The following is a 138,972-nucleotide window of genomic DNA, read 5'->3' on the forward strand; positions in this document are numbered from 1 at the left end:
ATGTTTTCATCGTAAAGCTGCGCTAATAATGACCGAGGACTGGCAATAGATTTGAGTTTGAAATGCTGAAAAGCACAAATGAAAATGCACTTTATTTGCAAATCACAAGAGACTGCTGTCAGCTGGAGCTGGAGAACCTAATTCATTGCAGAAAATAACAAACAACAGCTTACAGTACATGTTCTGTACTGGTGTTTTTCATCTTAACAAAGGATTCCACATGTCTTTGAAACTAAAGGACTGACCAAAGTAGGAACTAATGTTTTTCCATTACCTATATCCTTAGTAATGGTGATAGGGCCCGAAGAACAGATTTTTATCATTTGTGGTGGATTTGGACAGGATACTGGTGTTAAATTCATGTTGCAAAAAGTACTGTGAGATCTTTAGTGTTTACTGTGAGGACAAAACTTTGGTTCAACACACTGATGTTCACTCCTGGTCCTGGAAGGCCACAGTGTCTTCCTGTTTTCATTCCACACTGAACTCTTAATGGCTGTATTGTAACTGTTGAGTTATTCATCTGTAGTTACACTGCTTTCACATCTTTATTCATTGGAAATTCGAAGTTACCTAAAATACCTGATGGACTGTGCCCAGGACCAGGAGCAACACTGGTTTTGCGGGTTTCAGGTGAAAGTGCCTCAGCACAATCTCCCCTGGGGACTGGTGTGGATTGTATTCGCAAGAGTGAAGTACTGTATAGTGGAAAAGCCCATTTGCACTACTGCTAGAAGAACTTGATTTTTCTTTGAAGAGTTCCATCCATGTTTTTACTGTATACCAGACTTCAAGATGGTATAGCTGCTGCTTATTTCGTGTTTATTATATTTAAAAAATCCAGCAATATGGTAGCTCTGCTCCTTAGTAGGTTTCATATAGTTTAACCAAGTTAATAGCTGAACCAAGGCAACCTGGTCAAATTGCGTAGAAAAGCTGAAGTTAAATTCAACATACAGTAGATGTCAAATTCTTATCACGTTGTTGCTACACTTTCATCACGAACATTTAAAAAAAAGGTGCCAGTACATTATATTGACTTGTCTTTTACAAAACAGTCAGCACTTTTGTGATTTCTACCATTATGTTTTTACCCTCCTGCGATGCAGTTAAACACAATTTTTTAAAAACGGGGACATTTTTAATGAATAATTTCTTCATCGGTTTACAAAAATAATTAGCATGCAATGTGAAGTACGTGAGGTGAATTGAATGTATCTCAGATAATTCAGCTTGCCCTTTCAAATAATTCCCAAAAGGAGCTTTTATCTTTAAGTAATTAAGATGTTTGTTTTCAGTGTCTGGAGCTAAGGAATGTGTTGGATTTTGCACAATCAACATATGATCTCATTTTCAAGGTGTACAGTATCATTAAGTCTAAAGCATTTAATCATTTTTTGACTGATATTACTGGTGTATGTCTGTATTAACCTTTCTATTTCTCCTCTTAAGAGTGAAGTGTCATTTTGCAACAGTTTTTGGAGAATTACAGTGTGTAAGTTGTGAGAGATGTGGAGGTGACTGCAGTACATCAGCTGCTGTTCCTGTGTGTCATTGCACTTTGAAGTTCTGTTGAGTTACCCTTGTATGTGCTCCTTTTGTCCATTTCTGGTATGAGAAATATGTACTTTGCTCCAGATATTCATGTTACTAATACTATGCATATGTTATGTTGTGGACTAAAAAAGAAACACCTGTTTTAGACCGAGAGAGCTTTGGATCCCAGTTTTGTGTGAAGAATGCTGTAAAAAGGAGTTTTTATTTAATCTGATGTAAGCATTTTAATTATTTAGTCATTAGAATTAGTAATTAAAATCTGCGTTTCAGAGATGATTTAATTAAAATATGATGCAGTGGAAGAGGATGCTCACTGTTTTATAAATAATATAATTTAATTCGATTTAGTGATCTCTGTCAGTCAATAAACGTACAGAAATATTCATTTTAAACGCGTTAATCACATTTCTGTTTCCCCGTTGAAATAAGAAAAAAGGTATTTTTTTATTTTGTCAAAGGTTTTTTTTTTATTTCTTTCTTTTGCTACACAATACATGACCAATTATTGAACACAAGTTAAGGTAATGAAGATTAAAATGACGAAACATAAATCAGAAAAAAATAAAGAAAAGAAAAAAGAAAGACAAAAGAAAAGGATAAGGAAGCTAGTCTCTGAAGTGCAGTATATATACAGTAGGCTGTATATTTGCTGCGACCCTCAGAATAAGCGGATTGAAAACGAATGGATGCAGTATATAACCTATACTGTTATTTACCTACTATGTAGTTCAAACTAATATGCATCCGGAGTCTATAATTCGGAAGCGTGTTGTTGAGGAGCTCATTTTCAACCGGATTATAGCCCAAGAAAACGTAATTTCAGGGGAATAGATTTTGATTACAAGGGCAGCAGGTAACTGCCCCGAAAAAAAAAAGATTAATGGGAAGCAGGAGTGTTTTAAGGCGATCGCGTCAGTAAGTGCAATAAGTGCAGTTAGGAGAGAGGTCTAAGAAACTTTTGTCCCTCCCCTCTCTAAAGAGTTTGAGGCATCCCCTCAGCGCTGCAGACCAGGCGCAGCGGAATGACAAAGTCAGACTACCAGCCTCTGTTTTTTGGGGGACTTTCTCCACTCCATTGAAGAAACTGTTGACTATTACCTGTAGGTAAGGACCAAGCGAATTCTTGAAGTTTGTTTTAGAACACGTTGATGCAAAACATTATGAAAGATAGTGACGCATCTTTTATAAATAATCAGTGATAGTTAAGGATAGGATTCTACAGTACATGCATTGTCTAATCATTTTATATCCTGTGCATATTATATATTCTCTATCTAACACAGAAAGTATTAAAACAAAATCACAAGTATTGGGCGTAATCACAAGTCACACTATGCTGGGCGGTCGGATTTAAACTTGTAGCAAACTTCATCTAATTAAATGCAAATGCGTTTTGACGCTTCAAGCTGCTGCACAGTCGATATTGAAGGATTCCCCCAGAACGTCTTTGAATAACAGTTTTTAAACCTAGCATTGTGTCTTTGCCGTGTGATCATTTTAATACACAGTTAATAACATAAACGCTGAAAGAGAAACGTTCCTATGGTTTCCGTGTCATAGAAAGCCAGCGTTATAAAATAGAAGAAACCACGAATTGGGTGAAAATCCCAAGTGATGGTTATGTCTTATGGTGTGCACAGGGCAATTATGTAGGCGGGTTTTATGGCGAAATAAAGGTTCAGTGGTAAAGTGGGTACTTGCAAATTAGTTTCAAAGATTTCCCCGCTTGTTCAGGGGGTCTAGTTAAAAAAGTGTTATATTATTCAAGAATGAACAGATGGAGACCAGAGCGAGCTGCAAGCCAGAAAGTCACGACCGAGTCTGTTTTCAATATTGATGTTAAAGATCTCCTAATTTACTGTACAGTACTAACTTGTTGGAACCCTTGGAGAACGAGACCTAGAATCATGTGGCCCCTGTGTCTTTATTAAAGCAGTTTTCACGTTTTTTAACGTCAAGGTCTGAGCTAACTTTTTGTCTGGCGCGATTAAAAAGTGAACGTTCTTGACGCCTTAAAACGGATTGCGACCAAGAACTCAGGGTTTTGACAGATGTTGACCTTTTATTGCGGTATTACTCTTAAAGAGAAATAAGTGCAATGTAAACGAAATATTGAGAAATGTTATATGTTATTGGAATCATTTTCTCTCTTCATTTGTTTTCCAGTGATGGAAACTCATGATTTATAAGGGCATATGAAGCGCATATAACCACGTCATTAATTATCATTAATAGGCGTGTTTTTTCCATGAGTCTCGGGGGTTCCTATTATCTGTATTAGATACCGGGGTTTATCGAACACTTAAAACAACCGTTCACTTATTACAAAAAGCACAAATGTTACACTTCATTGTCTCAGTAGATACCCAACAGTGCTTGCAACTTGGAAGTGCATTTTCACTAACTTTCTCAGCGATGTAAGAGAAGAAACTCCAAGACATTTAGAACAGTTTTAGATGTTCCTTGCACAATCCTAACACGATTCCTATATTTTTTTTAATCTGATTTTGAACAGTTATTTTCTTTAAAAAAATAAACTGGTTTTGAGCACAGTTTTTTCTTAACTGTATTTTTAAAAACTTGAAGGTGAGGTATTTTAGGGAGCATATTTTTATTTCTGAATCACTAAGAATTACATCACAGAAAAAGTAGTCTGCTTTGGAAAATGATGGAGAAAATAAGACCCTCAGGGGCAATTGCAGACAGATTTGTATCTTGATCTTTTAAATCACAGAGGATTATATGACGTTTCTTCTGAAATCACACTTCTGAACTTTGATCATATAGCTTAAATATGTTTTGCTGGATTTAAAATTTAAACTGTGACTTGAGGGAGGAAGTTCAGTGGATTAAGGTATGGCAGATTTAGTGTGTCACAGATTCCAGTGTTTGGCATGGTGTGATCAGATTCCTTAAGCAGCAATGCATGAAGGTTAATGAAGACTCAGTAGTTAGTTCTGAATTGCTGTCCTTTTGATTGGTTTATTTCAAGTGTCCAATGCAGATTTTATATGTATTCTTCCAATGTAATTGTGCCCTTGTAGTTATTGTGCTAGCAAAACCCAGAGCTGTACAATTTTGTAGGAAAGAAAGTACAACATACTTACAGTTAGTATCTGGGAGCGTTCTGAATGTTGTAAAAAGAAAAAAATACAAAAGAAGATATAATGTATATATAGGAAATATGGTATAACATCCTGAGAGTAAATCAGGCTAAGGGCTGTTCTCAATTCAGCTAGGCTCCCACTGGACAGATAACCAACTAACCTTTGTAACACTAAACCATTTCTGTAAGAAATAAAAGGGGCAAACAGTATATCCACAATACTGCACGTATGGCACTATCCTGCTCAGATTACACTTTGAGGCCTGGCCTTTTTTATGGACAGATTTAACTTGAATAGGCAATAGGCCCCTAGAAAAGACATCTACTGGACCACAACTGTTTTCATTTGTATGTGTTAAGCTGGCATTTCCATGCTGGAAGACGACCTGATTTTCATCTTCTTATCTACACTGCCATCTGATTTACTTACATAAGCAGAAGGGATTTCTACCAGTTCACAGACCTCAGGGCATCAGGATGTGAGTTTTAACATTTGCAGTTGCACTGGATGGATGTTTTACTCTATGTGTAGCTGATGCATTGTCTCATGAACTGCATGTGACACATTTTTAGTTAAAACTCTATAAAGTGTATAAACGTATACACATACTGTTTACAGACATCAGTATGTGTGATGTTGGGTCCTTCAAAGAGTCAGTTTGATCAGACACAACAACAAATACATTTAAAGAAGCTTATTTATTGTGTCGGGCAAACTTTTATTTAGATTTTCTGCTCTACAAACTTCTGATGAGATATCAAGACAAACTATCTTTGCTTTTCAAGGTTATTAACTTTTTGGAGTTTACATTGAACAGCTGAGAGAAGAAATGAGATGATGTTGCTACTTTTTTCAGAGTGTTTTTTTGGGTTAAAGGTTTGTGAAAAATATTAGTGTGCAAATTGCTAAATTGATCAAAACACTGTTACTTATTTTCTTGAAATTGGAAGTTACAGGTTGTTATACTTAGTTTTCATCTCTATACAAATTAGTTCTTGAAAGTACTCCATCAGAAAAATAACACATATCCCATCGAGACCTAAATGAAGCTTTACATTTTTAGATCAGCGACATGTGTGAGTACTGTAGGTTGTTCTTTCTGCAGTGGAGTCACAATAACGTGACAGGTATTCATTGAGGGAAATATTGCATGTCAAAATGAAAGTATAGTCTTTTCTCCATCAGTTGCTTTTCCAGATGTTTAAGTCTCTCTGTGACATCATTAGTTCTGTTCTGTATGTCCCTTTTGTTCCAAAAACTTGGAACATATACAGTAGTCACCACATGAAAAGGCACTGAATATTATGCCATTTTTCTCAATTCTTGTTCTCAGAAGCCTTCATTATTTCAAGGTATCCTATATAGGGGGCACACGGATGTTTAATGTGGTATTCATGGAGCCAAAATCCAGATGGTGATAGTAGACTTCCAATAGAGAAACGTTTCACTGTTTAAATAGTGACTCACAGTGAAAGTATGGGCTATAAATTTAATATTATTCATAGGTGAACCCTAACTGGTCCTATAACAGTCTGGACTTAAGGTCTGCTCTTTCAATTAGAATATTAAATGTAACTAGTGTCCATCCTTGCTCATTTTCTGTTTTGTTTTTCCTTGTCTTTCATATACTGTATATTTGTATATTATGAGTAAATGTAATGTTTAGTATGTACGTTTGGGGATATAAGTAAAATTAAAAGCTGTTAAAGTAGAGGGTGCAAATACAAAGTGACTTGATTGTCAGGGTATATTTCTGGTCATTTAAAACTTAACTTTTTCAGTGGCTGTTTTCTTTTGATTCTGTGTAAGTTATTCATTTGTTCATGTGAAACTCTTCATTGAGATGTCTTTTTTTTAGGAAAAACTGTCAGAATGCTTGTGCTAATTTATGGAAATAAAAGTAGTTGCAGGCTCTTCTGTGGCATTCCCTGGTTAACAGATGGTATTTTGACAGAAATTGCTTTTGGGATAAAATGTTTGCTCCTGTCTGGCAGATCAGATGCAGCTGCAGAGAAAAAGGTTAACCTTTGCATATGAAATTGTGGCAATTCATTAGTATAAAATATTTTAAATGAAAAAACCCTAATTAGTTTTAATATGTTAAATTAATGCACAGTGCTGGCTATAATTATCGTAAGATGAAGAAAAAAGATTAATGGATGCTACTAGGTAAAGACGCTAGATTCTGAGGAGAAATCGGTACTGTAATATTCTGAGAAATAGTCTGTTTAAATGAGATTTTAACCTCATATGCAAAAATGGAGGAGCAATACATAAAACATGTTTATTTTGTTTTAAATTACTTCCAGTGCAAACAGAGCCACATAGCAAGAATAAAGTGCAGTGATTATAATTCTTACCCTCCTTTTCTGCATTTGTGACACCCCTCCAAAGGATTTCTCAGTGCTCTTTCATCCTAGTGAGTGGTGGCTAAGATTCGTGGTGAATTAATGTTTTGCAGACACTGGCAGTAAATGCTTATTTTACAGGGAATGGTTCACATCAGGTTAGGAGTATGAAAACATAATGAACGAGCTTTGATTTCAAATTTATTTGAGCTTTTTGAGCTGATGGTAAGTCTGATTATCGACATAAACAATTATCATTTTCACAATCTAAAGAATTTAAGGTTTACTGTAAATACTCCAGATTTACTTGAGAAGCAAGTCTTGATACAGTGTGATACAATAACACTTGTATGAACCAGCTGGCACTGTCTGAGTGGTACTCATTATTTCAATCAAAGCAGGCTGATATGATCAAATACCTCAGTCTAGTGTCATTCATTGGTATTGTTTTTGGCACATTGAGCAAGTTCTGTGTGTTGGAATCAGAAACCACATTTCATTAATCTCTACTTTTCACAGGATCATGATGGTGAAAAGGAGGAAAAATCTTAAGCAGTCCAAACAAAAGAAAAAATGCCAGCTCAGAAAAAAAAGAATGCTGTAATTCAACCTTCCATGTGTGCTTTTCAAGGAACATGTTCGCACTTACAAAGTTCAACAGGTCAAAGTCTGTTACCATATGTCACACATTATTGCTTCTCTGAGGGGGAAGTGTCACAGTATCCTTTTAGACATGATTTTTAAAGAATATGGGATAACTAATATTTGACTGATATATGCCCTGTCTTTACCAATCTGTCCTGTCATTCTAATGGTACTTGGAATGAGAGGACAGATTCATTTTTCTGAATAGATTGCCGTAAAGAAAATCAATTAGCCGCTAGTGAAATATATTCCTCATAATCTGAAATTATATTTGGGATGTGCAGCTGAGGAGATAGATCATTCAGAGTTTGTCAATTCCTAATTAGATGCTAGCAGCCAAACATGCTAGATGGACAGACTAGCTTCCTGTGGTTGGTAACCTTTCTTATGCTTTTAAGGTAGTTCTTCTTAAGACTACATCATCTATGGTGGATGAATGGATTGGAACAATCCAGGAACTAGGGAGGGTACCTTGCTCATAGGTACAACAGCATATACACCTGATCTTGCAGAGCTGGGAGATATCCATTGCTTGGCCTATGGCAGGGAGTTACAATTACAATCTTGTAATGCAGCTTGATCTCACATACTGTAAAATCTCTTCTTAAGAACATAGAAAAGGTTACAAATAAGAGGAGGCTGCTTCTCCTATCTAGCCAGTTTATTAGTTATTAGTTAATTGATCCAAGGATCTCATCCAATCTTTCATTGAAGGAAACCAGGGTATCTGCGTCAACACCATGGCTGGGTAGTTTGTTCCAGACTTACACATCCCTCATATTCATACGTTTGCATGAATGTTGACGAATCATTAGACTCTTGGATCTCATGAGGTCCAAAAATAAAACAGTGCGGCGACAGTTTAATGTGTAAATAGGTATTGTTTTAATAACTATACTCTTGTTAAAAAATATTGGAGTTCTGTGAGGATTTCTAAAATAAAGACCTTCAAATTTGTTATGGCCTTTTGCTATGGGGGCTTCACCATTCATCATTTTGGCAGATCATTTAGTCCCTTTTGAGCATGACAGAGCTCATGGATTATTAGCAGACTGTGTATTTTTCTAAGCAATTGTAAAATAAATAGGCGGATGTGTTTTGGGTTAGTTTCCCAGTGAGAATATAGAGATTAGCAGATTCAGTAACAAGTAGGCAGCATTTACAGCATATTTGGAATTGATTTTGGAGATAAGGCAGATATTTGTTTATAAATAATGTAATACAGTAGATGTGTTTCCAAGAACCACAACTGTAATAGAATTGTCCAGACTCTGCATGAACCTGCGCCTTTATCTTTTCCCCCCTTTCTATGATAAAATTTAGTACAAGGCTGCTTCTGTGAAATGCCCAGGACTTCTTTTTCCCATGGGAACTGTGTGATGTTTATTGTTCTTTACACTGAAACAACACACGTACTGTATAATGCATGCTTCCATTGTAGCTCAAACAAGCCTTACATTTACTTCCCAATGAGGAAGAGTTGATTTCTTTTGCAAAGCAACATTTAGAGATTCCAAGCAGAGTCTAAGATAACCGTAAGCCAAGAAAGCTAGGAGGTGATTGAACGTGCATATTATAAGCACACATGAATGGGGGGCATGTGATTTTGCCCATGTAGTTTGTTTGCTCGCTGGTAGGAAACTGATCAGAGGATCTCATCCTGTCTTGCAACTTCTTGAAAGACGTTGTGATATCAGCTTTGACAACAGCGCTCGGCAATGTTTGCCAGACTCCCAGAACCTTTTGTTTTGAAAAAGAAAGAAGTTCCTCCTGTTCTCATTTTTAAATGCACTTCCCTTCAGTTTCCTTTTAATTCGGTTCGTGCTTCACAACTGATTCAGATGAGGTACTGTATCAGTAGTTCATTATTTCAACCTTGCCTCATTTTGCAGATTATTATTGTTGATGAAGCGTGTACTTAATGTTCTTTCCTACAGTCAGATCTACATGATATTATGAGCCTAGGAGGCTCTTTGAAAGCAAATTGGAAGTATGATCAAATTTAAACGTAAATACTAAACTGTTCCTTTGACTAATTTAGTGTTGTTTGAAGACAATACAATACAGAAGGTAATACGAAATTATTTTTAAAGAGTTCTAATTCTCCCCAGCAGCAGGCAAATACAGTATACAGTATATAGTTAAATGCATGTTGTGCAAAGTAAAATTTGAATTGTTTAAAGTCACTGGGTTTTGTCTATTTCACACAGCTGGCAGCAGTTGTGAAGTATTTATAATCTGTGAAATGTAGACACATTAGCTCATGCAGAGTATGAACACAGAGTAAACAGAGCAATCTCAGAACAGGAGGAGTAACTGCAGTCCACCTACAGGGAGATTGGATGTTTTTTTCCCCTTTCCTTTGATCAACAGTTTCCTTACCATGTCTTTGTGAAAACTGAATCTTAAGAATGCCTTGGAAGTGGAGAGAATCATTTCAAGCATGTACCATGAATTTTTGGTTTTGGGCTTTCAGAATCACAGTCCTTCCAAAACAAATGTTGCCTTTCCCATTGGGATGTGCCAAAGAATTCAGTATCTTCAGCTTTTGTACATTCTGTATAAAAAAGGAATCTATACAGTACATTGATGGAAACAGTCGTACAGCAGTGAAATACCTGACCATCTAGTTTCAAGTTAATTTTCTGCTTAAACATGTTGTAGTTTTATGTATCTCAGATTTCTTTATTTGGAGTAGTGTAGTAAATTATTTACCTTCTTTTGTACATTTTAAAGTACTGTTATACTTTTGCATTAGATTATAATGGTCTCTGTAACCCTGTGCTTGAGCTGTTATATTACTGTTTATAATATATCAATGAAATATTTATTTTCTTTTTCTACTCATTGTAATAATTATTAACTTATTGACTTGTTTTTTCTTTGTGTTTATATCCCCTTCTGTCTCTTGTGAAAGTTTTTAAAAGATTATCAAGTGGATATCTTTTATAAATCTATCATTTGCAGTCATACAAAAATACCAGAATAGAATTTTTGCTCTAAGACATTTCTCAGCTATCACCTGGAAATATGTCTTATTCATGAAACTGCTGCTGTAGATGAAAATAATTCAAAATTCCACCAGCCTAAAATATAACAGAAACTACATGCAATATTTATTACATTAATATTGTCCCATATTAATTCTGGTTCCTAGCTATCTATGTCATAAAATACGTTCATACACATGAGAATAAAACTGATAAAAGTGAGTTTGAATAAAAAGCCACATGCCATGTTCTTCTTCCAAACCTTTTTTGAAAAATGAATGTTCCTTTAATTTCTTCTCCTGGATTTATTCAGGAGAAGATTTATTTATGGATTTATTTATGTCTAATTTTCTGCTTTAATAGGATCAAGTCACAGATCATGGAAGTGAAAATGTCTCTTCACTGGTCCTTTAGCTTTCCAGTCTACAAATCAGTGTAATCCAGAAGCCACTGATCTTTAGTTTTTCTTGGTGACAGTTCTGCTTATGGGATAAGAATCTTAAGGGTATTAGCAGATGCCAACAAATCCGAAGAGGGTATTAAGTTGAAAGAAGTAACTATTACACTCACTGTTCATTTTAAGAACTTCAGAGTGAAATCTCCACTGAAAGCAATGCAAATCTATTTTTTCCTTCATAAAAAGTTAAACTGGATTTTACATGGCATTTATTAAATTTATCACACTGCGTTTCATGGTTGTTGGGAAAATGTGTTCATAACTCTGAGTAACCTTGTGGTTATGAAACTGGGATGGCCTTAAGATGAAAAACTCAACTATGTATCCAGATGTTGGCTTGAACTCTGAAAGCTGGGCTTGCTGAATGTGCATGACAGGAAATCTGTTGTGTATGGTCTTTAACAGACTGTTCTTTCACTATTGTAGGTTCTGCAAAGTGGAGGCAATTAATGCAAGAAAACTAAACACTGATGCTACAGTCCCTTGAAAGACAAAAACAGATTGTGGAAATCTTTACTGATTTTTTTATCAATAAGGTTTACCTCACTTTTGGAGCTGAAAGCAAAATGGCTAAATACAAACTGAGGAAATCAATCCTTTTTATGACTGTACTTGTGCTATGTATCAGTGGTGCCCTGTGCCAGAAGGACTGTACTGGTGTGGATTGCCCATTACTGGAACATTGCATTGAAGAAGTTTTGGAAAGAGGTGCTTGCTGTGCGTCCTGTTTGCAGAAAGGCTGCACGTGTGAGGGTTATCAGTATTATGATTGCATAAATGCCGGCTTCAGGAATGGTAAAGTTCCCGAAGGAGAATCCTACTTTGTTGATTTTGGAAGCACCGAATGCTCTTGTCCAAAAGGAGGTGGAAAAATAAGTTGTCACTTTATTCCTTGTCCTGAGGTTCCTCCACATTGTATTGAGTTTTCTGAACCATCAGATGGATGCTTGCAGTGTGAGAGATTTGGCTGTGTACATGATGGCCATAAGTATGATGCTGGTCACACTTTCCAAATGGACCCATGTAAAGTCTGCCACTGTCCACATGCTGGAGGAGAGCTCATGTGTTATCCTGTCCCAGACTGTGATTTAGGAACCTTTCAGACACCTCCTCTGTTTCCCACAGCCCATGAAGAAAACACGTCAGAAAAAAATAACGATGAACTTTCAAACTACGAACGGGCAGGGTCTGAAGATCGGTTGTCCCAAATATCTCACCTGCCCCAAAGTGAAAAACTTCCGCTTTTCAAGACAGACATCAAAGATGAAGACGAGGATTATGACTATACACCTACCGATTCTGCAAAATCAAGCCTATTTGATCTGGCTGTACCCACAAAGCCTGCAGTTACTTTGGTGTCCTACTCTGATAAACCTACTGCTCATGAAATGTTTAACGAGGATTTGAAACAAGAACTAAGGCAAAAAATCAGAACTCAGGAAGAAGAAACTAAAAATGAAGAGATTACAGAAGATCCTCTTGTAGGTCCTACATCTCAGGTCTTCCAGGATGTGAGAAAGAGCATGGAAGGAATTTCTGGGAAAGGAGCTGAAGACTATGTTACACCTCACATGGCTGAAGAAGAACATGAAGAAGATGAACAGGTTGTGACGTTAAAAGACGTTACGGAAGGCGGGACTGACAGAAAGGAGGTGACGTATGTTATTGATCATGAACTGCAGACTACAGAAACTGTTCCTGCAGTAGAAAGCAACAGCCACTCCAGCACAACTGAAGAGAACTTTCTGGTGCAGGAAGACCCTCTTGGGAAACATGGGCAGGCTGTGTTACCTACCATTAAATTTAGTCCAACAACCCAGCCTCCTCAAATTATGAAAGCGGTTGAAGCCCTGATTTCTAAAAAGCAATCTCAAACACTTTACAACTACCAACCTGAGCGAGAGAGGAGAAACAATTCTGTTGATTCACATCCAGCATCGCAGGGAGGTGAGTTCACTGAATCATCATATTATTCTCTCGGCTTGTCTGATTGCTTTTCTCTTTTCTTATTGTCTGCTATTATTTCTTGCCGGCTCTCCTAAAATGATGTTTTTTTTCTTTTGAAAATGTCTTTTTCCAAGGACTTTAATGTAATTGGTTGTTGTGAATGCCAATTCCAACAAACGCTACTTCCCTGAAAACAGTGTGCAATTGCACCATGCAGTCTGTTCAGAATGAAAGACTTGAGTTTAATGCTACTTCTTGTACAAATCTGTCGTTCATCAGAAGCTAATTTCTGGTATAGCATGGACTGCATACAGTATGTGATCCATAACAAAAATTTAGTAAATGATTCCCCAGTTGCAAAAACATTTTCCATTTAACGACCCCTAGAGGTGAGAGGATTAGCTCATATTAAACACAGAATATATCCATTGCACTGTATTTAAAGCAGAGAAAGATATGTTAGTTTTAGAGTAGGAATTCAAGGTCAGAAAAGTAAATGGTTTTGTCATTGAGGTTGTGAACAGTTCCTGTTAATGGGAAATAAGATATGTTTGTAAAATTAAACTGGTAGTAATTTGTGACATGAAAACAAATGGAATATGGTGCTCCTCTCTGCTCCTGCTGTTCACATCTGCTTTGTGACTGTGAGTTTTCAGGTTTGTAAAAGTCATTTCTGCAAGAGGAAAAGCCATGTATCCTTCACAATACTTCCATTCTTAATTAGTAAAATATGTTAGCAGAGATAAATCAGAAAGGTGACAGAAATCACAAAAGATGACAGTTCACACAGCATATTGTTTATTCCCACTACTGAATCTTTGAATAGTACAGCTGTTTAGATTTGTTAAAGTTATGTTTGTAAGAAATACATCACACAAACAGAACTGACAACCATTAGTGCCTTAACATACTGTAAAATTGCTTCAAAACTACTATAAAGTAACCTGTTGAGAGTACAGATTTAATTACTTACAGAACTATATACTAATTATATCTGGAGGGCACATCAGAATAAGTTTGAAGGAAGTGACTCCCCCGTGTATTCATACAGTACCTTCATTTCTCTATCTCAGTTGTGATAATTCTCTTCCAAGACCACTGTTGGCGATATATATAAAATGTGATGCTTTTCAAATTTGTTTAACATGCAAAAGATCACTGTTCATCAAGTACATTGAACCACATTTTTTCAAGCGATCCACTTGTGGATTAAAAATTAAACCTTACTTATTTAGGCCTCTGGGTTAACCGATATATTTAATTTCCTATAAATGCAACTTTTTTCTATCTTAAAAATAAGAACATAAGAACGCTTACAAACTAAAGGAGGTCATCTGGACCATCCAGCCAATTTTGTGGTTCAAGGATCTCATTCAGCCTTTTTTGAAAGATAATTTCAATTACTTAAAAGCGTTTGGTTTCAACAACATGGATGGGTTGCTAATTTCATATTCCCATAACCCTTTGGAAAAAGAAGTGCCTCCTGTTCTTAGATATAAAGCACTACCACGCTCTGGTTCATGCTTTGCTGATCATTCGGAAGAAAAGCACTAGGTTTACTTGGTCAATTTGTTTGAGGATTTTGAATTCCTCTTATGTCCCCTTGTAATCTTCATAAAAGCTGTATGACACCATAATAATAATTTAAAAATGTTTCCCTAACATTTTTATTAAAGGCTTGATTTATTTTAGCAGAATGAAGGTATTCATAGGTTCAATTACATACTGCATTCCTTCTTGTTTGCGATCCTGTTAACAACAAGATAAGTAGAGGAATTCCGTGTCTTTCTGTATGCATTCTGGCCCTGATCCAGAATAAACTCCTATGCATCAGCTTTGCAAATTGAGTTCCCTTGACAGGTAGACCCACCTTTTCCTTTTCATCTGAGTGACCACGCAATTGCATTTCTTGTTTTTGTTTTGACTAAAAACAGGCACTCTGTTGGTCAAATAGAGGATCAGAGGTGGTGACATTCAGTACAGTACATTGCATAAACACTGCAAGAGTTCAGGTTGGGGCTTGCAGCTCTAAATAACTGATAGGTTAGATTCTGGAAGCAGGCATTGACATGACAAGGGCCTTGTAAATAATTAAAAGCCGATTGTGCTACAGTAATGGTTTCTTTATTGAAATAAACATTTAATGAAGAATACTTACCCTGAATGAGTCCACTAAATGGCTAAAGCATAAATATTTTTGGGGGTTTAATTATTGGGCATGGAATTAGTCTGCTCCTTAGAAGAATACTGCAAAAGCAGAAGGTTTTATCTGGAGCACTGAAGGTAGAAAATTATTTGTAACAGTTGAAGCTGGGATTTTAGAGTCTTTCGGCCATTGAAGGCATTCACTCAGTGTATAGTTGGAGCTCTGTAGGCCAGATGTTGACAGTTTGACTCAGTGTCACATCACTGGCAGGCTTTGATCCGGTTTCTCCCAAACATTGGAGTAGGATAAGCTGGAACTGGTCATGGCCCTCCAGGCTTCTAAAAGTAAAACAACTCCAGTGACTAGCCGGCTTCCAGCAGTTACATCAGGAAAAGATACTCTGCTCTCCCAGTTAATATTACCTCCCTGGCCCTGCAGAACGTGGTTTTACCTCCGGAACAGGTAAAGGTTTATCCCATGCTGAAAAGGGACAGAACATCTTGGCTGTGGAGCCTTCTTCAGGTGTCCTTCTTCTTCACAATGTTCATTTGCAGCCTACACATGCTGATGCTGCTGTCTACGTGACTTTACATCAGATATCTTAAAAGTTATAAAGAGTTGCGCACTTGTGGGACTACAAATTAAACCTTACATATTTACAGTAGGTCTCTGGTTGCACTTTTTAACATCCTGGTGCAGAGCACTTCTTAGTTAGCTGATGTCCAAAGATGTGTTGACAAGAGGTCAGTACTGGGTTTCACTTATGCTAGCGTCCCTATGTGTGAAACTCTTAGGTTATAGTGCTTTTCTGAGTATTAATGCCTCCTGGTATGTTTCCTATGAATGAATAACATATGATGAAGGAACTGAATGAATGTCTGGAGAATACATTTGCCTTGAGCATGTGAATATCTCATTTTTGCATTTGCCTCTTTGATGTTGCCGAATCCACAGCATCTGATGTTAACTTCTGATTTTGAGGACTGTTATATTGTGCTACATGTTGCTTAAGTCTGGTTTTCCTTCAGTTCTTAACCCATTATTCCAAAGTTTCCTGTACCCTCTAGTAAACTTTTTTTAATGATTAAAAGTTTGTATTTTACCTACATAACAAACTCTGGGATTTAAAAAAACTAGATTTCCCTGTCATTGTACAATCTGTATTTTGTGTTTTTAATGCTTTTATCAGCCATACATCTGTGTACACTTCAGAGATTAGTGAGTAGAGAGAATAGTTTTGTTAAAATTCAGTGGTTGTGTTTTAAAAAGCAGAGAAACAACTCTAGTGTGGAGTATAAAGAGACGTTTAGTCATGGAAATGCTCTATCATTGGCATGCTTGTCCACTTCAAACAAAAATATTTTGAAAAATTTGGAAATATTAAGTTGTGCACTTACTGTAAGTAGTTCATGTTTTGGGAACAATAGGTACCAGAGTTATCTACCCAAGAAAGTAATCCAGCTGGTGCCCAAATACAGCTGTAATTTGTATTTTTTTCATATTATTTTGCTGTGTTGCAAATACTATCTTATGAAATGGAAGAGGCACTCATACACTGGTGCGCTTATTTGTTAATTTGCTTGTTGTTTTGCAGCACATAACTGGCATTCTGAATATTTTCAGCATCAGAGCTGTTGCTTCCACAGTTCTATGCCTGAATTCCTTTTTCTGAGCAGTTCTCTTATGCTGTTACATTGTTCCATATTGTGTTAATTCAAGCACTGCTGGTGTTCAATCAAGTGCTCCTCATTTACATAATGACGCCAACAGATTGTGTTGGTGGCTGTGTTGAACTGTACTCGCTTGAGTACATCTGAATATACAAAAACAAACACAGAAATGTCATTCACTTTTTCAGACATAACAATGTGGTATTCAAATAAAAACACATTATTCACTTTTGTAATCAAATAGTTTGAACTAGCGATCTGGAGGTTTCCATTTGCAACATTTTCTTTGTGTGTGGTATGCTGATTTCTTGGCCAGTTTTAATTTGCCCATGGAGCAGGAAGCCAGTTGAAAGCCGAGGACTTCTCCTGTGTCAGGGGACATGCAAAGCTGAGTTCTCGAAGATTTGTTTATTTTCTCATGGCTTTTTACAACAGGACTCGTCGAACACCTGAAGTACAAGACGTTCATCGCAACTGGAGCCGTCTGTGTGTCATTTTAAGATATTGTGGAGTTCCGCTCCTGGCAGCCGTTTCCCTTTCCTTCCAGAAGGGTTATACAAGGAGGAGCCCCCAGGCAATCGTCTCTCTCCACTCGTGGCATGCTAGGGGTTACCTCGCAATGCGAGCTCTTCTTTCACCTTCCACCTGCCCGCGGTTCTATTGCTCTCCGAAAAGGGCAATAAACTCCTCCCCTTGCTGCTGCAACTCGCCTTCTGTCTGCTCATTCTCTCCCCCTCTTCCCTCCGAGCTGACTGATTCGCCGCAATATATTTTCTATAACCTCCAAATTCCATTCATTTACAACGTAATACACTACAAGAACAGTATACTGTATACCGGTTTTATGTTAGTAAATGTATCATCTTTAGAGCTTTATGTCCTAGTGATCCTGCATGCCTTTCCAAGTTAGCGCTTCATTAAATATTGCTGTAAGTAGTGGAGTTTCAAAACCATGAAAATCCCTAGATATAATTTGTCGTCTCTGGTGATTTGTGTTCGACAGGAGGTAGATGTTGTGTCTTTTATCATTTGCACCATATGGTAAATGATAAAATGATAGCCTGACCAACTGGTTAATGCTTTATAAAAAAGCATTCCACATGCAGCAATTTCTGATTCCATTGTATGATAACACATTTCTGATTTCACTGTATGATGACACATTTTAATGTTGTACGTTTTGTGTACTTCTAGGCACCCCAGAGTGCAAGTTCTCTGAAGGAATTCAGACCCTGAAAAAAATGTGATTGAACTTGTTATATTGTGACTCTTGGCAGATCATTTCCGAAAACAAAGTTTAAAAAATTAAGAAAACACTTCTCCCTGAGTGTGCACGAAATACCTGAGACGTAGTGGGAATTATTTATTTCAATTGCAGATTTCTTAAGGAAAAGGAAAAACGTCTTCCTCCAAAGTTTCTCTGTGATCCATAAAACTCTTGAAAACTATTGAAGGCTTGAAAACTGGCAAAGCTTGTGCTAGACAGCAATTAATATATGGTTTCCTGACTGACTTCTGAAAATTGCCATTGGAATATGCACTTGATAAAAAATGTGTTAAATGTTACACTTTTGAAGTTACATCTTTCCAGAAATACTGAAGCGTTGCTGGCAGTATAAAAGACCGCCTATAAAAGACTGGAATATAGCTAACTCAGCAACTTCAGTATTTCATATTTGTCTTAGGAGAATTGGTGAGTGAAGTCAGGTTTAATTAGATGTGATGGGAACCTGGTAAATAATTGATCCCAGAATGGTTAAAAGAGCCAGCAGGGGTTCTAACGAGTCTGAAATAAAACTGAAATAAAAACTTCATATTCAGTAGAACGGTCTATGCTCTTATACTAAAAGAGAAATGGCACAGAGGTTAAACAGCCGTAGTGTTCTCCACTCAACACCAGTCAAGTCACAAACTTCCAGCTAGGTTGAGATCTAAGCATTTAACCTCTTTGTTTCCTGACATCACGCACACATGTGGTTCTCATGCTGGCAGGCGTAACCACTGTTATACCTCCAAGGTGTACTTCCACAGTTTCGACAAAACATGTGACTGCAACATGTCCCCCAGCAGTGCACATGCACAGTGTGAACAGGAATAGAGCAGTTGGATCAAGGGAAAAAGAATACAACTATTTGCATTTAGCTACATTTCCTTTAAACGCTCATAGAGTCTGTGATCATGACATTATTTTAAAGAAAACAAGAATGATCTCTACGAAATAAGCTACATACAGTAATTATGGAGAATGTCCTAATGTTGTCTTCCTTCCGACTTGAAGTTATTTGTTGTGACCAAAAATGACTTCTTTTCAGAACTGACGTAGTCATCATCTTTGAAAACTTTAAGTTGCCTGTCTCAGTTCAATTTCATCCTTTGCCTTTAGCATTGTCGCTCGGTATTCCGTATTCTGTTCTGCGCAAGTTTTTACAATTTACCGTTAAACTCGTTTTTATAATAGTTGAGACCCTGGTGTTTGAGACAAATAGTGACGAGAATGGAAACAAGATATTGATTTATGGGTGGTGCACAGTGTTGACAGGCTATGCTACCCTTTACTTTGCATTTCTCAGTATGGAGATGGTGTGAACGGGTCTTGAAAGCACCATGATATAGATTTTGCATTCTTCAGAAAAATATTGAGTACAAATGAATTACGGTTGGTAGATTAGCAATACACTCATGTATCATATAGAATTTATATATCCTACATATACTATATGAATCTGTTCTGTCAAAAACTGTCAGTATTTAAACTGTATATATTATGTATATACTGTATATATAGTATACATACTGTATACCCACAGAGAATAATATGAACCTTAGGATGGTACAGTATATTAATTACAGTATATTTAATATGGCTGTATGAAATGACTGAGTTAACATTTATAAAACAATTATAAACATTTGTCTTTCAAATGTATGACTTTTTCTATATTTTTTCCAGCACGTTGTGTGCGATAATTGAAAGTGCTAAGGATGATGGCAAGACCTACAGTGGCCTCTACATTCCCATGGGATGGAGTGGGAAAATTGGCTGGCTTAATTAGTCTTGCTGCCCTGCTGAGCACAGGCCTGATGAAGTCAGACGGAGATAGCCTTGCTAAATTCTGTCCTTCTGGCTTGACCGGCTCATCAAAGTTAACAGATTAAGTTTGAGTTCGTTATCTTAAGAGAGCAACTTCAAAACGCACAGTCACAGTCTTTCTTCAAGTAACACATGTGGACTCACATAGGATGGAGCACCGAACCAGGTCATTCTGAAATGAGCGGATCATTTAATTTGCCCCCGAAAGCTGCAGCTGAAAGTGGGGCCAGAAGGAGCAGAAGGTTTTTTTAAAATTTATTTCGTTCTGGCGATCTCTTTGTATGATATTCAGTGCTTTCAAAGGGTGAACGCTTTTGGTTTTACATTTCATTTCAAAGCTGACTCTAAAAACACCATTACATGTGATGGATGAGGGCATTTTGGAATTGCTTTTATGCCAGCGGCCAATGAGATTTCCTCCTGAATTCCTGTGTTTTGTTTCTATCCCCTCTCTTATACCAGAGCTGTTATTGTTGCATTTGAGGGTGAATATTAGCTTATACTTGGTAATTTTACTAATATGTCCATGCAGCAAAATCCCTTACCTTTCATTTCTTTCCAGCTGCTGTAGTAATGAGATGTTCTTTTACTCAAGGTAATCCATATACTTAATGTATACAGTACAGTGAAAAATACCTCTATAATTGTATATAAACCAAGATTAAATAAATATGTTTCCTTGTGAATTCTCAAGCACACAATTCATGGTTCAATGACAATAACTTCTTTGTACCTCACTTCCCTCTTTAGCTGAAATTGCACGAGAGCAATAAATCCTTTTTTTTATTTTTTTTGCTTGAGTGCACACCTTGCTCTCAGAAAAGCACATATCTGTGAAGTTTTCACTTGATATCTGTGGAATAAATCTCCAGTGTTCATGTTGTTATTAAAAAGGCTCCGTCAGAAGATCCCGTCAGAAGATTTCTCACACGTTGACAGCTACCACTACTCTGGGGACAGAGGTTATATTCTGTTTTGGGACACATCTGTGTGGAGTTTAGTGTCCAGAAATGTGGAGAATTCCACCCAATTTTCCATTTTTCCCACAAAAAGATGCTGTCCAGGTTAAAAGGTTCTCATTCAGTTGAATGACTTGTTTTGCGACTGTGCTTAACTAACTTTGTGCATAGTCTTCTTTCTGGTTCAGTCCTGTTTCATGAAGATCTTCAATCAAAGAGTGAAATAGCAAAACCAAAACCTCACTACTGTATGTATGAGACTTTTCATGCTACTGTGTCAAACTGTTAAGCAGAACAGCCAATCTGCACACTGGTAATTGTAGCCTTCTGTTGCGTTTTGTCAGCTTTCCACATGTACCCCAACTTCCTTTTTTTAGTAGTTTATCTTATCTGAAAAAGAAGTAAGATAAACCCTTTACCCCTTCCTCCTTCTGTTTGGACATGAGAGAAAGTGGATGTTGGCATATACAGTACAGTATTTGCCACTTTTAAGAGGACCACAAGACCTCCTGGCATCCTGTTGGCGTTAATGGGTGGTTTCCTAATGCTGCCCATTGTTTTAATAGAGGTTGAGGAAAGGAGCAAACGAGCTTGGAAAACATTGTTTCAGTCTTTCACTAACTCCATTTACATTGATTATGTGCTACTGAATGTTTCTTCCTTCATGGAAAGGTGGTTGTGCACACAATGTATGGGTATTTTAAAAAGCATTACAAGCTAAACATTCTAATTTTGTAAAAGCAGTACCATTTTCAGTAGAGTTTCTTGGCAATCAGTGTGTTTGGAAAAAAAAAATACTTGCTAATGAGAGAGCTCAGTAGTACATTAACCAGAACAGTTTATTACATCCATGTGCAGATTCATTATAATAATCTCTGGAATTAATTATTGTTGCAATGGTACGCAAATGACCAAATAATACATTTTCAAATTAATTCACTAAAATGAAAGATTATTAAATTTAATGTGCTAAAATTAATTGAATGTTGTGATTTAGATTGTGATACCAGTGTTTTTGTTCCAAAATGTAGCATTTACCTACTGTATAGGTTCAATCTGTCATGCTTCCCATACAGTCAAAGCCTTTATTTCCTTTAAAACACTTGAACACTGTCACTGTCTATATTGTTGACAAGTATTTGTACATTACAATTGTACATTACAAATTATATTATAGATGACATCAAAGTGCCAGCCTATGAATGTTACACGTCCATTATAGATGGTTTGTGTTTGGTGGAAACAAGAATTAAAAGCCACCATTGCGAAGGCCGGACGGCTCTAGTATAGGAGGAGCCTTCACTTAGATGAAACTTTAAACCTAGGTCTAGTGACCTGTATAAATTCCTCTGTACATTCTGGCTTCCTTAAGGTTTCCCCTTAATTGAACTAGTGAAGTAGCTGTTCGCTCCTCCACCTGACCTGCTGTGTAGTGGGGCTGTTGGCACATTCATGGCTGTAACAAGTTACCCAGGTGGGGCTGCATTTCAGTGGTGAAAGGAGAGTATCCCCTCCTATATGAAAGCATGCTGGGATCCTTTTGTGATGAAGAGTGCATTACAGATGTGCAGAATTATTATTATTGTGTTCATGAAAGCCTCTTGTTTCAAAGTCCATTTATATGAAGATGTAGCTGTAAAAAAGGGTGTGTTTTATAGTAGACTGGGTTTTTTTATTTCCTCCTAGAAATGCAAAAAAAGTGTGTTTTTCTGAGGAACATCCTGTCTACTTGGAACAGAAAATGCGCACTGGACTGGAGTCTTCAGCATTGTCCAACAGAATGTTGACTTTTTGTCAGGCTCCAATTGTGTGGCGCAGAGCTCAGTGTAAATAGTTTGAATTGGTGAATGCCCAAAATGTGCAGTAATGCCTTTTGTCTATTATTTTTTGTAATGACATTATGGATTACATGAGACAAATGGCGGTTTGTTTCCAGGGTATGAGGTAATTGGTTATGATACAGTGATTAGTTTTAAATGATCCACATTACGACATCTGAGGTAAGGCCAGCATTCACTAGACGTTTTCACAAAATAATGTTATGTTTGATTGCAAAACAGGAAAAATGAGAGAAAATGGGAAAGATATTTTTCATGTGAATAAGTAGAGTCATGAAGTATTTTTTACATTTTATGTTTGGTGAAAAATTTCATGCTGCAAGGACTAACACTGTTAAGACTGTTACCTGCATATCTTTTTTTGCTTTGTATTATCAATGCATTTTAGATGCTATAAAGCAAATAATCTAAATAGGAAACTAATGCTTAGGAACTCTAGTAAATGAAATAGGAAAAATAATGTATTTAATGTGTTTTTGCAATTTGAAATAATGAGAGTTCTTGGGGTATCTCATACAGCCTAAATTAAAAAAAATTCTAAAATACACCCAAAATTAAATAATTTAATTATTCTAAGAATGTTTAATATTTTCATGGTGTTCCTCATTAGTATCACTTTTATCAATGTACAGTATGCTTTCTTAAATTACAAATTCCAAAGTTCAAATACAGTTTTAAAGTGTATCAAGGTTTTTATAATAACTTGTGTGTGTTCTCTAAACTAAATGCGTACTCCTACTGTAGATTAATGATTAAACTGTAAATTCAATTATGCCACAAATGTGTCACCTAAAAGAGAGTATTATACAGTATATCACTTAAAAATTTGGAATAAGTATGGATTATGGGGCCTTTTCACAGCAGAGGTAAAAACAAAAATTACAGCTGAATAAAAACAAAAATCTTGTTCCAATATGTCTAATGGCTGAGATAGAAAATAGATGATTGTTTTCCTAATTTAATTGAGTTACCACATGAGATTCACTGTGCAGATGTAAAACAAATGTCCAATATGCTTTTCCATTCACTAGACCACAGCAAAAAAAAAGTTTCCCATGGGGAAAGATGTAGATAAGCATTTTGATTACATAAACTGTATGTACTGTAGATTGAATGAAAAACAGGAAACAAAATTTATGGAAAAAAACAAAACAGTGCATTTAACCTTGTTGTTAATACCATAGGTGAACTCTATAAAGCTCAGTTATTTGTTTTGGAGTCCTTATATAGACAGATTTCAAACAGATCTTAGAATGCCTCTATCAAGCATTTGAAGCAAATCAAGCAAATTAACCTGTGCTGATGGATGTTATATCATTAGTAAGAATGTCACTTTAGATTTTAAAATGCATTAGGTATTTCACATCTGTAGTCTACAAATCGGCTTTACCTCTTAGTGTGGCTGTGTAAACAGAATTCTGCTGGCATGTGTCTGCATTTGATAGATGACCAAAGATTAATGCCTCGAAGGGGCAGGTGGGCCAACATTGAAACAGGACTTGTAGAGTTTAGCAGTTTTTCACATATTTTGATAGGAGCCACACAAACTACTAGTATATCACATTGCTCACATAACTAAGTGGAATTTATGTGTGCGTTACAGCACAAACGTGACCCTCTGAATCTTTTCCAAATCTGTTCTAGCTTTTTAAAAAAGTAAGACAACAAATTACAGAATGGAATTATACATAAATATATAAAATGCTTTGAAAATCTATTTCCCTTGGGAAAAAAAAACTTTGCAATGCAAAACCATCATGCTCTTTTTATGGGAAGAATGAAATTATAGCTACTCAGCTAACACAAAACATTTTAACAACATTTCCAAATGTTGCGGGAAGGTTGGGATTTGGTTGTTAGACCAAAAGGTTTTGGAAAGTTCTTTACACAATTACTGGAACAGTGCAGTTGTGTTATACCGGGCATTCAGATATAATGTACACAAAGGTAACACATTCACATTTTTAGAAGATGTTACCTGGCGATGTGTTCTATACATTATTAAGATGTTGGAATGTTACAAAATACCAAACTGACAACTGAGCATTTTAGCAGCACTGTGTTGCCATTATATTTTGTCAGTGTCAACATTATAAAGAATGTTTCAACAAAATTACACTGGCACAACTTTTCTGTGCAAAACTGCAACATTTCCAGGATGTTGCCACAAACCCTTTAATTTGGTCAGCTTGGAATAGTTTAATATACTCATTTTCTTTACAAAAAGAATAACACAATGACAATTAAATGAGACCCTGTAAAAATGTGTGTGGTGTGTGGAAACTATAAATATTGTAAATTGGATTGTAGCAAGCAGTCCATTGTGGCAAAGTGACTGAATGAAAAAAGTTAATGGTTAAATATTTAATTCTTCCAAGTACACTCCAAACTTGATGCTAACCATTGTGGGCTCTTTTTGGCTAAGGTCTAATTGTTTGGCACACCACTATCTGTTATATAGTATAAACAGTACCATTTGGCACATTAAAGTAAATAAACCTGAAGCTCTATTTTAATATCCATCACTTTTATTAGTAAGTTGACAGTTATACGGTAGCTGAGCATTACCAGTAGGCTTGGCAAACTGGATAATATCTAGTTAGCAATATTTGTTTAAAAGCCTTTCATCTTTCTTTTTATGAAAGCAAACATTGGTCTTTATAGCATTGCCACGTGTCTGCTAACTTAAATTGTCCAGTAATCTCTTCCTGTCGCTTTAAGCTTTAATGCTTTTGAGAATTGAAATATGAAAGCTTAAAGAAAACTAGAATAAATGTGATCAGTGTAACAAATGCTTTACAATGGCATGTCTATCATGTTGAATTAATTGTCCTATGATAGTTTTAAAGTAAATGTTTTTTTAAAATGTATTGCATACTCTTCCACCCTCTGTCCCATCAAAACACAACCCTGTCATTGAAGGTTGTGGTTGCCACAGGCTGCCTACTTTTTCAAATAAACCTTTATGGAAGCTAAATTTGAGTAGTTTTTAAATGTGTTTTTTTTAATGTTTCCACTCTCTTATGAATATAAATGGAGTAGAATGGAATAGTTTGAAGATTGAGAAAGAAAAAGTTGCACCGGTTGTTTTTTCCTCATTCCTGTCCCCCGTGATCCACTGTTAATTTCTTTGATGTTTTGCCTCTTAAAAAATGAGATAAGCTTTTTATTTCCTTTACGTGGGAGTAGTTAGCAGTTCCTCAGCCCAGTGTCTTTCTTGAAATTCTATTTTATGTGACAAGTTTGCGGTCCCTTTTCCTTTTGCCTGTTCTCTTCCTGGTCTCTGGAATTTTAATAAACCTTACAGTCTTAAAGTTTAACTTCTAGATGACCATTCATCGGCCCACATAAGGACCCATCATGTCAGCATTGGGGTGATGTGATTAGTGCAGCTGCCTCACAGCTGTGGAGTCCTGGGTCCTGTGTTTGGCTGGAACACGCAGTGTGTTAAATTTCCTGGTGCTCCTCTTCATCTGGGTTCTCCTGGGTTTTCTATGGGGGCTCTGATGTCCTCCCACCTGCCAGCGCTTTGACTGGTTGCTCTAAATTGTCCCATCTATGGGTTCGTCCCTGTTCCCCATTAGCTGGCTAAAAATATGTCACAGCACATGCACTAGATAGGTGACAGCATTGAACATATTATGCAAATTATTTAACCAAAAGATGTATAGATTTTATGTGCATTGGTGGCAAAAACAAAGACTTCTTGCACATGAATTGCAGAAGGACTACTGTTTCCATTGAGCCTTGCTGGCTCTGCCCGTAGTCACCCCCACTGGTGATTAATGGCCTTTTGTACGCCTGCTGGGATGCTGCCATTTTCAATGTGGGCTGGTTGTAGATAAATCTGTCGTCCTAAGTATTTACCTCAGTTATCAGCCTCTTAGGATGCATTAGGTTTTTAATTATCTACCTTGCCTCCAGCCAAAAAGTGATTCACCACTTGGGTCATTGTGTTGTTCTCAGCAACTGGTATTTATTGGTACAATCAACAAATGTGCTCTTAGACAATAAACATATATTTAGTAGCATATAATAATATATAGACTGCTTTCATCAATTCAACAGGCATTTGCCTAACTGCCATGGAGCATGTGCATTCATAGGTCAAAACTTACTATTAAAATCTGACCGCCAGGTGCTGTTATTTGCACAGTATTGATCAAGTGGTAAAATACAGAAGGTTGCCTGCTGCAGAAAGAGAAATATCAGGAAGTAACTTGAGGTCCCCCCGTAGAGAGCCATATGTCTTGAAATGTCAGAGCCAGACAGCACATACTGTAGTAGGAGAGCTGGATGTGTGCTGGCAGTGAAACATGACTGTTGTTTTAATGGTAAGGACTCTAAGTACAAGAGGAAAAGGCTGGCATTCAGCTTGTCAAAGCAGTAGTTTATTGTCATGTCATTTTTCCTGTCCTTAAATGTGTATTTTTGTAACATTTAAAGAATAAAATATGAAAGGTGCAATGTATCATGCTAACAGTATACAGTACTGTCCAAAATCGTGTGCAGAGGGAGGCATTTTTTAACAAAAAATATTTGGGGCTGCACAGTTGGGATTTTTTTTAAATTATAGTCAGTACACAAAATTTAAAAATAATTGTCTGAAGGTAAATCGATTGCTTTTGCTGCAGAGTTTTGATACTCTCACTTGCAAGTCCAAGATATTTCTTGGATTGCTTCCAAACAACATAGCTATTATACATAATAGTTGTACCTAAGTTATACATAACTTTCTAATGATCTGCCCTCAATGCCTTGCTTCAGGTTATGACGTGGGTTTCCATTGTGAGTTCTAGTAGATAAGTGCTGTAAATAACACTTGGAGAACTGTACATCATCTTTGACGATAACTAGCGATAAAGTTTAGTTTGACGGTTAACTAAAAACTACAAATAGAATACTGTTATCAATATGAATGGAATAAGGAAAACCAAAGTAGTTTAGTAGATGAACTGAGAATTTTTAAATGTTATTTCTTGTGTATTTCAAATTTGGGTGAGACTAGGGGCACATACCTGCCTTAATCCTTAAGTAAACCTCACCCTTCACACTATTAATGTTTTTTTTTTTGTCGATAATAAGAAAGGTGAAGTTATGAATAATTACAAAACTAGGCAAAGATGTATAAAGCATTGCATTATTTTGTTTTATAATGGTTTCATGTTAAGTATTCAAATACATTTTAAACTCGGTAGGATTTCTTATTTTTAAAGCTAGCTAAAGCTAGTGCCCTCTTTCAAAAACTATAACTAGTGCTTAACCAGAAATCAGAAACCAGAAAACCTGTTATAACATTTCACTTCCAGGTCATATGAGCATACACTTTCTTTAATAAAGACAGGAGTAATGCAAAGTGTTCAGAACTGTCTAATAACTCTTCTGAAGCAAACTGATTTTGGAGCAAAAAGAATCAGAAGATGCCATAAGTGATGCAAAATGTCATTTCAAGGAATGCATTTCTACCAAATAAATTCAAGAGGTAAAGACAAGTCCCATGGTGTAATTATTTGGGTGACAACCTGGTATTATAGATGAGGAGGTCTGAACCTCTGAGTGGAATAAGCCCAGAGGCTTCTGCAGGGGCAGTGGAACTGAGATAGGTGGAGGGTTCCTGTGCAGAGGACACTGGCAAGGAAAGTCTGAGGTCTCTGATGATTGGCTGACTCAGGGGCTTAGCCTTCCTTTTGAAATTCATTTTATAATGCTTGGATAATACAAATCTGCACATGAAAAAAAACAAACCACTTCGCCACTTAAAAAACAAACAAACATCTGTCATTGACTGTACAGCTCCCATACCTCCCAGAATAATATGTGAATATACAGACAGATTACCACCATACAGAAGAGTGTAACAGTTGTAAGAGCATTCATACTGTACCTACCCATTAAAGAGTAAAAATCATTTAACTTAAACCCAGAACATGTTTTCTTCAGATCTCACAGACATCTGCTCTGCAGATGACTTTCTGGAGGTCCAAATATGGAGTAATAACAGAAATGACACTCACATTTGCTATATTTGCCAACCATGTGTCTTTCGACCTTATTTAGATGTCAAACGTTGTACTGGATGTAGGGTGAGGTTACACCACATGAGGTTACAAAACACACAAGGGTGACTGAACACAGATTCAAGTGTGTGTCTGTGTGTATCGGTAAACATGGCGACATTTCAGCATGTGGAGCATTTTATGGGAGGGCACAGTTAAAAATCATGTTTTCGGCATTAACTCCTTCCAACTGATGCAAAACACTGAAATATATTTGTGAATGAAATTTGTTCTTAGAGTTCAATGTACTTGCTGAGCACATCTTTATTTTTACTAGCACAGTTCAGATCCCCTCGTATTTGTAAATTCTGAATCAGCACTTGCATTTTGATTGATACGTACAATACTTAAATCAGCCGATCAGTCGAAACAAACTTTCAGCTGTAGTGTAGTGAAATTTTTTTCAGTGATGTTGTAGCAGAATATTTGTTTAAGGGTATAAAATAGTAAACAGCTACAACAAATGTCTAAAGTAGACTCTCCATAAAGTGAAGAGTTGGAGTGATGCATTTCCCCTAAGCATCCTGCAGCCATTTTAAATCATTACCTCTGGCTTGGTATTTTAGAAAAACAAAAAATGAATTTCATTCATACCGTATGTGCTCCCATGCAAAAAAAATCAGGTCAGAATAGGCTATATTGGAGAAAAGTAAAAAATAATTCGCTCAATGGCGTCTCTTTTGCTATGTGAAAAAGATTTCCTGTAATATGTGTGAGACAGTTTGCAGGGTGAGTTAAATTTCTGTCACCAGAAATGTGATGTCAGTAATATCACGGTGACTTTTTTTCAGGCTACAGTATGTTTAACGGTATTTTTTGTCTTTCTTTCCCTAGTCTGTTTGTGGTGTTACATTATCTCCAAGATTAAAGGAAAACCTTGAAAGTTTAAGAACTAGTAAGAAGTCATTTAATGTTATATTGATGACCTGAAATATATCATTCACTCAATATGTTTTTTTTTGTCTTTTATGGATGGGACTGTTTTCCTGAAAGAAAAAAAAAAGATTTGCCTCAGAGCCTGGTGTGTTCAAAGTCTCGGTTTCTCTTTGGCAAGCAGTGTAATGACAGTAAAGGGTAGGAAGATAGGCTTTAATCATTCTGAAAAGCCCCCTGGAAGGACAGAAAACAGCTGAGAAAGGATCATTATAGAACTAAATTGATTATATTTTGCTTGGCATTCTGATTAGAACCGACATCAACAACCTAGCAGGGAATTGCTTTAAAAATTCCTTGTTCAATTATAGAGAAAAATCTAGACTAAATGACCCCCTCCAATTCCAGCTACAAATAGTTGTTCTCTGTTACTTATTTGAATAAATGCAAAAAAATCTTGTTTCTATGTGTGTTTGTAAGGTTAACATTGCAGGAAAGGGGATGTTTAGATGTTGGGAAATATTCCTGGTTTCTAAAGAAATTCAGGACTTCTGCATATAGCTGCACCAGATCCTGTTTAAAATCTTTTGTTGTTTGCTGTTGCTGTCACAATTAGAATTCAGAAGACACATTGATGAGGTTTAAAATAACAAGTCATGGGCTTTTGGCTATAAAAGTGTTACACAAAAGTACAGTATGTTGCAGAGAATATTTTCTCTCAAATTATCAGTTTGTATGTAAGGACATGTTAAGAATACTGTTTTTGTTAATTTAAGTATGCATACAGTAGTATTAATCTACAAACCAGTGTTACTGCACATCTTCATCTTCATAAAACATTTTATATGCATGTTATGGAAATATTGACAAATTTAGTTTTTAATACTATGAATCTGTTTTAATATTGAAGTGATATTAAATATTTTAATTTAGTATGTCTATATTGCATATTTGTACCCAGACTAAATTGGTACAAATGTGCACTGAACACCCCACCTGATATTAAAGCATTAATATACTACTTTAACTGATTTTTTAGAATTGGGATTGTAAAGTTTATGTATAAGGTGTACATCATCAGTCTCTTTGCTTGCAGTATGTCTATTAATAGTCAGACGTAAGAAGAGGAGGATTGCTATTTTTCTGTTCCATGCAATTTATTTGTTTTGATAAAATAGTATTATCTCATACAGTATGCTGTAAGTCCTGTTTTTCTGAGCACATGTGCAGTATAGTGTTTGTTTATAGTGTGTGACTAATTTAAAATTTGGATTCAGTATTTATACTGAATTTCTGTTTCCATATGTGCTTGAGAGCTGTGCACAACACTAATGTTTGGGATTCCTGCAGCACTACTGTTTACACTTCTTTTTGTCAAGGGCAAAACTAGCTTTCTGCTGCTCTAGCCAAACATCTGTTTAGTTTGCCAGCATACAGAAACCATGGCAACCAGATGAAAAAATATCTTATATCATTTGAAAATTTGAAAAAGTGTGATGGATCACTAATAAATCAATAATGGTGGTTTACGGCTTTGTAGTAGTATTGTAGTAGTATTGGTGAGCTGCGTTTTGCAGAAGTATTGTTTTGAAGTTTTGTAGGGCACTACAAGCCACCCACCATTAGCTGTAAATTTCAAAGCTTCAAAAGTGCCATGTGAATTGTCTGTTTCTTTACCCAGATGATTTTCTCAGAGGTCCTCAATTTGATTTGCAGGAATTTGGGGACCTTGTGAAAAATTTTGTAAAGCTTCTTTTTAACCCAGTGCCAATTGACACCATCAGCTTTTGTTAGATATAATTTTATATCCACCTGAATTATACTGCGGTTTAGGAAGAAGTCTACAAACTTTTAGAGGCCGATTCTTTCCATGATGCATTTGAAAATACATACAGGAATGCTAGGCAAGAGAGGGAGGAATCGGCCGGTCGAAAACAGTGGCCAATATATACTGTAGTCTAGCTGACTGACACTTTTGGTCTCAACTGGATCAGCCAGTTCATATACCTAGAGGTACAGTTAGATAAAATCACAGGCATAAACAGAAAATACAAAAATGTATAAATTGAAAATACGATGGTGAAATTTACTAATCACAAATGAAATGAATGATGTTTAGTTAACATAAAATGTAGACACTGAGACAATAAAATTACTGTGTTTTGAACTTGTAAAATTGAAAATAACCACAGATTCAATTTGTTTAAGTTTTTTGTATATGTATGTGACAAAGAAAATTGCATGCCACCGCAAAGAAGTGATTTAAGACGTGCTAAGACAATGCAGCGTGAGTTTGGGAGAATTCCCTCAACAGTTATTTGCAGAGCACACAGGGCTGCTGGATGTACAGTGTGCGAGGTAGTGGGAAAGGTAGTACTGCCAGCAGGAGGTTTCTGAAATCTCTGTTGTATACACATTCAAGGTAATTATGAGCTGAGGGAGGCACAGCTTGACAAAACTGGTCTTTGTGTTGCTCGAAGAAAGTCTAAGGTTTCACATGCAGTTGGTATATGATTTGAAACAACTGTGAAGGAAAGCAATAAAACGTTGGAATTTACTTTACTGGCTTACAGTTTGGTAGTGATGCAAGTGCACAAATTTTGACTTTTGTTTCCTAAAGAAATTGAAGCTAATTTCTTCTACTAAGATAACTAATTGCATATTTAAAAAAAAACTGGATACATCTGAATGAAAAAATGATTATAAAATCTTTTTATGGCGATTTTTTTGCTCCAAGAGAGAGAAAAAATGAGAGAAAGGAAAAAAAGGGAACTGTAATGTTCTTGACTGCAGTCTTAGAAGGGGATGAAGACACATTCAACTTTATATTATGATCCAGTTGTGACACACTGTACTGTACATAATGAATATACAGGCATATTGTACACAAGCCTAAGTATTAACCTTCTTGCTTCTTTGTTGAATAATCATTTTGTGTGTATAGCCACACTGTATTTTGTAGTTGCTGGAACTGGAATTGAATTGACTGAAAATAAATGATAAAGAGATGATAACAATGAGGATGTTATCTTATTGTGTAAATATACATCAGTCCTATTCAGAGAAATGGGATCTGTTTTCCAGTGGGTTTGCAATGTCCTTAGACATTCTATTCCAGCTTTAGGATGAATAGCTTGGAATTAATTGACCTTATTGTCACAATCACATTTTTACATTTATTTGTTAACCTCTGCCAATGTAAGTAATGCAGTAAACTTCTTATGTGTAGTGAGAGAAATAGTACTTTCAATACAAATCTGAGACTAGATAGTATTTTATTGTACAGTGTAAATAGATAAGATAGACAAAGAAAATCTCTTATAAAGCCACAGGACTTCTCTGGAAGTAAAGTACAACATGCATTATACAAACTGTAAAAGACTTCTTTTGCTGTCTAACCAAATTTGTCATTTGAAGAACCAGCTTATCTTATTATAAGCCCAGCAGTGTTGTCTTCTAGGAGTGCCAGATGTGTTGGTTCCACCAGGGTGGAACCCTGTAATGTTATGCAGGGCTGTTATAACAGTAGCCTATCCTATTCAGACATCTGTTTTGTGGAAACAGTGCACCGTGGAACAGTGAAACACAGTACATATACAGATGGGACCTTGGGGATCATGTTGCTATGGATAACAGTGGTACACAACTTGTGTCCAAGATGGCTAGCCTGCTTGGAAGGAAATGAAGCATTGTAGCTCAAAGTTGTTCGCTGTCCACTGTTGTTGTCCATAGGAATGCGAACCCTTTGTCCCTTTTGTACAAGTACTGTATGTGTGCCCAAAGGTTATTGTGACACAAGACACACAGTACTTTCTATTTCATCAAATAGGCTGTTTTAACCACAATTTTGTTTCTTAACATGCTCCATGAATGGTAACTCTTTTGTCTTGACCTTTGCTCATGATTTAGTCATCTTCAGTTTATGGTTGAAGCTAATGTAATGAGGTGAAGCATAGTTTAATAAGTCCAAGGTTTCATAATCACCGAAACATTACAATACAACTGAAATATTTTTTTTTTCACTTAGTGAAGTAAGCTTTATCACAGATAGACTTACTTTTGCCAAACTAAACACTCTCTGCCTTTTGAGAACGTGGGGTTTTGTTTTCTTTTAGTTTCAGGACATCTCCTTGTTGCATCATGCTGTGAGGCTGGACAAAAGTGGGCCTCTGACAATGGACATTGTACTGGCATGCCACAGAGAGAGGTGGACACCTGTAGGTAAGTTAATAGTCTTGAACATTATCAGTTTTGTTTTAATTCCTGTTCAAAGAGTCATGAGGGCAGCAAGAGTCTGAAAATTACAATGCATTAAATTTAGTTATAAATGTGTCTGTAACCTTGATATCTTTCCCTTCATTGTGCCCTGCTGTGATATTGCTAATTGAGATGTTGCTCACCACAGGCTTATTATGCATAACACAACTTGACTTGGTAGGTTGATGAGACTGCAGTAACGGGAAAATTAATGAATACAGTACATCATCTTCCTGCAGTTGAGGGAAAGCAGTACGTTTTATCTTAGCTGGGTTTGATAATAGGCCTGACTGGGACAGATGGATTCTGTTTTAATTCGACTGGATTTGCTATACCAGTTGTCCGGCTTTGTAGTTGCTCTACATATCACATATTTGTTTTTTTTTTTAGAATTGCTGAGCAGCAGTGCTGCTTGGGACACTTGAGAGACAGCACATGCTTGGCAGGTATGACTGCAGCCAAAGAAGGGAAAATGTGCGAATTGGGTGAACGTGACATCTGCGGAGCTGACTCTTACATGGCAAGTCACCTTTCCATCCATTTTCTAACTGCTTTATCCAACACAGAGTTGCAACGGAGCCAAAGCCTGACCTGGCAAGCAGTGGGCACAAGGCCAGATACACCCTGAATGGGACACATAATAATATTTCTTTATTAGCCCTATACAATTTCTTGCATTAGGAATGCGTCTTTTCACATACCCCAGCTTTTCTCCATGGAGACACAGACACAGAGACAGGGAGAGAAGCTTGGGGTCAGAGCACAGGGTCTGCCATTGTACGGCACCCCTGGAGCAGTTGGGGTTAAGGGCCTTGCTCAGGGGCCCAACGGAGTAGGATTCCTCTGCCGGCTGCGGGATTTGAACCGGCAACCTTCCAGTCACAGGCGCAGATCCTTAGCCACAGAGCCACATAGACACAGACACACACACACACTCACACCAGGGCCATTTGCCCAATGGAGAAAGGAAACAAACTTATTTTAATTCAGCGGGGTTAAAATGTTGCTTTTTTTTCCATGGCCTACAGACTTTGGAGAAGTTAGGAAGCCGTTGTGCTAAAAATCTGGTTCAATAATAACAAAGAATATAAAAAATGGAAACTGAGTTCTTAAAAATATCCACAGTTTCAAACCTGCTAACAAGACGAGAGAAGAAGTTCAACTTGAATAGGCAAGATTTGAGGAGAAATCTGTGCTGATGTTTATTATTAATATATTTAGGTCAATGGTTTAGCAGCAACATTATGATACACCATCTAAATAATGAAGTCATGTATTTATGTTTTCACTTTTTTTGTTTCATAACATACATGGAACTGAATACAATGTTTTTTTTTTCCTGAAACCTCTCTGAAATGCACTTGTCACCCTAGGAGTTTAATTCCCAGATACAGTAAATGTCAGATTGGATTTCTGTTGTTGTAATTGGGAAAAGCACCAGTATGAGAGTGTGTCACTTGCCTGGTGCTGGCAAACATTGTAATTATTTGTACTTTTCTGCATTGCTGAGACCAGAAACACAGCAGGAAAATAAATTGCATGGTTCATACTACTTGTCAGAGAGAATAAAAAACTCTTATTGTCACCACAGAGAAAATATTCTACATGGTCTTAAAATGTCAATATTCCTCTCCTGGCACCTGCAGTGTCCTTGGCTTTAAGGCAGTGGTACTGTCAGAGGCAGAGGCTTACTTTGGAGAACATTTATTACTTAAGGGCTTTTGTCACAATTCAAATAGTGGTGCGTACTCCTCTCAGACAATGTAATCCCACTTTAATAAGTTGTCATGGTTACCAATGTCCTCTTATTTGTCCCTTTATTTCATGTTTACTAACAGTAACAAGCCGAAAGATCAGAGAAATGGATGGCAATAAAATGTATCATGTCACGCTGTTCTGCAGGAGTGCTGTAGCTGCTGTTCTCTGGGCTTGCAATTTCGCAGTGAAGGACACAACTGTGATTCTCACCAGCATCTAGTTTACCCCTGTAGCCATATGTTTCTAACCTGCTGCGAGGGAGAAGATGGCCTCAGCCAGCCCACTCTGAGAGAAAGGCAAAAACCTGAACCAACATCTCTGCCAAAGAGAGGTAATATTCCTTGCAAATGTTGTTAGGCATAGTAAATAACCTGATACAGTTATCTTCCACTTCAATTATATATCCATCAGTGAATCCATAAAGAGTACTGTGTCTGTACTGGCAGATTACCAAGACTGCACTTGTTCTTTATTAAGTCCAAAACTTAATAAACTTTAAACATATTTCTGTCATGCTGAATTCTAAAGGACTTTCTTTTTAGTTGTGCTTCATACCTTTCCTCTACAAAGCTCTGACACAGTCTTCAGGCTGTGTAATGGGAGCCGGTTCAGACTCCCATGTAGTGCGTATTTAGGACCCTATGCAGACGGTAAAATCCGGAAGAGACTGGAGAAGGGCAACAGGGAAACACGACAGGATCAGGATGGGGATGACCGACAGGGGGGCGTGGCGCAGGCGAACAAGTCCAAAACAATCCGAAAGGGGAAACCAGGAAGTCCAAAAGTCCATAGCCGGGAGATCCATCTGAAGAGAGACAGGAACGGGGCCGAGGAATCAGGAACAAGGAAGTTAAAATCACAAAGGAGCTGGGTTCTCCAAGCCCAGTACCCAGATGTTCAGGACGCCGAGGAATAAGAGCCCTCGGGCTATCCACGAGCCTGGGGGATAGGCAGGCCTTGTGGCGTCCATCTTCCAATACCGAGCCCTGAAGCCTGGAGACACCAAACTTAAGTAGGGACAGGAAAAAAGGAGACACGTGCACGTCATAATGAAACTAAAATACAAAAAGGTCAGAGCACCCTCTAGAGGAGGGATGACGACTGTGACAGGCTGGCACAACGCTGGTTCAGAAAAGCACTCAAAATGAGAGAATTAAGATGTCAGCACAACCTGTCTGAAAAATACAGGACAATTCCAAACAGGGACAGGTGACAGCGCTAGCTGTTACTGTCCTATAGGTGAAAATAAAGCAGTATTTTTATGCAAGGCTTTTTAGCTAATTACAGATATAAATAAGAAGTCCAGAAAATGTGAGGGTCATAATTTTTCACATCCCCGTAGTAAGTATTCTGTAAATTCTTCAGACCATTTAGTTTCTGTTAGTGAACTCTCATAAGTAAATATCACACATTTTCAGTTGGATTGAGGTCTGGAGATTGAGAACATGGAATTGAGAACATTTCTTTTCTGAACAGTTAGCCATTACTTTGTAAATTTGGATGTACAGTATGGTTTGGATAACAGGCATGTTGGAATGTCCATTTCTACTATCAGGTTTCAAATATCTTGCTATGTTTTGGTGTTAATGATTTCCTCAATCTTGACAAGGGCTCCAGTACCAATGGATGGAAAAGAACCCCAAAACATAATAGACGATAAGTGTTTTCCCAACATGAGCACCATGTTTTATGCCACACATAATGCTGGTGAACATGTCCAGAAAGCTCGGTTTTCATTTCTTCTGACCCTATGGCATTGTTTCAGTTGTCATTCAAATGCTGGCAAGTCTGAGTTACTTCTTTTGGTGGGTTGCTCAGATGCTTCTTCCTTGCAACCCAGTTATGAACGCCACATGCAGGCAACTTTGAATGGTAGTTTTCAACACTTTGTATCCTGAAGATGCCAGTGAGTGTTTAAGATCTCCGGCTGTTGCCTTTGGGTGCCTCCCAAACCACTTGCTTTATAGTCCATGATGGCAAGATACACTTGCATTCTCTTCCTGCTAGGGTGGCAACTGTACCCCTAGCCATCGATTTCTAAAAATGGACACTACAGTGGAAAGCGTAGGTACCTTTTTTTCTAGATTCTTTTATAGTCATTTCCTAATTTGTGGAGGTCCATGACCACTTGCAGTCTTGAAAGAGTTCTCTGACCTTAGCCTTGATAATGTTGCTGAATGGTTTCCATATGTTACAGTACATCTTTTTATACTCCAGGGAAGCAGGAATCCTTTTGGAGGCCTCTATATACAGTACATCTGGAGGCATTGCACTTCCAGAGAGCAGAATGCTACTTTAGATTTGTTTTGGGTGATTTTTATTTAAAGGAATTCTTAGAGGTGTGAATTAATTATTAATTATAGGTTAATTATTTATGACAAATATATTATGGCTCTTGTCGATGCTATTAAGATTACAGTCTAATCTGTCCAATCTGTAGCTCATTCTGCAATATGAGGTATTTGATTCTTATTTCATTGCTACTACGGTAAATGTTTAGATTGCATTTAGAATTCAAGACACTAAACTGCCTTAAAAAAGAGATTGTGTAGCAGTATTTGTGTGTCATCCCACACAATTAGAATGAAATATTGTATTCCAGATGTGTTCTGCAGGCTTTAGATAATATGAAGATCATATTGGTGACAGAATCCCATGAGTCAGCCATGTCAGTATGTCAAGGTGATAGAAAGCTGGTTGCTAAAACCATGTGTCATGCCAGTCCTGTCCATCTGCATTATGACCTCTGCCTGTCAGAGCAATCTGTTACAGTATTATCCTATATCTGGGTTTATTGCCAGCTGTACTTTAATACATTTCTTTTAGTAAAACACTCTATTCTGTATTCCAATAAGCCACATAATCGTGCTTAATAATGATGCCAAACCATGTTACTCTTTTCAGTGTTTAGATCTCTGTCAAACTGTCAGATTAAACCAGAAATTGTGGTAACAGCAATGCAAACATGACTAGTGTTACGCAGCCTCCATTTTTTAGCTGTTAAAGTCAGCAGTGTTTGTGGTAGTTGTAATGTCTACTGAAGCGCTAGTTTCAAGGTACTTGACCTTACTGTGAATGTGCCATTGCCTTTAGTTCTGGATCTTAAACTCTCACCATGATCAGTTGATTAGCAGGTAGAACCTACTGATTTGTATTTTAAAGCTCAAGTGCTGAATTCTCCGATAGCAAGTGAGAGGTGAGGGGGAAACTGTATTCATACCACAAGAGGGACATTTCCAGAGTTACAGCACTGTTCTGCCTTATAAACATTATGTCTTCATTATCAAGAAGGTCAGGAAGCATGCATGAGGTAGATGCAATAAAGGTTTACAGGACATTTGAGGGCTGGAATAAAAACAATTTTAAAAAGCAATCTGTACTTGAGTAAGTACAATATGAGAGTGTAATTCTGATTGCTGAACCTCATGCAACCTAACTAGATTAGTTTCAATGAATTTATTTTGTTCTGCATTTTCTTGGAATTTGTATTCAGGTAAGGTGAGTGGTGATGATTTTCTGAATGTGAATGTGTTTAATTTACATTATATTAGATCTGATTTTAACAAAATGTCTTTAAGCCAAATTTAATAACCTGCATCTTTCTTCTTCGGCGGTTTTCTACATTTGGCCAGAATATTGTTTCCAAGTTTGATGAAGTAATGAAAATATTACTAATTACTCATTACTAGAGTGGTCAGTTTCTCCCTAGTTATTAACACTATCAGTATGCTATTAATCTATCACAAGCTATGAAGAATCAATAAAATGGAATTTTCCACCTCTAATCTAAAGTACTGTGTGTTATTGCAATATCTTCTATTGCAAGTATATTGTGGTGGTGGTTCAGTGCTGCTGAGTCAGTATCAACTCATGGCAACCCTATGGATATTTGCCCATCACTATCCAGAGAGTTTTCATGGCAAGATACGGAAGTAGATTGCCAGTCCTTTCTTCCAAGTGAGAGTGTTGTTGCTGTTGTCACAGATATGTGACCCTCCGCCGCCAACACCACCCCATACTGCTGCTGCCCAGTATGGGTTCTTAGAGAACCTTGTGCTCGATGTGGGACACAAACCCACTACCCTGAGATTAGGAGTCTCATGCTCTACCAACTGAGCTAGTCGGGACTTAATGTATATTGTAAGCATGTAATATTTCCAATTTTACACTGCAATATATTATTGTGTCACTTTCTGACCTTGTGTTGAATCAGGCAAATTTTCTTAAATTAAATATCACATTTCAACAAGCTAATACAGTATATGCTTTGCAGCCTTACAATAGCAGGTAACAAAATACAGGAAAAAGCTTGACTGTAAGGAGGTACTATGCACCAAAGAGTTAAGATACTATGACATAAAGCGAATTTCCAGACATTTGTACAATACAGTATAGTCTTGTCTTTCAAGTTTCAGATGGTACATATGACAAAGAAGCTTTTTCCATTACGGATGAAGAGGGCAATGCAAATACAGTGGAGAAAGGAGAAGACATAGATGAGTGCTTGGAGTATGAAGGACAACTCTGTCACCAAAGGTGTATCAATACTCGGACTTCCTACGAATGTGCTTGCTTCCCAGGTTACATACTGCTGTCTGATGGATACAGTTGTGAGCCCGGTAAGAAAGAGATATAACTAAATGAACCTTTTTGTAAAATGACATGCAATGGTGGAATGGCTTATGACTAAAATAACTATTTTAAAATGAAAGTGTGTGTACACAGACATTTGCAACACCAGGTTTATGTAATGGGTAGCTGTTTCTGTCTTTGCGCGTGTAAAGCTCACATACATTGTATTGTCTACTGCAGTATAATTGTGCTTATTGTACTACATAATACCAACAGGGTTTATCAGCAAACGGAATCATCTTAACTGAGAAATGGAACCATCCAGCATATTCTTGTTGTAATGATTAAATAAAACAGTCAGGGGACTCTTGAAATTTGAGGAAGTTCTATGTTATTCATTGTCCTCAGTTTCACACAAGACTGAGGAACTTCGATGCCTTTTCACACAAGGATTTTTAGATCTGTACTGCAGCCCAGAAAGAGGAATGTTCTAAAAGAACTGTTAGCCAGTAAGTCTGCCAGGTTTGTTCCATTCATGTCATTCTTAAGGCAGAAATAATACAGGACAGTACTTTAGAAAAAATCAGTTCATCTTAGTTTGATTTCTAAGGCCATCTCACCCAGGAAGAAAAAAAAATACTCTTAATTCTTAATTTCACTGAGTGAAATGAGTGTTCATTCTCAGACAATAATATACAGCAAGCAGTTCAGACGTGTTGCAGAATTCTTGGCAGGAAAGAATGTGTCTCACTGAGGTTTGGCTTTTTTACCATGTATTATTTTTTTCAGTTCTTGTTAAAAAGCTCTTATCCTTTCCTTCCTTCAGTTCTGACTCAGATACAGTAGTTTTCTGATTTGGGACTGATAATCTTTATCCAGACTAGGCATATGACATTCCTTCCTGACCCTGCATTTTGTGTTAAACCGCTGACCTTCATCTGATTACATTATATACAAAAGTAGCTGAACTGTGGACAGACAATTGCTAAGAGTTCTATTGTTAGGTAAATGTTTTGATGTCCTGCCTGGTACGGCATGTTTACTAACTAGCAACTAGCAGGCCTACTGTTTTCTTTCTTTTTTTTGTGTGTATTTAGTTAATATGTCTAGGCTAGAGGCTGGTGGAGCTTTGCTGGCTGAAGTATGACTTTTCAAGTGCTGCTAAACTAACATTTATTTAAGAGATAAATCTATATCATTGAGCCCCAATCCACTCCTACTCAATGATAATCCCCGGATTATTATCCCTTTTCACATAAAATGTTTTTTTTCTACAGACAAAAATGTATCCTTCGGGGTTGGGTGGAGACTAAGTTCTTAAAATCTCACAGGGTTGTAGTCGTATATTGTAGATATTTTTCTTAGAAAGAGAAGTACAGCTAAATTACATCATTCAGCTCCAAGAACTAGTCTGTATCTTTTTTCTTCTTACTTTTTCCTTTTCGTTTCGTATTATAATACAACTTTTGAGCTTCAGCCACTCCAAAAGAACTGTGATACCTCCAATTAAAAAATCTGTCAATAGTGTATTGCCCGAGACTCCATTAGAAACATTCACCTTCCTCATAAAAAATGAGGAACTGCAGTTTGTCATTGTTCTTCAGGTTTTGCCATAAACTTGTACTGTACATTCATTTGATTTTATAAATTATCATTTACCACACAATTTATACATGCATAGATGTCTTTCCAGAAATGCTTCACTTCACTTATACAAACACTGAGGTGTTTGATCCAGTGATACTGTTATACTTGTGTGGAGTTTTACAATGTGTGTAGCCACAAGTTTTATGTGTACGGGCATATCTATCAGCAAACATCTGCCACCATCCGCCGCCCGCATCCAAACCAGATGACATTTTTTATGATTCGTGGCTCGGAGATAATATAATTGCAGGATAAAATGACTGCCCCTAGTTAATGGGTGTTTCTCTCATGTTTGCATATAGAAAATCCTGAGGAAGAGGACAACAGATTGAGAGAGGAAGATAGGCCTGCTACTCCTGTCCCTACAGTTGCAGCTTCTACCACAGTGATTCCAGTAGATTTGTGTGCAGGTAAGGATTTGATTCAGCTACATGTTTTGGTGCTGAAACCCTTCAGCCTCCCTGTATGTACATAATCTATTTCAGGGGCAGGCAGATCCAGGGTCTGGGGCCACAGAGTCTCTTGGTTTCCATTCTGCTGCTATTTAAGTAATTTCTTCATTGAAGTGATTATTTAGATTTGTAGTATGTCAATTCTTCATGCCTTTATCCAATTCTAAATTCATAGTACCTGAAAGAACATCAGGGCTGTGGCCCACCTGGAGTTGAGTTCTGCATCTCGGGTGAAAATGTTTTCAGATTTCAAATTCCTATTTTAAAAAACCCACTTTGCCGTTGTTGTTGTCTGCAGCATGTAGCACAAGGAAGCATGTCCTAGAGTTCTGCAGTCCGTTGTGTTCATCGGATGTCTTAATTGAAATTCTAGAAGTATCCCATCTACATTGCAGTTTTAAAACTACAGTATGTCAGTAGTTTTAAAATACTGTCCCCGTTCATGCACTCTTGGCTAATATACAGTATCTAAACTGATGAAAGACAGAGAATTTTCTGGCAGCTGTTCTATGTACTATAACAATACTTCTGAAAAATTGTTTCTGTACAAAAGGTATAATTAATTTGTTTTATAAAAATATTTTGCATTAGGAAGTAGGTACTTATGGGAATACTGTTGAATAACATTAATCTTCTGGAGTCAGTACTGAACACTTTTAATGTGCTTAATACATACTGTATATTCTGTGTTTGTTTTAAAAATCAAGGGAAGGATTGCTGCTTTGGAACGTGCATTTGTTCTTTGTTCCTTTATCATCCTGTCTGTCTATCACTTAGAGAGCACATGAGCCCGGGAACATCTGGTCATCCCATGAGTCAACCTTTATTAAACTCTAATTACAACACTGACATGATCAGGGCTTTCTGGGATGGGTAGTTTGAAATAAGAAGTGAAGTGTTTAGTGCATGTAGTGAAAGCCAAAACACATACTGTACGTCTAATACATGTACTCTATGTCCCATGGACAAAAAAAAAGTTTTCTTCAAGGAAAAACAAATGGGCTCTGGCACTTAAAATATACAACTCTGAGAAAAAAATGAGGTTCAGTGACTATCATGGTAAGTCTGAACAAAACACAACCAAGTGTGAAAACTTTCACACACTGCTTTGCCACGGTTCACCAGGCCTCGGACTGGACTGCCTTGTGAGTTTGGTCTTTTCTTTTTTTAAAGACTGGAGGGGGCCACCCAAGCAGATCAGCACAGTTTTTAGAACAAGGCATGCAGCCACATTCTCATGCCAACCATATGCTCATTCAAAACTATCCGATCGGCTCTCTATCTAGCTTAATTACACCCACGTGGGGCTCTCTCTGCCACAGACTGAATCTTTTGTTGACTGGCAATCTTCCATGTGTGTCAAAGATACACCAGAGACCCTTCCTATCTAGTCCTTTTCAGAAACCCCAGGACAAACAGCCGAAGTACATTGTTGTTTCCCTGGGCTCAGCAGTTCAGCCATAGCTGCCGATAAGCAGAGTTGGTGCATTGAGGATTGGCTATTATAACACAGTATCAGCTTGCCTCCAGTTCAGAGCAGTCTCTGTTCAGATGACCTTTTCACTGTGCAAGTGTACGCTAGGGAGGTGACAGAGGGAAATGGAATAGGCAAAATCTAAGAAAGAAGGAAGTCACTGACAGAATATATATTGGTTGCCCAAAAACTCTGAAGAGAACATCTTGCACCAGCAGGGTTTTTATTAAAAGCTTTTCCATTTTGTCCCCTCCTCCAATAGGAAATGGCCCCTGCATGCACGTCTGTTCACAGGCTGCAGGAGAGGTGCTTTGTTCCTGCTTCCCAGGTTATGCCTTAATGGCAGATGGACATTCATGCGAAGGTAGGGGAGCTGTTTGCTTTTATTATGTGTTTAATATATTAGCATTTAAACTAATGGAAAACAGCACAGATTCAATTCTCGTGTCACTAGTGAGAAGTCAAACACTGTATATGCAGACCTCCTTTTACTCTCTGTTTGGGGGAAGTATCCACAAAGGCATTTGGTGTAATATTGCCAGAACACCACTGCATTGCCAAAACATGAAAACTGTTAGGTTCACTTTAAAAAGACACTTGAAAATGTGTACTGACCTTCTGGGAAATGGGATTCAATGTAGCCAAACAAGAGAGACTAAAATGCAGGTCTTTGTAACTCTGGGGTTAAGTGACCTCAGCAGCATTTTTACAAAGTAGATTTCACTGCCTCAAGCACTGGTGAATACAGTCAATTATTACACATAAAGACATGTCTGAAATAACAAATGCCATTCCAGGTTCTGTAAGCTCAGAAATGCTCTGTGAAGTTAAAGCCTCTGATCTCAGGCCATTTATTTATTTCATTCCATTCCTAATTTTTATCAAAGGTTGCAAATTGAAAGCAAGGCTTGCACGACAAAGTAAAGTTCTTTGGATGTAGGGTGGAGTTGCTAATTTATTGTGTACAGTCTGAAGTCTTATGGCTGCATTCAGCTGGCTCTTGCTAGAAAACTCTCGCCATATGTGTGTGTGATATGGAAAAATGAGAAAAAAAAACATGAACATACCTCCCTGTGTGTATGGGGCTCCAGTTCTTAAGAGGTGTAGTCTGGGGTTTTGAAAGAACATATATCTTTTGAGGCCTAATATTACCAAGAACCCGTAATTAAATGTGTGATACTGCTAAAGATATGCAGCTTTAAATGTGAAAAAACTACACCAATTTTTTTCTAGTATATACATACATCAGGAGACAATAATTAGAAAGAAAATAATGCAATACAAGTTTCCTTTGACGTGTTCTAAAAGAAAGGATTATTTTAATTATGGCCTTGGGATACATTTTCCTTTTCTTGAAGGATATTCTGGAAATGGAGCACAGAACTCCATCTCCTAAATCTGAGGGATCATCTTTCCCAGGAAATTTGCTTTTCACAAACAATTTAAGATGTAATGTGTGATCCACATGTTGGAGCATTGCTTCCTGGTGGACCATTTACAATTATGTTGTGGTTTAGAATGTAATATGCAATCCATAAATAAATGCATCACACAATCAATGAATATTCTAATGGAGGATAATTGTATAAACAGATAAACAAGGAAGAAAACCAGACAACACACAAAAAGACTTGCTGTTTGGAGGGGACATGATTTAGCAAAGTTTATTCATCGAAGAAGGCAGCACCATTAAAATCCTTTCTGTTTTCCCAACACTTAAGGAATTAATAGAAATGAAATTGAAAATTTATACTAGGAATACATAAAAAAGATATAGAACTGGGGGGCGCTTAAGACATTTATAAGTTAATCTACACAAATGTTGTCACATATATACAGTATATTTCCCCATTCCTGAATTTTAAGCATTATTATAATTAGATAAATAGATGCTGTTAATGTTACTATTGTAGTAAACGTCTTTGCTACATTGTGAATCCATTTAATGTGATTTGTTATCAAGACTAATTCAATCGTTGTTCGTGCATTATTCCCCTGTAGTTCAAGTGCACAACTAATGAATTTTTTTTTTGCAAAGTGTTACCATATGTTAGAATGTGGGTGGGCATCTTTGATTTAGTCTGGCATGTAACAAAGAAACTAGCTTTACATTGGCTGCTCAAGTGTATCAGTTATTCATTTCAGTCATTGTGAGCAAAGAAAATGTGAAAATGGAAAACCAGTGCTTTGAAAACTGAATAAAAACCCAGTGCTCTGAAGTTGTACAGGTACATGACCAAAACTTAACACAGAGGTGATTGTGAATACCTCTCGAAAGCACGTGAGCCATATTTGTTAAGAGAAATTCAGTTAGAAATCTTAAGTGTCTTTAATATTTAAACATTTTGAGTGTTTTTCATTTGCTGTAAAAAAAACATTTCATTTGTTAGTGCACGGTAGTTATGTTCCAATTAATAAAAACAGGAAATATGAAAATACTGCTTCATATACCAGATATATAGACTATTCCTCTTCGCTAACCCTGGTAGAATGTTGAGTATATCCAAGTATTACAACTACAGCGTTAGTTGTCAAAATATAGTTTCCAAACCACAGAAAATGGAAGCCCATGGATGATCTTCAACACTTGTACAGTATGTGTGCACTGACATCTCCTTTTACTTTTGTGTATTTTTTACTCACTTATTTGTTGACTATTACTGCTTATCTGATTCCCTTTCCCTTTGGTTAACCCGTTTGTGTAGATGTGAATGAGTGCCACTCGGGCACTCACAGTTGTTCCCGTGGAGTGTTGTGTGTGAACAGCAAAGGATCTTTCCAGTGTGTCCGCGTCAATGAGCCCTGTGAAGAGGGTTTTATATACAACGTGAATAGAGAATGCGTTGGTAAGATGATGGACATTGCACTGTGCATTATTTCAGTCCATCCATGTAATTCATCCATCAAGTTGACATTTGGAAATTCTTACATTTGCCAGGCCCAATTCACTGCATGCCGTAGATCCAGATGAAAGTAGTTAGCATATTTATTTTTGCAAACCACAATTGTTTCTGTATATTCATTTTGAAAATCTAAAAAATGATTAATTTGGAATGATATATATACAAAAAGATTTGGTTGTGAGTTAAATCAGTTCACATTTTTCCCTGGTAACATGTTGGGATCATAGTATGATTATTAATTGACTATTCAGGTTACAGCATTTTTTTCTTCTGTTACATTACAGAGCCATCCTAACTGGATGTAATGTAAGACCTGATCAGGCTACTATTATTTAGACACGCAGATAATGTGTGAAAGCCGTATGATTACTTAGTTGGAATGCAAGCAGCTCTGTCCCTGTCCAAAGCTAATTCCACAGTAAATCAGTAATCATTATGGTGTCGGTTTGGTAACAAGCACCACTCCTTGATATGATTGCAGCTTCCATTGTAAATTACAACATACTACAGAACGATAGGTGCCATCTTTCTCTGTACTCTTCACTCTTCCTTATGAGGTCAGGCTACATGGAGCCAGGGACTGGCAAAATGTTGATTTCCTCTTTTTTTATTTCTCTTTATCACCTGCAAGCCCAAATGTACTGTTTCATTTTTAATACATCTCATCATGTTGATGAATCAGAAATAATGCACATTTGATATTCCTTACTGCTTGTGATCTGAATCACTGCACATCACGCACTGCTTTAAGGCTTTCTTCAGCTGGAAGATCCTTGCTAAGGAAAAACCTAATTAAACCCCAAATGCTGAATCGCTTTAATTGTGTCTAACATGACACTGTGCAAACCTGCATAGCTAGAGAAAGGGCTATTCTGCAGGTTACAGATGTACAGTATAGTGCTGGAGGTTTTTTATCTCATTCTCAGCTTACAACAATACTGTTTACCATAGCATTACAATGCCCAGCAAAACAGTAACTTAATTTACCCTGTACTGTATCTATGGTTTACTCATTGGCTACTTATGAGAATATTTTTTCTGTTCTGCATTGTGTTTTGTTTAAATGCCTGGCTAATTGTGGCCGAACTCTATTCATTCAATTTCCGTGTGAAAATATTTTGTTTCATGTAACAATGTAATTATTTTTTTCTCGGCTCCTAAAGCCCAGTGGAATACAGTGTAAGGCTTGAATGTTGCCAGAAGGTGGAGACCTCAGCCATTAACTGTTCTTTCCCTTCTGCGTGAGTCATGCAAATCAGGCAGGAACCTTTGCCAAACAGCTTTGTTTTTATGTGTACGTCAGGACTCTTTTCACTATATGTTGGCATTAAAACACATAATCAAGGAATGTAAGCACCACCATTAAAGACAAGCTTTGATTTTGACTACTGCTGTCTGGAAAAGAGAAAATATAATGTCTTAACTCTCAAAACAGATGTTCCTTTCCCATTGTTGCCCCATAGACAACTTTAATATTTGCAGCAAAGGAGAAGCAGCAGTTCTCATGTGTTTCTGTTGTGTTTCTCTGCATTTCTGGAAACATTTTTCAGTGTTTCGATGTCAGAGATCCTTTTATGACATGACACAAAATTATCCTTTTCACATAATAATTGAAATTTGTTTTTAAATCTAGCATTGCAGTCACGGTCAACCTTCAACAAACTCATTTCTAAGTTTAGTTCTCTGCCAATACACTGTAGACATATTAGCATAACCGAGTGATCTTTGTCTTGACTAGCCAAAAGCTGTCTTCTTGAATCCTGTTCCATTTGGTTTTCATATCCTCCTTTCAAGAAACCCATTAATTTCCAGTAATTAGTTAATTTAGTTTAAAAAATAGCAGGTTTGTAGAAACATTCTCTCCTGAAAAATATACAACTCCTATTACTAATTGCCCAAAAACTAAGAAAATGCATTCAACTTGATTAGCTTGTAACCTTAAATGAACGTACTTGCATATTATGCAGCTGAATAAACTCAATCACTCTTCACGTCTCTATTCTGTCTTTCATTATTTAAGGAAGTACAGTTTTCCAGGTGATTATCAGTGCAAGATCAGACTGCTATTCACATTTGAAAAAATGTGAATGTTCCTCTAAATTGTCTGTTTCAAAAAGTGGTTTTTATTTGTGGAAATTGGCAGGTAACACATTCATGTGTGATTTTGACACTGAGATCTCTAGGAGTCTGTACTGTTAGAAACTGAGCGGCTCACACCTGGATGTCAGCCACTGTCTTGTTTGCCAGCCCTTTCAGGACCTCCAAAGCTGCTTTCTTTGTAATGTGTGAAGTTAACCCTTGATTCGCTATTTTACTGTGCTGATTACTGGTTTAGGTTTTCTTAAACCTTAGCTTTATACTCATTCACAGAAGTACGATGGTTTAAATATGGTATTGTGCTTGCATTGCTTTAATTATTCTGATCTAGTGTTGTGCATTTTTTATTTTTACAATTTGTTCCAAATTCATTCACTGGTTTCCCCAATGCTTAATGTGCAGTAAGTGTGTATCAAAAAGCAGCGCCGAAACATGCTTAGAATAGATTTTCAGCAAACTGCTAATCATTACCGAATGTAATTCTCTCTACAACACCTCTCTGTGGGAAAAGGGAAACTGCTTTTCAAAGGGAGCGTTCTCCTTTTTTCAAGCTATTGCACATTTGCTTCTGAAACAGTTTGCTCTAAATCAGTCATTATATAGGGTGGAAACAGGCCAAATTCAGTACATATTCTTTTCAAGCCCTGTGATATATTCCTCCCTGGGCCTCTCGTCTGTAGAAGATCTGGAGGCTCATTCAATAGTTTTGTTTAATTTTGCTCAGACATTTTCTTGTCTTTTCCTGCAGATATTAACGAGTGTCTAACTAACACACACAGCTGCCAGGCTATGGAGAGATGCATTAATACTATTGGTTCCTTTACATGTGAGAAGCAAATCACCTGTTCCCCAGGGTATCAGCTGAAGGAAGATACCTGTGAAGGTATATACTGTAATACTATATGTATGTACTGTATGTGTGTCTACTGTATATGTGAGTGTATTATCTGTATTGAATATAATAGGGGAAAGCTATACAGTCAGTGCACATTCAAAATACACGTTTGGTGTTTATTGTAATTTCACCACTCATAAAAAGGTTACTTAGAAGTGATATGTTTGTGTCATGTGTACTACTTGGAAGATCCAACCTGAGCTTGAATGCAGCAGTGCAAATGAAATGGCCTGGACTATGCAGAGACGTTGACCAAGGATAACAGGGGTGATGCAGTCCATTCAATCTGTAAAGGAGCTGTCAGATTATTTACATAATCTTTGGCAGTAGTCAAACTTGACAGAATTCCAAATAAGAAGAGACCGTTTGCTACAATTTGATATTGACATAGAAAGTCCTGGGTGACCATTGCCAAGTGGGAGATAGCATGTTTATAATGATTACATTTACAATATTGGTGTTGCTGGAAGAGTATATAACATCGGTTTCAACCCAGCTTGATATAGACACTTTTAGAGAAAGATAAATAGATACTGTATAATTTACATATCTCGTTTTCATTTTTTCCATGTATCTTTTCTTCTATGTCAGCTCTGTAAATTACTACATTAAATAAACAAACAGCAAGGTGGAGTGCTGTAACAGAAATATCCCAAACATTACTCAGTCTCATGACAAGTATGTAATGGATCACTATTCTGAAAAGCTCAACAGATGAACTGCTCTGGTACTTCTATGGAGATAGGAAAAATAGGCCATTGAATATAGTGACAAAATGTGGCAATGATACAGTAGTACCATTAATAATTATTTTAATGCTCATTCATGGTGGCACTTGTAACTGAATTACAAGAATCAATACTCTTAAATAATGGTAATTATAATATTGATATGATATGAAACTGATAGGAAGTGTTTCTTCTAGTGTAGGCTTAATTTGAAATTTTGCTGTTAATTTTAATTTTCTACTGCATACCTGATGCTATGATTCTGATGAAAACAATACTAAATCCATTTCACCTTGAGTTTGTCAGAATTCACCCAGCCTTGACCCTGACCAAGAAAGATTTGTGTTTGGATAAAATGGTTTATGCATATCCCCAGTTCCTCTCTGACTCCTTCACTGAAGCACTGGTTGGTAGTACTGAATGGTAAAGCTTCAGTTTTGACCATTATGATTTCTTTACATATTTATTCACAAATGAAAGGGGTGAAAAGGCCCACAAACTTTATAAGCACCCTGTAGATGTCAATTTGCAAGCTTTATAAGCACTCCAATCTTTGTGGTGCTTGGCAGATATTTGGCACAAAAACTTATAAATGCAGTCCAATAATTAAGGTAATATTTAGCAGACATGATATCATGGGAATAAACTAATTATCTGCCTGAAAGGAAACAGAAATTGCTATTCTGCCACTTAAATTATATCTGCAATGGTGATGAGGACAAAACAGTAAAATAAAAGATCTTACCACAGTAGACAGAACATTCCCTGAGACAACAATGAACATGTTGCTCTTGGAAGGCAGATAAATAATAATCGTATTTGCAGTGCATGTTTTATATTTGTATATTTGTTGTCCATGACCAGTTTTTTTTTGTAAGGTAATACAATACATAGTAGTCACAGTAATATATGGAAAGTAAAAAAAAAACACAGACAATAATATACTTCGCTAGAATCTAGAAGAAGTTAAATTAATGTATGTATAATGTTTATGGATAATAACATTGAAATAAATAAGACTTTTTAGTGTCTTGGGAAATTGTCTGGGTATTTGTTTAATCAGTCATTGCACCACAGTGCCATCTAATGGTAGACTTCAACAGCTCTTTAAAAAGAGGCAGAAGTACAGTAGTATCTATATTTCTTTGTACCAAATTTCTTGGTTTCATTTTAGAACATTATGTAATTAAATCTACACATTTAGTGTTACCACCACCAAAACTACTAATAACAAATAACATAATGCAACTGTTGCAATTTATGGTAATTCATGTGATGGCAAATACTATACTAACAATAATAAACATAACAAACGTGAGTAATATAATAGTGAGGTCAATCAGATGCTGCCCAAGTCCTCCTCTTTTCGTATTTAGTGTCATATTCCAAAAGAGTTTTCTAGTTACTGGAGCTCCATAAGGATAGGACTGATTTCTTGGGCTTGGGACACTGGCTGGCCTTCCACTCTCCTTTTATAGTTATGGATGTCAGGCAATAATAAGGAATTTGAGATTTTTCTGATTGAAAAGGAGTTTTAGAAACAGGTGTCTAACTTTGGTCATATTTGTTCTGGTACCAAGTCCATTGACCCAATTTTCATAAAAGCTATTTTTTTTCTTTCCCCTCTTGATGCCAGACATTGATGAATGTTTGCAGCAGATCCACAACTGTGGCATGGGCTTTGAGTGTCAGAACACAGCAGGGTCCTTCTACTGTAATCCAAAACATCGGTGCTTCACCGGCTTTTCACAAGACCAGCATGGCAATTGCATTGGTATGTAACTCAGCTGGGTCTGTAGCCAAGGCGGAAGGTTCTACAGCACTTCCTATAGCTTGTTTTACTCCGTCTGTACTCCTGTACAGGAGGAATTCATGATTCAAGGACAGACTTGCCCAATTCTTTTACCAAAGAGATGAAGTACAGTATGAGAGGGAGTTCGTGGAGTGGTAAGCTAGATAACAGCATTCCTCCCAGACAGAACAAAGGGACAATAATATATATAGATTAGCATTACAAGATTACTAGGGTTACAAATGAGAGGAGGCCATTCAGCCTGTGTGGTAGGTAATAGCTTATTGATCTAAGGAACTCATCCAGCCATTTCTGGGAGGAAGCCAGGGTATTGGCTTCAGATACTGTACATGGCTGGGTAACTCGTTCCATACTCCCACAAAGAAAAGGTTACATTGCTAATCCAGTCTGCCATGACCTGGATTTGAACTAGGGTTGGTGAGAGCACAACGCCAAGAACGAACTAGTGTAGGATCATGCAAGCTGCCCAGCAGATATCTGCATTCTGGGATCCTGAGTTGTTAGAAGTTCAGTTGTGAAACTCAAACCTGCTCTTATTTACGCAAGTATGCTGAACACAATGCACTTTAGATGGATATATCGTGTTGAATTGTGCTCTAGGGAAGAGGAGATGGTGCAAGTTGAGAAACAAAATAAAATACTCTTCTTCATATGAAAAAAACTTTTTAAGGATGTAAATATGCTGTAAATACGTCAAACTTAAAAACAGTAGGTCAGAAATATTTCATTTCTGTATCTGTTACAAAGTTCAAAATGTTTTTGGTCATTCTTCGAAGTCACAGAATAAGAAAAGGGTAGGAAACTGCTTTCTAACAGAGAGATTATTCATTGAAGAGAACCACAACAGATTAATTTTCTTAAAGAAAGTGGTGCCACTGTAAAATGGGTGGAGGCATCTACTGAAGTTAAACACACATTGCACTAAAAGTAAATAATTCTACTAATAAATGCTCTGGGGACGTAAAATTCATCATTGAACCTCTCTTGACAGAGACTGATTTGTCAGTGACGCGTCTAATCTGTGTGGGTTGTTGGTGGGAGATACTGGAGGTACCCTCTTGCACTGACAGGAGGTTGCACTGGAGGATCATTTTGTTGTTTGTTTCCCTGAGATCCCCATGAGCAATAATCAGGTTTCTTTTTTCCTAATAAGGATAATAATTCTCTTAAAAATTCTATAACCCTTGGTTTCGTTTTAGTAAATTCAGAATGGACAGGAATAATTGACTAGCTTTTCTGTATAACCCAGCTTTCACCTGCACTTCCACCTGTACTCACTTTTATTGACAGATAGCTGCTAGCTGGGCCAAACATCTGTTTTCACACTACGGACAGTGAATATTGAACAGTCCTACAGGGACCCAATTAGCCAAGCCAGTTGCATTTTCATTGAACTGCAATTTTTCTAAACAACTCCCCTCTGTCCGCTCTCTTGTGAACGCGACCTAGTACTGTAAATGCCACCACTGGGGACATCCAGTCACAGATGACAGTTGGTACAACCAGCCTCTGAACAACCCCCATCTAATAGACTCTATTCTGAGCTCCTGGTGGGAGGCATTTGCTAGTTGAACTACATGATTAAAAAGTCACCCTTTAAAATAAAATTAAGATAACGGAGAGCATCGGAGCATCCTGTGGAGTTGACGTAGACAGTCATGAATGCTATGAAACTGGCTATTCCATTTTCAGGCAGGAATGTCATACCTGAGACTCCTTTTAATATGTAGTTTTTCAGTGGTGTCAGCTATAATAACAGCCATCTGATGCTCAAGTCAAATATGACTTCTACATACTCTCCAACATACATGCTGTGGCAGCTGGAAGCATTTCACATTTTAAGTTGTTTTTTATTATTGTTGTTATTTTGTTATTTTTTTCTGCAGACATTGATGAGTGCAGCAGCCCAAATGTGCCCTGCAGTCCTGGATTCAATTGCATCAACACAGTTGGCTCATACACCTGTCAAAGGAAGATCATCGTGTGTAGTAGGGGCTATCATGCCAGCCCTGACGGAGCCAGATGTATAGGTAAGAATAAAATACAGGAAAACCTGAATCATCTCTGATTATGAACATAATGGCATTTTGCTGTTTTGTTTTTCTGTGACAGCCACGGCAATATAAAAATGCATTGTGTGTCCTGCCATACAGGCATAAAAATAAGACATAAATAATTTGTAACACTAGTTGCTTTCTTCTCCTGGCCTCATTAGCAAGTAATATATAAAGAAGGTAGTAAAAAGAGCAAAGAAAATAATGTACACAACAGTGGACTAACACAGTGGTATTAATGACATTGTAATAACATCATTTTACACATCTGCAAGCAGTCAGATACTGTGTTTTACCACATTGAAATATTGTCCTTATATCTACTCCTGCTTATTATGTTTGTAATTACAAGATATAATTGTATAGGAATGCCCTCTGGTCAGCATATAAAGAGGCCCTTAGCGTCTTAGAGTGAATGGGTTTCCTTTTTCCACTTGTGTGTGATTCCTGGTCTCGCTTCCTTCATGTGTGCAGATGTTGATGAATGTCAGACTGGCGTGCATCACTGTGGAGAGGGGCAGATATGTCACAACCTACCAGGCACTTATCGCTGTGATTGTAAGACTGGCTACCAGTATGACATGTTCAGGAAGGTATGCGTTGGTACGTAACATGGCACTGAAGGTGAAAATGTTCAGGCAGGTCTGAAAGTTTTCTCAGTTATTTCTCTGACTTTTAGGGCATTTTGATTAAGGTAAGAAGCCTTTTATTGTTTTACTAGTCTCACCCTGTACAGACTAAATGTATGGGAGAAGCTGTTGCAGATTTTTTTGTTAAGGGTTTAATAGGTGATTTCTATTCATTGTCACTAACATAAAGGCATACTTGTCCTTTCTCATCTGCTATAAGCAACTCTCATGTCCACCACTGCTTCAGTGACACTTATACTCTTATACTCAACTGTCTTATACTCAATTTCTTTATCATGAGTAATAACTGATTTGCAGCTTTGTTTGGATTGTGTTGATGTTTTGAGAATGGCTTCTAAAGCTGTTCTTGGGAAACTTGGACATCTTTGGAAGATTCCTGCTTGATGCAGTGTGGTTTCAAGAACCTTCATCAACACTATCCTGACCCACTTACACTCCAACGTTTGCCCCTGACTGTGACAAAAACACACCTTATGCTGTATACACAGTTCACTGCTCGTTCACTGCTTTGTTGTCCTGGCCCGGTCGTCAGTGTAAGTGAGAGTTTGTTTCAGCTGCCCCTTTTGTGTTAAATGAAGAGTTCTCGCCGACAGATGTGAATGAGTGTTGGCGCTATCCTGGACGACTGTGCGCTCAAACGTGTGAAAACACTCCCGGTTCCTATCAGTGTTCCTGCACCGCTGGCTTCACTTTGTCATCTGATGGCAAGAACTGTGAAGGTACCTATTTCTACACATTAAACAAGCTGCGTTAAAAAGTCGATGTCACTGTGTCATTTTCAGCATCTGGTGGTCATACAGTATGATATACTAATAGTGGTGGGCAGTCTTGTGTAACGTTTGTGTTGTGTTTTTGAGGATAAGAATCATCACCGATTATTAGTTACTGTTCTGTATAAATATATTCGAAATATCCATACCAGACGTTTCTGATATATTTATACTAGAAATTAAATAACTAAATTCAAAGGAAATTAATTACTGAAATTGTCTTTCATGTAACAAATACTCAACCCCCGATCTCCTAGTTTATTGGCTGTGTTACATGAATGTGCAGTGTAGGAAATACCCCCCCCCATAAAATGTCTTACATCACATTCAAACTTCAATTAACTTGTCAAATCCCAGCCCCCAAATTAAATATCTTACTGCCAACTTGTGTGAAAAAATCTGATCAGTTTATAAAGCTCGTTGCTACTTTATCCTGATTGTAATATCCCATACAAAAATTGTAATTAGTGATATTTAAACCAAAGCAATGGTCCATTAAGATTGGAGACATTAGGAGTTCGACCGGCATTCGGACAACTAGTTTTTGAAAGGGCATTTTCATTTCAAGAGAAATTACTTTTCAGAACATATCATTCTTTTTAGAAGAGATGACAAACTGTATGTTTTGCTTGATTATCTTTTATGCAGATGTCAATGAATGTGAAAAAAATCCTTGCAGTCAAGAATGTGCCAATATATATGGTTCATATCAGTGCTACTGTCGACAAGGCTTCTATCTAAAGGAAGATGGGCATTCTTGTGAAGGTAACCTACAGTTTTTTAATTGTTTTTAACTGTAAATGTCTATTGTGAATTACGAGAAATGTATTGTATGTATTAAATTGTGATGACTGTTCCCCAACATTAGAAACAGATTTGCCTAAAGTTTCACAAGTTTCACATGTATTTAGTCAAGGCAAACAACCACAGACAGCTGTTTCACCATAACTATAGCCCATCAGTGTGATAGCTGTGTCCAGACAGGTGAAATGGTACGAAAAATCATTATGGGAAAAACAGTTTGGAAAAATTGAAAATACAAAAAATAGTCACAACACCTTAATTTGGTTGTTCTCTGTGAAACATAGCATCAAATACTTGCTTTCATAGACACCTAAAGATAATTAATAATTATCCCAGAATTATAATTGAAGCTTCTTACAAGGAATGTATTGTTCCTTGTTCAGTTTGATCCATTTTCCCCTTTCAATGAATGCAAGATGTACTGTACCATTATAAATAAATTACATAAATAGCTTGGCATCATAGAATCATTTAATCAGTAACACCTTTTGATAAGTTATGCGCTATTTGTGACTAAATAATATTGAGCTTTTGTTATGACATTTGTGTTAGAAAATGTGGTGCTTTGTGTTGGCCTGTGGCCTGTTGCACAAAGTGCAGGTTTTTCTTTTTGCATTCAACATTTAAAACTTATTATTTTGTTAAACTTTATTTGTACTGTACTTTCATCAGAATTTCAGTTAAGAATGATTTTATATAAAATCCAGTTTCAGAGAATGATCCTTCAATTTTTTATAGTGTTTCAGCAATATGTGTGAAATGTGAAATTGGTTTTCCGCAGTTCATGGTCATGAAGTTGACAATAAAATTGCTGTTAACAGCCACATCTAAAATAAACATTCTGTTCATAAAAGTAGGAGATTTTCTTGTACGTCCAGAACTTCAAATATTTTGCACTTGCACTTCAAAACAGTACAAATATTAAATGCAATACCTGAGATAAAAATCCATCTTTTATTAGGGAATGGGTTTGGTTCAAAGGCTTACTAAAGTAAAGATGTATTTTTCATTGATCAATACAATGACACTATGTTTCCACATGTGCAGACATTAGATCAATAGAATCATGACTCTTGTCATAAGGGATTGATTTTCCCTTTCCTCTGTGACAGGTCCCAGTGGGACACCATGTCATTGCTGGTCCTCAGAAGACCAGTCTGGTTTCCGATCTTTTCCCTTTTCTTGTTTCAGGAAAGATTCTTTCATTTATTGGCTTTCTCTATTTCTATGCACGATTCCTGTTTCCAGTTACACTGCACAGCTTAACATCTAAAGCACTGGTTCCAAAATTTTGATCTCTTTCCTTGTCATGACTTGTGGAAATCGCTGAACTAATTGGCATTTTTGATGTTTTGGCTGTAGACATCGACGAGTGCTCACAGAGTGTAGGCAATCTGTGTGCTTTTCAGTGTGTGAATGTCCCAGGGAGCTACCAATGTGCCTGTCCTGCGCATGGATACACAATGTCACCCAACGGGCGAACATGCAGAGGTAAGATTAAAAAAAACAAAGACACTTGCTACAAAGGTTTTTTTCCCCCATCCATTAATATAGACAAGAATTTAGTTGTGGTACAGTATATCTCAGAATGTATTTCTGTCATGATGTGTTTGTTTCTGATTAAGATAAAATGTATATGTAAATCTATTTGTTTTCTGCAGTAGAGGCCTACCTGTATATAAACTCTCCCAATTAGCAATGATCTTAATTTCTTTAATTTAAATACTGAATACACTCAGACAGGGCTACAATGTGACTTTGCTCCTGCTGCCTTGCAATTTCAGGTTTCTGGGTTACTGGAATATTGCGTTTAGATGTGTGTGAGAACTTTGTATGGTTTACTCTGTGTTTGTGGTGGTTTGGTTTAGGTTTTCCCAGTTACCTCCCTCCTCCCAAAGACATACAGATAGGTTTGATTTCCTCTCAACTGTCCCTCCTGTGGTACAATTCTCAAAGCCCCATGTGGAGTGGAGTTGGGCTTCTCATCTCATTGGTTGTCCCTGTCATAATTGGAAAGCTAGATGGTTATACTAATAACCAGCATTATATTTGCATTTTGTATAGTCCAGTATACTGTATGTAGGACATTTATTGGCCTATTTGCAGTATAGGCCAATATCCTGTAGGTTTTAAGAGTTTTCGTTTACAAACCATTTTGAAGTGAAAACGAATAAACTTAAGAAGACATGGATTCATTTGAATTTTTATTGAACAAGCTAAGCTGTAGTGCTTCTTGACTGAAAGATGAAACTGCCTGAAGGAAATGAAGTCCTCTTATTCACATGCTTATTGAATCAAATAAATAGGTTTTCTTGCTTTCCCCTGCTTGAATCTACAATAAACAAGCTTATTTGATATCTACAAACCTTGCCTGTGTCTTTTGTGCTACAGACATAGATGAATGTGCTGTTGGAACTCACAACTGCTCAACAGCAGAGACGTGTTACAACATTCAGGGTGGGTTCAGGTGTTTGTCATTCAGCTGCCCCCCGAACTACAGACGTGTATCTGACACGTAAGTACAAACAAATAAGCTAATGTCATCTTGAAGAGTGCCCTGTGGGCTTCTGATATCTAAGGCCTTGTAGAAATCTATTGTAACCTAAAGTATTTTAGGTATAGGCTGTATTATTTAAGTGTTTGATCCTGTCATTAAGTCTAACTCGGCATTGGTCAAATCATAAGTTAACATCTACAGTACACTGTGAAATACAACAGCTGGTGCAAGTGGAAAAAATAAAAAAATACAATGAATTTCAAATTTGAACAATAAATAGAACCTCTGAAACCAGTATGTAAAAAAGAATATCTGTTTCTAGAAAACAGTTATTGTATTGTATCATTTACGAGTCTACTTCCAATTAAAGTAGACTTTTGCCTCGTTTTTTTTTTGCAAAATAACACATGAACATACTGTAACCTCTTAACTAATAGTGTTCACACAACAGCACTGTTCACAAAAAAGATCATGATACTATGATATAGTTGTTGAGCTTCTTCTTAACAGAAAGCAGGTTTTATTGAGCTGCTTGATCAAGTAAAATTGCTTTGATCAAGCCTTTCGATTGCATGGGCATGACTGAGATTTCTCCCATTTACTGTGGTTATTATGAGGTCAGTCTGGCCTCAGCTCACACCTACACAATTCAACCCCTTGCAAACTGAAATGGAAACCCTGGGAAAGTCCGATATAATATAAACCTAATGACCTTCGATTACTCCCTTATAATGATTCTTACCAATTGCTAATGCCTGAATGTGGCATGGGGTCATAGGAGGGAATTTGTTTGTTAGTTATTTCCAAGAAGTGATTTTCTTAAAGGCATCAGTATCTTGTATTTGAGGTCAAAGATGCATACATTTTATAATGGAAACGAGGCATGAAGGCATGTAATCTGCAGTTTTGTTACAGTTTGTTTTTCCAATAACAAGTTAGGTTTTACCTGAACCGCAATGTTTGTGAATAAAAAGATTAACATTAACCAAAGATAGCAGAAGAGAATATTGATTTAATGAAGTTACCAGAACGCTGCACATCTGTGATTCAAAACAAATATATCATTTCACACATATGTTTAGTCAGTGGTAGCATTATCTTCAGTAGGTACAATGACTGATTAAATAAATAATCCCATGCTAATATAAATTAATGTAAAAGATATGTTATGTTTTGGATGAGCAGCTACTAATAGATATTCTGAATTATTTCAAATTTAATTTAGATGCAGGTGCATTGTTCCTGATGCTCTTGCTAACAGTAGCCAGAGAAAGACTTTAAAAAATCTGTACAAAGTGGTGTTACACTAAGAATGATGGCCTTTGCCATTTTTCAATTCCTCATTTTCTGGATTTCTTTATCCCACAGGCGCTGTGAACGTTTATCTTGCCCAAACTATGTGGAGTGTCAGAGTTCTCCCCTTAGAATAACTTATTACCATCTAAGCTTCCAAACCAACATTGTTATACCAGCTCAGATTTTTCGCATCGGACCATCACCTGCGTATTCTGGAGACAATATCATCATCAGCATCACAAGGGGGAACGAGGAGAATTACTTTAGCGCCCGAAAACTGAATTCCTACACAGGAGCAGTGTATCTGCAGCGACAAGTCAGAGAACCTAAAGACTTCTTGATAGATGTGGAAATGAAACTGTGGCGTCAGGGGAATTTCACAACATTCCTGGCCCGGATTTATGTGTTTATCACAGCTCCCTCTCTCTAAAGCTAGCTCGAAATGTGGATTTCGTATGGTGCTAACCTCTGAAGCCGTTTCATCCTAGATTATATACATCTGTTACTGTGGAGGCTCTATTTACTGTATGCTTCAGACTATTCCTAATCGAATGTCCATAACTGTGTATGAAATATTACCGAAGGCTTTCATGTTTTTTGTTATGTAGATGTGTTTTTTTATGTTTGGGCTACACTGATGATAAAATTCATGAAACATGCCAGAGTCTTAACTCTAGAGTCGCAGCATAACTCCACCAAGGCAGTTTTACACTGCAAAACTGAGTCATGTCGTTCAGTGTTTAGCAAATATATCTTATATACAAGTCTAATTTTGTGTTATAAATCTTTGCAGTCTGCCCATTATACTTTTATTTTAAATCAGACTCCTGAATGTTGGTATTCAGAATGTTAGTATGTTGGTTCACTTATATTCAGTTGCGTCATATAATTGAATGGATGTATAATATTTCTTAAAGCTTGATACCAAATATTTTTTTTTTATAGAAGTATAGCAGTTTTAACACAGACAACATTCACATGGTAAATCCATGTGGGGGATGATGCAGCACTGAAAAATTTCCTGTCTTAACTGGGTCAGACATATTAGTGGATTTCTGTTTTTAAAATCAGCTCAGGGTAAAATCATTAGTAACCACCCAGACCATAAGGTATCATCTCCATGAAACACCTTCTGCGTGACAAAATAGTTTCCTACTATCTTTATTCAGGAGCACAGAATATGCTGTGTTGTCTTCCATAATTTATCATTTTCAAATTGAGAATTTCCACATGATCACACTCTTCTCCAGTAGATTAAGAATAATGCAGTTATGCAGTTCAGGAATGCAAAGTACAGTAGCTCTAAGATCTAGTTGTTACAAAAATTCACTTTAGCCCTTCCTCTGTTACAGATTATAAGAATTTGCTTTCAATTATATTATAATTTTGTATTTCTTGTTTTTGCCAAACACATGTAAGGAATAGTGATTAGTTTTAAAGAAAAAGGAAAATATCGTAGTTCTTTGAATATACCCCTTAGTTCTACCAACAGATTACTGTTTATCTAATTAAAATGTATTAGATAGCTGATTAATAAAACTTTGTTTCGAGACTAACTTTCTTCTAAATATTGTTATCTGACATACCGATGGAGTATTTATGTTTTCCTTTGTTATAAAATAAAAATGGCTGTATTTGAAGATAGAACATGTCCGTCGTGTTTTAATGAGCTCCATCTCAGCGCTCTTATGGGAATAACAAAAAACTCCTACTGGTTTTTTTGCAGTTATTGGAGAAGCGGATAACACTAAGACACTTTTTTTTAAACATTTGGTGTGTATTCTTATTTCAAATAAAAATGAGAAACTTTAAAGGTGACTTTCTTTCCTACACTTTACTTCATTTTCAAAAAGGAATTTTATGCAAAGACATATTGAAGCTAAAAGCGTTTGCATGAAATAGACAGGTTATCCTGTAATCCTGAGAACACTTTAGGAGCAATTAAACTATGATGTACAAGGAGATCCAACTCAGTCTTAGTCTTGGAATGTAAGTATATCAGCACCTGTGTGTTTTAAAATGCTGTACTGACCTTTTGCGTCCTTTGTCATTCGGCCTGTTAACTGCTGTGACATCTACTCACTATCTATGATTTTCATCATAAAGATATGCTCTTCATACCACTATGTGTAACCGTTGGATGAACCTTCTGTAAGAGCATACAAAGAACTGTGTACTTATCAGAATTAAAATACACTGCACAAAGAAATGTCATCTGAGGTTAGCAGAGGAGATATAACCCAGGATAAGCATCATGTCTCCTAGTGGTTAAAGGGGAGGTGTCCCCACTTTACAGCCTGTCAGTAATTCATCTCCTGTAATATCTGTGAAGGACTGCAAGGACTCTGTTCTGACCTTTAATCTTTCAGTGCTCCAGATCTGCAAAATTGCAAGACATTTGTCCATTTTGATCAGTTTGCTAAATGGGACAGTTGGGTTTGCAAGGGTTATACCTACAGTATAAATTGTTCAAATGAAAAAAGCACTGTCACTCACTTTTAGTTATTACCCGTCTTTTAAAACATGTATTATTAACAGCCTTGCCAGCCCTAATGACACATTTCACAAGCCCAATGACAAATTGCATTTATTTAACTATTAGCAGAGACCTTCAGAGTATATCCATCATTTAAACTGGTGATCACATGAATATTGCAAAATGGAACATTTTGGTAAATGTGCTTCCTGGCTCTATCCCATTATTGATACTAATTCTTCATTCGTGACAAAAGAAAAATGACCACCATTTCTGAATTACAACTGCACAGGTCTTACTTTAAGTGCATAAAATATTATTTGGAATTAATCTTTTTGCAGCACAGAAAATTAATCTGAAAGATTTTTACAGTGCTCTACCCTCTGCTGACATTTTTGGCTGGAACGTTGGTTTTCACATTGTAATTGTTGGCTCTGGATCTGTCAAAAGCAGTGTAAAGGGTCAGGACCTAACAAGGTAAGGCAGACACAAGTGGAGCCGGACTGCTGTTTCCTCAGCACAGTGGCTCAGCAGCTTCTTGTTCTTAAACCCTTTTGCTCTTTGGGGAGTGCAAGTCGTCCACCAATGTTTTCCAGCAGGCTCAATGCTGCACTCTTCTCTCCAAACTGTATTCCTTTCGGTTCGGCCTGCACTGTTCTTCTTTAGCTGTTTCTCGGTCTTCCATATTTCCCCTTGCCCGGTGGCTTCCAGGAAAGGGCTTGCCTAGTGGCGTTAGTTATTTGGTTTCCTCATTGGGTGCCCAATCCAGCTCCATTTTCGGTTTAATCTGTACGTCAGTATGTGCTTGGTTTGTACTCTTCCATACATGTTCATCGGCCAGTGTACTGTATGTCAAGGGTGTTTCTCACTCACAGGCATTTATTTATGAAGGTATGCATTTTATTCATTTTTTGGGTTCTTGTTGTCCTCCATGTCTCTGTGCCGTATAGGAAAAATCATTTGGCATCAGACTTAAATATTGATGCTTTGGTCTTTCTTGATATCTATTTCGACTGTCATTGCATGTCATAGTATCAGAAAAACTGTCCTGGCCTTCCCTATTCTGGCTTTGATGTCTCTGTTACTCCCATACCTGCCTTTGTGGGCTTCCGGTCATGATTGAGTGCTCAGGGTGTCCCATTTCTCAATGTGACCTAGTTTCACAAGGGTGCTCAGGAGCACCCCCAATGTGCCCTTAATGCACCCTTCTCTGACGTCCTTAGTCCTCAGCGGACTGCGCTGAAGAGAAATACCCCCCTTTCCCCTGCGGAACGGTGACGTTTTGATGTTGTACCCTGTCAAAGCAGAGAGAAGCTGCCAAGGAGAATAAAATATTCACGTGTTTGTAAAATTGAGCTTTTTTACAGTTTAAAAATTAGTCATATTTTATGTAAAAACAAAATTAAATTAGGCTACCTTACATTCTTGCTGTATAAAATACGGGGTATTTTGTATGCGGGATATTTAATAGTACAAAGTTGTGAGATATTGTCAAGTTTAGTTTATTCAGAATGAAAGTGAATGAACGCGTTATGTTCCTCGAACTGTCATTTTTCGTTCTGACTGAAATGGACCGGGCGGCACCTGCTGTACCTCTCAGACAATTGAATGGCTCAGGAGGTACCACCCAGCAGAACCCCCTTTGCCCATTCGTTATCATTCCATGTGCAGCAGGTACCACCCTCCTCAATTCCATAGTCTGGTCATGAACAGATCAGGTGAAGGTTGTTTGGACAAGGCTGTCAACGTCTATCTGGAAGTCCACAAATGTAAGATCTACAGTATGCGTTTATTCTACTCTTTGACAGTGATACACGGTGTAACAATGTGATCAATGCATGATCAGTCCTGGCTGAATCCTCCTTGCTATTCTCTCAGTTATCGAGAACTTTTGACAGCCTTTCTAGGCTGATCCTGCTCAAGACCTTCCCCGCCCCGATAAAAGCATGATGCCCCTGTAATTGTTGCAGCATTGGAGGTTGCCGGTTTTGGGAAGTTTTTCTAAATGACCTTCTGTCCGCTCTGTGGGTATTTCTTCCTCCTCCCATGTCTGCTCAGAGAATTGGTACAGCAGTTTTATTGTTTTGGGTGTGTTTGCATTAAAGGCCTCTAGGGGTATTCCATCAGGTCTGGGTGATTTCCCAGAGCAGGGAGTGTTGTGATGGCAGATGTCAGCTGGCACTGGTAGCGCAGGTGTATTTAAGATCTCTCTTAAATGTTCTTCTCATCTCCTTAGTTGGTCCTCCTGCTTTGTGTTTATGTTCTTGTTTACAACTGGTCTGTGTTTTAAATGGTTCTTCCTGCCAGTTTGGTAATATTCTTGAAGTGCCTTTGCCTTTCTTGCTCTGGTGCGACTGCTGTTGAAGCTTTGTTGTTGAAGGGTGTTTTCTTGCTTTGGTTTTTCTGATTGATTCACCTGAGATCCTTTCTTTGTGCAGTCTTGATTCCCTGCCACAGTCTTTGCCATCCTTATTCCAGGCTTTGTGCTTCCTCTTCCTTATGGTTGACGAGAGGTAGGAGTCTGACTACCATTTTATTTATTACTCCAAGAGCTTGCTTGTCCATGATTTATTCTCTGCTTTTTTTGCCTTGTCCAATTTTGGCACTGAAATCACCCGTTAGAGGTATGATATCTTTTTTTCTTTGTTAATTACTTCCTGTAGGACATAGACATTATCTTGGTTATCTGGCTATACCTCGTTTGTTGAGGCGTTGCACTGAATGATGGTGATGTTATTGCGTCTAACGCTCGATAACTAACGAGTTTATTGACTCTCACTCCATCCACGATTTCAGTGTAAGGTGGTATCTCTTCATCTCTGCTGCTTTATGTAAACATTAATGCTTCATACATGATGCGGATGTTCAAGATGCCAATGTACTGTATATGCTGTGATTAGATGTTAGAAAGGATGTCAACTTTTCAACTCACTTGCAGGTTTCATTGCAGATGTTTCTGTAATCAGGGGAATTCACTGAGTGGATGATTGGTCTACCCAGCATAGCCAAAGCCCTGTTAGCCAAGTGTGTTTCCGGGTGGTGTCAGGGATCCGGCAGGTAGTTCTCCGGGGATCCTGTGCACAGCCGTAAGCTCTGCGGGATGCAGAGGCAAACAATCCAAAATCGTAATCCAGAAGCAAGGTCAAGAGGCGAAGCTAGAGATCAGTTAACCAGAAAGGGCTGAGACAAACCGAGAAGACAATCCAAAAGGCAAAATCCGAGAAGAGACGAGATCAAAAGGGAAAAGTTATGTCCAAAAACCGAGAAATCCAACAAGAAAATAATGCGCACTAGAAAACACTAAAGGAGGCTTTTCAATAGTGAGCAAGGTTTGGTGCGTGAGGGAGCTTTAAATAGTGGAGGGAGAGGAACGTGGTTGGATTATTGGTCCGGGAGTGAGAATCTGTGGAATCTGGTGCCTGTGAGAATGGGATGGGTTCAGTTAGGAATGGGAGCGTGAAACAGTGGATTTGGGAATGTAATGGGATTTGTGAGGGTAAGTGCGGGACATGACAGAAACCTCTGAGCTAATGTACACTGTTTCAGCAGAGAGCTACAATTTTCTGTCTCTCCTTAAATAATAAATAACAATAATATAAATCTAAATTTTCATTATAAGAAATCACAGTATACAGTACCTTTATGGTGGATAATGTCTGTATGCACACGTGGTTTGTCTGTTTCACTTACACTATCTCTTTTGTTTGTAAATGACATGAATGTATAAATGTTTTACATCCTTACCAATAGTACTTAAACTTGAATAAATAAGGTAATATGTGCTAAAAGTAAAACATCTTCACCATGATCTGTTCACTAGAAGATTACACTTCTTTGGCCAGATGTATTTAGCATTCGAAAGCATTGGCACATGCTCGTGCCTAGAGATAATTAAACGAGATTTGCTTCCCCATTCCAGGCACATAATCACTGGAATATATTTGCATGGATCAGTTTAGATCAGATTTCCTTGTACATAGTCTAGTCACAGACCAGGCCACTTGATGCTCTGAAGACATTTACTGTCTTTGACTAGAGTGTACGGCGGTTGATCATTTTATTGAGCAACAGATCATTGATACATACAAGTAGAAGTCTATGCTGGAAGTAGAAAGTAAAATGTCTATACGGATAAATGCGTATGAGTAATTCCACTCAATGTCCTAGGCTCTAGAGCCACCTGCTGAGCGATGCCTAGAGAACTACAAGCAGCAACCACACAAATATTTGGTAAATGCATAAAAGTATATCATTGTACCCGTTTGTGGTGTCAGTTCCTAGTAAGAGAAAACAAGCCATCACACATTTTGTATTTTGCTTGAAGTACCGACACGCGATTCTTTAAGGAGTATAAAACATATTTTACAGTGTCCCTATAATTGCAAGTAGATTTTAAGGATATGCTAAGTGTTACAACAATATCAAGTGTTCAGAGTTGCAACAGAATTTAGGATATCTAAATTTGTCCCTCATCTTCAATCACAACTCTGATTACATCTACAGTAAATAACAATCTTTGGAATCACAGCATGGAGAGGTAACAGAAATTGATTCCCTTTTAAATTATTTTCCCCAACATATCAGTCATATTATATGGCTGGTTAGGGTTGTTTGATCTGCTCCGTGCTCAATTATGTAACCAGAAGCTGAAATGCTGGGAGTAAAGTTGATAAAGAGGCATTTGTAGGAATTTGTGGTCAGTGATCTTAGCTCATGCCATAAGCAAAATGGCTAGATATTGTATGGCTATACAGTGATGTTAAAAATACTTTGTGAAACAAGGTTAGCAGAGAATGTTGGAATGTGATATGCAAATCTCATGCCATTATTCATCAAATCTAATATATAATAATATAAAATATCTTCGCTAAATATGATACTAAGGAGTTATACTGTACTTCAAGCAAAAGAAATAACCAGGACAGCAATGCCATCTGCTGGTTGCAGTTTAACTCGCTTTAACTCTAAAGTAGGGTCTGATACTGAAAGCTTCCATCCATCAATATAAAGTTGATATTATCAGCAAGAATGAAACCCTTCCCTTCAATTCTCCAACTAGGACCCACAAGACCATTTCAGTACTTCTCTTATTTTTATTGATGGATTTCTTTGCTTTCTATATTATAATAATATAATCGAACACAATACAATATAAGATAATATAGTTTCTGGAACAGTGCTCTTTTATAATTCTGAAAGAAGACTTTGCCACCAGAATGCCTACTGCAATGTGCTGCAGATTTTGAACTAAGTACTGTACAATATATCCAATTGTAAGCCCTTGTTATGTAGAATGATTTGTTTTCTTTGTACTGTTCCATACAGGTAATTATGGTAACCCATTCCGAAAAGCTGGTGATTGATTTCTCACTTTCTAATATGAACTATGCTTGATAAACATTCTGCGGGACAAGAGCAGTGAAAACCGGCAGATGTTCTTTTTGGGTTTTATTGCTTTTGGTATGAGATAATGTCATCTGTTTGTTACACCCTAAAGTTAAGTAGGACTTCCCTCACCATTGTAAACATAGGAAAGGGTGTGAATTGTTCTTTGACAGCAATATTAATGTATATTGTAAGTACCAACAGAAATCCCAGCCAGATAGCTGTTTAGTGGTATGAATTATATTGCTGGAGGTCATTGCAGCAGAAACTCCTTTATCTCAGCTGTTTTCTTTTCCTAGAAGGAAGGCAGTCTTTAGCTAATTTTAGTTTGCACCCCTTAAAAATTGTTCAATATCTAGGCCAATAACAACACTCCACATTATTATTATTAATTATTATTATTATTATTATTATTATTATTATTATTATTATTATTATTGGTTGTTCAGTCAGTTATACTTTTTGAGTCATACTCACAAAACCTTTGTCACTATGCTGGTATTTGTTTTTTTTATGGAGAAGGGTAGCTTTAACATCAGAGTAATCCTGTATAAGTATTAAATTTGCCTTATTGGAGTCTAACTCTGTCCCTGGGTAGTAAAGGGAGATACTGTTTTCCATTCCAATGGAACTCATAAAGGGCCAGGAAGGTGGCATCAGGTTCAGGGTTAGATCAAGGCCAAAGGTACCTTCTGTATAGTTAGCATGTTTTCCCTTGACCACACAGGCTTCTGTGGGATACTCAGGTTTCCTATCCAAAAACATGACCCTAAGCTAATAGGCTTCTTTTAATTGTCTCTGGTGTGCATGTGCGTCCTCTACGATGCACTGGCATCCTGTGTAGAGTGAATATTGCCTCAGACCCATTGTATCATCTGGCACATTGTGACATTGTGACCCTGTATTGGACTAAGCTCTTAATTAGAAATTAACAAATAGATGATTGGATGGAATTCCCAATTACTTTATTGTTACTGGCATATGAGACAAAATGTGATCTAAAGAAACATACTGTATCAACCTTTTAGGTTTGGCCACCCACCAGGAGCTTAGCTGCCCAGCACTCCTATAGTTTTAACTCTTCTCATATCTTTAACGTTTCACCTGATAATAATGTTTGTTTCCTTAAAAATAATCCTGTATATATAGTACAACATAGTATGGCCAGAGATACCTGATACAGGCTGCCCTCAGATGTTGGTCTCTGTGGGAAAAAGCTACAGCTTGCACACGTGCAATTAAATATCCATGTACTGTACATCTTTGGCTTTGATTTGTACTAAAATTAATTTTCTCGTGTGTACACTATTTGTTCAGTGCGGAAAGGACTAAATGGTGTTAGGTAATAAAGGTGCATTGATCAGGTGGGAGAATCATTGCATTTCATCAGTTTCTGTGGATTGATCTGGTAGGTGGCTCATTGCTTTACAAGGCTTTTTCATTTTTCTGGTCACCAGGGACAGACAGCGATTTACTTAATTCTAACTGGGGATAGTTTAAGGTTCTACAAAGTAAGCCACAGCACTTAATCAGTATTTGAGAAATATTGATGGTACTGGTTACACAGTCTTCCTGACATACTAAACACAATGATAGCATTGATTTATTAATGTAGTCCTGAGCTATACACTTTGCAGAAGTGCTCTATTAGTGTGACAAATATTTTTAACGTGGTAGAAATAGAATATAGGCTGGTTATTTTTAACCATTTATTTTTTTTACATTTTTCATATACTGTCAGTCTTAAATAATCCAGCCTGTCTCTAATTCTAAACAAATTAATAGTAATATTACAGTATGTATAGTATGTAATTTTAGGCTTAAGAACATCCAAAACTGGGTGAATGATCTACCATTTCAAACATTTTAAACTCAAATGTAGGCTACACTTTTAGGCTGATTAGAATATTCCCTTAGCTCCAGGTGTCTATTTCTCCTACAATACAATGTTGTAGGGATGTAGTGCCTGTTAGGGATTTGAAGACGAACCTGTTGTCTATGTATTTGTTTGTGTGATATTGTATTTTGTGCTATTTGCACTCTTCAGAGTTAAGACAGGTTCTTCAGTTTTAGGAAGGAGATGGATTGTCTTGTTAAGCAAACTCAGAATTCCAGGGTTTAATGAAAACAGAAGAAATTGGGATTTTTTACATACAGTTTTGGTGTATTTCGATCAAGACCAAGTGCTTATTTTAGTCTCAATCAATTGGAACCAGTCTTGTGAGACCAAAAGCATTGTTGCTTTTCTTGTTTCTGTTACCTTGTGTACTGATTAATAGAATCACAGAACCTGACATTTTAGCCTGAGGCCTTGTGTTTCAATGATAAAACTGAAGGAAAGAGGAAATGACTGAGAAAGAAAGTTTACTAGCTTCCTGTCACTGGAAGAAAAACATTCTGAGTTTAAGGGAAAGATAAAAAAGGACATTTGTCGCTGTTTAAAAAGATATGAAATCTCTTAACAGCCTTTAATTTCGTAAAACATCCTTAGTATAATCATCAAAAACTACACTGACGCCCCTTAAACATTTAGTGAAATGAGCTGCAGTAGAATTATTTTGCACCACCATGTGAAAATAACTATAGCAATAATCATCCCTGTGACCTCAACGATAAGGAAGTGATCCTCTTTAATGAGAAATGTCCTTTCGCCCACTTACACTGGAGTCGGTGATCAGGAGGCAGAGCCCTTTCCTTTTTACAGTTGGAGTCAAGTTCTGAGCACATCCGTGCATTGAAGAGCAGCCCCACATATGTTAAGCAGTTTTGCTTGACAGATTGCGCTTTTCCCCCCCAAAAAAAGGTTTATCAGTTTTTTTCTAGATTGGATCCTGTTCCAGGCATTAAACTGCAAAGCAAAGAGAAGGGAAGTGAATGAGAGACGTTTTGGCTATTAGGGTGATGAAGACTCACAGTGGAAGTTACGAAACTGAAGATAATAGAAGAAAATGACTTCTCAGTGGTGAAGGTCTTGACAGTACGGCCTTGTGTTTTCTCTGTGTAAACTAAGTCCTTACAGATTACATTATGTCCTCTAAGCACCCAGAACTGTAATCTTTTGTGAGAAAAACGATGTGAGAAAAAAGAAATTATTCTCTTTGCTGTATCTGATCAGAAGTGTCAGGGATAAGGACCATTACTGGAAACAGAAATATTAAAGAGTTTTACAAAAGCTGTTTCTTTGTGTCATGTCTGGTTGCAAGGTGTTGTTAAAATTCCATGATTTCGATTTTTACTCATTGCTTCTCTTCCTGCCGTCACAAGGAATCCCAAATCAACATGAATGGCTTGTGCTACATGTAGCTGCTGATCTGTATCTGAACTGTATTGCCTTTTCCTGTTAAAAGTTTGAGATCAAAATCATACGGTTTTATTACACTCAGACCTCGGCATCAAGCAAGCTTAACTCTAAAAGAGCCTAAAACCATTCTTATCACAAAACACTGACCATCAATAAGGTCTGCTCTTCTTAATTAAACCATTGTTATCCAATAAAGATAATTCCTGTGTGCTTATAGTATACACTATGGCTCTATATCGCTCACCATTAAATAGACTCCTATCTCTGCTATTCACTTTTTGAAGTGGAGTGCAGTATATTAAGGAAAATTATTGAGAGGCAGTAACTAAATGGTGGCTGCTTAGAAGATTTAATCTTTGTAACTGAAAGCATACTGATCAGCTGTTCATTAAATATGTATCTTGCTATTAAGTGTACAGGCAGTCTTTGATCATAAATGAGATTTTTAAGATGAAACGGGTGATTATTACCTTTGGCTGATGAGCTAGGTCAGGCCAATAAGGCTTTAATCATTAAACAAGTGCACTTGACATAGAATTAGATTTAGTGTCTCAGGTTTACTTCAAACATTTGTAGGTTAGAGGGTACTTTAAATTAACCCCTCAGGTATAGCTTGTCATACAGTTGTAGAAGAGAATCCATTATTTTGGAACAGACTCTTTTTGTATTATTTAATGGCCAAGACTTCTGAAGACTGATTAATCTGCTCTTTTCTGAAGGCATCAACAGATGATGGAAACCAAAATGATCACTGTCACTTTAATCAGTTCTGAAAAGTTAATAATACTGTGGCTCATATTTTTAAAGAAAACAAACTTTATAGCAGAAAGTTTTAAGCACTTTGGGGAGTTATAGATATTTTTATATACATGTATGTGTTCTTTTGTATATGGTGATTAATATATGTTTTTGTATATTGAAACTTTTCTTGCACAGCTGAGGAGGATTAAATTGATTAACTGGTAGGTTAATTGGCTTCTGAGAAAATTGGGTGTGAATGTATATGTTTGAATCTGTGTCTGGCCTGTGATAGACTGGTGTCCCACCCAGGGTGTACTCTGTTTTGCACCCATTCCTTGCCTAGATAATCTCTGGATTCTGGATTCCCTCTGACCCTGAAGTGCTTAGAAAAGGTATGGATGGATACATTTTCATTCTCAGTTAGTTGCAGACTGACACAGGCAACAGTACTTCATCACTAGGAAAAGATTTCTTAAAGTACAATTAGAGAATCCCGAATCAGCTACATATGTCTTAAAATGCACAAAAGTAAACATTTCAGCATTAAAGATGATTTAGTGCCATATGAGAGAGTACTGTATGTTGGTTTTTTTTTTGTCTTTTGAAGCATTTGCAGGTCCACAGAATTTCAGTAAGTATTAAAGTCTGGCTGATATATTCAGAACAGGTGAGAAACTAAGATTGTTTTTTAAAAGTTTAAGTCTGAAAGAAGTCATTGCATTGCACACATTGTACACATTACATGGTTGTTTGTTTTGTTGGGGTTTTTCTCTCTTAAGTGTTGCACTGATTCTGGTAGGATTCCATTGGATTGAAGTTCATTATCTCACAGGTGGATCTTGTTGAGAGTGTTAAGGGGGAGGATGGTTCCACTTGCCTTTGATAATTCAGGTGGTCACCACCTGAGGGGGGTAGAGCTTCAACACAAGTTGTCAGATCCTGGCAGGTTGGCTCTTGTTTTTAACCTTTTGAATAATGAGAAAGGGAGTACATACAGTACAAGGTAAGTAACTCAAGCACAAAATTGTAAAACATGCTCACAAAATCAAGTTTTATTCACAAGTATTAGTAGTGGGGATTCAGATGTACTGCTAAAAGCATGTGCTTGCACTGTAATAATGCTTAAACCTCCATGTTTGCTTCTGTTTTTGATTAAGGTTTTATATCTAAGATGAAATCATTGAGGCTTATACTGAAGGCTGTCCTTTCTTAGCTAAACTGAAGAATTATGCAAGCCGCATTAATGCACTATTTCTAATTTAAATTTAAAGCAGGCCATAAATTATTTTTTTTTGTTTCAGACTAATATTTAATCCATGAAGTAGCCCTGGCTCATTCTCCTTATTTATTGTTATACTCTTCTTATTTATTGTTATTGTCATCCTGTAAAGCACTTTGAGAAGCCACCTTTAAAGGAGCTATATAAAATAAAGCTTATTATTATTATTATGAATATTATTATTATGAATATTCTGATCAGTTTATCTTTTATAGCTCATTTAAACACTAGATGGCAGTAAAATGTTCATCCACTATTACTCATGAAAGAAATCTAATTTGGTATTAGAATCATTGTCAGTACATGCAATTTTACCATATTTTCCTAATAGTTTAGGTTCTGGGTTGTTAAAATTAAGATTTCTAATATGCTGTGATATATAATAAGGGTTTTCTTTAACAATAGTCATCATTTTCCATTTTATATTTGAAAGGAACTATTATGAAACAAAATGAATAAGCATTTTTTTTAAATGGGGCAGTTGTAAGTGTTTTGCTGCTGTTATTTTAAGATGCAAACTAATTTCCTACTGTGGTAGTGTCGTTTACATGTACTATATTCTAGTTCAGATGTCTCCAAATGAGGTCCTGGAGATATTCAATCAAGTAAATCTTATAGGCCACCCTTACAAACTAGAAACACATAGATGTTATTGGGGTGGTCCAGTGTTTAGCATTGTTTCCTTGCAGTGCTGGGGCCCTGGGTTCAATTCCAGACATTGGGTGTAATTGGTGTGGAGTTTGTATCTTCTCCCTGTGTTTGTGTGGGTTTCCTGGTGCTTCAGTTTCCTGTTATACTGGTAGGTTAATTTGCTTCTGGGCAAATTGGCCCTGGTGTGAGTATGCGCATGTTTGTGTGTATCCTGCGATGGACTGGTGTCCAATGCAGAATGTATCCTGCACCCCTTGCTTGCTGGGTTAGAGTCCATCTCCCCTGTGATCATATAGTATATTGGATAAAGTGATTAGGAAATGAATGGATGGATGTTTGCCATTGTTGAACTTGGTATACCTGTGATTTATATTAAACATTTTTATAACATATTCAGCATGTGTTGTTATTTTATTAATTAACAGAAGTTTTCAGAGGAGGTCAAATTATAATGTTGCACTTACCTGCTCTTACCTATAAATACTGCCTGGCTGCCTGCAACTTTCCACCCCAACTTCACTGCTGCAGTAGCCTCCCTGGCTCATTCCCTGAAAAATGTCATGCTGTCATTTCCTCAGTCAGTCAAGTCAACACCAAAGCATTAGGTACCCTAAACCTTTATATGTGACAGCAGATTTTATCATTGCTGAGTTTAGGTTTGGGAAGGATTAAACCTTTGGTTGGTCTGTTCTTTAGAAGTAGAAAATGTTTAGTAATTAGGAGGTTAGATAGGTTCCTGTAGGTAAGAAAATGGATGGATTAAAAGTTATTGATTAACTATGCAGGTAATCTTTTCATATTTCGGGAATCCTGCCCCTTGAGGCTTGAAGAGTATTCAGATTTTTGTTGCATGATCTCTAAATGATGTAATTTAAAAATCACACTAATCACAGTTTCGTTGTTCCAGAACTTTAGAAATTTAGAATTTGAAGATGTAATGGCTACAGTACCTACAAATCCTGCTGGGCAGGCTTTCTCTTTGGTTAGAGACCCTTTAAACCAGTCACTTCTAGAACTGTTTAGGAAATAGCTGAGAAGATCTAGCCTAGGAGTCAGTATAGTGCAATTTGTTTCCAAACAAGGAGTTAACCACTAAATTGGTAAGGTCTAGAGGTTAATCATTATCTCTAGAATCTGAATCCTAGCTAAGCTGCTGACTCACAGTAGTGTTTCTAATGAAAACGATTGGCTGGTGTGCAGTGCCTGTTGTCTTTAGTTTGGTTTAACTTCTAATGTGTCTTTTTGAACAGTTTAAAAAAAGTAATGCTGTATTTTAATTCTCAATTTGAAATTGGCATGCTATTGTTTGTGATAACAAGACCATGTGTTCTTGTTTCTGCTCTATGCAAATACATTTTTGCAATCAATTTTAAAACATAATAATATTATCCAAATTCTATTCTATTTAATATTTCATATTCTATTTTCTACAGTTTTACAGCCTGTAGTACAAATATTTGGTCAGAATGGGATTTTTAGGTACACTTTTTGGAATAATTTAATATTTCTACTTTTAATGTTTCTCATTAAAATAAAAAATCTGCAGTACTGAATATCGTTCCTAAAAAGTTTAATTTTTTGTTTTTATTGGTTGAGGAAAGCTGCATTTATTTTTACTTCAACAACTTCAACATTCCTTCAATAAATGTGTACCCTGCTAACAAAATAAAAGCATTCAAAAGTGTTTTATTATAAAATAATTTGTGGTGTTTTATTAGCTTATAAACTAAATTTGCTTTTCAGCTCAAGAATTAAAATCTTTTTGTGGCCTACTATCTTTACAGTGTTTTATGCAGAATTTACCTGAAATCTATTCATAAAAATCAGATTTTGGTATGTGTTCATAACTATTTTCTTTCCAGTTTAGAATATTTCCATATTTGGCAGGTAATATCTTGTTTTCAATGCGTCCCTTGTTATATAGGAACTGTAATTATTGTAATTTCAATTTACGTGGTGCCTTGTTTTTCCTGAACATTTTGTTTTTCAAATGAAAGGAAGTCTGCAGGTATGTTTACATACTTTAAAAGTCATTTTAATTGTCCATGTCACATTTCAATTCCTCTAGTAGTCCTCTTCCTGTGTAGAGTTTATATAATGCACTCAAGTGATTGATATCAACTTGCTAGTGGGATGTGTAAGAATTTTATTTTTCCTGCAACTTGGGTACGATGAACCCCTGACCATCAGGTTATACTGTATACTGTAGGTCTCTTTAACCCTCCATCATCCTTTGAAAAAGGAAACGTTCCAACTTTTCCAGTTAAACAATAATGAGTTCAATTAGGTAATTAAGGGCTCAGGGGAATGAAAACCAGGAACCTTCTGGCCCCCCAGGACTAGAGTCGTGTTATATAATATAATATAACAACAGTTTCCTTGCAAGATGGGAATTGGACAGTTGTACTATGGATGCCTGGGTTGCCAGACTTCAGCCTCACTTAACATTTGTAGGGTGAACTGGAATGACGAAGCATCTAGTCAGAAACCAGTGCTTAGTCTCGTGCTTGTCCAGGTTCCACCAGTGGAGCAGTACAGAACCCCACGAACACCAGCAACAGCAACGCAATGCACGGCATGCATTGCTTACACACAGCTTGCATGGCTTCGAGCAGTAGCCACGCGTGCTATGACAAGCCCATGACATTGCACAGCAGGCCTCCCTGTGGAAGACGCATGTTAATCAGCAAAGTTAAGTAAATGTGTGCCTGTAAAAAAAATTTAAAAAAATATTTCCTGATAAGTGCATTTTGTTGATAATGCAGTTCTATGTTGTATTTTCTTGATTGGTTTCGTAATCAAAACCCATGGTTTATTTACAGTTTCTGTACAGTAAGACACTCAACTAATGTGTCACTAGAGCGACACTAATTTTGTGGTCTTCAACTGATCAACACTGTTTAGACTTTGACATTTACACAGTAGGAACAGAAAAATTGAAAGCTGAGAGTAAATAAAAAATAAATGTTTTATATTGGGGGAAAAAAATGCAGAACGTGTGTAAGGACAGTAGCACGAACGTGTACTGTACGTGGGAACAGGACTCTGCATCAGTTTCTGTCTGTGTTAATTTATTATCGCTGTCATATGGCTTTGGAAAGCTTATAAATATGGATGTTTTTGCATAGTTTTGCTCCAAGGCAGGTCACGAGTTTACGAGATTTTAAATTTCCATTGCCAGGCAATTAGAAATATACTGTATATTGTCATTTCTAACATCTTGCTAACCTTATTTCTGGAAATTATAGCTACTAACTTATAGACATTTTATAGTAGAGTTTATTTTTTCAAATAATATTGCTCTGGATGGGACATGAAACCTAAACATGTTTGTAAATACGTAGTATTTTATCTTCCAGAATATTAAATCTTGTGATGGTGTAAAACAAACTTTTTAACAAACAAAGCATAATGGGTGTAATCCATGCTTATCTACATTTTTTTTGCAATGGTCCTGATATTTCAGAGATCAATAGCTTTTTTCCCAAGCCTGTCCTATGTAATAATAATAATAATAATAATAATAATTGCTTACACTTATATAGCGCTTTTTCTGGACACTCCACTCAAAGCGCTTTACAGGTAATGGGGACTCCTCTCCACCACCACCAATGTGCAGCATCCACCTGGATGATGCGACGGCAGCCATAGTGCGCCAGAACGCTCACCACACATCAGCTATCAGTGGGGAGGAGAGCAGAGTAATGAAGCCAATTCACAGAGGGGGATTGTTAGGAGGCCATGATTGATAACAGCCGATGGGGAAATTTGGCCAGGATGCCGGGGTTACACCCCTACTCTTTTCGAGAAACACCTTGGGATTTTTAATGACCACAGAGAGTCAGGACCTCGGTTTTACGTCTCATCCGAAGGACGGCGCCTGTTTACAGTATAGTGTCCCCGTCACTACACTGGGGCATTAGGACCCACATGAGCCGCAGGGTGAGAGCCCCCTGCTGGCCCCACTAACGGCTCTTCCAGCAGCAACCTTAGTTTTTCCCAGGAGGTCTCCCATCCAGGTACTGACCAGGCTCACACCTGCTTAGCTTCTGTGGGTTGCCAGCCTATATAACAGCCTCCTCACGATTCTTCTTCCTTCTTCAGTCTTCAGCTTTCTTAACATTTTCCACATAACTTGTTGATATGATCTTGATCATCTTTGAGGTCATTGAATTCTTCCTGGGCATTAATTATCTTTTGGGGTCCAATCTAGTATTTCCGTGGTCCAATCAGTGATGATCCATTATTCTTTCTTTGTCTCCCTTATCAGACGTTCAGGAGGAGATGTTACACTTCCATTCTCCTACCTTTAAATACTCCCTGGTGGCCCACAATTCTTTTCTAGCTCCCCTCCCTACCCTGACCAAACTTCTGAATTAAGCTTTAATAAGCATTAAAACTTTGATTACACTGTTTATGTTATAATTTCAGTTCTTAAATAGTATGGATTAGTAATGAGCAGCAATTTTGCATCCAACCAACCTAAAATAGTGGCCTGCTTCCTGTATTTCTTATAAATATTTATTACATTTTTAATGACATTGCATATTAAACCCCTATTAGCAAATAATTTAATAATTTAGTGCAGGGTGTAGAAAAACATATCAGTTCACTTCTTAAAGGCAAACGAAGGGTTTGGTTGGAACAAAAAATGAGAAAAGGAATACTCTAAGACCCCGAGTGGGAAATACTGTCTCTACATTCCTGCTCTCCTTATTGTTAGATGCTGTTTTCCATGATTTATTGGGTTTCTAGATTTTCCATATTTTGTATGTGTTCACGATGCATATTTCAAATACATGTGTTATATACTGATGGGGGAAAAAAAACGCAACATTTTCTGGAATGAGAATACTATAGTTATATCTTATGTACTTTCACAAAATGTTGTCAATTTGTTTTAAGCCCTCTGACCAGCAATACAGCTTGTGCAGTGAGGCATCACAACTTGCCAATCACACGAAAGCTCCTTAGGTCCTCTTTTACCCAACAAGGTCCAGGTGGAACAGTGCCTGATCAGGTCACCTTTAAAAAGGCCTTAATCCAAAGCCTACTCTAGGTCACTGCAAGAGAAAGGCCACACTTAGTCAGTTTTCTGTGCATTCCATAATGCCTCGAATGTCACCAGAAGCAAAGGAAAGGGCCATTGGCATGCTGCAGGCAGGCATATCATGTGACAGCGGTGCCAGACACCATGGAGTAAGCTGCTCCACTGTGTCCCGACTGCAGAGAAGGCTTCAGTAGTCCGGCAGGACAGATGACCATCCAAGATCCGGTCACCCTTGAGTGACCAGAGCAGGACCAACACATCAGACTGGTCCATCTGCGAGATGGTTTCAGATCTGCCACCCGTACTGCTGCTGAAACTGCTAGCAGACACAATGCCCTCATCAGTGATGGGACAGTGAGGCTCCATGCTGCTGGCCTCAGAGCAAGGCGACCTGTCAGAGGCTCTCTGCTCACACCTCCTAGACTTCACACCCAACTGGCATGGGCTGCGATGGACTCGTCAGCAGTGGCATCAGGTCCTCTTCACGGATGAGTGACTCTTCAGCCTGTTCCACGCAGATGGGAGGGCCACAGTGTGGAAGAGGAGTTGTTTCTTTTTTTCTATCAGTATATATTCTTCATAGCACAATATAAGTAGATTTTGTTACGTTTCTGCAATAAACCTTAGTGAATTCCCCACATTATGTGCAGAAGGGTGTTGTAAGGTGTGGTTTGACTAAATGTTTCTTCACAGACTGCTTTGTTCTTAGATTAAATCAATTAAATGCCCAGCAATGCTTAGTCCATAACCCTACATCATGAAAGATATCAAAGCACATTAGCAGAACAAAAACATTTCACTTTTGATAAAGATGGAATCAAAGGTCACATTGTAACTGGGAATAAAACAAAGAATCCAGTCATAATTCAATAATTTTGTGTTTATTAATTAAGATCCACCTGCCTCAGACAGGACTATGGAAGAGCTCAGGCTTTACACAATGAGTTGCTTTCATTACTTTTTTTTTTCCCTGTATAGGAAGCCAACGGATCTCTGGTGCAGGACTGATAAATGACTCGACCTCTAAGCTCGACGGTCCAAGGTTTTAACTAAACATCCCTGAAGTGCTTCAACCAGTAGGCCAGCCTAGACAACAAAGGTAAAGCATTGCAGCAACCCATCATTTCTTGAACCTAATAATCATTTCCTGACCAGCTTAATAAGATGTGGTTTACTTTAATTAAAAATGAATTGTTTTGCTGTTAAATGTTAACAAGTTCCTTTGTTAGGGCAAGGTCTCCATAGTCTGCTTGCGATCAAAAGCTTTTTCATTTCTTTGACTCGCCAGCAAAACCAACTTCTTTATTGGGCTCACGTGGACATTATGAAACGCTGAAAAGAATGTATACTAAGCTACGTAGCTTTAGAAAAGTCTTTTTTTCAGTAATCATTGCAATTATTCATTATTTATGGATAAGTGTCTTGGGGATGAGTCATATTTTATGAAAGCATACCCATTTAGCTTAAAACATTTAAATGAATGATGGATATGCCACTTACCGTATGCTTAATGTGAGTTAATCCGCAATATTTTAATGAAAGCTTGTCTGTTTTGAAACTCAAAATCCTGACATTCATTCATGCTCTTGTGGAATCCAAGGTGCTCACCTGCTCCACCCCTTCTGCACTTTAAGTGGCATGACTCATGTGACAATTAAGATGACACATGCACATTATGTTTTTTTATCTCATTTGTTATTCCTAGAAATTCACAGCAGTGGCATTTGGTATGTGGTAGGCATGCCTGCATGTGTAGGGAGGTTTATAAGGTGTGTATTTTGGAAGTTCCTGTTATGAGGAGTGCATGTCTCTTCAACCACAACCTTTTTAGGAAAATTATTCAGAATATATGAAAATGTTATAATGACATTTTAAAAAATGGTAATGATACTGCTCAGATAAACTCACTGGCCAAAATACTAGGGATGAGTTAGACTCCTGCAAGATGAAAAAACAAGGGACACAGAATGCAGCATGTATTCAAAACAAAGTTTTGAAATTTTTGCAGCCCACTCATAATCCATCCTTCTAGCTATTTCACCTTCAATTATGAACACTTTAAGACAATGATGTCTAAGACTGAATTGCATGTCCCTATGATTTTCAATCATTTTTCAAAAGTATTAAGATGTTTTGTCCAGGGGAAGATGACAGGCATTAAACCACCCACAACTTGCCTGCCACTTAAAGTGTCTGTTAATCTCACTTGGAGTTCTTATTACTTTTGGCCAGATTTGGTACATACTGTACTACGAGCATCTGTTCACCTGGACGAAAATCGTAGAGAATGGTCTAGTTTGTTTTTTTTCTTGTTGAATGACAAAATGTCCAGGTAAATTGTAGTATTGTTTTCTCGGGTAGCATGACTTTTTTTTCTTTTCATTATTTAAGAAAAATTTTGTGTGTTTTGTATGTACTGTACATCTTACTCACTTTGTATCCTTTTCCATAGGATAAGTTTCCCATACAAATATTTTATATTATTTTAAACGGTAAATAATCAGCCTAGAGATGAACGTTGAGACACATGGTCTACACTTTGTGAACAGTACATTTTATATTGAAGTTCTGAAAGTCTCTTTTTTTCTAAACATAACTCTATATACAGATGCATTTTTTGCCAGATGGGACAGCATGCATAAGAATTTGCATTGGCTTTTGTTCCAGTTTAATGCTTGTTCACAAACATCAAGAATTCAAGTTGTTACATATATTTTTTAATGTACAAATTTGTCTAAATTTAACTTCAATATGAGGCATTTTTGTGCATTTTCAGAGAACATACAGTGTATCCTCAGTTAAAGGGGACATATTTAATGGAAGTGGTAATCGTTCATGATCGTTAATGATGTTTATCCTTGGTGTGTGTGATCAGATCAAGCTTTCTTGAAAGTGCAAAGTTAACAGTAACATCATAGAAGTAAGACAGCAGGTTCTGAGCATTTTGTAAATTCCATCTCCCATAGTTAGGTTTTGCACAACACAGAACCAGCAAACTCCTGCTCATTTCCAGTTGGCGCAAAGGAAATACAGACGTTAATCCTTTAATGAGTTTTTTGGGAAACTTTACCGTTATTTAATGTTCTTTAATGATGCATCTTTATTGCGGAAAAGTGTGGAGCAGTCACAATGGAAATTAATATCAACCATGTCCAACTTGATGTCAACCATGTCCAAGTTGCCATAGCGAAAACTTTGTAGCACATTGCCAGTAAGTTGAGTAGGAATAGCTGTTGGTTTTGTACATTTGAGACTTAAATATATTTAAAAATAAATTGATACTCATTTCTGAAAGCACTAACATGTCTTTCTGGTTTTAGATTACCCTTTTTGGTAACTACAGAACTAGTGTAAACAGTACATACAGTATGTGCTTTCTAGATACCTGTATCATTGGTATTTCACTGTGCTTTGTGTTTCAGTTACTTTGCAAAAGTGTAGAACAGATTTGAGTTTGAGAAAGTACTAGAAACATAATAATATTAGTTGATTTTGGGCATTTAAACCTTCAGTGGCCAGGATATAAAAATGAGGGTCAATAAATCTGTAATGAATTCATAGATGTATATACTTTATATTATATACTGTACTTGCTGTCTGACTATTTCATTCTTTGGATATGTGAAAATTCAAAATCTTAATATATTGTTTTTACATTTTGTAAGTGTGAAATCTGCATAGTTTAAAATATAGTTTCAAAAACAGAATACAAACTGCTTAGATATTTTTCTTTTTCAAGCATCTTTCAGAACTTCAAATGGGAGCAAAACTTCTGCTATTTCAGTTATTTTGAATGATCTCTCATAATACATGAAATCCTATTCTCTCATCTAGGGTAGTGAAGTTGAAAAGAAAGAATATTAAATCTTCTGCCAGCTAATTTAAAGCACTGCTTAATGACAAACTTCAAGGGACTTCATTCCTTAGACCTCAAGCATTTCATCAGTATTTTGGCTAAGACAGAAAAGACCATTTTCAAGAAAGCGTGTGAGTGCGGAAACCATTTAAATGTTTATTGTGACTTTCAAGTCTTTTGTATTTACAAGAAATCTTCACACAGGTACAATGTTGGTTGCTTTGATCTCCTTTAAGAATGGTATGTACTACCTCTCAAAGGTAAATATTGCACAGTTGGGCAGAAATTAGTGGAAAACAATAGATTGAGCTTATAAAGAAAAAAATCTACCTAAACTCTGGAATATGTTCACATTATGCAATTACAGATCATCCTCTAATTACACTCAGATAACAAGGAAATCCATTTTATGATTCACAACAAGCATTGTACAGTACATTTTATGTTCTAAGACTTTTTCATTATTCTCATCATTTCATTGACTTTTGTGCTTTAGCTGCCTTTCCAGGGTTCTGAAGCAAAAGCATTTCTTCAAATGTGCACGATGACGAGAAATGAATTACTTGCTTTCAGTTTCTTTTATGTTTTTGCGCAGACTGCCTTGTATTCATCTCAAAACATATTTGGAATGCTTCAGTGGGTCACATCATTGCATCCCAGTCTAAGACCAAGACTAGTTTATCTATGTGGAGACTGCGTATTATGGTTTAGGCTAATACTCCGGTTTCTCCCCATTTATGTACCTTTTTTGGGGGTCCAAGAGGTATATCTGGGGTTGTCATCCCAGAACAATGAGATGCATATTTGGAGTAACAGAGGAATCCAACCAAATAAGCACAATTGAGAAAAATAGTCTCCTTTTACTTGTGTCCTAAAGAAAAAGCAGGGTGAATTATATATTTTTTTTTATACAGACAATATGCTATGTTGGATTTGCCAATGTTTTCCATCAGGGTTGTGAAAACTGGTGTCTTGGCCAAATTCCACATTCAGCTTGTTCAGCATGACATATCTAAATTTCCTCCTTAATTTAATTCGGAAATGTACAGTAGGTCTCACACAGTGTCTGTGTATAACCCAGATAGGGGCTCCAGTACAGTGGTGGATGCAGTTCTTCTCTTCAATTATTTTTCACACAGTAAACAGTAAAGCATATCCTGACTGAGTAATTTTTTTCCTAAAGCGTATTCTATGACACTACAAAGCATAATTAAAATGATTAGCAGATTATTGTTTGTCATGGGCACAAATAAAGCGTTTCTCATTGAATAATGCCAATTCCTAGGTTAAAAAAATACTTTTATCATAGATGACTTGCAAGGTGATAGTCACATTACTAAAACTGTAGTGGCAAGATGCTACAGGTAGCTTCTTTCATTGATGTCTGCATACCATGGTGACCGCAGTCTAACTATTACTTTCTTAATTCCCTCCCCCCCCAGGCTCAAGGATAATACCTTGTGTACTCTTTCCAAAAATCGGAACTTATATGGGATGTGTAGATGATTTGTTTGTGTTTATCCCTACAGCAATTTTTTCTTCTTTTTCCCCCCTCACACATCTTTATTAAAATTAGCAAGTGTTTTGGGAGAAGGCTATAATGAAAGCCCATTACATATGAATGTCTAATTTCATGCCAAAACCACAAATCTAAAACTTATCTTCTAAAGACATATGGCTACTAAAACAATCACCCAAGTAATTCTGTGTTTTGTATTGTTCAGGCCAGATAAATTGATTTTGAATTTGGCTGAAACACTTACAGTTTTGCAATAATATATGTGTAAATATCAGAATGATACAGGTATGTCTGATATAAACAGCTTACTGCTTCTGTTCACTGCAAACCCAAAGCAATGTTCCGCTTACTGCAGTATTTGACTGAAACGTTATGCAGGAACTGCTGTTGTGGTAATTAACACGTTCTAAGAATACATTTTGCACAAAGATATTATATACAGAACTACATACAGTACCATGCGCAATCAGTATGATGTGTTTTACTGAAATGTTGAATTTGAATGGTATTCCTATATCATCCATACATACATACATTATCAGAATATCACCGGTAAGAGTCACAGCAACCCATAAACTTACATCCTGAGTGGGATGCCAGTCAATCACGGGACACAAGGCATGGAATGAAACAGGAGTACCCACAGGAAAGCCACATGAACACAAGAGGAACATCCAACACCACACAAATGGCACCTCAGGGCCTAAATGCTGAGAGGAAGCATTGCTTGCCACTGCACCACAGATTCGCTGTGATTATACATCTTGATTCTACTAATCAGTGCTATATTACCAGTGCTATATTATTCCCAAGAAAATTTGACTATTATTGCAAATGAACTTTGCATCTACAAAATGTATTACTCCTTTATCTCTAACACTCTAAATGCTTAACAGCTAGTTGGTGGACTATTGATTGTGAACAAAATGTATCTAAGTGCTTGGTAGTGTAAAACTAGGCAGCAGAGGGTGCTCTGTAGATACAGAAACACACTGACTGGATATTATTGAGAATGGAATTTGCATTACTGAGCTCATTTAGCTGTTCTTTAACAGGAACTGAAAAGGTCATTTTTTTACTCTGTTTTAAACTTCCTATCATCAATCATTGTATAATTGTATATATCTGATAACATAATATTTAATTATAATTAGAACTATGGAAAGGTTGCTGTGGAGTTAACGTGATTGCAGTGCTGTCTGATAAAATGAATTCAAATGTGATGCATATGATGGAAACGGAAAAATTAATGAAATCGTGAAAAGTTCTTGCTGAAGTTTGAATATCAGAAGAATTCTATCAGGAATAATGCACGCGTGTTTCTTTTGATCTGCTCTAGATGTTAATGCATTTTCCAAAGCGAAATTGTGAAAATTACAATTAACTGTTATAGTTGTTTTTTATGTAGATTTTGGTTTTTATTTATTGGGTGGTGCAATATATCTCTCTTTTCTAAGGCAGTCAGGGTAAAGCACCTCACTCTGGGATCTACTGGCAGTGTTAACTCCCAGGATTAGAGCCCATAGTCTTGCCAGCATGTGTCCAGAGACGCCATTTGTGTCTCAAGACCTTTGCAGCGTGTTTGGAGTATTTCATCCATCCTTTCATCCTTCCCTTTCTGCTTATGCAATTTAATTCAGGGTTGAAGGGAAGCTGGCAAGATGCACCCTGGGCATGACGCCAGTCCATCACAGGGCACACACGGACACAAACCCACACACATACACCCACACAAGGGCCAAATTTCCCACAAGCCAATTGACCTACCAGTATGGCTTTAGACTATTGGAGTAAACCAGAGCACCTGGAGGGAACCCACGAGAACAGGGAGAGAACATACAAACTCCAAGGAGATAGCACCCCAGGTCTGGAATTGAATCTAGGGCCCCACTGCTCCAAACAAGCAATGCTAAACACTGCCACCCCCATTTTGAGTATTGCATATCTCAATATTGCAATTTAACTACACAGGTGTAGACCACCTGAACAGCCTGACTTCATCCTAGACAATGGAAGCTCACACAGGAGTGTATGCGTGTTTCAGTCATGGCTGTCACACTGATGTGTAGCCCCAGGATGCTGAAAGTGTAGCTGGCTGCTAAGGTTTTCAAAGACCCTTTCTTGGCACTTGTAGCCCAGATGAACAATGTAGTTTTCATTTCACAAATATTGGTGTCATAGTAACAAGGCTTGAACCTCTCCAAACGTGTAAGGCATCATTTCTAGAGGAAATACAATTAAAGCAGGGATTTTTCAGAACACTCAAAAAAGAAAAGGGTTAACTGAAAGCGTGCATCCTGATTAAATAATAAAAACAACATTGTGAATGCATTGCATTATTTAATGTTGCATTTCAAATTTTACAATTCCTTAAATGTACAGTATGTATATCTTTCATGGTTCATTTAACGTTTATTGACTAGAACTGGCTGGATTTAAATGTTTAGGTCACAACAAAAAGTCCTGAAGGAAATCTACAACTTATAAGCCTTGGCTTTGCTTTTCTACCCTTCCCAAGGAAAATGTCAGAGGTTGTAGTTTTGAATCAGGATTCATAACCGGAATCAAATGAAGATGAGAAATAATGTTTTGGACAGTGAGAAATCCCCAGTGTTTTACACACACAGAAGGCATTCAGGAAGGCTGATCATTGGTTGTCTCCAGAGAGCTGTGGTTTGTTTTTGCTGCGGATTGCCTTTTTCCCAGGACCTTGTGCTTTTTAGCTCTTGTGATTTGTTTTTTTCTTAAATCTGTAACCTGTTCAAAAATGAAAAAGAATAAAAGACGGTATTCGCTGAGAGTTTTTTTTTCACCCTTCTATTGTGATGTTGTCATCACTGGGAATTCCGTTACCATTTTAATACTGTTGGTTATTAGGTTAATGGTACAGTACCTCACCAGTAGAGGAGGAAACATCTGAGGGCCAGAGGTGCTGCGTTCAGTACCTCTCTTAGAAAGAGTAGCGGAATCTGATCTTTAAAAGATCCCTTTGACCTCCTTGTCTGGCAAGCCAGAGTGTCTGATACATACAGTATCTGCCTTTCTAATTCAACATAATCATCATGACTAGCCATATAGAGTAGGTCTGCTTGCTTACAAAGCCAGAAGTTAAATACATTCATCTGCCATCTCAGTACAGTACGTTACTCATTACACTGGTGAATTGGTTTTAAAAAGTGCGAAGATTGGTGTGGGAAAATATCTTAGTTATGGACGGTTGTGGCAGCAACATTGAATTTCCAAGTAAAAATTAAGTAGAGCCTGGCACTTTTTTTTTTCTTTCATTAACCTTAGGGTGTTGCGGTCAGGTCCTGAAATATTACGAAAAAGAAATTCCTTAGATAAAAAAAGGAAAGAAATATGACTTCTTCTGAATGTGATTATTGTTTCCTGTTCTTTGCTGTTTCACATCATAAAGCTCATGGAATGTAGTTACATAAGTGTTAGAGCTTTGCATTAAATACATTCAACATCTTTCTTGTGCAGCCATTCAGATCATATACTGCTTATTCTATCAGTCATCTATTGCATTATTCTGTGATCCATGGGCTCTATTCAGGACCAGATAAGAACGTGTAAGTCAGAGATTCTCATCTTTCTCACTCAGTGGCCATGTTTACAACAGAATAAGTATGAAAGCACTTTTTTGTCGACCTGGTATCTCCACTTCACCAAAGTCTTCGTCTGAGAACGGGTTGGCAGGTATTTCTTTCTCTTTCCCAGCAGCGCAGTGGCAGCATGAGGCGAGAAGTAAGATATAAGAGATTCTTCTACTGCTGCTTGCCAGGATCATCTCCGGCTCCCCAGTGACCCTGCATTGCAAGAAAGGGTTAAGATATTTAGACCATCTGCCAGAAAATAAATATTAAACTTCAGTCAAATGTGTAACTGGTGACAGTTTTAAATTTGTAACTGATGTCCTGAAAACAATGTTCACAATCTTCACAATGTACTTAGAAGTCACCCGAGTTTTATTTTTTAGCAGTTTAGTTTGAACTGCAATAGTGCATTCTGAACGTAAGCACACACCACACCTTAGGTGTTAATACGCAGGCAGCACTTGACCCTTGAATCTTGAATGTATCCTTGGAACCTGAAGATTGATATTATTCATTATAGAGGTATTTGCTAAAGCTTTTTCCAGTGACAGACGTTTTCCTCCATGGCAGTGGTATGAAAAATAGTTTCAAGTGTTATCATGTAAATGTTAATGAGAGCTGGTGCAATTTCACTGATGCATTCTGAAAAGCAAAGTGCAGGTTCAAGTCACAACGTGAGCACAAGAGGTGATCAAATCATCAAAGGGGATATAATTTGCAAACAGTTCTGTTAGTAGATCAAAAAGTATCATGTTACAGCTGTGGTTGACGAGCATATTTTTAAAAGCTTTTTTTTTATTTTGTCAACGAGCAAAAAGCAATAGCCTTATACAGTATAAAGCTTTTAGAAGTCTTAGAGTACTTTTGTAGTTGATGCAAGCCTGTTATAATATTAAAGAGATAAGATGAATAATCATAAATTTCAGTTTCCTAAGTTGTTTAGAAGTTATTTTCATCTCTATTTATATTTTTGGCAGATCAGTAATGTCTTGGATTTAAGTAACTGCCATGTTTTGACATAAAATGACATGGGCATTCCTAATGTGCATGGTAGCATGAATGCAGAATGTAGATAGTTTAGATGAATGTCTCGTATTCAATATCTAAAAAAAAGCTGCAAGTAAATCTCAAAATGTTGCATGTGTTTACATTGGTGCCTGGCTCAGCAATTTATCTGCGTCTGTGGAAAAACGTGTCGCCGAAGATGCTGAAGCCATTGGAAAAATAATGAAGTGTTGTGTTATACCCTTGGCTACAAAGTATTTTCTGGATTGCAGGCATACTTCTCCATTTGAGGTTATCAGCAGTAAATAAAGTTCTTTAATTTTACTGTTATGGTTGGAAAACATATCTGTGACTTAAAGTAATGCTGTCTTCACTCCATATACAAAATAATAATGACACCGGCTAAGTACCTGTTGGGAAAAAAAAAAACAATGCCTTAAGTGATACATTTCACAAACACCCACTTATTTGCTTCCTGATGTACTGCACAGACTGCTGTTTAGAAGGAGTCACAATTCATTCACTGCTTTTTAAAATGAAAGTTTAATATGCAGCAGGGATTCCCGGTCCTGACCCTGAAGATCCACATGGTCGTTCCACCTGGGCACTTATTTAAATAACCGAACTCTGAATAGGCCTAATGACCGATTTAATTTGAACTCTTTAATTCTTTTCAGATTCCTAAACATGTAGGAGGTTGCCTTTTAATTATTGCCTTTCTTAAATAACTTAGAATATTTGGGTAGGGGAAAATAAAAGATTGCAAGGGTTTTAATCAAGCAGCTTGTTGGTTCAAATAAGGACTAATTTAAAGAGGAACTGCAGTCCCCATTTCTCAGACCGGTTATTAAATCTCGTCAACCAAATTAATTCGTCGACGATACCGCAAAATTTCTCAACAAGTGTGAAATTGTGAATTTTGTGAAAGCACTGTATGGCGGCTATGTTGTCGCAGGCAGATGAGCGAGACTTTTGCACGAAATGTGGCACCACTAGCAAATGAGAAACTTTGCCTCCCAGCAACATTAATTATTAGTAGTTTATTTTAGTTGGTATACAGTTTGCTCTTTTTTTGCAATACTTACAAATATCTAAAAAAAAGTCTCCTTGTATGTGTCGGTTTCCTGAAAGTCCTTACTATTAATATTGCAGCAAAATGTGCTTTGTCTAAAGCATGTTTACACTGTAATAGGACTGCTTTCGCGTCATCAGAGGTTTCATTGGCCTCGTCCTGAATTGCAGACAACATGACGACAACATGGCGCTATGCATACATTGGAACTTTGTCTTTTTTGTGATGTAAATTGGAGGCTGTACATATTACTGTGTACTTGGTACAGTGCTTTCATTGTGGTTTGAAATGCACTCATCATTGTCGATTCATTATAAACCCAAAATGTAAAAAGAGCGCTGCAGTTCCCTTTTAAATAAAGTTGCAATGAAAAAAAACAGGACCAGGACTGGGAACCACTGATATACAACATGGGGAAGCTTGTACAATCTGAGCTCTCATGCCCACCTTTACACTATATTATGTCTCATAGAGTCTGTTGGTTCTAGGAGTAAAGCAAAGCCTACTGTTTGTAACATAACAAAAAAATAACACGGCAGATTGAAGCGGAATTCAATAAAAGCTTTCATCTATTAACCACAGTTAATTTTTTTTTATTATTTGGCTGACTAGCATAATCTGAGTAAAGTAAATTGCAGAAACCTACAGGTGTACATTACCACACCTCACAGCTACATCAACTCTTTTATGACTCATCTTCTGTCTTCTTATAACAATGATCAATGTTTAGAATATTTTTATTCGTTGATTTGGAAACGTACTTTGAAATCTATTGGTTTGTCACGCAATATAATTAATAATAACGTGCTAAAAATAAATCCATTCTAATTAAGTGTGCAGCTGTGAAAACCACACCCTCACACATTTCAAGATTTCGTGATGTTTGAATCCTTCAGTCAGTGAAGATTCATTATGAAGCCTAATTTTGGGGGGAATTATTATCTATCCTTGGAGGGAATTCCCAGCTTACAAACCTCACTTGTACTGCTTAAATCTTGTTTTTTGTCCACTTTGATCTATCATGCTATCTGTGAAGAACCTCGGGTATTAAATCATGTTAATCCTTATGTCTGTGCCTTAAGAAGTCACGTGCAAACTGATTCTTTAAAGGTTATTGTCACATTGATTTTATGATCTACATACCTAGCATAAAGGCAATAGCTTATGATGCTGAATACAGAAAGGTCTGGAAATGAAACCAAAATGATCATAGAAGATACTTTTAAATATTTTTTGTCTTCAGACAAAATGTCCATAATACTGTCACTGAACCCTGTATACCAGAGAAAATGTCTGCATTGTTAAAAATCACAAAACATACAGTACAGCTACCCCATAACAAAAAACCCATTATCGTGGCTCAAGACCCATATTAGAGGCAAAATCCATACTATATCTAAACCGACAGGGCCCTCTTAAAACTATTCTAACCTGTTTGAATAAGTTGTCAACTGCCCTTGTCTGACTGCCTCAAGGCAGAACTCGATTTATGACCGACAGGCGAATTGAAACCCCTGAAGTGAGAGACGCCTCCGAGACAGATTTGTTGCTTCGGATGATTCCTGACGGGATGCTGGGTCACCCCTAATTTCCAGCATTGACATGTAAAGTGGTAGCAATTAAACCGCTGCACCATTCTTACACAATCTCACCTCCCCGGCAGACACTGCTAGAATGCTTTTCACTTTTTTTTTGTCCAGTGTTAATCAATGGCTGATATGCTGTACGTGCCATTCTGCTTTGTCATTACAGATAGAGTAGAAGGAAACATTTAATGAATTAAAACGGAGTTCAACACATACCTTGTCTGAAAAGCGGTGTAACATTACATAGTGTACAATGTGTTCGCAATACAGGAGTTACCACGATTACTGAAATCTTAAATCTTAAATCACACAAAGTACACGTGTTGGGTGGGAGTTCCAACAATAACATTTTCCAGCTGTAGGGCATATTAGGTACAGCCCCAAGACCTTTTCCTCTGCATCTACTGTAGCAATGAGTAAGAGTGGTAGTGCAATACAATAAACTATTATATTTGGTCTTTTTTTTAGTTATATAGCACATTGGCCCATTGTGGCAGTATATATGGCTAGATTTCCATTTATATATAGATAAAATCTCTTTAGGGACTCATACTGTACATGATACGGAAAGTTAGAATAGAAAAAGTGTGTTTTGTCTTGCTTGTAAATTTACTTTCATACTGATTCATTTTAGTCAAATGTCAAAATCCAAATACAGTATGTAAAACATTTAAGGGAATTACAGTACATGGGCATTATTGTTCTGTACACAAGCTATAAACATATAATTGGAGTCCATTAGGGAGAGTTCAATTCAATTTTTGATGCAAACATTACCTCTAAGCACCTTTTAATGTCATGTTTAGTTTAAAGTAAGTCATTTCAAGGTCTACAGGAATAAACTTCTGGAGTGTCAAAGCGAGGTAAGACGTATTTTGTGGATGTTACAGTTCCTTTCAACATGGCTCAGTAAATAAGGTCACTATCCAGAGGAATTGTTTAAAAAATGAAAGTATTTTTGTTTTTCCCGTTGTCATGGAGACACATTTGCAGCTGCTCTCTCCTGCCCCAAATCATTTTTTTTGCACATTGCAACCAAGCTTTTTCAAGTTATGTTTGCTCACAAAGCAGTGTAACAGAGGTGCTTACTGTATGTATGCTTTCTTTATACTGTACACAATTTCAAAGTTCTTATAGCCTGCTTATAGTTTAATGTTATTTTCTTTGGATTTTACTTCATTTGATAGTTAATTTAGTTGTAATAAGACTTTTTCAGGAGCAATAGAATACTTTTCATGTAATAATTTAATACAATTAACTTTAGAAATGCATACAGTATACTGTAAACGATGTAATCTGCCATGTTTGGACTTAATGTTAAAAAATAATGGTCTGTTGTAAATAACGTCTTGTTTAAATACTGTTCTCTTCTCATGGAGAATGTAAAAAACGATGTTTTTTTAATCTAAAATCAAATACGTGTAGTGAAAAGATGGTTTTGGTTACTCTTGTGTTGAAACTGGGTAATTAAATAGTACAAAACAGACATTGATGTCTGTTTGGGAATAGAGAATAGACTATGTAACAAGTGTATTTATTTAAAATTCCATTAATATGTCTTTTAAAGGCAGAAGAGCAGATGGTAGTTAACCTCTGGCATTACTCTTAAAAAATGTTGACTATTTGGAAGGTTATTGCATTAACTTTGCGTAAACTATCTAATCCAAAAGAGCTGCTTCTGTGACAGTAGCTTGTGTTATAGCTCATTATTTTTAATAAGGTTTAAATGCCTTATTGTGTTTTAGTTTAATACTGCTGTCAGTTCAGCTTTCATGTAATTTAAGACACTATATGAGACAAGTTTAAAAGGATTTGCAAATATGGATGCTTATTTTTAGCAAGAAATTCAACCTTTAGGCTGCTCACATATACTATTCATAATATAATTTGAATGTAATGACTTACTACAGTCTGGCTCTGCCAATTAAACAGTATGAATGTAAACAGAGATGGTATCTTAGATCAATTGAAAATCAAATTTGATAAACAGTACAGTATTTTATTCATTCAGTATTTTTCTTGTGCTCTACTGCTATGTATTTTGCCATTTGTAGAGATACTGTATGCAATAAATAGACATAAGTTAAACAGTGGATAATGTTTTTAGATCACTTAATCTGTTTACAAAGGGTTGCACAGTTTCTTTGCAACTGTGCTGGGCCCAGAAGTCTAAAAGGCTGTAGAGCAGATCATTCTTATACTTGTGAAAAAGAAAATTGCATAGGAATTGTGTACTGAAAGATCCCAAAATGACTTTCCCTTGGAATTAAAAATGGCTAATAACATGGATAAGGTTTCCTGTTGTGTTTAGAGGCTGAAAGCACTAATGGTTGGAAGGGTTTAAACTTCCAGTTCTTCATTTCGCTACTGTTTAAAACTCACCTCAAATTTACGAAGTTGGCTGCCATTGAAAGGATACATTGTTTTGCCATGATCCACTTCTGAGACAGGAATAGACAGGCTTTCAGTGATTAGATCTAGGCTGATTAATGTTAATTTTTAGTCTACAGTTACATGTTGCTATTTTCTCATGAAATTCATCTCATTGCTTTAAAAAAGCTAAAGGGATATGTCTGAAAAGGTGTCACAAAACAATGAGACAATGTTTGATTATTTTCTACATATTTGACACCACTCAATACCATTCTGCAATGTTACGGGCAAAATCCTTTAATTAAACATTTTTATCATGGAGTTTTTGTTTTTAATTGATCACAAATCATGGCATGTTTACATGTTTCAAAGACATATAGTCCATTTCACAGTTTGTTAATATAAAATACTGCATACAGTTTATTTAAAGGTGTATGCTTTTTGTTGTGAATTATTACACCAAAAAAAGAGACATTTGTATTGTAAAAGTATGAAAATGATTTTTTTATGTATTGAAATACAGGCAATCTATTGAACAATCTGCAGGACTGTGATGTGATTGACACTCTGATTCTCTTTTTCAATTTCTGCCCCAGAAACATTTTTCAACCTTGTCTGATTATGGCAAATACTGACTATGATTATGGCATTATGGCAAATACTGTATCTTTCCATACAGTGAAAATCCATATTCACATCAGATCAACAGTTTTATCAAATTATTTCAAACCTCTAACACTTTCCACGTTAAGTTCAAATTAAAATCAGTTTACACAATGTGCATTATTCAAATATAGCTTTTGTATTGTGAGGAACTTCAGTATAGTGTGGAAATTTCATAGTATTCATAAAAACTATAAAATAGTTTTTAAGTATTTAAACTAACTTGTCACATGTGGAGCAGGTACATTTTTAACAACAATCCTTTGTAAATTGTCATTCTTTAATCCTTCAAAACTTTGACCCAAAACAGTCCAAAATTAGAGTTAAACACTGTATATAATTATCTGGTGTTTGGTACGTTAATGGTTTAGGCCTTAAGCCTATATTAGATTTTCCTGCCTTTAAAAACTCAATGACCTGCAGAATTTAAAGAATATCTTTGATCTGTTTAGCAGACCATAGCATATTCGAAACTCTGGAGAAAGAAACAATCCCTAGAACAAGGATTTAAGTGTTTTGCAGGCTGATGACTCAGCACCAAGCTTTGTTCCTAAGTAATATCTGACTGCTTATTTTTCATTGCGTACTAAGCAATCCATGCATTGTGCAGAAAATACACACTGAATGTCATGATCACGTTGTACTGGCAAAGAAAGTCTCTACACAGTTACAAATGGATCTGTTAAACAGCCAAATGTTCCAAATGCATGTCTGTTTTGAATCACAAAAACACTTGATTATTCACTGATTTGCTTGTCTGATTTAGGTGTTGCACTAAGTGCGGTCAGTCAACAGATAGAAATGTGCTTTAGCCGTCCACATCGCTGAAGAATGAATACTATCCATTTGAGCCCATAATGTATCATTATGTACTTTCCAAAGAAATACACAAAGACAGAGTTTTTTCCCCACTGAAAAACGACAGGGATTTGACTCATCTCCAAAGCGATGATTTTAGAAATGTTGGAAAGCCCTCCTCCCCATCTCCCCCAACCAACACTCTTCCTGGCAAAACTTGCATTTGAAAACTGTTTTTTGAAATATACAGTATGTGTTTATGATGTTTTGAAAAAGGTGATGCAAACAGTTGTGTTGAAATGCTAAGACAGAAAGTATAGTTTAAATGTGGGGACTCAGACATAGTCTTTTCTTTTTGAAAAGTCTTTTTGAAAAAAATATCTTCGTATACATTGTACTATATGGTTATACTGAATTAATTGGAACTGTAAGTGGAATTCATGTGACCATCAAAGTCATCATGTCCTATGTATTTTGTGGAATGTGAAAGTTTGGTATATTTGGCCCTAAAAGAGGTCAACAGAGAAACAAAGGTTGAGAACACACCTGACTATCTTACAAAGCCAAAAGAACCTTTTATGCTGACTCTCATCTTTCATCACAGGAAGGACTTGACATTTTACTTTAATTCCCTAAACATGATGTTGACAATTCTCCTTCAGAAGTAAGTGGCAGGCATTTCAACTATGTCATTGTTTAATAAATAAACAGTAACTGTTAGAGTGTCAGTCATTTAATACAAGTCAACATCTCTCCAAAGATATTGTGTTTGTATCCTACTATTTCTGTGTTGTTTTGACTTAAAAAGATACTAGAATTATATTTAGTATACCATATGTATTTTTGTGCATTTCTGCACAAGGACTCTTGTCCTTGATGAAGATAAGGGTCTTTGATTAAAAATGGCACCACTGTTTTAAACTTTTTAAGAGTAACAAGCTTCTGTTGATGAGAAAAATGTAGTAATCCCAAATATACATATCATAATCTTACAAGAAAACATAGACATACTGTTGATTTTGAATATATTTATACAGTACTCTTAATACAATGTATTGTTTTAGCAAAACCAATGAAAACATGAAAAAGTGTAAGTCTATCAATATTTAATCCCATGAAAACAAATCTGTCGAAAATGATTGCACATATTTTAAATATGTGATGCTCAGTTATTCACACCCTAGTAATCAGTATTTCATTGATGCACTGGTCTTCTTTTGGCTAGGAAATACACTACTTCAGACACTTCTCAATAGGGATTACTGATGATTAGTCCTTGCCCAACTTCTTCAACTTGTACAGATTGCACAGCTTGCATTTGTAAAGCGTTTTCTTGAATATTCCAAATATTAAAATATTCCATTTAAATATTCCAATACCTAATATTCCATTAGATTGTGATAGACATTCAAAAACATTGAAGAAAACTTTTATCATTGAGTAGACTCCGTTTATCAAGTTTTTGCAGAGCCTCTGGAGGTGTGTTTCACTAATAATCTATAGTTTTGTAGCAGGGGCAGTCAGATTTTTGGATATGTTTTGAAATGCCAACAGAGTCAGAAGGTGCTAATCATCCCAACACCTCTGTACAGTCCTGTATGAAAAGGATGACATTCTTCTCCAATGCAAGCTCTGTCCTTGAGCGATAATCGTACCCCTATGTGTCCGCCCAAGAACTCAATTGCTGTTTCATCCAACATTTGACAACATATTGTCCCATTTGACTTTTGAGTCTATTAGTCGCTTTCAGGCAGCCATATGTCTTTCTTTTATTGATTGCCATGGAACTTGGCCACAGATACTAGGTTCATGAGGTCAACTTCATGGGTGTGATTACAGCCTCCAAACCCCATTTTTCTCACCTTACATCTGGGTAACAGTTCCTGATGTCCTCGTCATTTTGGTTACGTAACAATTGTCCTGCTAGCCTTGAAATTTTTGGTGTCCGACACCAGTGGTCAAATCGGGGATGTTTGATTTGATTTTTTAAAAATAAATATCTTCCAGTTTGTGGAGCTCTTCCAACCTTTTTTCTGAGGCCTTCGGATAATCTCCGACTCTCCCCATTATGATTAATGATGCTGACTGGATGTTGTCTGTGTGTAGCCTGTTTTTGTGCCCATCGGCCATCAGTGTGACTTCCAGAAGTGACTAAAATTCCCCAGAAGCTTTGAGTAACCACAGATCACCACACAACGGTGCAGAATTTCATTTGGAGCATTTCTATTTGACAGACTTCCAGGGCGTGAATACATTTCAACACTGTGCATGTAGAAAATCTACAAATATTTTGGACAGATTTCTTTTTGTGGTATCCAATACTGAGTAAAGGTTATTATTAATGTTTTCATTTATTTATGCAGCACATACTAAATGTATTCTGTAATTTAAAGCAATGAAAATCAGGTTTCAGTATCAAGGGTATGAATACTTTTAGAGCCAACTGTCCATTTACTATATAAACATTCTGTGCACAATAATGATTTAGTTAGAAAGCTAAAATAAACATTTCTTATTAAAATATACTGGCTGTAGCCCTGCATTCAATTGACCTTTGGAACCTGTTTTGATTTTCACTGTACAAGTGTCTTCTCTCCAACAAGGGGAAAATACTGGCATTTTTTTCCATACAAACTTTTTTGTACTGTTGGGTAACATTTAACAAACGACATCAAGGAACTGTAAATATACAAATCTTTTAGACGATGTTTTGTGGAGCACTCACATGACTAAATCAGTCAAGGAGGTAAAAAAAGAATTGAGCCCTATAGGCCAAGATACTGCCATTTTGATTCCAGCTCAAGTTACCAGTCAACTGTAAACAGGATTCTACCAGAAGTGCCAAACATTTGGCAGAGACCCCAATTAAGGTCTATGAGGTGTCCTCAGCTGACACTCCTCCATTCAATGGTAACTCTTCCAAATGGCACTGTGGAGTTTCCAATTCTAAATGGGCTGAGGTACATAATAAAAAATAATTGGTAGTTTCAATCTAAAAACAAATCTATGCCATGTATTACAAGACACCACAGCAAAGCTTTGTCAGTGTAATGGCTGCAGCTGGTCCTAATTAACCCCTCATCATCCAATTTCCCCCACACACCCCTTCCTTCACTACTTAAACCCTCAGTTCACCCGGTAACATCGCTCGGTATTAGGAATCTATCCGCCGCCTGAGCTTGCAGCGTCCTCAAGCCTCTGGCTACTGAAATACAGACCTTTCTAGCGTTGGACCTTTTGACTACTCTTTCGTCTTGCCCCTTTTTGGAATTGTTTGCCTCGCTGCCTTCTCCAACCGGAGTCCGACCTCTAGCCTAGAACTACCAAGCACTCTGCTGCCTCGCTCCTCTCAGACTCGTAGACATCGGACTCTCTCAGCAACCTGCACAGGGTTCAGAGCTACTCGGTCAGTGCTGCTAGCATTATGTCTATAAGCCACTGATATCTGTAGGCTCCGAAAAGCCTAAATACACTCGCTGAAACTGGAAAATGACAAAAGGTGAAGAATCATGTTCATATTTACCTTGGCTTACCTCTTATCACTTTGATTAGAATATGATTGTGTTGTGAGGAAGGTATTTGTGGGTGGCCTCCGAAATGTTTGTGGTTAAATGCTCAGATACCAGCCAGTAGGATCTGGGTGACTTTGGTGTCGGAAATCTTTTAAAAAATCATTTTTTAAATGGATAACAGGTCTTATAGTTTTCTTCAGATTAATATTCTGGATGCCTTCATAAGCAATATGTTTATGTCAATTTTAAAGAACATTTCTTATAGGCTCCTGTTCTATACATTTTTAATTCAGCATAAAAAACCTCCATATTCCTAACTACTAGTACATCCACTTTTGTAGTTAAAAAAGCTACCATCAACGGAATGTTAAATGTTAGGCGTAAAATATTTTATCCCATAAAAAGGGCTTCTAGCTTTAAGTACCTGAAGAACTACAGTACACGGGGTGATATTTTGAAGATTTTTTCTGGTTTTAAAATGAATACAGTTTTTTAAAATTTAGAGTGAAATTGATACATTATACTGTAGTTTTATAATTGTAATGGGACTATGCCTGTCATACAAAAACAGAAAGTTTTAAATGAAGAGAAAATGCAAAAGTGAGGATGAACGAGGTTTATTCTGAGACTCTGTCCGAATATGAAGCTTTACTTTAGAAGGCGCTAGTGTGGTGTATATTCCCAGTTAGTCCTTGTCATCAGATTCAGATTCAAGCTAAGCTTTGATAAATTGCTTTTGGAAATCAAAGCAGTGTTAGACGCGATATAAAACATGAACAGGTACAATGGTTTGCTCTGCAAGTTTTGTTTAGTCATTGGTTTTTGTTTAATGCCAATAAATCTTTCAAAAAATTATTCATAACAATTGAATTCTGTGTTCTGTGTATGCAAATTTTATGGTAAGTGTTTTTGGTAGCAGTGTATGACCTGTTGGGGCCTTTCATCTATCCTATGATGATTCTTAATCAACTTTATTATGATAAACTTGTGGCTAATTTTCAAAAGATCGGCTGGGTAAGACATTCAACTATGTAATTAATAAAAATCCCGACTGTGTACACAGGGCTAGTATTAAAGAAAATTAATATGAGGATTAGGGAAATTGGAGAGGTACAAAACTACTCTTAGCGATTGCACTTTAACCTAAACTTTCATCACATAGCTTAGGTGGGTCTGGGTATAACAAAGGATAATGGTGATGATGACGGACAGTTTTGCTGCCTCTCTGTGTGGCGCACAGTCTGTACCTGTCAGAATGTCGCTGCTTTGTAATGCTATGATAGATGCTTACATATATTTTTTAACTTGAAGGAGAGTGTTATTGCTAAAGTACAGCCTATGCAATGAGCATAGGCAGAAAATGTTTGAAATTCACAACAGATGAGTGTTGTGGCACATAAAGGCCTATATACAGTACATTGAGGCTGCTTATCTGGAAGATTGGAATTCTTAATATAGACCTGCATGTACAGTAGATACTGTATAGTATCACAGAATACATGCGATCTGAGATTCCCTGTACTGTGTTCATTTTCTTAACGCTTTTCTACTGGTTTATGGTTTGCCTACTCACTAAACCTCATTTGTTTTTCTTATTTTGACACCTATTGCAATATATTGCAATTTAAAATTATACCTTTTGTTTTCAGGTCATGTTCTTGTGTGGGTGCCAAAACAGAGTCATTTCTGAGTTACTTCTGGAATGTCACTTCCTGAGTGCATGGGGGGGGGGGGGAGTTAATTAATCTGTCATAAATAATCCTCAATAGGTCAGACCAGCCCTGAACTAAAGTATCAGATAAATGTGACTAGCGTCTTTGCCTTAACCAGCCACCCCAGCTAAGATGAACCAAGGGGCTGATGAAATGGTGTTGGACTGAGAATGGTGCAGGTTTTCTGCATATGTAGAAATATGAGCCTCATATTTATAGTGATGTGGCAACAGGTGATTGGTTGGAAAGGGGGGGCTTTTATAATGACCTCGTTGTAATGTTTCTGTCCTCTTTATATGTGATTTTCTTTGGAACCTGCCTGGTCTGCACTGAACTATATGATGTTGCTCATGTCCTCCTCACAGACTAAATATCATTGGTTAAATTATGAATAATGTATTAATATGCTTTATTCTTTTTATGCTATACTGAGGCACATAGTTTCATTCATATACAGAATAGCTGTACATCCAGCTGTTTACAGTATGTTGACAGTGTGTATTTCATATGAAGCCCAGAGGACAGTTACATAATGTGTCTTTTCATGCGTCCTTCATCTTCATCATTTGTTATGTACTGTATATAGAGGAATTTATTTCGGGATGAAGAGTTATGTATATAGAGGAATATATTTTGGAATGACAAAATGAAAAAGAAAGCAGTTTAAAAATGAACATTTGTATTTGTTTCTTCACAAATGAATAAAACTGGAGATGATTGACATAATGTATAGAACCAATGGAGCCAAGGAGAACTGACAACAGCTAACAGTCATTCATCATTCATTATTTTGTCACAGATTTTGCCAGTGGAGTATTCACTACCTCTTTCTAATGAAAGATGAAAGTGCACAAAGTAACCTCTTTTTAAATGTAAAATGAGTTGAAACTAACTTTGTACATCCAGAATGTCTTTTCCTACCACCAATAGAACAAACTTCAAATGCGTACAGTAGTTATCTTAAACACATTCAAACCAGCACCTGAAACAAAATTTAGGAGTGAAAGGTTTATCAGTCTTTCATGTTTTAAATTTGTTTGTTTTGCTTTCTAATCTTGCATCTTTATGGATCTGTGTTTAAAGGAGATGAAGTGCTGTGTTTCATCATAGATAGTGGATAATTAGAGAAAGCTTTCTCCTGGAGTAATCACTACCTGTGTCATTATGTTTTTCTCCTCTGCCTCATTGAATATAATATGGGCTTCCTTTGAGGGTTATCTGCAGACTTGTCCTCACAAGAGCTGAAAACTCAAACAACATTGTAAAAATGCAAGTTTGAGGTAATGAAGCCAAGGGGATGTTTACATTGAGGAATATAACTTGATTTTTAAAGTTCCTTGCTTTATCTTCTAATTATTACCTTAGCCAAAAAATGCATGCTATTAACCCTTTCTGAACATTTTCAAAGTACGGCTTCCTGTGGTCTATCATTTGAGTGCCACATAAAGAAAGGTGTTAGGAAATGTATCTTTCTGGCTAAAAACTTTGCTCCAAGGTTTACCATGAAATAATTTCAGACCAAGGTCACTTTATTGTCTAGACTTCACAAAGTAATTAGCTATTTTCTTCAAAATACAGCTATTTTAGATATGTTTTAGATAAATGGGTTTACCCTTAAGAAAAACTAACAATACAAGTGACCTGAAAGCTATTAACACAACAAGATTTAAGTTTTTTTACTGTATGTTTATTAAATCCAGTGTAATTATGCATTAACTCCTATTGCCATTTAACTGGACCCTGACCTCCTCCAGGGCAGATTTTGAAGTCCGGCTACTTTCCACTACTGTGGGTTGATTTGACGATAAGTAATGAATATCGACAAACCAAGTTCACATCCGCTGAAACTCTACAAAGTCTAAAAAGATCACCCAGGAACAACATTTTGATTTCTCTTAAAGCTGCCTGTATAGACAGTTATTTATGACAAGAGCTTTGATTCCTTTCATTAAATTTGTAGACTCAAATTTAAGGATACATCTGTAAAAGATGGTTACTGGCACATCCCTTGTTTTAATTTTTAATATTGGTTTTATCTTTATTCTCAATGTTTCTTTTTATGTTTTTGTTCCTAACCTTAATACCATCAATAGCTCTCTCCCTCTGAAGCCCCTAAACGCCTATAGCATGACACCTCTCTCTTCAGCTGTGTAAGACATTCTTTAGAACTCTAAAGTAAGTTGTTGTGGCCTTAAGTAACAAATCAGTTTTGGAATGCATGCTGTCTGTTGTAAATGGATTTGGGGTAATAAATTTTCTGTTACAGAGCAATGGGCAGAGTTTCATAATGATGAAGAGTTTGGGCTTGTCTTGAAAGAAACAATGTCACTGAAGTAATGAACTGACTCCAAGTATTTGTTATTACAAAAGGCATTTTTTTCCTTAAGGTGGAATCTACATCAGGTTACAGACTGTGCTGCAACATGTTGTTCTTATAACTCATGTGAAAATGATTGTGGAAAACAATGCCATCCATCTATTGTGATTTACATCAAAGCTGTTCAGAAATAATTCAATTTTTTATTACAGATTGGTTTAAGTTCTGTTTCTAGCTCCTGTTAGTTTCTTCTTCTATGACCCAAGTTTTTTTTTGGGTCATTTTAGAGCAGTTTCATTATTTTCCAGGTTATTTTTCCAGAAATCTAACAAATGCACATACTGTATATATTTTTACCTTAAAGAAAAAAAGTACTACTATCATGACTAATCTGCTTAAACACATTACTAATTATGAAAGCATGTTTTTTACCTATAAGATTATTAATCAATTCATAACTGAAGGTAAAGTTAAGAAACATTTACTTTACTTTAAGTTATCTGTTGTATTCTGTTTTGGAATTATGATGCTGATATTACAGAACTATAAAAATATGACATCTCAGTTTCTATGGTGGTAAAAAAGACGCTAAATTTGTCTGATTTGTCTAAAGTGTTCAGACTAATATTAATAGCCTTTCCTATTCTTAGTATATAAATGATCTCATAATAAAATGTAGTGAAGCATACAAAATATTTACAGAGGCACAGAAAAGTATGCTGATATTTTGTCACATTAGTTGTATTTGCTAGCTTTAGCATTTACCAATATTGTCTCTATGTGTACTGGAATCCACAAAACACAGATACTACTGTACAAATACCTTTTAAAGAAAATAGCTCTTTAGAGCTATTTAAAGAAAATAGTTATAGTTCTTCTGTTAGAATAAAACGCAGAGGGTAAAATGTTCGGTTTTAGAGTGTAGACATTAGGCTACGTCTCAATCTGTCCTTGGAAATGTGTCGGTGTGGCTCCCGAACACACATTTTTGAAAGCAGCAGTCACGGCACACAAAGGATGATTCCAGTGGCCATCAGCGGACATTGGACACGCTAAGCAATTGGTGAAAGATCTGCTGAAATGCATGACCACTTTAAATTGAACTACCTGTGTGGGAGGCTCCAATGGATCCACATAGTGTTTTCACTACTTAAAACCACCACAATACAGTCCAGGAATTCCATTGGGATCATGTCTTTGCTAGCAAAAAAAATGTGCTGCTCATTTACTTAAAAATAGTAAGGTGCATTTTATTGGACCCTTTCTAAGTGTTGCCTTGTCCTATTAAATGAACAATACCAATTTAACATTACTGTTGAAAATAAAGCAACTATACAGCATAATATATCTGCAGTATTGCTAAACAGAGCTTGAGAACATTGGTGCTTCCAATGATAGAAATGTACATGCTGTGTAAATAAATAAACCTGCTGTATTTTCAATGAAATAGAATGATTTAGTAAAAATTGTACGTCGCTTCACAGCTTGCATATGTTTTGGAGACGTTTTTCTAACTCTGCTGAATCCTGTACTGCAGAAATTGACATTACCTCAGGGAATGTTCAAGACAAGTATCTTAAGTAGACTTTATTAATGAGTATTATACTCATATATTCCAAGAACAAAGTCTAAGCCCATGCATCCAATAAAGAAAAAGGGAAGGGGGTACGTAAGGATTTATGTTGATGTTTCCACACTGGAAACGTTATTGTGGTGTAAATTCTGAGGAAACATGGAGCAGATTCCTGTACAATATGTTGTCAATGCTTAACCTAGAGAAAGTCTTTTTAGAAACATGATATCATAAAGGGAATCCCATTATGATTCCCCTATTTAGCAAGGGTTGGTTTGCAATCGCTTTGATGTCTTGTTTTAATGTATCCAGGGTCACTTTCCTTTACTGTGATGGCTCCTTATGTGGGTTCTTTCCTCTGCCTTTGAAAATATGCTACAAAAATCATTGTCTGGTTTTGTGACATAATGAAAACTGCCAGCATTGATATTCATCTCCTAATTAGGATCCCAACATTTTACATGACCATTTCACGTACAGTAGATTTAATGCCTCCTTTTACCTGTATGCAAGTAGAGTAGAGCAATGCCATGTCTCCTTTGTCTCGAATATAAGTATAATAACATTTCAGAAATTGTCATCTCAGTCAAAACTGGCAGTTAGTTACTCAGTGTGCTGGCATTACGAAGAACATGATCTGTTCATCATAAAGTTTCATTCAAGGTCACCTTACAAAAAGTTCTTCTGTTGCCTTCTTTAATATTCAAGAGGCTTTTCTTCACAAAGGAAACAAAATCTGGCCTTGGACACCTCCTTAACTTCAACCACATTGTGTTGTCTTCTGTAGTGCTACAAAAAATCCACTTAATAGTTTTCCTGTTTCTATGACATACATCATGACTATTGTGTTTGTGAAACAGCATACTCCAATATGCAGTTACAGATGAATCTTAGAATCAAAAGCAGAGGGCTTATAAAAAGATGATGTGAAGTTGTGAATCTTTTCTGGTAGAAACCTAATTTGGAAGTAAGCTATTTCAAAATGTAATCTTTAATAGTTTTAAATTAAGGCTTGGAGCTTAATTTTATCCATATTATTTTAAATAGAGTATACAACATTTCTTTTAATGCCCTGAAATCATGAACAATTAATCAAATGAATCAAAAGAAATATCCCAGGGGCACCCCATAGTCTTATTAGTATGTACATGAGTTTTTTTCCTCTCCTGGTTTAGACTGTCAACAATTCCTGATGCATTACTTAATCAGTGAAGGTAAAGTTGTAAGGTTCGCAGGCATGTGAATGTTATGTGGGTATGGAATAACACTGCAGACTGACTCACTTTGTTATCTTTCATTTCTTTTTCCTAGGGTGTTGAGATATTGCAACAGTTGAATTCTGCAGCAAGTAGATACACTATATTGTAATTATGATTCAGTGTTTAACGATGCATTGTATCTTGTGTTGTCTGAGGGTCAGAAAGTATCATCTACGACCTCCTGTTTCAGAAGACTAATGATTAGGGCAGCAATCAGACACCAGAAAAAAAACCTTCTGATGGAACAAGATTTTGTAAGTTGTCCAGGGGTGGAACCTGATCAATTAAGAAATACAGTCCAGCATATCTTCTTACATCACTATTAAATTCTCAATTTGCCAAAGGAGTTGAAACACATGAGATTTTTCATGGATTTTGTGGGTCAGTTGATTCTGTTAATTGAGGAATGGCCAGCTGTGGTCCTTGATAGCTGCGAGGTGTTTGTAGTTTTATTACATAGCTTAGAGAATAAACCGCTTGCCAAAATGGTAAAAGCAAAGTTATCTAATATTTTTACATCTTTTACTACTTAATAATGACACATTTCATGATCAGCTGCCATGGTTCCTAGCATTGTTCAGAAAACCTGCTTAGTATTTGATTTGGAGGGTCAGCATTAAATAAGGTGATACATTTCTAATTAGCAGATAATAAAAGGTGTGTTTATAGGATGGCAACAGAAAGTACTGTAAATGATTTAAAGGTTACAGTCTCACAATAAAAAACACAACTTCCTAACAGTGATTATAATATTAGAGTTTAACAAGAAATAAGCACTTAGTTTACTTGCTGATTACTTTTAGTCATGGAAGTCAGAGTTAAATTCTATCTTTAGTATTTTAAGTTCTTTTAATGCCCTGAAATCATGAACCAAAGTACTGTACAGTGGTACAAAAATACAAAGTACAAAAATTATATTGTTTTCTCCAGGTGGCCTAATGGTGCAAATAGATGCTTCAAGTTTAGTGTTTCAGTCTAGTGTTACAAATAATTGTTTCCAATATCCTTTAATATGTCACAAGATGAATGTCTAATTCATTCATTTTCTGACTATCTAATAGAATTACAACAAGGCAGACTCTGAACCTCCTGAAATATTTTGCTTTCTTCTTATTCTTTTCCAATTACTTATACATTCCAATACAATTGACAAAGTAGTTAACCACTCTTTCAGTCATCAGTAATTTCTGTTCCCCTGAGGCTTATCTTGCAGACTATACAGAACTGCAAGCTTTCATAATAAAAATAAAATTCACAAGCTTCCTACTGAATGGAACATTTCATAGTTCCAAATATTCTGACAAGATTCGAAAGCTCCTTCAGGCATCCTAGGCATTTGATAATTGCTAGATCATTGTGGCAATTAATGGGTAACTTACACATCAGATCTTTTTGTATGTGGCAATGGTTGTAATGTTCATGGAAATGGTCAAATGTAGTTTCTTGGGACAACAGAACCTGGAAATGTTCTCCTCAAAGTTGGTTTTTGGATTTAAGGAATCATTTCTCAGTCATTTAATAAGAAAAATCACATTTTTGGTCATCCCAACTCTCCGTTTCCTGGTAAAAGCCTTTGTTAATCCATCAATTTAAAGGCCTTTTTGAATCTTTTGATTTAATTTATTGTTACATTATGTTAAGGGCCCCAGAACTATCTAACCCTAAAGGGCAGGTGCTGGAGGAACAATTGTGCTCCTTGATGAAGAACTTCATGTACTGACACATTGGGAAAATTTTCAGCTGGAAGTGTCACTGCCAAAGGGCTTACTGTAGGAATTCGCCGTTTGTTTTGTGGACAAGAGCTGTTGTCTTAAATGTAAAGCAAGGAAAGTTCATCCATAGGTAACGCCTGCCTCAGAAAATGACCTGCACTGTCTGACTGGTACAAGGCAGCCAGGGAATACACTGACAGTCACTGAAGATTCCAAAGTACTGTAGTAAAGATAGAGCCAACATTGTCTGAACAGGTTAATCAAGGTTGCTGGAAACTGCCACAATGAATTAGTGCCTTAACCTGTTGCCGTTTATGATTTTTGTTTTTGTCTGGTGAATTAAATGAGAATTTCTAGTAACAAACTGGCAAAGGTATGTGGATAAAGTTATTGTCAGGTATGTTTATTCATAATAAAAGGAAAATGTGTTTAGAAACATGTACAATATACTATAGATAAATCTGTTAGTTCAGAGGTGACTTTTCCCTGTGCTGTCAGAAACAGTGACTCCTCTTGTAGTATCCATTTGCATCTACAGTAGGCTTATCTTCACCACTCTGTGTGTGTTCAAGCAGACGTACATTTAAATGTACTGGATTTCAACAGGTTAAAGCAATTCCTAGACACACTTCAAAGTTTGCTGCTGTTAGACATTGTTTAAAACTTTGTTTGTTAAACATATTTAACAAGTGGTTTTTTTATTGAGGGATCTTCCTAGAGACACTAGGTTTGTCTGTGCCAGTGAAAACATGAACAACACTAAAATACCCTCTCTTGTAATGCCTTTTTACAGAAAAACGGTGAGATCAACACCATTTGTTTCCAGCAGTATTCAATTAACTGTTCATAAACTCAGTATAGCGTGCTGTTGATTGTAACCGCATGACCACAATATAAATCATGTTTTGAAAATAAAACATTTTGCAGTTATTTTTGGTAAAGGTTGGCTTTCATGTTCCAGGTATTGAAATTGCTTTTGCCTTCAGGCTGGCATGCAATGTGTCTACTGTGTGTGCCAGTTCTTCACACTCATTTTCCTTAGATACCCAAGCTATGTACCATAGGCTTGTAATGTTAAAGATCCTATCAGAAATGGATGGACAGGAAGTCTCCATTCATTATATATAGCTACACACACATGCATATAAGGTGCAATTTAGAAATGCCATTTAACCTAGCTAGCATGTCCGTAGGAGGAAACCAGAGCACCTGGAAAAACCCCAAATGAATATAAGACTTCGAACAGGAGGTGTTGCAGGTCTGAATTGATTCAAGTTTAATCGCAATAATCACAACAATGCTGTGACACCCTTACAGAAACCCTATTGTGTATCAACTCCTAACATTAATAAAACTTCAGGACCTTGCTGATCTAGTTTGAAAAATTGTTTAGATTAAATGCAAAACTGTAGACCGTTAAAAGAAATCTGACAATACAGTGGAATACTTCCTGATTAATTGGGGACCAACTTCTATGAGGTTATGGAAATTTGTGTTTGCTCTGTAATCATAATAAATCTGTTGATTAATACAATACTGTGCTCTATAATGCCTAATGTATCCCACTCAAATGTGCATTTTATTCAAATTAAGTGGAACAAATTGAACAAAGGGTGTGGTACTTGAGTCGAGTTAAACTGAACAAAACATGTTGAGAATCAGTGTAAAAAAATATTCAAAAATACATATTTTTTTTCATTTTAAAGAAAGCAGCAACAGCAAAGGTGGCATCTGTGACCCATTTCAGTAGTGAAGATTGTCAGGCTGGTGTCGTGCTGCTTGTCTATGGAATGAGATGTTCTGCATCAACGCTCAGTGGGCTTGACCAGAGTAACCAGGAAACCAGCTCTAGGAGTATCAGAGCATGATCTGGAAGATACCAAGCTCGAGTTCCACAGAAAGAGTGGAGAAGATCCACAGCTGCTTTATCCATGTGTTAGCAATGCCAGCATTGTATTAATGCTCAGGAAGGTCACTTGGCTTATGCAATTCTGTGGCACTCAGTTTGGACTGTTTTAAAGTTTCACCCAGCATTGTAATGTACCACATTATAAGAACTGCAGAACTCTTCACTAATCCAGAAAATTGTACACACTCTGGAGTGGTCGAATAGCTTAAAATTAGTTTATGCAGTTGATGAAGGTAGGGGGTCATCACTTCTAACAGGGGTGAAGGTATTAGCAATTTGACCTCCTGTCTAGCTCTCCTCCTCCGTTTTCTGAACAGGACAACTTGGTGACTGCCTCATTTGAGGGTTTAGGGTAGAGATGGGTTTAGGGTTGCAGATGGCCAGCTCTTGAAATCTCTGTTCATACATTAACATGGATAGCCCTTTCTCAAATCCTAAAACTTCTCCTCCAGGCAGACATAATGACCTGTTCAAATGCAAGAATCAACTGGTTCTTTGAAAGACAATCTGCATCCTTTCTGATATTTGGCCTATGTGCGATCCTCACATATTCTTCGTTATTTATCAAAAGCAGACTGGTAGTTTAATAAAGAAATGGGCTTTGTAAAAACATTACCCTTGACAATAATATGAAATTGATTAGGATGTAAACAATGAAATACTGGAATCAGTTATGGAAAACAGCAGTGCCATTTTTATCAAAGACATACTGTATCATATCAAAGCTACTCAGATATCAGTTTTTGTTACCACTGTTCTGATTTGGTCTTTATCATATTTAAGAATTATAAAGAATTTTTGTAATCTGATCACTGGAATGAGATGAAGATGAAAGTAAGTCTCCAGAACGAAGCATGTTGTATATCTTAAAATACATCGTGTGATATCCTGTATATCCCCCAGGCTGATAAAATGTAGATTTTATCATTCTGACATTTTGCACTGAAGCTGATCTGTCTTGCAGATTTTTTTGTCATTGTATTAAGAAGCATCAAAGAGTGGCTGACTTTCCTGTTATCAGCAATGAGTTATAATACATAATTAAATACTTCAATTAATAAGCAGGGTTGGGGATTGCAAGTTTGGAACAAAATAACATGTTCACATGATATAAATCTCTACAACCGTCAGACCAAGATGGCAATGGAAACATAATTTAAGGAGTTTCAAACACTTAGAACTGTGTACATTGTGCAGGGGCAGCTATATGAAGAGATCAGATGGAGACCAGGTGTTATGATGCCTGAATATAGAGACATTGATATTGACATAGCTTGTAAAAGACTGTTACCCCCTTCTTCATTACTGCATTGTAATTTGTCGAACAATGTATTGGGTTTTTTTTTTTCCTGTGGGTCACCTAAAATTCCTCAAACAGTAAGACAAATGATTTTTTTCCATGCATATTGTTTTCCTCACACACATACAAGGATTGTTTTTCACACACCTGCTATTTTTGCAACCACAGAGCAAACCTGAATCAGTCGACTTTAAAAAAAAAAAAAAAATACAGTATCACTTACACTACCAGGAATAATAAAACTGTAGTAACTGTAAAACCAGAGTTTTTGTAACACAATATGTTTACAGAACCTTTAGGAAGAGGTTGAAATAAGGTTTTGAGTAACTCTACGAGCTTTGTGGCATGTATATGTTTATAAAGCTCGTGGAGTGTAATGGAATTTAATTTTCCTGTAGACGGAATACAAAAACAGCAAACAATTTCCTTCCAAGTTCTGACCTGTTAGGTGCGGTTGTTGGTTCAAGTGTTTCATTAATCTTAGTCAAAAAAATTCAAAGGCCTAATTAATCAGTGTCCATAAGAATAGGCAGAGGTAAAAGCTCAGTATAAGATTGCAATAATGTCAGGATAAACTCCATAATATTGTTGAACCTAGTAAACTGCATGTGGAACATCATACAGCTTCATCATCAATTCGGCATATTGCTTTAAGACATATTTCACATTAAGAAGACATTGTAGCACATTATAGCTAGCCCTCTTTTTTAAGACAGTAAATACTCGTGCATTTAGAATACTCGCACAGCTTGCCTTTTAAAGATCATTTGTTAGAACCAATTATGAGACACCTGACTTGTGGCTCCTCCAGGGAGCTTATCAGTGCAAAATTAATGATACAATTCCTCTCGTCTGTATTATCTTTGGATCTCAGTCCTGGTGGTATAAGCAGGTTTCTGAAAGTGACAGTTATCTTTTGAAACTGTCTCTCATCATCGTCTTTCACAGGAAATAGGACAGCCTCTACCTAGCAGCTACCTGCTCTTCCAATGATCTATAGTGAACCTGAGCTCTGATTGATGACTTCTGCTTTGTAATTTTCCTGTTATTCTGGCTGATTACAGCAGTGCGGAAAATCGTTAACTACATGTCTTCATAGAACAAACATCTTTACTAAGGCTGTTCCCAATTCATTGGAGGATGCAGAGAGGTTGAAAATTTTCAGACGGTCAATCCAACCTGTACTGTATATCAGTTGTACCAAACAGTTTGATCTGTGGCTCACAATTACTCCTTTGTTCAAATATAGAACTAAAAATGATAGATGCTAAAGCACGTTAATATTAAACAGATTGCTTATTGCAATGACCATATTTTAAGCATTACAAGTAATCTGACTGATGATTGATCAAATTGTAGCAGACAGTACTGTATAACTCTATTAATAACAGCAATACAATTAATACTATTCAGAATTAAATGGCAGTCATTTTAATATAATTTTTCACTTACATTAAACGAATGGCAAGAGATTTAGTACAGAATAATTCAGCAGAAATCTGACACAGCTTGTTCATCACTGATCTATGATATATCCTAAAAGCACACTTGGACATAAAATTAAAGTGAAATAACACATGATGACAGAAGAACTGTCAGACATGCAATGACCTGTGAAGCCTGCATAGTCGGTCTGCATTAATCTGTAAATAAACATTTTATTAAAGTGCTCATATAGTGTTTTTAATTGCTCAACCCTGTAAATATCATATTTCTTTGTATGGTCTCACCCCTTAATAAACTCTGTAAGCAGAAAATAAGCAAATACCTGTTTATTTCCAGAAGTAAAGAATACAAGAGATTTAAGGATGTTCATTTTTTCACTTGTCTCTCTCAATTAAATCAAGCTAAGTGCCTGATGTCTAGGTGCCTGTGCTTAATTTATTAATTTGCTTTTAACACAGGAGATATCATTCTTTAGACAGATCTTCAGATTCTTTCAGCTGTCAGGCTGAAGGCCTGAGGTGAGGAAATTCAGAATCTTCTGACTGGTAAACACCCTGTACGCTGTTTGACCTACTTCTGAAGTCAAAAAAGGTGAATATCCAACTTAAGTTCTGTCCCAAAGTTTGAGGGGTGGCATGCATGTGTTATGTTTTTTGGTGCTGCATTTCTTTTTCAGAAAAAGCTACTACAAAATAACATCTTTCTACACAGTTTTAAAGTGATATATAGTATATACTGAGATACAGTATACTTACTATATACTGTGTAATGTTTCTCAGTGTTTATTTTTATAATTTGGAATATTTCTAGGCAGAGTATTCTTTTTACTGGATTTTAGAACAGATAAAATAGAATTCAGAAACAATGTGCATTATCCATAATGAATAAAAGGCAAATAAAAATCTTATTTTTTTCTATAATATACTTAATGTCAAAAGAAATGTACCTCTCTTTACGTGTACATGGTTTTAGGAGAATACTGTAGTACACAGACTTAGTATATCGGTTAAATGTTTTGCCATCATTGATTTTAATTGGTTGATTCATTTTGGATAATTCATGTTAGTGACACATTAAAGTGAAGGCCAGTATGGTAAGCAATAAATCACCTCATTCTCATTAGTAAGAGAGCTGATTGGGCACGATTCAAAGTGAATATCAGAGCTGGTGGATTTTAATGAAGAAAGAACAACACAGAAAGGAACCAATATGTCCTGTTTATCAAGAGAACAATGCCTTCATGCCATCAGTCTGGAGCAGCACCTCAGATAGACTCAGTGGAATCACGTTTTCTTTAGCAACAAATCAAAGTTTTGTGTAGACCATCCTGATAGAGGTGTGGCACAGACATGCTGAATGATACACTAATTAATGTCTACAACAAAGTGAACTGAGTGTGATACTACTACCAGAACTCACTTATGATTATTGATGGTAATACTACTGCATAACGTACAGTAACACTGATTAAATCCTTGGAACTCAATTGCCTCATTCCCACAAGTTCATCCTTGATGTGATAACACATTCTTATGTTCCTGTGGATATGCTGTGCATAACATTTTGTCAGACATGAGTCCCATTGAACATCTGTGGATGTGTAGTATTTAAAGCTTTACAAGAGGAATGAGACAGGATCTCAGAAGACATCTTCCAAATCTTGATGTGAAACATTTGTTGCAGACATGTAGCTTGTATTGATTCCAACAGGAGCCACATACTGTACACTACTAGACAGTGACTAATTGACTTTCATAGTAGACACCAGGTTAATCAGCATGAGACATTTACCAATGTCATACCTATTGTCCTTGTCCTTATAATAACTCTGAGAACTCATTGGAGTTATTAGAGATACATTTCTTTTGAGGTTTAGTACAGAAATTGCATGTGTAATCTAGAACTGTAATCGATTCAGATCTGGAAATTTCTTTGCAGTAAAGATTGAGTGTTTTCTTTTTCTTCCCTCGAAAACAAAAAAGCGATCTAAAATGAATATAGAGAGCAAAAGGCAATAAAGGAAACAATGAAATGCTTTTTATGTTTGTTGCTAAGACCATGGCAGGTTCCATTGTACAAGTTTGAATTTTAAGCTAAGTAAATGCATGTAACCAATTGGAAGTTGTTAGGCTGAGTAAACAGACGTTCAGGTGGCATCACCTAAGAAGCCCTATAAAAAACAAGGAAAATCGGAGCATAAATCATTAAACACCTGGATATTAATGTAAGTGGATTCACCCTCAGGCAATTATTATGGCTAAAAGACTGCTCTTTTATTTTGTTCCAAATAAAATTATAGTATGAGTGGAGAAAAACAGCTCATGACATACAGGTGCATACCGACTCGACTGAAGCAACCAAAGTATTCTTTAAAGAGAAAAAGCCAATATCGCCCACCAGTAAAAATGGATCCCTATTACCAATACATTATTTTATCATGGCATTTTGAGAGTATAAAGACATTCTTTGTAGAAGAAAGGCAGGAAGCAGTTCGGTGAGTTTAATAACCAGCCTTTCAAACTGTTCACACTGTGTGTGTTGCGGGGGGGCTGTCAAAAATTCCCAATCAAATTTTGAATAACGCTAGTGTTAAAAAAATACATATTTGTAATACAAAACATCTGATATACGGTAGTTGGACATCTTCAAACCAAAAGCAAGGAAAAACACAGATGGAATTCTCTTCACCTGACTCAATGGATCTCTCACAAGCAATACTGGAAACTTTTGTCAGGGGGACAGTGTGTTTAAGACCACATAGATAGACAGGCTTGGGTGGAAAATGAAGCCTTCTGTAGCTGTGTGGCAACCCTCAGGCAATATGACAAAAGTGCATATTGTTCCTCAGGAACCTGCATAGCTTTTCTAATCCAAAATGACACGGCTTTGTTTAAGATGGTTTGAGACTGCTTAAATATATTATATTACATAGTTCATTGCGTTTCGTAGACTGTAATTTACCCAGCCAAAAGCACTTTTAATTTTTCAAATTTTAAATTGTTTTGTCTGAATTTCTCATTAGTGTTTCACCTTCACAGACATGCTATGGACAGCTGTATGGAGATACACAACAGGAAAATGGATGCATAGCATTTTTCATGAGTTGACTTGTCAGAAATACATCTTAGCACAAGATTGTTTTAGTTTTGTCGTAGGTAAATGTAACTACTGCAAACGTAGCACTGGGCTGTTTCGAAACGTGCCATTTACTCCATTCATCTGAAAATTACTGTTAAAAGAGATCCATTCCCCTGAATTAAAGGAAAAAAGCAGCTTGACACCCTGATGAAAGAGAGCACTCAAGTATTTACAGTAATCATGATATGAGACACAATAGAAGGAGATGAAACAAAAGTCCCTTTGAACACAGATCAGTGAAGGTGAAAATATTTTATTTCTTGTTGTGGGATAACGTCTTGAGAATGCCACGCTCAAAGACACGCTGTGATCTCATTACAAAGCCAGGCAGAGCCCTTGTTTTGAGAGGAAACCTCACAAGGGGACAGGTAACTACCTACTAGTGTTACAGCTCGCTTACAGATTAACCTTTCATTGCAGAGTTCATATTCTCCCATACCATGTATTCTTTTTAAAGCATGCAGTCAACACCTCTAGACTCTACTGATAATTCTTATATGATATTGGAAAAACATAATCTTTGATACACAGCACAGAAGAATACCTACTGTACTGTATATAGTGCAATCCCCAAAAGATGCTAAAAAGCCAATTCTGTATTGGATTTTGGGAATGATCTCATTACTACAAAAAGTTATGTGAATATATTTCCATTATTTTCCATTGTCAATTAGCCTGTTAAATTATAATGTGTAACATGCCATCCCCACATGGAGAAAAGTAATTTTGACTTCTGATGCGACGAAGTGAAAATTATTCTTTTGACTTCACAGTATATAAACACTACAATGTTCCCCTAACATTAAATCTATTGGCTCAAGTCAGATTTTATTTGATCTGCTCCTTAACTATTTTCTTTGACACCAGAACAATGAAACACAAGTATTTCTTGCTGAAATTGTACAGAATGCTAATATGTATTACAGTGGAAATGTTTTTTAATAGTATAATGATCAGTCAAAGCTGTATGTAGCAAATTTTTCTGCTTTCTCAAATTAATTATTGCTGATTTCATCTTATTAGAAGCAGTAGTACCCAGTATTGAATAGTTTTTAATGCAGTTATATCTGCATAAGTACAGTAGGATCCACATATTGTCACGATTGTAAGCCCCTCCTCTTAAGGACGCTCCAGGCCTTTCTTGTTCGTCTTTGATTTTTTGCACCTGCCTCTGGTTCCAGCCTTCTTCCTGTAAAAGCCAGACGCTCCTACCAATCTGGGCTCAGCTTTGGAAGATGGACGCCTGGAAGTCCGCCTACCAGCGAGTCCAGGAGGGGCTCGACGGCATCGTCTTCACAACAGTGTCCTGACCATCTGGGTCTGGGGCTGGTAGCGCCTGGCCCCGTTACCCCCTTTTATTCTCCTGACCCTTCGCCGGATCCCGCTCCGGCTTTTAACTTTGTCATGTCTCTGTCATGGATGGACCACCCGGCTCTGGACATTTGCATTTCCTGGACTTCCTTTGGACTTGTTTGCCCTGGACCACGCCCCCCCGAGCACCAGCGCACCATTGACACAACCCCCTGTTCTTCTACCAGCCCCGATCCTAGTCTTTTTTCCCCATGTGTGTTGCACTCCCTTCCGGATTTTATCGTCTGCATAGAGTCCTGAAAAACGCTTCGTGACACATATTCTTTCATTCGGACACAGAAATTGGTAATTCCACTCACCTGACATTTAGAGCAACTCCACTTAGCAGCCCTCAATACTATCTAGGTTGTTTTCATTCAGTTCTGCACCAGAAAGGCCTCCAATTCCATTCAGGATGAAAGCACCAAAGAGCCTACAGTGACAGCGGTCAATCGTTTTTTTCATCATCACCATATTCATATTAATCTCAGGATTATATAGAACAAAGCCATCATCTCAAGTATATCAAGGTGCTATCAAGGATTTGGGGGGATGGACTGCGATTTTTACATTGAATGCACAGAGAAAGGCAACTCTGACGCAAGCAACAAGATGAAGCACAATGTGTGGTTTACTGCACATCTTTACAAGAAAGTTATGTTTGCTTGAATTTAAAAACGTGTTGCTTTTATATATGTAAGATATGAGGCTTCTTGAAAAGCCACACAGGGACACTGGAGTCACTCAAACCCACCCAGTGCTACCAGTGCCTGACTACTCCGGCCATCAAGTCATTGTCAATCTAGTCTATGGGCCTCAACGTCAAGCGAGCAATATTAAAAGTTTTGTTTGGGATTCTGTTTTGTTGTGCTCCATCCTTTGTAATCACAATCGCGTGGATGACACATACAGTATGAACTGATTTGCTCAATTCTAACCAATATCAATTTCAGACTAATTAAATCATGTCTAAGGGACATCATAGGGCTATAGACTGTTGCTGAAAAATGTAGGTCTTGGCAGGTATTCATATTGCCTCTCTATAATCAGCAGTAATTGTTTACCAGGTTTAAAGTAATACCCTCTCTCCTCATGCCTCTATTAAAATGCACTCTTTTGCTTGAGTACAGTTGCTGCTAAAGTTGTTGGCACTGCCAGTACTAATGCTGACGTTTATACAATAATAAGCTGCCTACCGTATTGCTTATCCAGTCTTGTATTTTCACTCAGATGAGACAGTAAAACACAAATTGACAGAATTACTGTCAAGACTGGCAAGTTGACACTATTAAAGCAATAAAAGAAATGTTGATACAAAATCTGCTGGCAAGTTGCAGGTAGTATGTGCTTGACAGATTATGCTCACACCCAGGCTTTGTTTCAAATCACATACAGCAGTCTTTGTGGAGGTAACACTTGTACTTTTTTAATACGCTGTGCTTTTACTACTTAATGTAGAATATGTATACATATAGTATTCAGCAATCTCAAAGTAATATTTGGTAAGATTTACCCTCTAATAGTTTTAAAAAATAGTTGTTAATCAATAAACATACACAATGTGCTAAATATTGGGTTTTTCAAAAACAGAAATGTGGGATACTTTGGCTGGTTTTACATACCTAGTAATATATTTTATATATCATTTTTAACTATGTTCATTAATAGCCCTAATGTGAAATAGGGTTATTTTAGCAAATTCTTTGTTAATCCTGAAATCTTTCATTGTTTTCACATTGAGTTAACCTCTTCTGTGTTCTTTTCCTTATTAACCATAAAGCCATTCCTTTAAATATTGCAGTGATATCTTACTTAACTGTATCCCAGTCTAAACATTTTTCCTCATAAACATCAGCAGTCCTGTTGTGTTTCATTGCATTTCGATGCCTGCTAAAGTCAAAACAAGTTGTTAAAGGGAATGAAGAACTTCATTGTAGATGCATTCCTGTTAGCAGATAAAACTTTTAAACAAATCGGAACGTCTGTAAAAAAAAAGCACCGGCAGTACGTTCACATAGTTCCCTGCAGCCCTTTTCACTTTTTGTGAATCTGTAGGAGCCTTGAGGGACTGAAGTCATTTTTCATGTAAAGACAGCAAACCTGCCCAACTGGCTTTAGGTGGGTTAGGAGAACGACCTCTCTGGTATAGTGTCTGCAGTCTTCTACATTTCAGAGACGTGGAAATGAATGTTAGTTTGTTTCTGAACATTTTGGTTAAGCTGAGCTTATATTCATCTTGTTTACTGTTCCCTTCTAAAAAATGCATCTGCACATTAAGCTAATATGGTTTAAAAAACAGCTTCCTTACAGATAATGTTATGTGACTGTTTAAAATGCATACAATAAATGTGTAGCATTATGCAACTACAGGCAACCCTGGTATTCTAGTTTTTTTCAATGTGCTGTATATAGTAAAACTGTGCTTAATTTCTCTATTCCTTTTGAACATTTGCTGATATAATTAAGATATTGAAGATGTTGTGTTATAAGCGTTTTGTCAGTAAAACCATTGTATTCTCAGGGGGTGTATAGCTTTTAAATTTTAAGGACAGAGTCCCTGGTTGCGGCCACAGACTACTTTTGTTGTGTTTTTAGCTCAAGAGCCTAAGTCTCAGACACTGGTAGTCGCAAGCTTTTACCACAGCTGTTGACTGACGGCCTTTAGCTGCTGGGAAGTTCAAGTTATTGCTACTAGACTTTCAACATGGGGGGTAGAGCTTCTCAAGAATGGCAAAATACGGAATGCCAAGCTCAATACTCTCCACTGACTGTTGGGTTTGATAAAGATACTCCCCTCTGTTGCCAAACATTCAGAGTTATAAAAATGCGTGGGTGCAACACTACAAAAAAATGTTGGGAAATAGTACCTCCCCCATTTTTTTAAATGAGGTTTTCAGTTGTAGTCTTAATGTATTATGTGTTGTGGTTAAAAATAATTAGGCAATATATTCAGCGTATTCATTTCGGAAATGCCAGCTCTAAATCATGCATGTACATTTTCTGCTTCATGGTATTCTTAATTCAGAAATGTGAAGTGTCAGAGCGCATTCCAACTATACATTCTTGAAGCACAATAATTAAGATTGTTTGCCTAAAGTTCAAGTGTACAACAATATTTGTGGATGCTCACATTCTTTCCCCATAAAAGTTATTTTCCATGTGCTAACCAAAATGCTACAGGGCTCCATTTATTTCTCTTACTAAAGTGTCCATTTGCACTTTAATTCTTTTGTACACTATGGGAATGTCATTACTTGGCTATTTCAGTTTTTCCAGGGATGTCATATTCCATCACTGTACAGCACAAGCAGTATCATCATATTCACCATTACTGAAACTTAAATACAGTTTATAGTACAAAGAAGAATATTATTTCCAAAGAATTCCCCTCAGGTAAAAATATTTAGCTTGCAAGCCACGATGAACCCAGCATCATTATGAATATAAAGTTAATTTTAAGTTTTTTGGGATTTTAAGATTTACATGTATTGTTTCAAATCTTGATTCTAGCATTTTCTTTCATGTTTTTAAATGTATGACTTATGTTTCAAGTCTTATTGTGTGAATGCTGTCAGTTCCTCTCCTCCTGTGACAATTTTAACAAATTATCACATTATGAAATACCTCAGAAAAGAAAAACGTGAATCAAGATTGTGTAGCAGTGTAATTATGCTCCGGAGTGTAACAGTGAAACATTAGACTGTACCTAAACACTTCAGAACACTGTGGAGCTTTCACAGTTGCAAGCCATCCTGAGGCTATATTCTATGTTGGAGACTCAAATGTAAAGAATTAAGTATTAAGATGTTGTTAAGATGATATGAAATACTGCTTTAGTATAATATTTCACTTCATCTAAGTCATTCTTGCCTTTATTATCCACATAATGAACATAATCTTTTGAAAACATAAAGGAGAATTACCGCATTGAGGCAAAGTTTATCTTCCACTGTGAAGCCATTGTTTTTGGTTTTTGAATTTGCAGAACCTGGTAGAAAAAGATTTCAGCCATTGGTGGGTAATTAAGAAATATACGGTACCACGAGGATGGGTGGTTAATACCTCTACCATTACTAACTCTGGACTCAGCCCAGATGTTCATAATTTTGTGCTGAATAATAATACCCTGGCTGTCTTTGTACCAGGAATCCTAACTCGGATATCACATTTGAGATTAAACACCTAAATGTCTTGGTAAAGCACAAGACTCCAAGCAGTTTCAGCAAAGCAAAAGTGTTCCATTCACTATTTGGTACTTAGGAAATTTCCCGAAGGTCAGTAGTTCAATCATTGTTGAACCATACAAATCCTGGGACAGACCCTGCTTGTCACACACTGAGCATTGATAGACATTCCTCCAGGCTGGTGAATATGTAACAGGTCTTGATTAATGCATCTAGTCATATGGAATGAAAGAGAATTCATTGTATCCGTATTTACATACAAATAACAAGCTGATTTAGAGAAACACTGTGTTTCTTTACAAAGTGAAAGTCCTTTACTACTACTGCTGAAGGCGAAAGAAGCAAAGAGAATATATTTACTTTAGTTTTACACAAAAGCAATTTACTGATTAGAACTGTTTCATGTTCTATGGGGCAGCACATTATAGTGAATTGAAATAACAAGAGGGGCAACAGTTTACTAGGTGTGCTCTATTTGGATGATCATCATACATTATTTGATTCATTGATGATGGATGTGGTTATAGTCATAGCAGAGGGAATGTGAGTATATGATGGTCTTTATTGTATTGTCTTCTAACAGCCACAGCTTTAGAATACAAGTGGTAACCTGCAAGTAGGAAAATTTAAAATATTATTATAGTATATCTGTAAGTAACATTTTTACGTTTTGAAGGATAGTTTTCTTGTACTACTAAAAAGGAAAATTCAGCATGAGGAAATAAGGAATGCAAGTTTTGTATAGTACAGAAGTACAGTTTTTCAACAAAATTTCAAAAATATATTATTTTTGATGTAATTGTAATTATTTTGAAGGTTTTGTCCTAATGCATAATAAATTAGTCATTTTTCAATGACTTATTTGTTATACAAGACAAGCTACTCAAACTGTTTATCATACATACTGCAGACCCCTTTAAAAGCCCTACCAACATGTCACTGCTATGCCAATCCTATTCCAATCAGGTAAATAGATCTAGAAGATCTAGGTCAATTACAATCAGGGCATTGATATGCATCACATGACACTGTCAGCTCTACTGTATAACCAATTTTCTCTACAACTAACTGTTTTGTGAAGGTTAGCAGTATTTGTTTCCAAATTGCTAGCAAAGTATGGGAGTATTAATTGATCAGAGAATAATAAAAAATCTGTGGTCCAATTACCTCATATAAATGTATCTCCGCCTACTTAACTTTCAACAGTCATAAATTATAATTTGCTTAGAAAAAAAAGTAGAAAGTCGATTCATAAGAAAAGTCACAAAGGAGAGGAGGCTATTCAGTCTATCTAGCCCATTAGGTAGTATTAAATTGGTCCAAGGATCTAGCAGTGTCTTGAAGAATACCGGGCTATTGGCTTCAACAGCATGGATGGGTAGCTTGTTCCATACTCCCACAATCCTAATATTCAGAGGGTTAATACCCTTGCCCTAATACAAGAGGAAATGGTATTCTCTTTGGTGCATCAGTTTCTTGTATTATCATTTGACTAGTTTTATAATCAGATTAGGCATTACTCAGATTAATGGCGATTTTATACGAGATGTGAGCTGTTGGTTTGCTGCTTGCTGAAACTGGTGAAATCTCCTGAGATAACACCACAGGCAGCAGATTACTATGAACTTTTTTGCCAGGATATCGACTTGCACATCAAGGACTTCAAGTAGCGGGATGGGTGGATGGATAGATATCTATCACGGATATCATTCATGTTTTTCACACAAGGTTCCGGGTCACATGTGGATTTTGCTACAGTACCTTTCAATTTGTTTTGTGTTGTGTCTTTTTCTTTGCTTTGTGAATGAAGAGGCACAGGGTGACGAAAGAGTGAGGGAAAGAACAGACACAGCTGTAGCAGGTGGTAATGGGCATTTCAAAGACAAAGCAACCTGTCAGGAATGCTTGTGGCAAGGGATGTTAACACATCCACAGGACAGAGCCCTGTTTTTGTTTGTTTTCAAATGAGGATGTTCCTGTGTTATGTATTTGTCATTGCAGTAATACTTAGGTTCAGCGCTTTTAGGTACGATGTAGTGACAGATGCTTTTATATTTGAAACACACACTCTTGTAACATTTCAATGCCATGAAGACCATGACTGTAAAGCACAATTTGATGTGTGTGACATTGGATTCACTCTTTATATTTTAATAAGCACCACAGCTTAATATATTTACTTCTGTCTCATAGAACCATATTTCTCAAACCCAGGTGGAGGACTGAGAGGACAGCTCTATATGATGACAACCAGAAACCTCAGTAGGCATCAGGGGATGTGGATGATTGGTAAACCAATTCCTTAGTCTGTTTCCCCTGACAAACCCTGGTGGCACCCATTCAGTTATGAACTACCTCTTGTGAGCTATGATTTAACTGGTGGCATAGCTTCAGGGAGGACTGTACTAAACCTCCAAAGTACAAACAAAGCAAATGTTTTCTTTGCTACCTACTCACATGATTTAGAAACACATACTGTAGAAGCTTAGTCTGTAGAATATCACAGAATTGGGATTTTTCTTTGGCATAAAGAGGTGATTATATTTGGTTTATTCTTTGTTTGATGGATTTTTGTTTTAATTTAACGTCGTAGCTTGGGTTTTCCTGAGCTGATGTCCTAATGTCATGGTAAGAAGAAGAAATCCCTAACTTAGAGCCAAATGGGTTGAGAGGATGTTTATTTACAGAACAAAGATAACATTTGTGAACTTGATTTTGAACAAGGTAAACAATTTAGCAACGGAGCTACTTATTGCAGCAAAAATACCTGGCTAATTAGTAATGAGCCATGCATTTTTCTTAGGCTTCCCTCTACACAATAACTTTTATTTTCCATAATATTTTGGTGATGTTTCTCCCTTCCCCTAGAGGGAACTAGTCACCTCATTCATAGTGCAACACTGTCTTTAGAGCTTATCTGCTTTTCAGTTTGTATTTCCTAGTTTCAGTTCTTATATGATGTCAACGTTAATATATCTTGCTGTGAATCAGCAATTAAACACATGTATGACAACTTTACATGGAAATGGACAGTAGTTTAGATTTTAGAAGACAAAAAATACATTTCATGTGTGTGTTTTTAACACCATTTTAAAAAGTCACACGTGTTTAGAAAACCAATTCCCTCCACAGCAATGTCAGTGAAAATGATTAATGTATTGTGCCACAAAAGATTCTGTTTAATTAGTTCTGATGAGAGCTGGCAGTGTCAGTGTCTGATACAGGGCTAACAGGAATTAACAGGAGCAGAAAGATGCTTTATCCCAGGATGTTGGCATTTTCCTATGACACTTGGAAACAAAGCTAATGAATATTGAGTTTGACCCACTGGTTGATCTTGGATGAATTACGCTCTATGCAACACTAGGCATGTGGATTCAGTTTGCCTTGGAACAGGATAGCCTTATTTTTCAATGAGAGTAAGTTTTTAATCCTCCCAAAGACATGTCGTAAGCAAAAACAAAAATAGTTTTTTGCTCTGTGAATAACAAGATTGGAATCATTCTAAAAGAACAAATAATGATAAAAAAACATAATATTGACAGATACCTATCAATAGATGCATATGTTATTGTGCCATGAATAAGTGAATCACTTTTAATTTATTCATCACTCAATGCAAACGGAAACTCAGGGGAAGTGTATTTAAACCAGAAAACTGGAAGCACTTCTTTACACAGTGCGCAATATTCTCAGATCAATTAACTAGAAGCAAGCAAGTGAGCTTGAATGTTGATGGTCCTCTCATTTGTAACTATTTTGTTCTTATGATAGTATTAATTTGGTCACAAATATTCCCTGTTTCAGGGAAACATGAGTGTTTGGACTGAAAACCGGTTAATAAACAGAGAGTTCAGATAAGGGGTTAATGTAATTATTGGAGTGCCACAGGGATATGTACTAGGAACAATGCTCTTCATAATGCATACCAATCATCTTGATTCTGTTATACTGTAGATGATAAGTGCAGGACTTTGAATGCAGGTAGAAAAAACACAAGCTCTAAGTAAATAAATGTTAAAATGAGGTACAAAAGGGTACTTATGACAGCTTCTATACAATGTGATGAAGTAATTAAGAAGGCAAACAAAATTTTAGGAAACAGTATGTGTTTAAAAGTACTGAATTTAAATCCAGGGATGTTATGTAAAATTAAATAACATACTATTATGGCCTCATTTAGAATATTGTGTACAATTTGGTCATAAAAAAGAAAAAAGAGCATCCAGTTTCTTTTGAGGATTAAGATAATGTCCCACACTGACAGGCCAAACAAACTGAATCTTTTTTATCTTGAACACAGATAATTAATACAAAATGAACTAGATGGGCTGGATGGCCTCCTTTTTAACGTTCTTATGTTCTTTCATTTGTTTGTCTGAGTGAGGCCAATTGCATCAAGATCAAAGTGCATTTTAATTTTCTCATCAGCATACCTTAAAAGTTATTAGTGATGAAGTGGACTAATAAGATTAACAGATACATCAAAGTGGTCTTTCCATAAGTTTCTCCTTAGTAAATTAGATCTCTTGGAGAATGAGATAGAATGTATTGTTTTGCTGGTATCTAACTCCATGGCCTCATGCTCTTTATACTTTAAGGAGAGCAGGTTTGGTTGGTAGTGATGCCAAGGATGAGATGATTTTCTGGGATAGCTAGTTTGTCGTCTGGTCTTTAAACTGAGGCACTATAAGGGTAGCATGTTGGTTACAGATATGAAATTCATCATTATTCAGTCTGTATCACCATTTTAAAAGATCAACTTGATTTTCATTCAAACATATCCATAATGGTGGTTTTAATAGATGTACGTTCACACTGTTAGAAAGTAAAGGTTATGTTACAATGACATTTCAACCATAAACAAATAAATCTAGAGCCGCTCCTGCTCAGAAAATGTTGTTTGACCAAGTAAAGAACTGCAACCATTTCCTGTCCATCATGAGCCAAATTCGAATTAAGAGAAAAGACTTCAATGAAAGGAATCCTTCTGTCATTGCCTTGTGCGCTATCGAATGAACGTATCCATTAATCAAGAAAATGTATACCTGCAACTGCAACTTCTTGTACATGTAATATGATTTAAACTTTTAGTTGATACTTTTTTCCAATACTGTGACTTGCCTTTCACTTTAGAACCTTGATACTCTGCCACCTGTAACAAGCTTTCACCTGTTAAATGCAAGAACAAAACTGCTAAAGTCTTATTCAAATTTTCCGCACAAAACAGATATCATGCTTCTTCTTGCACAGCTTTTTACCTTTCTTGCCAATAAACTAATTTTCACTTTGTGTAACAAAAGCCTGCAATTATTAGAAGTCCGTATTCTTAGTCATAATGATAAAATGAGCATAGATTAAGGAAAATATCAGTTTCCTTTGCCACACACGTGGAATAAAATTAACCTCTGCACAATGCCTTTTCTTAAATTGATGCTTTTTAGCATTTGATTTCTATTTAGGATTAAAATATTCTATTTGCTGTCAAAGGTGCTCATAATACAACTACAAATGACTGGGAAGAATGTATAGGGATTTTAATAAATTAATGTCCAAATAACTTTGAAATTGATATTAAAAATCAGGGCTTAGGGCCTAACAACACAATAGGGTCTTTTGTTTTGTTTATACGCGGATTACAGGTTTTTGTAAAACGCTTAAGCAATGTGGTTTAAAGCATGTACTGTAGCTGTTTTGAATACAAGGCCTAAGGCTTGTTAGAGGAAAATGTATAAATGACAAAATAGTACCCTATTGAATTATTATTGAGGCAGAATGGTGGCACAGTTTATAGCATTGCTGCCTTACAGCAGGAAAGCCCTGGGTTCAATTCTGTCTGTGTGAAGTTTGTATGTTTGCCCCATTTTTGCATGGGTTTCTTCTGGGTGCACAAGTTTCCTCCCACAGTCCAGAGACACAGGGAAAACTGGCTCGGTTGTGAGTGTGTCTGTTTTTGTGTCTGTGTCTGCCCTTTGACGGACAGGCATCCCATCCAGGTTGCATCCTGCCTTGTGCTGGTTGCTTGCTGGGATAGGCTCTTTCTCTCCCCCTGTATTGGATAAAGCAGTTAGAAAATGCTTGGATGGATGAATTATGATTGATAATACATTAGCATTAACATAGCAGTGGCAGGAGTATCATTAGATTAGGACGTAGTGTTTATACCATCCACGGAACAGTTACTACAGCATAAACTCACAGGAAATTCCTTATAGTATGGCCTTGAATCTTTAAACGGCAACTTGCTAGTTTTTATAAAAAATAAAAGCAAACATTGTTCCAGTGATACTAAAGTTAATTTCTTTATGTTTGGTTTTATTTTCATAGTCATCTGCTCTTTTAATTTAGAAATCTTCATCAGTGCCAAGTACTAGTCAGTCATCGCTATTATTAAGCCACAGAAACATTCTGTTTGTTGAATGTGTGGTTTAAGTATCTGTCACTGTAATAATGGCCTGGATACAAGAAAAGTAAATTCCTAAATTTATTAAATTGTTAGTTATATACACCATGATTTTTTCTCAACACAAAATATACTATCTCAATTAAATATCGGAATCTTAATACATTAATGCACAACTTAGTATCCTGATCCAGATGTTTAAATATTATGTGTGCCTTTTGATTCCCAGCTGCAAAAGGAATAAACTTAAGACATGTCCGCAAATATAACACAATGAGTATTTCTAAATATGTTGTTGAAGCACTGAGGGCAAGCGATTGTCATGGTCAGGCTTTTTTCCCTACAATATGAAGATACCAACAGCTGCATTCGTGGAGTCAACGTTTGTATCCTGTTTAGATCTGATAACAACATGAATCTAATGAATGAGTCATTTCTTTAGCAATACATTTCACGTACAGTATGTGTATATAGCGTATGTTAAGGTAAGAATGTGAAACCAGGAATTTCATGAATGTTTAGGGAATTTATATTCTTTCAAGACTTTGTTCAAGACTCATTGCACATTAGTGTACATCAGTTTTATTTGAGAGGCTCTACAAAATGCCTGTTTAAAGTTTTGAGGAAACTATGCTCATGATATTTGTATGATGTTGCTCATTTGTTTATACAAGTATACATCAGATTACAGATGGTAAAACTGTGGTGGGCATTGGAGAACGTATCCCAAGGATTTATAGATTTGTCGTTCACTTACAACAAACCGAAGTAACGTCTGTATTGTCTAGTAATCGAATAGCACATGTTACCAATCACATGTTATAACTGTAAACTAACAAGATGCCGTATGTGACTAATCCCATGTAATAACAGTAAACCGAAACACACTCTGGCCAGAAACGCCAGAACCAAACCGCAAGCTTCTGACGAGTTTATCGATGAAGTCAGAAGGAGGTTTGTTGTTTTGAGTTCAGACAGCTTGGAAGGCATGGCCTTGAACCACAATAAAGATCCCATGGCTTACTGCAAAACCCTAGTATGTGAGGAGTTTTAAGCACAGGGAAGGGGACATGATATCCTATACTGAAATCAGTGCAGCGGTATTTATTTTTCTCTATGAGCACATTGTACGATAGCAGGGAGCATTTGTAAACAGCCCCCAGAAATGTTTGCGACTGACTGAATTTTCATTCTGCAAAGCCTGCAGCAGTTTAGAAGCATGGTGTCTGGATTCACTGCTTACATTTAAAAAAATCCTGTAATTTCTAGTTTTTTGGTTTTGTAGGCTATATGTAAAACTTTACATTGCACTAACAGAAAAAAAAAATTCTAAGAAAGTGTAAGATTTCACACAGCTCTTCACCCTAATGAAGATCTTTGTGAAGCAAGGAAGCTCCAGGTTTCAGTTCACTACAGTGACAGGTTGTATTGAACATGTCCCAGTTCCCCCATTCTGAAGGAATCAAGGTTTGGCGTTGGTGAAGGTTAGGAAGAGGAGGAAAAACTTTAACATTAAATAACCTACACAGGCAAGCACAGGAGTAGTGCACGCGAGATCTAATTGAGTTCAAAAAGGATTCATTTATTTGTGACACTCAGATATAGTGCTAAGAAAAGGATGTGTCTTGTGTGCTTAAGAACATAAAGAGATTCAGATCTAGTTAAATAACCTTTGTAACTAATCCTAATCCTTTTTCGTAATGCTGCACAAAAAAGTTCCTGTTATTCTTTTGTCATTAGATATTTAAAATGATAAATGTCGAGTGAGTCGGACGTTTGCTTTGTTGTTAATGGGCTATCTGGGTTTAGCCAATGATAGCTCGGAGTATTTAGTGTCTCCAAAACTACCAACAATATTTCCTTTTCTTTTCAACAAAAAAACTAAGGCATCAAAATATAGTCTCAAAATGATAAGGCTAAACATTTGGTACTGCTTAAAACCACGAAACCATCTCATATCCTTTTTATTGCCTTGTCCATTTTGATGGATGAAAACCATTCACATCTCACAGCGGGGATTGTCAACTCCTGTCTTCAAGAGCGACAGAGTCCTCTGGTTTTCATCTCCCATCTGAGCTTAATCATTGCACTTAGAGTTGCTAATTAAAAATTACCTGTGAAACCCACAGGAATCCTGTTCTTAAGGACTGAAGTTGTCCATCTCTGTCCTGGAGAATCTTCAGCGTCTAATGCCAATTCAGTGCCTCACTTGATTTAATGTTTTTGATTAATTTTAATGTGATTAAAAAGGGAAATAGACAACATTATCCCCTCCAATAATATACTGTATATGCTCCTGCCAGTTTTCTTCTCCCGTGGTACGGTTTTGCAGTAATTCTTAGTGGGTCGTGTGGTCATTGTTAACCCAGATTTCTACCCAAACATATTGTGCATTCTTCTTAATATGCAAAGGAACAGGTGAAGGGAAATGAAAGAAACACAGTATTTAGACTATGTAGCCAACCTTCTCTTTAAAATAATACAGCACAATCAAATAAGTTCAGATGGTAAAGCCAACTATTGCATGCACAATCATGACAAAAAACAGCCACTTTTATATTTTTTTTGTTTATGTCATATTTGGGTTTTGTGGTTTTGTATCTGGGGCTCTGGAAATCCTCAGTTCTGGAGTTTGATACATCTGTTTATCATGCATGTTCCAATTTACCCATCAATGATGTATTCGTTGTAGATATTTTCAAGTGGTCTCGTTAACTAATATATATATACGTTCCATTTAATCATAAATATTCCATTTAATAAAATCCAGACAACAATTTTGTGTTGCCATCTGGACTGAATCGAAAACGCTCTTCTTGTTTTGCAGGTAACACCATTAACATTTTCTTCATGTATCACCACACATTAATCAAGTCAGTCAAAACTTCATTAATAATGTTTGCATTTTGGCACTAATGTTTATACATTTCTACCAGTTACATCTGTTATTTATTGCAGAGATTTAGGACATATATCTGTCTTGAAAAGGAAGTTTTTATGTTGTGCTCAAGGTTTAAATGATTAAAACATCATTTGTTTCAGAATGTTTTGGCCAAAAAAACATTCTTCACAATATTTAGAAGGAAATGAGAACTTTATTGCCCTGTAGTTAAATTTCTTTCTAAACCGCTTGAAAAAGGACTTGAAAAATGAAAATGTCTTGAAACAAAAGGATTTTCTAATCATTTAACCTTTGACAGAACTTCCTTCTCTTTATCTACCTGTCTGTTTGTCTGTATGGATAGACCCTCCTGTCTTTTTATGTTGTGTAATCAGTGGTGGTTTTTGATTTTAATCAAAATTTTAATCAAAATTTGAAAAATGTAGCCTAGGTTGTGAAATTTAACATACTCCTCATCTAATCCTCTTATTGATGTCTTTCTTATTTTTATGGGATGACTCACAATATTGTTTCAGGGAGACTAATCAAAAACAAGAACAAGTGGGAGAGAAGTTCATTGTGAATTCCACAACATTCAACAGCTTTCACTAAGAGCAGGTCATGAATGCTGGCCTTCTGCCATTGGGAACTTGAAAGGCTGAAAGACATATCGTATCGTTCTGTAGCCTCCTCACAAATGGGTAGGCTTAAGGAGGCCTTGTTTCTCACTCACATTAGCACTCAAGCCCAGTTTCTTCTCCTACCTTCCTGGCAGACCCTGACGAACTCTGTCACTTTGACCTAATCCAGTTTTCTGCACAGCTGTGGTGAAAGTCACCTTTAGATTGATCACATTTTAATGCAAACAAGGCTGGGAAGGAAGCTTGTGTGGCTTGTGGAAACGGTGACAGTCCTCCTGAATGGGATAAGCTGTAGCCGGGGGAAAAAATGTGACAGGGAGCTTTATCACTGCTCCATGCAAGACAATTTGGAAATTATTGCTTCTTTCAGAATGTATTCTCTTTCTGGGGGCCTAACCCAATACAAGGCTCTGTTTAGCATAGACACCATTGTGAGCAATTCCTTAGTCCTGAAGAACATTTTTTTAAATCTATTGTCTGTGTCTATCCCTGATTCCCCTAAGAGGATTAACTGAGAATATCCCATGGAAGACTCAGAAAGATGTTGGGACTGACTTGATGCAAATGTGAAGCAATTTTGCCCCAAATACCCTGCAATAAATTGCTAAATTTTCTTAGCAGACATCTACTCATACTTCTGAGATGCAAAAAAATGTGATTGAAGCAATGAATTGATTCATTTATTCTTTGACAGGCAAGTTCAACAGAAAATTTTGAAAACTTTTTTTGAAATCGATTAACATATCCTGAAGTGATTCTTCTGCTTATATTTTAATTGCACTCACTAAAGGATTAAGCTTGGATAATAAAAATAGGAAAAAAAGTTGTTTATCAATCAATGACTGACTCTGGAAGCATGTGTATTTTACTTTCAAATTGTAATTGTATATATCCTGATATATTACTGATATATTTTAATTAATTCTCATAACTAACATTTAGTAAAAAGTTTGGGATGCACTAGTGGATGAGGTGTGTAAACCTGTAAACAGGTTACAAAGTTCACAGCAATTTGTAACAGGATTAACACCAATTGGAGGGGTTAAAGATCACTCAGTAACTACTGCGGTCCTGAAACCAGTTAGTAAGTCACATGAGCGGCTGTTTCACCGAGAGTCAAGAGAACACTAGCCAATTAATCTCAACCATGCCTCCTGCAGTGCTGTGCCACTCAAGAAACCACAGTCACAGTCAGATAGTGACTCAGATAGTGATATGATCAAACCTGCAATGTCTGGTCCAAAGAGTGTACCCAGAATAAACAGCTTTACAACTTATGCCACTTTGGAGACTCTGATGATGCATTTTAAGAGTACTGCAACACATTATCAGATCATTATTAGTAAATTTCTGCCAGATATACTCTTAATTCTTAACTATTACTACTCTGTCTTAACTCTCTATTAAATGATGCACCATGGTCCAGTCAATTTTTGTTTTTCATGTATAATGAGTCTTGAAAACTAATGTTCTTTGCATTTCATGAAAAGTACAGTAAGATAGAACGCAGAAAATGTCAATGGGATTAGCACAGTCATGTCATGTCATGTTTTATTTCAATGCTGTGCTTTGGAAACAAACTCTGGGCTAGGCTAAAATTGTAGTATTTTTAGAAGAACTGGAAGATAAATTAAGTGAATAAATTTCTAGCTTGAGGGAATATAACGCACATAAACATCTAGATTGTGAAGTCTTTGTAAGTGTTTTTTAGATGCGTGAGTAGAAGACTGACAAAAATGGGCTACACTTGGTACCATCCTGTTTCACTGCAATGTGGCACACATCAGAACAGCTGATACTGAAGATGGGGTGATGGAGGGGTTGATTTTGCCATAATAAAATGAACCAAGAAGTGTATCCTGATCCTCCTGATCCTTCTTATTCAGGCTCATAACATAACTGAACATCACATTAATTAATCAATCACATTTGTCTTTGAAATTTAATTAAGATCTTTTTTTTGTGTTTTAATTTTCTTGAAGAGGAATTTAACTTTGACTAGCACGGTAATAAATATTTTGCAGCTATGGGTCTTTATTTTCCTTCATCAATATTCTTCCAGTATCTGGGGAAATTGGCTCTCTGCGTGGTGTGTGTGTGTCTGTTTTGTGTCTGTGTGTGTGCCCTGAGATGGACTGGCATCTTGTCCAGTGTGTACACTGCCTTGCTTCCCAGGCTAGGCTCCAACTCACTTACGACCATGAACTGGGAGAAACAGTTAAATAATGGATGGATAGAACATTCCTCCATAGCTACTCTTTTTCTCAATTCTTAAAATAAGGTCACACCCTGTATACTATATGTGTTGGTAATTACAGTGTAAAAAACAATTTTGACTATTTTTTAGAAGAATATTTTTTCTGTATTCATCATCTTACTACGCTTACCTCTTTTCACCACAACAATTGAGATACTTTAATACCTACAGTACTGGAAGGCCAGAGCTGCATACAGGTGTTATTATACAGTATATAATGCGATTACATTATAATTATACTTTATGTATTTAAGAGCATGTTTCCATTGATGTTACATTGAAGAGCAGTTCGACTGTGTGCATTATATGCTCTTGGATGTTTCTCTACTATTGAGCTGAATATTATACTCACTAAAATATGAATGCATTGACAATTAATATATTTCATTTCAGAAATCTGACAGAGGATAGATAACAGTAAAATTGCACACAGTATATACTGTATATATAAAGAAGATCAACTTTGTGTATTAACACGGAGATGTGCTTCTAGCACCACACAAAAAATACATGAAAGAAGGCACTGAGGAACAGCAGCAGTAAGTAATAAGATATTGCAAAGGATATTAATTCTCAGATATTTCATAATAACTTGCACTTTCTCATTCGTGGGCATATTCATTTTTAAGGTTTGCTTTGATAAATGAAATAACGTCTTTTGCTCCTAAAAACTATGGTCTGAAAGAGTTAAGGGCCATATTAAAGGAAAACGTATACTGTATGAGTCCAGAAAACTGAGAACAATTAAGAAGAGAAGCTGATAAAATATGAAACACAATAGGAGAGGGGCTGTTTGATTTGCTCAGTATGCCTTTGTGAAATTCTTGTCCTTTAATTATTCTGAATATATTCACATTCTGGATACATCCTCGAAGTGATCCGATGTCAGTACACGGCGTGCAGACTTAAACTCATAGCATCGGTGCATTATTTGCTAACATAATGCATTCAAGGAGGTCACCTGCTTATAATATATGGCTTTTATGTGCTGTGGCAGTCATAGCGTATGTCTTTGTTGCTGGTGCTCTGGTAACTGGAGATTCGTATTCTTGAAGAACTGCAATTTATGGTGGTTGCGATCGCACAAGTATCAGCTGACAATGGCGTGCCACATTTTATTTCAAAGAGGTAGTGGTGACAATGGCTTATAGTAATAACAGTATACCCTTTCCCCTCTGGGAAAGGGAGTGAATGCTATCTACCCACACCATCTCATTTCTTTTAAGCCTTGTGCTAACCGCTGACATATCACATAAATGCCTCCTTTATTACCTGCCAGTGATTGTCTGCTGTTTGGGGAATAACCTCCGGAACCGTGGTCCGTATGCCAGCAAAGTGTTACACTTATTCCATGTGAATTTGTCTCTGTCTAGTGTTCCATGAGTCCCCATTATACACCTGCCCTTTCTTACTAACTCGAGGAAACCTAAGTTACGCTGTGTATGAAAGGTCTTTGTGTAAGCCTCTTGACTGCTCTGGGGTTTTAAGTTGGCACAGCCCGTGCAATATTTTGGAATACCTTTGCAAAATAACAAGGACCTTGTACACCTGAAGATGAAATGCCTTGTATTCTTGCAAGCAAGCTGCTGGTTTCTGAAATTCTTGCATGTTGCCTGCTTGCACATAAATGAGGCCGGTCAGTGGTCTAACATTTCTGTTCAAAATGGTCTTTCTTGGAGTCTTTCTACTCTTGTTTTGCAAGTAAGAGTTGCCAAGAAAAGGCATTTCCGGTGTGAATTATCAAAAGTTTGTTCAATGCATTCTTCAAAGAATAGTGCATAAAATAATTTGCTGTTTATACATTCATTTTTGTATTGCCCAGATCATCAGCTACTGATGTCTAACTGTAACTTATCTCACCTTGATTCAGAGAAATAGATACTGATCCCCACTTTCACTGCAAATGGCCCTCATCCATACAAAGCCTTCTTCATCCATGATGGGTATTAAATTCCAGTGGGGATTTTGTTAAACATTGGTTTATGTTTTCTTTAATTTAGACGACAGCAAATCAAACTGCCGGTGACTTAGTGAAGCTATACGGCCACACTTCTATTTTTTTTTCTAATGGTATCATTTGTATTTATTGGCATTTGTTTCTCACATTCTGTAGATATTTCAGTTTAGAAAATATAGTTAAATTACGTTTTAATGTATATGTGCAATATAAATAAATGAATTATGACAGTTTATAGGTAAAACAGCATTTTATTGATTTGCTAGTTTATTTTCAGATATTGAAAAAGAAACTGGCAAAAAATATTTTACTTTTTTAAAAAAATATATCAAACTGCCAGTAAAAGGCAGTAGACACTGTTTTCTCTCCAAGTACACATTTCAAATCTATTAAAATTGTGCTCATTCAGGAGAAAATATTTGTTCAATTCAATTGATAAAAGTACTTTATTAGTTTTAAAATACAGTACATTAAGTGTGTTAAGCAAAGCCATTAAAGCAAGCATTCAAAATATTTATTTTCAATTTTTCTCATAATCCTGATGATTAGACAAAGCAATACAGTGCCACAGCTGACATCAATCCCTGTGGTACTTAAAACAACCCAATAACATCCATCGACTGTTATCTGTGATGGCTAAGAGAAAATTCCAGTGGTATTGTTTGTTTTTTTTAGTTTGTTCCGATCTATTGATAGAGACAGATAATAGGAGAATTGACCTGATGTGATATTTGTCCTTCATCTGAGGCTTATTCAAAACTGATTTCCACTCTACTCCTCACTGTGCTGTAATACAATGCAGCATGGCAGAGATGAAATAATTTAGGACTGAATCAAGAATGATTAAAGCATGACGGATAGCATAGAAATTTTCTGTACTCAATTAATTTTATTTCAAATCTCCCATCCATTGTTCCATTTGTTATTTAATTAAGATCAAACTGCCTTACTTCACTGAAGTCGTACCAGCTGTGTTATTCTGAGAAATGCATGACATAGACAGAAACCTCTGACCTTTTTCTGAACTGGAGAATCATGTAGTGAGTGTGCACTTAGTTCCAGTTCTATTTTCCCTCAGAACAATTTCATTCTTTCTTCTGACCTTACATACCATGCGTAAATAATCCCAACCAGGACAAGACATGTTTACCCCAAACAAGAATTTTATTTAATGGAAAATAGATCACTGAATACAGGTTTTTGCCAAGTACAGCAGTATCTCATCTCATCTCAGTGCAAGAAATTATTGCCAGTTGATCTACTGTTAGTTGGATAAAAGCCTGATATAATAACTGATATGCACTTACCATATATGACATCACTGCATACTGTATATTATTTACCTGCAAAGTGGTCTTGTTTTAACTGGGGTGAACATTCCTTTTAGATTTAGAATATGCAGCTGTAACAAGAACTTGTTCTATTGCCAGCTATTCACAATCAAGGCAGCTCTAGCTAATGGTAACTCTGAAGCTATAGTCCAAATATCTACTTTCCTTCAAGAAGAAGGTTCAAGCTGTCTAAACAATGACAGTGAGGGACAGTAACAACTAACATGAAACAGTCCTGGGAAAGTAGAATGCAAACTTAGAATAGGGGTTGAGGGAAATAGCCTTATTTTTCTTTGCCTTAGAAATATGAACTTGCTTCCCACATCTGTTTGCTTAACTTGCTGGTTTGCCAGGTGCAGAGGCCTACCAGTTCACAACAATGTCACGATGTTTGCAAGTTGTATACATTTTTTCGCATACTTATGTCAGCATTCGGTATAAATGCTGAAAGACATGTTTCATCTATTTGCGAGATCTTCTTTTTGCAAATCGACACAATTAACTTTTCATGAAATAGTCATTCTGCTTTTTTTCTCTCCATGTAATGATGGGAATGTCATCCAGTAATTGTTAAGTTACATGATTAGCAGTAAATGTTGCTGAAAGTTTTTCAACACATATATTTGATTATATAGATGTATTTAAGGATATAAGAAATTCTTTGAGGGAGAGCCATGTAGCCTGTATAACTTGTTTGGTTGCTAGTATCTAAGTAATTTGAGGATCTCGTCCAGATGTTTGATGAAAGTCAGGGTTCTGGCTGCAACAACATGAGCAGTTTCTTTCACACTACTGTCTACCCTTAAACTATTTAGACAGTACATTGAATATCTGGGTGGTACATATTAGGATGGCATCTGAAATAGTAACGGAACAGCAAATATAAAAGCGTCATTCTTTTCTAACATACGGTATTTTCATGATGTAGTACAATTGGCATACCAATTCAAAACCTTCTGTGATTCATGAGGCTGATTCATGAGGAATAACAACACTCAGGAATTAAAAGTATTGAAAATGTTTGTTTAGTCAATGGCAGGATTTGGTGTAACCTGCTTGGCTGAGGGCCAGCCACCTGGCTGTCGGGTGAGAAGGCTGGGACACCCAGGCAGAGAGAAGAATGAATCAGGGGCTCGGTGTAGAGGTGCAGACAAGGTGAAAGAGGAATGCACGAGAGGAATACAACAGTTTTCTAATTGATTTAGGAAATAATGAGAGGAATAATTACAAATTGCTGGAATGATACCCACCATCTCGCTCCAAACCTTCAACAAAAAAACGGTGTATTAATCTTGCTGATGGGAAGTACAGTATCAATCCCACAAAGCAATCAGAAGAGAAGCCTAAGAAGGCAAGACTTGAAACATTACAGACGTTTTCAGAACCAGGATGAATCAAACGCATGTTGAAGTTTGCAGGTAGAGAAAACACCCGGTGCTACTCAAGAGCTTTATCTCCCCTCCAGTGTGGTATTCTCATGAGGCACTTGCAGGCGTGAAGGACACACAGCTGGGGGGGACGCGTGTTTTTTCCAGTAAAGTTCGTTATTTATAAAGAAAATGGAAGGATACAAATATAGAAAATTACAAATTGAAATAAAATAGTTACAATACCATTTAAAATCTAAAAACAATCTTTTAACTTTTAGGCTTCGGTCTGATAAAACAGCAATGGAATGCAATCATGAGGATTCTGATTGCTCTCTCATAGCCAAGAGAAATGGCTTAGTTTTTTAGTGAATTCAAAAAACATCATACTATTACAGGGGTTCTCAGTTCTGGTCCTGTGGATTCACTTCCTGCTAGGTTTTGTTTCATCTGAGTTCTGAATTGAACTGTAATTGAACTAACAAGTTTTATGTTTGTATGTGAAGAGCTGAAAACAATTAAATAATTCAAATAAATCCCATTATTAGGTTAGTTAAGGATAATAATCCTATTATTGCACTAATTATGTAACTGAGCACATCTGGAACAAAACGTAACAGGTGTATTGGTCCCCAGGAACAAAGCTGGAACACTTGCACTAGAATACTGCAGTTCAATCTAGATGTTAGTGTCACAACACTAACAAACCTCACATATGGTACAAGATTAAACATATAAAAAGACATTTCTTTGGCACTGCCATTGTTCCAGGTCTTTTTTATGGTTAGTTAGTTAGATAAAGTATGATACTGAATACTAAATGCTTAAACTGGGAGCAGAAGACACTTGAAGGAACAAAAAAAATCAGGTATTCCTTTAGGTGCTGTATATGTTATGTTTATTTGGGCAGGTAAAATGGAAAGACGAATCAAATCAGATTTTAATCACATTCTGCTAATATTAACAAATTAGTCACCTGTGCAAATATTTAAAGAGATATATTAAAAATGTCAGTTTG

General features: G+C 36.6%; 1 protein-coding gene across 6 annotated transcripts; it reads left to right on the forward strand.

The window, feature by feature from the left end:
• The first annotated feature begins 2,478 nt into the window (after positions 1–2,478).
• On the forward strand, positions 2,479–61,998 carry fbln2 (fibulin 2). 6 transcript variants are annotated; one of them, XM_088636895.1, is made up of 18 exons: positions 2,479–2,661; positions 11,531–13,051; positions 33,800–33,905; positions 34,332–34,461; positions 35,844–36,030; positions 40,115–40,318; positions 42,221–42,328; positions 44,107–44,208; positions 46,550–46,690; positions 49,593–49,727; positions 52,104–52,241; positions 54,167–54,310; positions 54,809–54,937; positions 55,578–55,703; positions 56,403–56,519; positions 57,921–58,049; positions 58,950–59,073; positions 60,424–61,998. In XM_088636895.1, exons 2-18 carry the CDS (start codon positions 11,575–11,577, stop codon positions 60,779–60,781), a joined length of 3,855 nt encoding a protein of 1,284 aa, XP_088493021.1. In that variant the 5' UTR covers positions 2,479–2,661; positions 11,531–11,574; the 3' UTR covers positions 60,782–61,998. The 6 variants fall into 6 exon arrangements, with proteins under 6 accessions (XP_088493021.1, XP_088493022.1, XP_088493019.1 ...); XM_088636893.1 differs by having other exon boundaries at positions 2,480–2,661; positions 40,109–40,318; XM_088636894.1 differs by having other exon boundaries at positions 2,480–2,657; positions 40,109–40,318.
• The last annotated feature ends 76,974 nt before the right edge of the window (positions 61,999–138,972 follow it).

The sequence above is a fragment of the Lepisosteus platostomus genome, chromosome 6, assembly GCF_059453375.1.
Source record: "Lepisosteus platostomus isolate fLepPlt1 chromosome 6, fLepPlt1.hap1, whole genome shotgun sequence".
In the NCBI taxonomy this organism is placed as follows: domain Eukaryota; kingdom Metazoa; phylum Chordata; class Actinopteri; order Semionotiformes; family Lepisosteidae; genus Lepisosteus; species Lepisosteus platostomus.

Coding starts and splice junctions, on each gene's coding strand:
- fbln2 (XM_088636893.1), top strand. CDS start 11,575: ATGCTACAGTCCCTTGAAAGACAAAAACAGATTGTGGAAATCTTTACT. Junction 36,031..40,108: donor AACATCTCTGCCAAAGAGAG/GTAATATTCCTT, acceptor TTGTCTTTCAAG/TTTCAGATGGTACATATGAC. Junction 44,209..46,549: donor AGATGGACATTCATGCGAAG/GTAGGGGAGCTG, acceptor CCGTTTGTGTAG/ATGTGAATGAGTGCCACTCG.